General features: G+C 42.4%; 1 pseudogene; it reads left to right on the forward strand.

Annotated features, from left to right (window-relative positions):
- The first annotated feature begins 48,195 nt into the window (after positions 1-48,195).
- Positions 48,196-96,238, forward strand: LOC140194173 (Y-box-binding protein 1-like; annotated as a pseudogene).
- The last annotated feature ends 47,941 nt before the right edge of the window (positions 96,239-144,179 follow it).

The following is a 144,179-nucleotide window of genomic DNA, read 5'->3' on the forward strand; positions in this document are numbered from 1 at the left end:
TCTTTATATACTTGAAAAAGCTTTTAGTATCCTCTTTGATATTATTTGCTAGCTTCATTTCATAGTTAATCTTTTCCCTCTTGATGACCTTCTTACTTCCCTTTTGTAATCTTTTAAAAACTTCCCAATCCTCTGTCTTCCCACTAATTTTTGCTTCCTTGTATGCCATTTCCTTTGCTTTAACTTTGGCTTTGACTTCTCTTGTCAACCACGGTTGCATCCTTTTTCCATTCGAAAATTTCTTCTTTTTTGGAATATACCTGTCTTGCACTTTCCTCACTTCTCACATAAACTCCAGCCACTGCTGCTCTGCCGTCCTTCCCACTAATGTCCCTTTCCAGTCAACTTTGGCCAGTTCCTCTCTCATGCCACTGTAATTTCCTTTACTCCACTGAAACACCGACACATCAGATTTCGGCTTCTCTTTTTCAAATTTCACAGTGAACTCAATCATGTTATAATCACTGTCTCCTAAGGGTTCCTTCACCTCAATCTCTCTAAAAACCTCCGGTTCATTACACAATACCCAGTCCAGTACAGCCGATCCCCTAGTGGGCTCAACAACAAGCTGTTCTAAAAAGCCATCTCGCAGACATTCTACAAATTCTCTCTCTTGAGATCCAGTGCCGACCTGATTTTCCCAATCCACTCGCATGTTAAAATCCCCCACAATTATCATAACACTGCCCTTCTGACAAGCCTTTTCTATTTCCTGTTGTAATTTGTAGTCCGCATCCCTGCAGTTGTTTGGAGGCCTATAAATAACAGCCATCAGCGTCCTTTAACCCCTGCGATTTCTTAGCTCAACCCATAAAGATTCTGCACCTTTGATCTTATATCACCTCTTTCTAATGATTTAACATCATTTCTTACCAATAAAGTCACACCTCCCCCTCTGCCTACCTTCCTATCCTTCCGATACACCGTGTATCTTTGGACGTTCAACTCCCAAAGACCTGCATCCTTTAGCCACGTCTCAGTGATGGCCACAATATCATACCTGCCAATCTGTAGCTGTACGTCAAGATCATCCACCTTATTCCTTATGCTGCGTGCATTTAAGTACAACACCTTAAGACCAGCATTTGGTACTTTTCGCTTTGATTTCACTGCAACTTTATTGCACTGCAACTCATCCCAATGGCTACAAATTTGCCCCATCACCTGCCTGTCTTTCCTGACATCTTTATTGCTCACTATCATAGATTTATTTCTGTTTTCCCCTTCCTCCGCTCTGTCATTCCGGTTCCCATCCCCCGTCCACTCAATCTGTGCCTCTTATCATCCTCCATTAAGTTATCTCTCATCCCCCTTTGCTCCAAAAAGTAAAGACCTTACTCACTCAGCCTATCTCTATCCCCATGAGACAAATGTAGAGTTAAAACACAACCTAAGCAGAAGCACAGCTAGAGACTAATAGTTTTTTGAATGTCTTGCCTGAGCCAACACAGCCTGTAGATATTGGAAGTGGAAAAAGATATGGCTTGCTATGCTACACAGGCAGTATATTGTTATTGATCATAAACAGAACACAGATGTGGTCATTCTAAACCAATTGTCTTGATAAATCTGTGGGCTGTTCTGGCCCAAAGTGACCCTGAATTTTTTATTAGCTTGCACACCCAACCCAACCTACCCTGTGTAAAATCATGGAGTCCAAAATTCCACATTCCACATTCATCACCCGTTAACTGCACTCTGAAAACTTGCAGCCATTCCTTGATGTAGTTGTTGGTTGATCCTTCTCTGTGTGTAGTTTTTCGTTGATTCAATTTTATTTCTTTGCATCTACTGTGAATGTCTGTAAGAAAATGAATCTCAGAGTAGTGCAGGGTGCCATATGCACACTTTGATAATAAATTTACTTTGAACTTAGAACACAATCATCCTTTATTTACAAGAAATGCCTCGCCTCTGTCATTAAACTTTTCTAAAGTTTGAACAAAGAAATTCCATTTTTATTCAGAAATTGACTCATTAGATTGAGATATTGACCATTTGGTAACCTTGTGGATGCTCAAATTCCTTACTTGCATGATCAATCACCAATCATACTATGATAATACAGGTATTAATAGCCAATAGAATCTCCATGCTAATTAGTAGAGTATCTACCCAATAGTAAATGTCACCCTGGCTTCATTAGTACAACAGTTAGCACATTGATTTTCAGAGCCAGCTGTAAAGCCACGTTTCCATTTCCACTGCTGTCTGTCAGGGGTTTGTACATTCTCTTTGTGACTGTGTAGGTTTCCTCTGTGTGCTCTGGTTTCCTCCCACATTTCAGAGGTGTGCAGGTCAGGGTTAGTAAATTGCGGGTATGCTATGCTGGTGACACTTGCCGGCTACCCTAGCGCGTCCTCACTGATTTGGTTTGATGCCAATGACGCATTTCAAATACACTTCAATGTACACGTGATAAATAAAACTAATCTGCTTGTCTGCCGATCTGCTATTTCATATGACGTGAAATTTTGTCTTTTGGACTTCCAAGAAGCAAAAGTGAGGGCAGTTAAGGTTTGCTCTAACAGTCCTGATCCTTAGATTACTAACTGAGTACCTTGGCCAGGTTTCTGCTTTCTAAATTGATTAGAGTGTTGTGGGTGTGGAAAGCCCTGAAGATTCATTTGATGCTGGAATGTGTCGCCAGTGCACAGGATTGGAAAAAGCTGCAGAAAGTTGTAAACTCAGCCAGCTCCATCATGGGCACTAGCCTCCCCAGCATTGAGGACATCTTCAAAGGTGATACCTCAGAAAGGTAGTATCCATCATTATGGACTCCTATCGCGTAGGACATATAATCATAGTCAAAGAAAACGTCTGCCCAGAGACAGGCCCTTCAGTTCATGCAGTCCGTGCCAAAACATTTAAACTGCCTACTCCCATTGACCTGCACCCGGACCATAGCCTTCCATTGCTCTACAATCCATGTACCTGTCCAAACTTCTCTTAAACGTTGAAACTGGCATCCACCACTTGTGCTGGCAGCTCATTCCACACTCTCACCCCGATCTGAGTGAAGAAGTTTCCCCTCATGTTCCCCTGAAACGTTTCACATTTCACCCGTAACCCGTGACCTCTGGTTGGAGTTTCACCAACCTCAGTGGAAAAAGGCTGCTTGCATTTACCCTATCTATACCCCTCACAATTTTGCATACTTCTATCAAATCTCCCCTCAATCGTCTATGTTCCATAGAATAAAGTTTTATACCCTCTTCTGATTGCCTGAAGACACACACTCAATGTTTCAAGAACAGCTTCTCTCCGTCCACCATCAGATTTCTATAATATATATATGTAGCCCCCTGGTAGGCCTCAGGCTTGCTCAGCTCGCTTTCGTCTAGGGGGAGCAGCCTTCAGCCCCACCAAACTGGGTAATCAAGTTTGTGTAGATGCTGTGTGATGTGCCCCACACTGACAATTAACAGACAATACACCATATGTGATTAAATGATTACACTTTATAACTCTTACTTTGACTATGTAGATAGTAAAGGAACAAAATAAGAACTGTTTAACTGTTTAAAAAAAGGAAAAAGGTGCCATTATTATTAACCAGTTTGTGCACACATCATTGGAGCTCTTACAGAACCAGGTCCCCCTTCCTGCAGTCGATGTCCTCTGAACTCTGCCGACCCACGAATGGGACCACCCTCGGCGATCGACCAAACACTCTACTCGAGTCTGTCCTCATCTCCTCTCCTCGCTGAAGACCCTGGGTCTCGGACTCCCGCTCGGGGTCCGTTCCATCGCCCAGCTTAAAGCATCACGTCTCCTCCCTCTGTCCCCATCGCGCCTTCCCCCCAAAGCCCGTGAAAACAATAGCTTACAGACACATAAGAAAGAATAACATCTATCCCAATTAGATTAGATTAGATTAGATTATGAGGACATGCAGTCCACTTATATTGTCATTTAGCAATACATGGATTAAAAAATGATACAACGTTCCTCCGGTGTGATATCACAGAAACACAAGACAGACCAAGACAGAAAAACGGACAAAAAACACATAATTATAACATATAGTTAGAACAGTGCAAGCAATACCGTAATTTGATGAAGAACAGGCCATGTGCACAGTATAAAAAGCCCAAAGTCTCTTGAAAGTCCCACATCTCAAGCAGACGGGAGAAGGAAGAAAACTCTCTTCCTGCCATGAGCTACCAGCACCACAAACTTGCCGATGCAGCATCCTGGAAGCACCCAACCGCTGTCCAAATCTGAGTCGTCCGAAAACTTCGAGCCTCCAACCAGCCCTCCGACACTGTGCACTGAGCACCATCTCTGCTGAGCGCTTCGACCCCATCCCTGGCCGCCAGCAACAGGAAAAGCCGAGGATTTGGGGCCTTCCCTCTGGAGATTCTCCATCGCACAGTAGCAGTGGTAGCGAACCGGGCATTTCAGAAGTTTCTCCAGATGTTCCTCTGTGTTTCTCACGTCTGTCTCCATTAAATCAGAATTGTGCAATTGGTTAGCAAATGAATACAATTCTTGTTATCAGTAATTATAACCCAAACAAGCTGCTACAGAGAACTCCTTACTCAGCAGTTAACAGTACGAGAGACCATTTTAGTTTAACACTTCAGAGAAGCCATTTTGTAATAGGCAATTAACAGGTAACAGTCCAGCTAATATTACTGAGAACCCTAGATATATATATTTCTTATTGTTATTTATAGTTTTTTTTATTATTTTGTATTTCAATGCACTGCCGCGGCAAAACAACAAACTTCATGGCATATTAAACCTGATTCTGTCACTTGCAGGTGGTGCCCAGCACATCCTCAGCCTGAGGTGGTTGTCAACGCAAACAACACATTTCACTGTATGTTTCTATTTGTACGGTATGTGATTAATAAATAAATCTGACCCAATTTAATCTAACACTTGCAAGCATTGACAGCATCTTCGAGGTGCTAATCTAATCTAATCTAATCAAATTTAATCTAACACTCCCCACCATCGAGGACATCTTCAAGAGGTGCTACCATGAGAAGGTGGTATCCATCATTAAGAACCATCCTGGACATCAAGGAGGAGGTATAGAAGCCTGAGGACCCACACTCAATGACTCAGGGGCTTCTTCCCCTCTGCTTCTAAATTTCTGAATAGTCCATGAAGCCATGAACCTCATTGTTCCTTTCTTATGCACCATTTATTTATCTTGTAATTTCAAGTTTGGTTTACTCTTACTTAACAGTGCACATGCTTACTGCCAAATAAAACAATGTTCCTCTGAACTAAGGTGCACAAACACAGTGCATTTAACTCACAAACACAGCACATAAAGTAATACTACCACAAATAAATTAACAAATAATAAGACGCATTTATGACAGAAACAAGTCAAAATGTAAACAGAATAACGCTCCTGATGTTTTATGCTTGACGAGACCTTGTTGGTGGCAGAAAGTTCAGTATCCTTCGGCCTGGGGGAAGGAGCTGTTTCCTATTCTAACTGTTCTCCTAAGGCTATGGCACCTCTCGCCTGATGATAGGGGTCAAAGAGATTGAGGGACAGATAGGAAGGATTGTGTTCAATATGCAGTGCTGCTGATAATTATCTCAGAATATCTGACATTGATAGTAATTTTTATGCTTTTTCACTGCACTTCATCTGCAAAAAAACACAAAATTTCACATTTTTAAATGTTTTTCTTTTGTTTTTTTGTTCATTTAAGACAGTGACAATAAACCTCATTCTGATTTTTTCCAGACACTTGCTTGATACTGTTCAGCTGGGGCCACATGAGGGCGCTAGAGTTCATCTCATGTGGTTTACTGGTGCTGTGATCAACTTGGATGTGTTGAGAGTCCACAACTCCAACAGCGAATCCTTGTCCCAATTTAACCAGTGACAAGTAACCATATAATCACTGACGTGACATTAGTGTGGATATGCAAGTATATGATCTGTGTAACATTACATTCTTCAGTTGAGGGGAGATCTGATAGTTATACAAATTGTGAGGGGTATAGAGAGGGTAAATGCAAGCAGGCTTTTTCCACGGGAGTTGTGTGAGGTCATAGGTTATGGATGAAAGGTAAAATATTTAATAGCAACATGAGGGGAAACTTCTTAACTCAGAGGGTGGTGACAGTGTGGAATTCAGGCCTATCTCTGTACCATAGTCTTTAACGATTCTATGACTGGAAGATATTTTATAATTCTTTGACACCATGATAACAATAAGTGATGAACTACAGTTTCAATTGCTGGTCCTAGCATCCTTTCCAGATCCCTGGCACTTGTCTCTGTACCTGCAGGAGGTGAAACACCTGCCCGTACATGTCCTTCCTCACCACCATCCAGTGACTCAACAATCCTTCTAGCCTTGACTAATCAAGAATATATCAGCCTCTTCCTTAAATATACTCAGTGACTTGGCCTCCACAGCTGCCTGTGGCAATGAATTCCACAGATTAACCACTCTCTGGCTAAATAAATTCCTCTTCATCTCCTTTCTAAATGAATGTCCCTCTGATCTGAGGCTGTGTCCCCTAGTCTTAGACTCCCCCACCAGAGAAATCACCCTCTCAACATCCACTCTGTTGAGGCCTTTCAACATTCGATAGGTTTCAATGAGATCTCCCCTCATTCTTCTGAATTGCATTGAGTTCAGGCCCAAAGCCATCAAATGCTCCTCATGTGACAAGCCTTTTAATCCTTAAATCATTTATGTAAACTTACTTTGAAACCTCTCCAATGTCAGAACATCCTTTCATAAAAACATAAGAATATAAGAAATTGGAGCAGGAGCCGGCCATCTGGCCTGTCAACCCTGATCTGCCATTCAATAAGATCGTGGTTGACCTGACCATGGGCTCATCTCCACCTATCTGCCTTTCTCACATAACCCTTAATTCCCCTACTATACAAAAATCTATCCAACCTTGTCCCAAATATATTTATTGAGGTAGCCTCCACTGCTTTATTGGTCAGAAAATTTCACAGATACACCACTTTTTGGGAAAAGCAGTTCCTCCTCATCTCTGTCCTAAATTTACTCCCTTGAATCTTGAGGCTATGTCCTCTAGCTCTAGTCTCACCTATCAGTGGAAACAACTTTCCATAGTCATAGTCATACTTTATTGATCTCAGGGGGATATTGGTTTTCATTACAGTTGCACCATAAATAATAAATAGTCATAGAACCATAAATACTTTTTAGTAACATGTAAATTATGCCAGTAAATTATGAAATAAATCCAGAACCAGCCTATTGGCACAGGATGTCTGACCCTCCAAGGGAGGAGTTGTAAAGTATGATGGCCACAGGCAGGAGTGACTTCCTATGACGCTCTGTGCTGCATCTTGGAGGAATGAGTCTCTGGCTGAATGTGCTCCTGTGCCCACCCAGTACATTATGTAGTGGATGGGAGACATTGGCCAAGATGGCATGCAACTTGGACAGCATCCTCTTTTCAGATACCACCGTGAGAGAGTCCAGTTCCATCCCCACAACATCACTGGCCTTACGAATAAGTTTGTTGATTCTGTTGGTGTCTGCTACCCTCAGCCTGCTGCCCCAGCACACAACAGCAAACATGATAGCACTGGCCACCACAGACTCGTAGAACATCCTCAGCATCATCCGGCAGATGTTAAAGGACCTCAGTCTCCTCAGGAAGTAGAGACGGCTTTGACCCTTCTTGTAGACAGCCTCAGTGTTCTTTGACCAGTCCAGTTTATTGTCAATTCGTATCCCCAGGTATTTGTAATCCTCCACCATGTTCACACTGACTCCCTGGATGGAAACAGGGGTCACCGGTACCTTAGCTCTCCTCAGGTCTACCACCAGCTCCTTAGTCTTTTTCACATTAAGCTGCAGATAATTCTGCTCACACCAGGTGACAAAGTTTCCTACAGTAGCCCTGTACTCAACCTCATCTCCCTTGCTGATGCATCCAACTATGGCAGAGTCATCCGAAAACTTCTGAAGATGACAAGACTCTGTGCAGTAGTTGAAGTCCGAGGTGTAAATGGTGAAGAGAAAGGGAGACAAGACAGTCCCCTGTGGAGCCCCAGTGCTGCTGATTACTCTGTCAGACACACAGCATTGCAAGCACACGTACTGTGGTCTGCCAGTCAGGTAATCAAGAATCCATGACACCAGGGAAGCATCCACCTGCATCACTGTCAGCTTCTCCCCCAGCAGAGCAGGGCGGATGGTGTTGAATGCATTGGAGAAGTCAAAAAACATGACCCTCACAGTGCTCGCTGGTTTGTCCAGGTGGGCGTAGACACGGTTAAGCAGGTAGACAATGGCATCCTCAACTCCTAGTCGGGGCTGGTAGGTGAACTGGAGGGGATCTAAGTGTGGCCTGACCATAGGCCAGAGCAGCTCCAGAACAAGTCTCTCCAGGGTCTTCATGATGTGGGAGGTCAATGCCACCGGTCTGTAGTCATTGAGGCCGCTGGCGCGTGGCGTCTTCGGCACAGGGACGAGGCAGGACGTCTTCCACAGCACAGGAACCCTCCGGAGCCTCAGGCTCAGGTTGAATACATGGCGAAGTACTCCACATAGCTGAGGGGCACAGGCTTTGAGCACCCTGGTACTGACAACATCCGGTCCTGCAGCCTTGCTTGGGTTGAGACGTTTCAGCTGTCTTCTCACCCGTTCAGCTGTGAAGCCCACCGTGGTGGTTTTGTGTGGGGGAGGGGTGTAGTCTGACTCTATCTTACCTATCCCTTTCATAATTTTATATGTTTCTATAAGATCTCTTCTCATTCTTCTGAATTCCAGTGAGTACAGTCCCAGGTGACTCAATGTTTCCTCATAGTCTAATCCCCTCATCTCTGGAAGCAACTTGGTGAACCTCCTCTGCACTGCCTCCAAAGCCAGTATATCCTTCCTCAAGAAAGGAGACCCAACCTGCACGCAGTACTCCAGGTGTAGCCTCACCAGTACTCTGTCCTGTTGCAACATAGCCTCCCCGCTCTTAAATTCAATCCCTCTAACAGTAAAGAACAACATTCCATTTGCCTTCCTGCTGCACCTGCAACCCAACCTTTTGTGATTCATGCCAAGCACTCCCACGTCCCTCTGCACAACAGCATGCTGCAATCTTTTACTATTTAAATAATAATCTGATCTTCTATTTTTCCTTCCAAAGTGGATGACCTTGCATTTACCAACATTATACTCCATCTGCCAGACCTTTGCACACTCACTTAACCTATCTATACCTCTCTGCAGACTCCCCATATCCTCTACACAATTTGCTTTCCCACTCAATTTAGCATCATCAGCAAACTTAGATACACTACCATTGGTCCCCTCTTCTAGATCATTAATGTATATCGTGAACAGTTGCAGGCCCAGCACCAACCCCTGCTGCTCACCGCTCACCACTGATTGCCAACCAGAGAAACGCCCATGTGTCCCAACTCTCTCCTTTCTATTAGTTAACCAATCCTCTGTCCATGCTAATGCATCACCCCCAACTATATGCATTCTTATTGTATGGATAAGTCTTTTATGTGGCATCTTATTGAACGCCTTCTGGACATCCAAGTAAGTAATGTCCATCTGTTCCCCTCTATCCACTGTGTTCATTATATCCTCAAAGAACTCCAGTAAGTTTGTCAAACAGGACCTGCCTTTGCTGAATCCATGCTGCGTCTGCCTGATGGATCCATTTCTTTCCAGATGCCTTGTTATTTCTTCTTTAATGATTGCTTCAAGCATTTTCCCAACTACAGATGTTAAACTAACTGGCCTATTGTTAACTGCCTTTTGCCTACGTCATTTTTTAAAAGGTGGTGTGACATTTGCCTTCTTCCAATCTGCCAGGACCTGCCGAGAGTCTTGAGAATTTTGGTAAATTTTCACCAAAGCCTCAACTATAACCCCTACCATTTCTTTCAGTATCCTGGGATGCATTCCATCAGGACCAAGGGACTTGTCTTTCTTCAGGCTAACAAATTTTCTCAGCATTACCTCTTTAGTGATAGCAATTGTATCGAGGTCCTCACCTCCCATCGCATCCACATCATCTCTCTTGCTTCGTGCCAATCAGCAAACGCTCGATCCATGCTAGTATCTTTCCTGTAATACCACAGGCTCTTAACTTGTTAAGCAGCCTCATTTGTGGCACCTTGTCAAAAACCTTTGGTAAATCCAAATACACAACATCCACCAATTCTTCTTTGTCTGTCCTGCTTGTTGTTTCTTCAAAGAATTCCAACCTATTTGTTAGGCAAGATTTTCCCTTAAGGAAACCATGCTGACTATGACTTATTTTATCATGTGCCTCCAAGTACCATGAAACCACATCCTTAATAATCGACTCCAACATCTTCCCAGCGGCTGTGGTCCAACTAACTGGCATATAATTTCTTTTTTTATGCATCTCTCCCTTTGCAAAGAAGGGAGTGACATTTGGAACTATTCTGAAATCCATTGATTCTTGAAAGATCATTACTAATGTCTGCACGATCCCTCTAGCCATCTTATTTAGAATCCCGGGGTGTAGACCATCTGGTCCAGGTGACTGACCTAATTTCAAACCTATCAGTTTCTCAAGCACCTTCTCCCTAGTAATGGCAACTTCACTCACTTCTGACCACTAACGTTCTTGAAAATCCGACCTACTGTTAGTGTCATCCTTAGTGAAGACTGATGCAAAATACTTATTCAGTTCATCTGCAATTTCCTTGTCCCCCATGACTGCCTCTCCAGCATCATTTTCCAGTGGTCTGATATCTACTCTCACCTCTCTTTCATACTTTATATATCTGAAGAAACTTTTGGTATCCTCTTTAATATTACTGACTAGATTAGTTTATGAGAACACTCAGTCCTCTTTTATTGTCATTTAGAAATGCATACATGCATTAAGAAATGATACAATGTTCCTCCAGAGTGATATCACAGAAAAACAGGACAAACCAAAGACTAACACTGACAGAACCACATGATTATAACATATAGTTACAACAGTGCAAAGCAATACCATAATTTGATGAAGAACAAACCATGGGCATGGTAAAAAAAAGTCTCAAAGTCCCTGAGTCGATCGACTCCCGAGTCCCTGATAGCAGGTGGCAAAAAGGAGAAACTCCCTGCCATAAACCTCCAGGAACCAACAACTGCTGATGCATCAGAAGCAGCTGACCACATCCAACCCTGAGTCCATCCATCCGAAAACTTCGAGTCTCTGACCAGCCTCTCTGATACAGCCTCCCGAGTGCCATCCTCTGCCGAGCGCCTTTGACATCGCCCTGGCCGCTGAAACACGCAAAGCCGAGGATTCGGGGCCTTCTGCTCCGGAGATTCTGGTTACCACACAGTAGCAGCGGCATTCCGTGTTCTTTCGTATTCCATCTTTTCCTCCTTTATGACTTTTTTTTAGTTTTGTTCTGTTTTTTTGTTAAAATCTTCCCAATCCTCTATATGAGTTTTATTTTGGCTTTGACTTCTTTTCTCTTGCCTGCCTTTAGAATATTTCTTCTTCTTTGTGATGTACCTGTCCTGTGCCTTCCAAATTGCTCCCAGAAACAGCAGCTGTTGCTGCTTTTCCATCATCCCTGCTAGTGTTCCTTTCCAATCAATTTGGCTAGATCCTCTCTCTTGCCTCTGTATTTCCCTTTACTCCACTGTAATACTGATGCATTTGACTTCAGCTTCTCCTTCTCAAATTACAGGGTGAGTTCTATCATATTATGATCACACCACCCCTAAGAGTTCCTTTACCTTAAGCTCTCTAATCAATTCTGGGTCATTGCACAACTCTCAATCCGGAATACTATAGCTGATCCCCCAGTGGACTCAACTGTAAGTTGTTCTAGAAAGTTATCTCTTAGGAATTCTACACGTTCCATCTCTTGGGATCCAGCACCATTCTGATTTTACCAGTCTGTCTGCATATTGACATCACCCATGACTATCATAACATTTTCTATCTCCCGTTGTAATTTGTAAAACCACATCTCTGCTACTATTTGGAGCTCTGTATCTTACTCCCATCAGGATCTTTTCACCCTTGCAGTTTCTTAGTTCTACCCACAATTATTCTACACCTTCTGATCCTATGTCACCCCTTTCTAATGATTTCATCCTTTACCAAATGAACCACCCCACCCCATCTGCCTACCTGCCTGTCCTTTCTTTGATTCCATTGTGTTTCTTTGTATTTACTGTGAAGGCCTACAAGAAAATGAATCTCAGGGTGACATATATGGATTTTGATAGTAAATGTACATTTTGAACTTTGAGTACCTGTTTCAAGAACCTCATTCTGAAGTTGGCTTTAATACGTATGCTGGAGGTGTTTCGGTGTTTTTGTTTTGGATGTGATTTAGTGGGAAAGCAACTTAGATGTGGAAAGTGCACATAGGAAACTCCTCAGAGACCTGTACCACTCAAGAGCTCCACTGATTATACTTCCGAGTCTCTTTCTCTACCCATCCCTCTGACTGACCTCTTAGCAGTACTAAAAAACTCATACTTCAGACAATGTAGAGCGAAATAATTAAAATGCTCATTTTGCCTGAGGCCTGAGTCCCAGGTTTGGTCATGTCCTCCTCTCCCTCCAACAGAAATCTTCTCTGCATCTCTTTGTGGATTAGTGATAAAGTCAACTATGGAAAAGTTCCTCCAACTTTAGAATCAGAATCAAGTTTAATAACATTGGCATATGTCATGAAATTTGTCGTTTTGCAGCAGCGGTACATTGCAATAATAAAAACAAGGTATAAATTGCAATAGGAAGCATATGTATAGAGTCACGGAGAAGTAAAGCACAGGAACAGGTCCTTTGGCCCATCTAGTCTGTGCTGAAACCATTTAAACTGCCTACTCTCATCAACCTGCAGTGGGACCACAGCCCGCAATAACTCTACCAACTATGCATCTATGCAAACGTGAAAATGAGCTCGAATGGACCTTTTGTGCTGGCAACTCATTGCACACTCTCACGCCACTCTGAGTGAAGAAGTTTCCCTCATGTTCCCCTTAAACTTCTCAATTTTCAGTCTTAGCCCATGACCTCTTGTTGTGGTCCCACCCAAAATAAATAGGCATCCGTTACCATGGATTTGCGCCTTGGAAGGTTTCCAGGGCACAGGCCTGGGCAAGGTTGTATGGAAGACCAGCAGTTGCCCATGCTGCAAGTCTCCCCTCTCCACGACACCGATGTTGTCCAAGGGAAGGGCATTAGGGTCGATATAGCTTGGCACTGGTGTCATCGCAGAGCAATATGTGGTTAAGTGCCTTGCTCAAGGACACACACGCTGCCTCAGCCAAGGCTCAAACTAGTGACCTTCAAATCACTAGACGAACTCCTTAACTACTTGGCCACATGCCAACGCAAGTCCCACCCAACTTCAGTGGAAAAAGCCTGCTTGCATTTACCCTAGCTGTACCCCTCATAATTTTGTATACCTTCATCAAATCTCCTCTTAATCTTCTACATTCTCAGGAATACAGTCCTAACCTATTCAATCTTTCCTTATAACTCAGGTCCTCTAGACCCAGCAACATCCTTATAACTTTTCTCTGTGCCCTTTTAAACTTGTTTACATCTTTCCTGTAGGTAGGTGACCAAAACTACACAAAATACTCTAAATTAGGCCTCACCAATATAAGATCCCATTTACTGTACTCAATACTTTGATTTATGAAAGCCAAAGTGCCAGAAACTTTCTTTATTGCCCAAAGTGACGCCACTTTGAATGAATTATGGACCTGTATTCCCAGTTCCCTTTGTTCGACTACACTCCTCAGCGCCCAGCTGTTCATTGTGTAAGGCACTAAACAGACATATAAAAAATTAGATTAAATAGGTAGTACACAAAAGGAGAGGAAAAAAGTAGTGAAGTAGTTTTCACGGGTCAATCGTCCATTTGGAGGGGTAGAAGTTGCTCCTGAAACATCGAGTGTGCGTCCTCAGGCTGTTGTACCTCCTCCTTGACAGCAGAAATGTTAAGGTGATGTCCGGGGTGGCAGGGGTCCTTAATGATGGGGGTCCCACCTTTTTATGGTATCACCTTTTGCAGATGTCCTTGATGCTGGGGAGGCTGGTGCCCATGATGGAGCTGGTTGAGTTTACAACTTTCTGCAGCTAATAAGTATAGCTACTGTCGTGACTTCTTTGTAATTGCATTAATATGTTGGGCCCAGGGTAGATCCTCAGAGAGGTTGACACCCAGTAACTTGAAACTGCTCACCCTTTCCACTTCTGATCCCTCGAGGAGGACTGGTGTGTTCTCTTGACTTCCCCTTCCTAGGTCTCTCTGATGTTGAGTGTAAGGTTGATATAAGTGTACAATAAAATGATTAATTTTCATTAAGTGGGAAATAATTGCATTGGTTGTAAGTGTAAGGAAGTTTAACTTTTAATAGCAGTTGAAGACTCTTTGCATACAGTCAGAAAAAAAAGCCGTGTGCCTCCCATTATTCTAGTTATTTGATGTTTGATAAAGTTTGCAGTTCATGAGAGAAGTGATTTTAGTACAACAGCATTCTGTCTCTGGAAGGATTTTTAACAATAACCGTTGCTGGCAGGCTACTGACATAATCATGGCAGGCATTTCCCATGATGCTTGAACAACTGCTGGCATTTGTCAACAATCCTGTCACAGGGAACGGGGAAAAAAAAACACAGCCAGTGACTTGATAAGCCTGACACTTGGCACCGCAATCTCTCGAGCAATGGGCCAGGTGTTCATTGGGAAACCAGGAAGCCCACATACCTATGGTGCCGGCTGCCAGAAACACAGGGGGAAAATGAGCTGTCATTCTTATTCCCAAGATGCAATGCTGCTTAGCATATCTCCACGGTGCGGCCTGGGCTCCCTTGCTCTTTAGTCTGACAGATAATTAAGAAGCTGCAGACTGCCAGACTGCTCTGTCTATCATTTGCATTTTTTCGCCAGAGGCAACCAGTTAAGAAAAACATGACTGAAATGCGGCAAGAAGCCAATTAGCCAGATGGATGGAAGGTTGACTGACAGCTCTCCAATGATATGACATTACTAAGCAACTCAGTGTGTATAAACAATAGATTTCACTTAATTATATATTACTCATAAGTGTATCAATAAGCAAAATTTGTACAACATCTGCATAGCAGCTACTGCACTTCACTGCTGTGTTACACTGACAAATATAAATACTTTGTGGCTTATAAATATAATTAAATTAACAACCTGTAGTTGTATTTTAGGATACACCACGTAATGGGATTCTGGTGGCAAAGATTAAATTCAAAGAGTTTTTTATTTAACCTCTGGAGAACTGCGGGTTCATTTCGGTAATTCTGTTTTTGAAAAGGTGTTAGAACAGAGAACATAAACACAGAAACAGACCCTTCAGCCCATAGTACTGTGCTGAACCAAATAAAGTAATAATCAAATGGCCAAGTAAACTAATCTCTTCTGTCTACACAATGCCCATATTTTTATATTTTCCTCACATTCATGTGCTGATCTAAATGTCCCTTAAATGTCTCCAATGTGTCTGCCTCTACATCCACCCCTGGATGCACATTCCGTGCACCCACTACTCTCTGTGTAAAAAAACTTGCCCCTCATATCTCCTTTGAATTAACCCCTTCTCACCTTAAATGCTTGTGCTCTGGTATTAGACACTGAACTCCTGGGGGAAAAAAAAAGCCGTCTGTCTATACTCTTTGAATGTACTTGGCCTTTTCTCCTTGGAGCGATGGAAGATGGGAGGTGACCTGATAGAGGTGTATAAGATGCTGAGGGGCATTGATCGTGTGGATAGCCAGAGGCTTTTTCCCAGGGCTGGAATGGCTAATGCGAGGGGGGTATAGTTTTAAGGTGCTTGGAAATAGGTACTGAGGAGACCTCAGGGGTAAGTTTTTCACACAGAGATTGGTGGGTGTGTGGAATGTACTGCCAGTAGCGGTGGTGGAAGTGGATACAATAGGGCCTTTTAAGTGCCTCTTAGGTAGGTACATGGAGCTTAGAAAAATAGAGAGCTATGCACTAGGGAAATTCTACGTAGTCTTTAGAGTAGGTTGCATGGTCGGCACAACATTGTGGGCCGAAGGGCCTGTAATGTGCTGTAGATTTCTATGTTCTATGTTCTACTCTATCTATGCCTCTCACAATCTTATAAAACTTCTATCAGATCCCCCTTCAGCCTTTGTCACTCCAGAGAAAACAACCCAAGTTGTCCAATGTCTTGCTCTCTAATCCAGGCAGCATCCTGGTGAACCTCTTCTGCACCATCTCCAAAGCCTCAATATCCTTCCTATAGTGGGTGACCAGAACTGTATGCAATACTCCAGATGTGGCCTAACTAGAATTTTATAAAACTACAACGTAACTTCCTGATATTTGATCTCAATATCGTGAAAGGCAAGCATGCCGTATGCTTTCTTAACCATAGTTATTATAGTACAGTTTATTCTAACTTTACTTAACTGTTGTGAATGAATACATTTTCTAGAATTTCAAAGTTTCTGCTAATTCTGCTTTGCCATACGCTCAGTGGCCACTTTATTAGGTACACCTGTACATCTGCTCGTTAATTATCTCATCAACCAATCATGTGGCAGCAACTCAATGCATGCAGACATGGTCAAGAGTTAGTTGTTCAGAACTAACATCAGAATGGGGAAGAAATGTGATCTAAGTGACTTTGACGATAGAATGATTGTTGATGCTTTGAGTATCTTAGAAACTGCTGGGATTTTTATGCGCAACAGACTCTAGAGTTTACAAAGAATGGCATGAAAAACAAAAAAAACACAGCGAGTGGAAGTTCTGTGGGTGAAAATGCCTTGTTGATGAGAGAGGTCAGAGGAGAATGGTGCAGGCTGACAAGAAGGTAACTCAACTAACCACATGTTACAAAGTGGTGTGGAGAGCAGCATCTCCAAATACACAACATGTTGAACGGTGAAGTGAATGGACTACAGCAGCAGAAGTTCAGAAGCGTAGACTCAGTGGGTACTTCATCAGATACAGGAGATAACTAATACAGTGACCATTGAGTATATATTCACTGCTAGGGGAACATTGAGCAACTTACCAAAACTGTGGCATGGTGGAATGAAACATTAGGTGCAAAGGATATTAGGTTCTGGAAGGAAATGTGGGACCATGAAAACACCCTGTTAAACTATGACATCTGTAATCAAACCCACTAACACATATTTTGAATCAGGCAAACTACTGTATTTGTCTTTCATGTCAGAAATTCTAAAAACCCCATGGGAAAGCACAACACAAAAATTGTTAGTAGGAACAGATTTCAGATTCACTCTTTGATTACATATACATTGAAACATATAATGAAATGCATTGTTTGCAGGTGTAAGTTAATGGGAAGAGTTAGGCATGGACTAGATGGGCTGAAGAGCCTGTTTCTGTGCTGCAATGCTTTATGACTCTATAATGATAAGAAAAGGCCATCTAACTCCTTGAGCCTCTTTTTTACCTTTCAATGTGCTGTGCTGATTGTGATCTAACCCCAACAATTCACAACAATTTCAGCTGCATCTGTTTATGAAATGACTTCATTGAAATACGTTTGATTACTTTTATGTGGTGTTCTGTGGATAATGCTCAACCATCATTTCCTGGAGGCCAACCATTTCAATTCCACTCTCCATTCCCATTTCCCACGTGTCGGTCCATGGCCTCCTCTTCCGACACAATGAGGCCCTCTCAGGTTGGAGGAGCAACACCTCATATTCTGTTGGGTAGCCTCCAACCTGAAGGGATGAACAACGATTTTTACAACTTCTGGTAATTTATTCCCTCTCTCCCTTCTCCCCTTTCCTATTATCCATTCTGGTTCTCCTCTTCTCTTTTCTTCACCTGCCTGTCACCTCCCCTTGAAGCGCTTGCTCCATCCCTTTCTCCCATGGTTCTCTCTCCTCTCATATCTGATTCCTTCTTCTTCAGCCCTTTACCTCTCCCACCTATCACCTCCCCCCCACCCCCGACCCAATTGGCTTCACAGATCACCTGCCATCTAGTACTCCTCCCCCTCCCCTCACCTTCTTATTCTGGCTTCTGTCCTCTTCCTTCCCAGTCCTGATGAAGGGTTTCGACCCAAAATGGCAACTATTTTTTCCATGACATCGGTACCACCTCACTGTGGATGCAAACACTCTGCCTTGGATTCACCTGTACAATAGTAAAAGCTATATCAGGCTGCTGTTTATTGACTGCACCTCAGCATTCATCACAATCCTTCCCTCAGTTCTAATCAACAGGCTCCAAAACATGGGCCTCTGTACCTCCTTCTGTAGTTGGATCCCTGACTTCCTCACTGGAAGACCACAATCTGTGTGGATCAGAAATAACATCTCCTCCTTGCACTGGCACACCTCAAGGATGCACGCTTGGCCCACTGCTCTACTCTCTACCCTCATGACTGTGTGGCTCTGCACAGCTCAAACACCAACCATAAATTTGCCGATGACACCACAATTGTAGGCAGAATTTCAGATGGTGTCAAGGAGGTGTACAGGGGCGAGGTAGGTCGGCTGGTTGAGTGGTGTCACCGAAACAACCTTGCTCTCAACATCAACAAAATCAAGAAATTGTTTGTGGCTTCAGGGAGGGTCAGTTGAGGGAACACACACCAGTTCTCACTGAGGTATCAGAAGCGGAAGGAATGAATAGTTTCAAGTTCCTGTGTGTCAACATCTTTGAGGATCTATCATGGGCCCAACATATTGATGCAATTGCAAAGAAGGCACAAGTGGCTATATTTCATTAGAAATTTGAGGAGGTTTGGTATGTCACCAAAGATTCTCACAAATTTCTACAGATGCTGTGGAGAGCATTCTAACTGGTTGCATCATGTCTGGTATGGAGGGGCCAATCCACAGGCTTGGAAAAAGCTGCAGAAAGTTGCAAACTCAGCCTGTCCATCATGTGCACGGCCCTGCCTACCACTGAGGACATCTTCAAAAGGTGATTCCCCAAGATGCCAGTGTCCATCGCTAAGGACCTCCATGACCAAGAATGTTCCCCTTTCTCATTGCTGCCATCAAGGAGGAGGTATAGTACACACGCAATGTTTCAGGAACAGCTTTCTCCCCTCCGCCATCAGATTTCTGAATGGACAATGAACCCATGAGCACTACGTCACTACTGTTCAGTTCTCTTTTTGCACTACCTATTTAATTTATATATATACTCACTGTAGTTTACTATGTTTATTATCATGGATTGCAATATGCTGCTGCCGCAAAACAACAAATTTCACGACATACGCCAGAGATGTAAAAGTGAATTTGACTCCAATCCTGCCCAACGTGCTGAACTCCTTCAGCATTTTGTGTGTGTTGCTCTGGATTTCCAGTATCTGCAGAATCTTTTGTGTCTATAATGTTCAACGATGCCATCTGGTGAGGCAGCTCCTCAACGTATAATAGCACCATACTGCTTGTTTTACAAATTATTTCAAGTTGATAATGATCCTCTAATCTCTGGATTTAATAGATGTTTTACACTTAGAACCAGTGTTCTCCTGTTCCTGTGTCAAATGGGCCATATTATCTCTGTTCATAATACTTTCAGCCACTGGATTATACCACCAGCTTTACTGAAAATTGAACATGTTTTCTTTATTGTAAATATTCAGTCCTGTAAATCTTCCATTCTAATTGCACTCTAAGTAAAGATAAAAATTTAGCTGTATTTGTCACATGTACTTCGAAACATACAGTGAAATGTGTCCTTTGCATCACCATCCAATGCAGTTTGAGGATGTGCTGGGGGCAATCCACGAGTGTTACCAGGGTTCCTCGTGCCAACAATGCATGCCCAGAATTCACTAACGCTAACCCATATGTGGGAATGTGGGAGTAAAATAGAGAACCCGGGGAAACCCACACTGTCACAGGAAGAATGTAAAAACAGCTTACGGACAGCAGCGGGATTTGAACCCAGATCGATGCCTTCTGGTGCTGGAAAGCATGACACTATCATGCCACATGGCATGCAGTCCTAGTCTACTCAAACTATTCTCTCTTTGGCAAACTGGCCATCCTGGAAACGGTCTAGTGAATTTCCTCCCTGAAACCCAATCTTCTGAACGCCAGTGCTAATTGCTACACTTACTTCAAAGGTTCAAAGATTCAAAGCTACATTTTTTTTATCAAAGTATGTATGCAGCGTACAACTCTAGAGTCTTCTTCTCCAGATAGCCATGAAACCAAGAGAAAAAAGAATTTCATCATGATCATCAATTTCCCCAAGCTCCCATCACCCGCACGGAACGCAACAAGATATCAACCTCAAGTACCCTTCTCCCCACACAAAGACACTAACAAAAAAAGTGACAAGAACATCACCCCCCAGACCCCCCTCTCTCTGCGCAAAAATGCCACAAGAACGTCAACTCCCAAATCCCCCTCCCCTGCACAAAAAAAAACAAAAAAGAATGGGCGAAAACACAGGATATAAAAAACTAAGACTGAAAAAAATCTATAGTCCATAGACAAAAACCCTATCCATAACCAAAACACAGAAAACTTCGGTAACGTTCTCCTGGCATGGTTTCAGGCCGCACAGGTTCTCTCCTCCGACAACAGAGTGATCCCACCACAAGACAGGCAGCTGGTGCTTTACCTTCCATGTTGTTGGGATAATGGAGATGTGGCTGCAGGGGGATCAGACCTGGGAATTGAATGTACAAGGGTATACGTGCTATCGAAGGGACAGAAAGGTGGGCAGAGGGGGTGGGGTGGCCCTGTTGGTGAGGAATGAGATTCAGTCCCTTGCAAGGGGGGACAAAGAATCAGGAGAAGTAGAGTCAGTGTGGATAGAACTGAGGAACAGTAAGGGCAAGAAGACCCTAATAGGTGTTATCTACAGGCCCCCAAACAGTAGCATGGATATTGGGTGCAAGTTGAATAGGGAGTTAACAATGGCATGTGGCAAAGGAAATGTCGCAGTAGTTATGGGAGATTTCAACATGCAGGTGAACTGGGAAAATCGGGTTGGTACTGGACCCCAGGATAGGGAGTTTGTAGAGTGCCTACAGGATGCATTTTTGGAGCAGCTTGTACGAGAGCTGACCAGGGATAAGGCTATTCTGGATTTAGTGTTGTGCAACGAACAGGATTTGATTAGTGATCTTAAAGTAAAGGAGCCATTAGGAGGTAGTGACTATAATATGATAAGTTTTTATCTGCACGTTAAGAGGGATAAGGGCAGATCAGAAGTGTCAGTATTGCAGTTGAACAAAGGAGACTATGGAGCCATGAGGGAGGAGCTGGCCAAAGTTGACTGGTCGGATATCTTAGCAGAAAGGACAGTGGAACAGCAATGGCAGGTACTCTTGGGAATAATGCTCAAGGTGCAAAATCAGTTCATCTCCTAGAGAAGGAAGGATTCAAAGGGCGGAAAGTGGCCACTGTGGTTGACAAAGGAAGTCAGAGATAGCATAGCATTAAAAAAGAAGTATAACAGAGCTAAGGTGAGTGGGAAGACGGATGATTGGGAAATTTTTAAGGAGCAACAAAACTTAACTAAAAAGGCAATACGGGGAGAAAAAATGAGGTATGAACGCAAGCTAGATAGGAACATAAAGGAGGGTAGCAAAAGTTTTTTTTAGATACGTGAAGTGAAGGAAGATAATTAAGAACAATGTTGGGCCCTTGAAGAATGAATTGGGAGAAATTGTTATGGGAAACAGAGAAATGGCAGACAAATTTAATAAGTACTTTGGATCTGTCTTCACTAGGGAAGACACAAGCAATCTCCCAGATGTATGGATGGGCCAAGGACATAGGGTAACAGAGGAACTGAAACAGATTGACATTAGGAAGGAAACGGTGATGAGTAGACTGATGGGACTGAAGGCTAACAAATCCCCAGGTCCAGATGGTCTGCATCCTAGGGTACTAAAGGAGGTGGCTCTGGAAATTGCGGATGCATTGGTGATCATTTTCCAATGTTCCTTAGATTCAGGATCAGTTCCTAAGGATTGGCGAATGGCTAATGTTATCCCACTTTTTAAGAAAGGAGGGAGGGAGAAAACAGGGAACTATCACTCTGTTAGCCTAACATCAGTAGTGGGGAAGATGCTAGAGTCCATTATTAAAGATGAAATAGCGGCATATCTTGATAACAGTGATAGGATTGGGCCAAGTCAGCATGGATTTACCAAGGGCAAATCATGCTTGACTAATCTATTGGAGCTTTTTGCGGATGTAACCAGGAAGATAGATGCGGGAGATCCAGTGGATGTGGTGTACCTTGACTTTCAGAAGGCATTTGATAAGGTACCACATAGGAGATTGGTGGGTAAAATCAGAGCTCATGGCATTGGGGGGAGGATATTGACATGGATAGAAAACTGGTTGATAGATAGAAAGCAAAGAGTAGCGTGAATGGGTGTTTCTCGGAATGGCAGGTGGTGACTAGTAGGGTGCCACAGGGCTCGGTATTGGGACCACAGCTGTTTACGATTTACGTCAATGATTTAGAGGAAGGCATTGTGAATAACATCAGCAAGTTTGCTGATGATACTAAGCTGGGTGGCAGTGTGACATGTGATGAGGATGTTAGGAGAATTCAAGGTGACTTGGATAGGCTGAGTGAGTGGGCAGAAACTTGGCAGATGGCGTTTAATGTGAATAAGTGTGAGGTTATTCACTTTGGGAGCAAGAACAGGAAGGCAGGTTATTATCTGAACGGTGTGGAGTTAGGTAAGGGAGACATACAAAGAGATCTAGGAGTACTTGTTCATCAGTCTCTGAAGGTGAATGAACAAGTGCAGCAGGCAGTGAAGAAGGCTAATGGAATGTTGGCATTTATTACTAAGGGAATTGAGTACAAGAGCAAGGAAATCCTTTTGCATTTGTACAGGGCCCTGGTGAGATCACACCTGGAGTATTGTGTGCAGTTTTGGTCTCCAGGGTTAAGGAAGGACATCCTGGCTGTGGAGGAGGTGCAGCGTAGGTTCACTAGGTTAATTCCTGGGATGTCCGGACTGTCTTACGCAGAGAGGTTAGAGAGACTGGGCTTGTACACACTGGAATTAAGGAGATTGAGGGGGGATCTGATTGAGACATACAAGATTATTAAGGGATTGGACAAGATAGAGGCAGGAAATATGTTCCAGATGCTGGGAGAGTCCAGTACCAGAGGGCATGGTTTAAGAATAAGGGGTAGATCATTTAGGACAGAGTTGAGGAGGAACTTCTTCTCCCAGAGAGTTGTGGAGGTGTGTAACGCGTTGCCTCAGAAGGCAGTGGAGGCCAATTCTCTGGATGCTTTCAAGAAGGAGGTAGATAGGTATCTTATGGATGGGGGAATCAAGGGCTATGGGGACAAGGCAGGAACCGGGTATTGATAGTAGATGATCGGCCATGATCTCAGAGTGGCGGTGCAGGCTCGAAGGGTCGAATGGTCTACTTCTGCACCTATTGTCTATTGTCTATTATTGTCTATTGACTTGGGGGCCCATACCAAACATCTTCAACTGTCTGAGGTGAAAGAGGTGCTGTTGTGCCTTTTTCGCCACACAGCTGGTATGTACGGTGATGTGGATGCCGAGGGACTTAAAGCTGTTTACCCTCTTAACCCAGATCCATTGATGTCAATACAGGTTAGCTTGTCTCCATTCCTCCTGTGGTCCACAACCAGCTCCTTTGTTTTTGCGACATTGAGGAAGAGGTTGTTTTCTTGACACCACTGTGTCAGGGTGATGACTTCTCAGTAGGCTACCTTGTTATTATTTGAGATTAGGCCAATCAATGTAGTGTCATCAGAAATGATGTGCTGGTATTGGAGAGGGTCCAAAAGAGGTTCATGAGAGTGAACCTGGAAACGGTTAACATATGAGGAGCATTTGATGGCTGTGGGCCTGAATTCACTAGAATTTAGAAGATTGAGGGGAATCTTATTGAAGTCTATTGAGCATTGAAAGGAGTGGATGTGGAGAGGGTGTTTTCCATAGTGGGGGAGTATAGTACGAGAAGGCACAGTCTCAGAATACAAGGCTGTCCCTTTCGAAAAGGAGTTTCGTTAGCCAGAGGGTGGTGAAGCTGTGGCTTTTATTGCTACAGATTGCCATGGAGGCCAAGACATTGAGGATGAGGATGACATGTTCTTGAACAGTAAAGGACATCAAAGGATTATGGGGAGAAGGCTAGAAAATGGGGTTGAGAGTGATAATAAATCATCAAAGAATGGAATAGCAGTGCAGACTCAATGGGTCAAATGGCCTGAATGGCTCCTATGTGTTATGATCTTATAGTCTTCAGAGTGTGACCAACACTAACCAGACACAGAAAGGCTGAAAGCTCCCATCGGGTACCCCTGGAGCATAACACTGCAATGAGTGCAAGTATTGGCTGATTGATTTTCTATTCTGTCAGATCAAAGGGAAAGGAGAGTGGCTCTGGGTTTATGATTTGCCAGCTGATGTTTTCTGTAAGCACCACTCTTTGTCTGGAATACCAATCAGAGAATTATTAATATTGCTTCAAAAATGTTCCTTCCAGCAAATTAAAACTAAACACCTGCTGAGTCACCAACAACTGTGCGGAATTGTGGAAAAGTTCCACCTCCAACATTAGCAGAACAATAATCAGGCCTTGCTAGATGTTGTAAAGCCACTCAGGAATACTATTATGTAGCAAAAATATTCCTGGAATTGGGTTAAAAATTCTTTACACAGCTGCATGGAGATTAGGATGAAGCAGAAGAAATAGACTCAGTGGACATCTCCTGTACCTCATAAAGCAGCCACTGGGTGTCTGTTCTTTTTGACACAGAGAGTGGGTGAGGGCATGGGGTGGTGCTCGAGGAAGATTCATTAAGGACATTTAAGAGAGGCACATGGATGATAGAAAAATGAAGGGCTATGTAGGAGGGAAGTGTTAGATTGACCTTGGAGTGGGTTAAAAAGTTGGCACAACATGGTGACTGTAATGTCCTACATTCTACGTTCCATGTTCTACTTTCATGACCGACACACACTGTGATGCTAGAATTACCAGCATGAAGGTACACCCTTGGGAGGAGCTCAGCAGCTCAGGCTGAGGAGGGGAATAAAAGCTTGATGCTTTGGGCTGAGATTCTCAGCCCAAACATCAACTGCTTATTCCCCTCCATAGGTGCTGCTGGACCTGCTGCGTTCGTCCAGCATTTTGTGTGTGCTGCTCAAGATCTCCAGCACCTGCAGAATCTGCTTTGTCCATGAAGATATGTCTGCTTGAGCTCATCTTCATCAACCTACCCGAAGTATCTATCCATGTTAGAGGTAACGACAGTCCAAAACCCCATCTTCACACTGAGGAAACCGCTAGTCACTGGGGCTGGCTGCCATGTAGTAGGTGGGATAGAGTCAGAACAGATGTGGAAGCTGTGGTCTGGATCTACACAAGGCATTATGAACATGAGCAGGGGCTGAAAGTTCAATGTTCAAAGTAAATTTATTATCAGAGTATATATATGTCACAATATACTACCCTGCAATTCATCCTCAGAAAACCCATCACTGAACAGAGGCAGTGGGGTACGACACCACCTATCAGCTACTTACGATGCAGTCCTAACATCTTTACCCCGGCGTCTCTTAATGACCCTTGTGTGATTGCTATACCTTTGAACAACTCACAGAGTTTATAAGCCAGAAAATTTACCCGCCATGGATCAGAACTGAAGAAGCCTCTCATGCAGTCAGCGGAACGTCTTCTAGATGACGCAGCAAGTCCAGTTGCCTTGATTTACTACTGCTTGACCGGCATGACTAAGAACCTTCATCGACAATACCCTGAGGTCCATTGCCTTGAGGGCATTCACAGTAAATACATAGAAACACCAGGGAACCAATAAAAACTACACACAAAAATGGACAAACAGCCAATCTGCAAAAGATGACAGTGCAAAAACAAAAGAAAATAAATAATAACAATAGATAAAAAAGTTATCAATAATATTGAGAACATGAGTTGTATTGCCCTTGAAAGTGAATCCATGGGTTCTGGAACTAGAGTTCAGGTGAAGGAAATTGTCCGCACTGGTTCAGGAGCCTGATGGTTGTAGGGTAATAACTGTTCCTGAACTTGATGGTGTCGGACATTAGTCTCCTTAGCTGTGACGAGAACCTGAAACTTCATGAATGAGCATATCTTCCCCTCTGGCACTGCAGACTAGACAAGAATCCACCTTTTTTCTATGCGGTCCTCAGGAGCAGGAACAAGCAGTCCTAAAGCTGAGGTGCTATTCCAGTGAAGCAACAGCACAGGGCTTTCGATGGAGCACCATTGAGGGTGTTCTGTTTGGCTGCATCATTGTGTGGTACAGAAGCTGCAAGGCGCCGGACCACGAGGACAGTAAAAAACACCAAGAAGATCACTGCCGTCTACCCTCTCGTGATATTTACCGGGAGTGTTATATTTGAGGACTCAGATTATTAGTGAGAATCTCTATCATCCATCCTACAATCTTTTTAACCCACAGCCATCAGGAAGGAGCTGCAGGAACATCAGGACGAGGACTCCAGACTAGGGATCAGCTACTTGTCCCCAGGCTGTGAGACTAATGAATACCCTGCCACCACCGAGGTCTCATCATTTGAACTGTTTACTGTTCACCTGTGCTGCGCACTTTCCATGCATTTTGAATTACATTTTATTAACTTATTTATAGTATAATACTTTGGTTAATATGCTGTGTGTGTGATATATGATGTGTGAGTGCACCATCGTCCGGAGGAACATTGTTTTGTTTGGGTGAATATATGTACAGTCAGATGACAATAAACTTCAACTTGAACTTGAACTATAAGTTTGCTGATGACACCACAATTGTAGGCTGTATCTCGGGTAATGATGAGTTTGAGTACAGAGAGGAAATTAAGAACCTGGTGGCATGGTGCGAAGACAATAACCTATCCCTCAACGTCAGCAAGACGAAGGAATTTATTGTTGACTTCAGAAGGAGTCATGGACCACACGACCCCATTTACATCGGTGGTGCGCAAGTGGAACAGGTCAAAAGCTTTAAGTTCCTCGGGGTCAAAATCACAAATAATCTGACTTGGTCCAACCAAGCAGAGTCCACTGCCAAGAGGGCCCACCAGCACCTTTACTTCCTGAGAAAGCTAAAGAAATTTGGCCTGTCCCCTAAAACCCTCACTAATTTTTATAGATGCACTGTAGAAAGCATTTTTCTAGGGTTCATCTCAACCTGGAATGGAAGTTGTCCTGTCCTAGACTGGAAGAAGCTGCAGAAGATCGTGAACACAGCCTAGCACATCACACAAACCAATCTTCTGTCCTTGGACTCACTTTACACCGCACGCTATCGGAGCAGTGCTGCTAGGATAATCAAGGACACGACCCACCCAGTCAACACATTTTTCGTCCCTCTTCCCTCCAGGAAAAGGCTCAAGAGCTTGAAGACTCGTACGGCCACAGTTGGGAACAGCTTCTTTCCAACTCTGATAAGACTGCTGAATGGATCCTGCCCAGATCTGGACCGTACCCTCGAATATCTGGACCTGCCTCCCGGTTTTTTGCACTACCTTACTTTCCCTTTTCTATTTTCTATTTATGATTCATAACTTAAATTTTTACTATTTACTATTGATTTGTACTCCAGGGAGCGCAAAGCGCAGAATCAAATATTGCTGTGATGATTGTACGCTCTAGTATCAATTGTTTGGCGACAATAAAGTAAAGTAAACTAATAACCAGCAAAATGAGAATGCAGCAGACAGAGCTATGCTTAAATGAAATGGATGCCACATCTATTTGCAAATGGTTGCCAACAATTAAACAGCTAATGGGAAGATGAGGGTCCAAGAACAGCATTATCCTCATCAATGGCAGTGTGCAGCAGGTAGATACTGTTGCAGAATTGTCATTTTTTCTAGTGTTTTCCTTGTAGGTTGACTTTCCTATGCTTGCTTGGATTTTATACACTCAGTACCTAATAAAGTGGCCACTGAGCGTATGCTCATGGTCCTCTGCTGCTGTAACCCATTTGCTGCAAGGATTCAGAGATGTTCTTCCACACGCCACTGTTGTAACATATGGTTATGTCAGTTATTGTCGCCTTCCTGTCGGCTTGAACCAGTTTGGCCATTCTCATCTGATCTCTCATTAACAAGGCATTTTTACCCATAGAACTGCCACACACTGGATGTTTTTATTCTTTGTTTTTTTGCGCCATTCTCTGTAAACTCTAGAGACTGTTGTGCATGAAAACCCCAGGAGATCAGCAGTTTCTGAGATACTCAAACCATCCCGTCTGGCACCAAAGATCATTCCAAGCCTAAGGTCACTTTTCTTCCCCATTCTGGTGTTTGGTCTTGACAGCTACAGAACCTCCTGACCATGTCTACATGCTCTTATACATCGATAGTTGCCTGATGAGATATTTGCATTAACAAGCAGGCGTACAAGTGTAGCTAATAAAGTGGCCACCAAGTGTGTGGGATGTGATGGTGAAGAGTACGCTCACTGAAGAGGAGGGGACTGATTCACACGATCAAAGGACTGCAGTCTACAATTAGATGTAGCATATTTCGTTTGTCACATGGATCCAAATCAAGTGTATTATCACTGACATATCTCATCAATTTTTTGTTTTGAGGCAGCAGTACAGTGAAGGACATAAAAAATACCATAAGTTATAATAAGAATTATAATATTAAACAAATAAGTTGTGCAAAGAGAGAGCAAAATTGTGACATTATGTTGATGGGTTCATGGACCATTCACAAATCTCATGGCAGATGGAAAGAGTGTGTGCTTTGAAGCCCCTGTACCCCATCCCTAATGATACTAATGTCAGGAGGACATGTCCTTGTGTGGATGGTGAGCATCCTTCATGAGGCTTCTTGGTAGGTCACCTACTGAAGATGTCCTCAGTGATGGGGAGGTCTGTGCCCATAACGGACTGGCTGAGTTGAAAACCCTCTGCAGCTTTTTCTGATCCTATGCTTTGGAGCCTCCGTTCCAGTCAGAATGCTCTCCATGGTACTTCTGTAGGAATTAGCCAAATGATAAGATACTTTGATAGGGAATTTGCTATTTGATGATAGGAGTGCACAGGATATAGGATTTCTAAATACTCAGTGTGAATTATCACTTAACTTGTGTTCTGCAAACAGTGTAGATCTGACCTGTGTGATAACCACAATGTAGAGAAACTATTACACGGGAAATGCCTTCTCTCGTAATTGCATTCGGGAAAAAAAAAACATCCTTTTTTTAGTTACTGAATTTTTTTTCTGCATCCATGAATAAACATTGCCATCACACCAACTGCTGACATCCGGCACAGAATATAACTCCGCTATATCTTCCATCCCTAGAGTACTTTGAGGTGATTCTTCCATACCCCCATTTAAGTTCTTCTCATTAGATCTCTCTTATGCAATTCACTAGGGGAGAAAGTCCAGTCATTCCTCAGTCTCTGTCAATTATTCCCTGCAGCCAGCTGCAAGTTGGTGCAAGAGATAATGTTAGTTCATTTCCAATTTTCTGCTTTTCTTATTTATAATAATTTCCTCATGAAAATATATGCATTTCAATTTTTATTCCCTGTGTATGCTGGAAGTATACAACTATGAAAAAGCCATTCAGCCCCTTAAACCTATCCCATTAAATGTGATCGTGTATTCATCCCAACATCTCATCATTAAACTAATGGACTATACACTATAGCCCGTCGTTAATGAAGACCAAGGATCCAGTTGTGGACTTCAAGCAGGTGAGGTTGGGGGAGCACTCAATGAGGGGTCAGCAGTGGAAAGGGTGAGCAGATCAAGTTCCTGGGTGTCAACATCTCTGCAGGTCTGTGCTGGGCTCAACCCATTGATACAATCATGAAGAAGGCATATTTTGTAGGAGCTTGAGGATATTTGGTATGTCACCAAAGACTCTTGCCAATTTCTACTGATGTACGGTGGAGGGTATTCTCCAATGAAAGATTGAGTGTGTGTTTTCAGGGTCCTGTACCTCCTCCTTGATGGTAGCAATGAGAAGAGGGCATGTCCTAGGTGATGGGGGTCCTTAGTGATGGACGCTGCCTTTGTGAGGCATCATCTTTTGAAGGTGTCCTCAAAGCCGGTTCCCGTGATAGAGCTGGCTGAGTTTACAACTTTCTACAGCTTTTAGTGGCCCTGTGCAGTGACCCCTCCATACCAGACGGTGATGCAACCAGTTATAATGCTCTTCACAGTACGTCTGTAGAAATTTGCAAGTCACTTTGGCGACATACCAATTCTCCTCATCCCGTTAATAAAATATAGCCGCTGTCGTGCCTTCTTTGTAATTGCATCAGTATGCTGGGCCCAGGATAGATCCTCATTTACTGACCCACATTTAGAGAAGTGTGAGGCCAGGCGTTTCAATAGGGAAATCAACAGGCAGGCTATTAATTAGATAGAGAGAGAAGAATGTAGATGTTATAAGATCTGAGGGAAGAGATGTTAACATGCAGGTGCAGCATGTAATGGAGAACACAAATGATATACTGACCATTACTACCATTGGTTTGGAACTTAAGCTCAACTTTTTACTTCAGCCCATCACCCCTACTGAAGCCTGGGCTGCCAAAAGCAGATCACCAGAATCCTCTGTCCTGGGCAGATCTCTCCTGGATAAGAGAAGGTCAGTCAGCCCTGTGGCTTCCACAGAATTGTGGCTTTCACCACACCACTTCAAGCATCTTCTTGGCAAAGATCCTTCGAGGGTTTTTGGAGCTTCTGTTGTAGTTTCTGTCGCTCTGGGCTTTATGGGATGGCGTTACAATCTCTACGTCCAAGCCTCCTCCTTTTGCAGCTGGGTTTGAGACCATCCATGGTGAAAAAGAAAAATATTGTTTTGGAAGAAACGTACAAGGTGTTAGCAAGACAGGGGCTGGAGTACTGTACAATTTTGGTCCCCTTATTTCATTCCCACCATTGAGGAGGAGGCAAAGGAGCCTGAAGACCCATTCTCAATGCATTCAGAACAGTGTCTTTCTCTCTAGTATCAGATTTCTGAATGGTCTGTGAACCCATGAACACTATTCTGATATTCTTGTTCGAAGACCATAAGATCATAAGACATAGGAGCAGAATTAGGCCATTTGGCACATCTAGTCTGTTCTGCCATTGAGTCTTGGATAATAATCTTCTGCCCTCCTCAACCCCACTCTTCAGCTGTAACATTTGATGGCATGTCCAGTCAAGAACTTATCAAACTCTGCCTTAAATGAACCCAAACGACCTGGTCTCGACAGCTCCCTGTGGTAACAAATTCCACAAATTCACCATCCTCTGACTGAAGAAATTTCTCCACATCTCTGTTTTAAATAGATGGCCCTCTATCCTGAGGCTGTGCCCTCTTGTCCTAGACTCCCCCACCAAGGGAAGCATCCTTTCCACATCTACTCTGTCCAGGCCTTTCAACATTCAAAAGGTTTCAGTGAGATCCCTCCTCATCCTTCTAAATTCCAGTGAGTACAGACCCAGAGCTATCAAACGTTCCTCGTGTGGTAACCCTTTTATTCCAGGAATCATCCTTGTGAACCTTTTTGAACCCTCTCCAATGCCAGCACAACTTTTCTAAGCTAAGGGGCCCAAGACTGTTCACAATACTCCAAGTGTGGTCTGACCAGTGCCTTATAAAGCCTCAGCATCACATCTCTGCTCAGTATCCTAGACCTCTTGAAATAAGTGCTAACATTGCATTTGTCTTCGTCATCACCGACTCTACCTGCAAGTTAACCTTTAGGGTGTTCTGCACAAGGACTCCCAAGAATCCTTTTATTCCCATATGCTGCCTCCTACCAATCAGCCAATGCTCTAGCTACACCAGTAAATTTCCTGTAATACCATGGGCTCATAACTTGGTAATTAACCTCATGTGTGGCACCTTGTCAAAGGCCTGCTGAAAATCTGAAAATACAATGTCCACTGCACCCTCTTTATTTATCCTATATGTAATCTCCACAAAGAATTCCAACAGGTTCATCAGGCAAGATTTTCCCTTAAGGAAAGCATCCTGACTTTCTCCTGTCTTGTTTTGTGTCACCAGGTACTTCATAATCTCATCCTTAACAATTCACTCCAACATCTTCCCAACTACTGAGGCCAGGCTAACTGGTTTATACTTTCCTATCTGCGACCTTCCTCCTTTCTTAAAGAATGGAGTGACATTTGCAGTTTTCCTGTCCTCTGGTACCATGCCAGAGTCCAACGATTTTTGAAAGATCATTTCTAATGACTCCACAATCTCCACTGCTACCTCTTTCAGAACCCTAGGGTGCAGTTCATCTGGTCCACCAGCATATTTTCTCTTGTTTTTAAATATTGAAAGTTCCAGATAGAGTGGATGTAGATGTTTCCTATAGTGGGGGCATCTAGCACCAGAGGACACAACCTCCGAATAGAGGACTGCCCATTTAGAACAGAATTGAGAAGGAATTTCTTTAGCTAGAGGCTGGCGAATCTGTGGAATTCATTGCCACAGACGGCTGTGGAGGCCAAGCCATTGGGTATATTTAAAATGATGATAGGTTCTTGATTAGTCATGAAAAGGCAGAAGAATAGGGTTGAGAGAGGTAATAACGCAACCATGATGGAATGGTACGGATTTGATGGGCCGAATGGCCTAATTCTACTCCCATATCTTATGATTTTATTCCTCATTTCCACTTTTTTTGCAACTTATAATAACTTTTAGGTCTTGCAATGTTGTACAATATACTTCACAACAGATTTGACCACAAATCTCACAACATATGTCAGCGATGAATGATCCTGATTCAGATACCTTGCACTGAAGATGCCCAGATGAGATATTCTCTTCTTATCCCTGGGAAAAGACAGATGTCCTATCATAAACTGCTAATAAATTTAGACATTTATTCTTTGCTTAGAAAAATGATGTCTGACATCATTGAAACATGTAGCAACCAAAAGGGACTTGATAGAGTAGATATCGAGATGTTTCCACTAGTGACAGTCTCAAGTGAAGGGGCAAAGTTATAAGATTAGGGAGAATTAAGGAGACCTCACAATATGCCTTAATTTGACATTCCAGATTTCCGAAGGAAATAGAGCCATTGGTGAGCTTTCTTGGCTGTGGTGTCTATGTGGTTGGATGAGTGAAGTTTGCTCTTGGGAACTTGATACTCTCAAACCTGTAGACATCAGTAGTGTTGATGTAAACAGTGGTGTGTGCCACACAACCCTTCCTGAAGCTAATGACCAGCTCCTTGGTTTTGTGGACATTGAGGGAAAGGTTCATGTATCGCATGTCACTATGCTACTAAGCTCGCTATCTCCTTCCTATACTCTGGCTCATCATTATCTGAGGTATGGCTCACTGCAGATGCATCATCTGCAAACTTGTAGACCTGAGATTCCAAATCTCATTTTAAAACAATGAAATTATGACTGAAACCAGCCGTTTCATCATATTAAAACCATAAGGCATAGAAGCAGAACTAGGCCATTTGGCTCATCGAGTCTGCTCTGCCATTCCATCATGGTTGATTTACTATCCCTCTCAACCCCATTTGTCTGCCTTCTCCCCATTGCCCTTGATGTCCTGACTAAACAAGAGCCTATTAACCTCTGATTTAAATCTTCCCATTGACTTGATCTCCACAGCCGTCTGTGGCAACGGATTCCACAGATTCACCACCCTCTGGCTGAATAAATTCCTCCTCATCACCATTCTAAGTGGGCATCCCTCTATCCTGAGTCTCTGTCCTCTAGTCCTAGACTCCCCCACTATAGGAAAGACACTCTCCACATCCACTCTATCTCAGCCTTTCAAAGTTCATAGATTTTAGTGAGATCTCCCTCATTCTTCTAAACTCCAATGAGTGCAGGCCCAAAGCCATCAAATGCTCCTCATACGTTAACCCTTTCATTCCCATAATCATTCTCCTGAACCTCCTGTGGAAATGCTACCATGTCTTTTTTTAGATAAGGGGCCCAAAACTGCTCACAATCCTCAAAGTGTGGTCTGACCAGTGCCTTATTAAAGTCTTTGTTTTTATATTCTATTAATGCCAAATCTCCTCCAGCTTTTTATGCATATAGAAATCCTGCTAGAATTACAATGTTGAATATGATTTTACAGAGTAGGGTCATAGAATCATGGAGAGGTACAGCACAGGAACAGCCCCTTCGGCCCATCTAGTCCATGTTGAACTGTCATTCTGCTTTGTCCCATTGACCCACACCTGAACTATAGCCTCCATATCTCTCCCATCCATGTACTTTTCCAAACTTCTCCTAAATGATGCAATTGAACCCGCATCCACTGCTTCCGCCGGCCACTCATTCCACACACTCACCTCCCTCTGAGTGAAGACGTGCTCCCTTATGTTCCCCTTAAATAGTCTACCTTTCACCCTTAACTTATGAACTCTAGTTCTGGTCTTGCCCTCCTCAGTGGAAAAAACCAGCTTGTATTCACCCTTTCTGTACCCCTATTTTGTATACCTGTGTTAAATCTCTCCTCAGTCTCCTGCACTCCAGGGAACAAAGTCCGAACTTACTCAACCTTTCCCTGTAACTCAGGTCCCCAAGTCCTGGCAACATCCTTGTAAAGTTTCCCTGCACTCCTGCAATCTTAATTATATCTTCCCTGTAGGTAGGTGATCCGAAATGCACGTAATACTCCAAATTTGACCTCTCCAATATCTTATACAACTTCTTCAGCATAGCATCCCAACTCCTGTACTCAATAGTCTAATTTATGAAGGCCGATGTGCCAAAAAACTTCTTGTTATGACCCTATCTACCTGTGACACCTCTTGCAGAGAATGATAGTTCTGTATTCCCAGATCCCTTTGAATATATTGACTTCATAAAATTAAAATAATTTTTATTTGCGCATGTTATGAACGGTAACGTTTTAGAAACAAACCAGCAGCAAGAGATTTCATGCTGAGTCAGGTTTCGATATTAAAACCACTATCTTTATTAGTAACTACTTATAATACAGTAATTCAACCAAGATAAATGAAAGTTAACAGTGTTATGTGTAGATATGTGTGTAAATATAACTCCCAAACTATTGAGCTTGGGGGAATAAGGCTGAGAGTCTTGAGATGGTAAAGTAGGAAAGTTCAGTAATGCATGAAATAAATGATGGGAGAGAGATATTTGTAATCCAAGGTGAAACATAGAGAAAAGGTAATTATGAAGTATTCCACAGATTCCACGCTGGTAAAACGAGATAACAGTCACCAAGGTCTTGTCTTGTTCCAAATCCACATGTGAAATATCACCGGAAGTGACCTGTCACAGGAATATCATCTTCCAGTGGTTACCACACAACATACCCAGGTAAGGGTTACAAAAGTGGTCCCACAAGATACCCCAAAAATCCACTCCTATGGATTGTATGAAGTGACAGTCACACATTCGTTATGTGCTCCGTGCCAATGTTTAACCCACCCTTGTGGGTATAGGAAGTCGAACCTGACCAGAGGGCTTAAAAAGAGTATTTCATAGCAGTCATAGAGTCCATTCTCACGTATGGATGCGAGACGTGGACACTCCCCAAGACGATGTGGAAGTCTCCAGATGGTTGCTATACACGAATGCTCCGGATGGCTCTTGACGTGAGTTGGCAACAGCACATGACGAACGTCGAGCTCTATGACGACCTACCGATGCTCACCACTAAAATCGAGGCAAGAAGACTGCAACTAGTGGGACACTGTCTACGCCACCCCGAGCTACCTGCCAGCCTAGTCATCATATGGGAACCCAAGCACGGGACGATGAACCCTGGGCGCCCTCCCAAGACTATGGTCAACACACTCCTAGAAAACAGCAGCGCGGTTAATGTAGATGAACTGAACACACTGATGAGGGAGAGGGAGAAGTGGAGAGTTTGTCATCGTGCCCGACACCGGCCCCCTAGGCACAAGTCGACGTAGTAGCAGTAGTAGTGAGCATAAGAAAGTTCCAAGCCTCAGCTGTGACAAGCTGAAGTTACCGGCTTCCCCAGTCTCTCTCTCTCTCTCTCTCTCTCTTTCGACTGAAGTTCACTCTCTATATATGAGTTTAAGTTTGCAGCAGCCTGTGACTGACATCATAGTCCCGCCTCACTTAGGCGCTCTTAAAGTGTCAGTCCACAGTAAATGAAACCTGTGGGTTTGTAACTGTGTCTGATATTTTTAAACTGCTGATTAGAGTGGTATAATTGAAAACTCCCCTGGAATTAGATGCCCTAATGCTCACCTCCAGAAGTCACCACCTTAAATATTTTACCTTTCACCTTACACTTACGACCTCTTTTTCTCATCTCACCCTCAGTCGAAAGAGCTGAACAAAATTGAACATAATGTTCTGAGTTTCACCACTAGGTGTCAGTATTTCCTCAGCTGAAAAGCAGCATTCACTGAACGGAAAAGTTTAATAACATACAATTTATTAGGTATAGGAGTGGAACCTGCTGTGGTCTTCTGCCGTTGGAACCCATCCTCTTCAAGATGTGTGCTCAGAGATGCCTTTCTGCATGACACTGTTGTAATGAGTGGTTATCTGAGTTACTGTCACCTTCCTTGAACCAGTCTGGCCATTCTCCTCTGACCTCTCTCTCATTAACAAGGTGATCTTGCCCACAGAACTGCACTTTACTGGATGTTTTTTGTTTCTTGCACCATCCCCTGTAAACTCCAGAGATTCACAAATAAGAGAGAATCTGCAGATGCTGGAAATCCAAAGCAGCAGACACAAAATGCTGTGGAACTCAGCAGGTCAGGCAGCATCGATGGAAAACAGTAAATGGTCGATGTCTCTGGCTGAGACCTCTCATCAGTCCTGATAAAGGCTGTCAGCCTGAAACATCAACTGTCTACTGCTTCCCATAGATGCTGCCTTGTAGACTTTAGACACTGTCGTGCATAAAAATCCCAGAAGTGCAGCAGTTTCTGAGATACTCAAACCACCCCGCCTGGCACCAACAATCATTCCAGTGTCAAACTTACTTAGATCACATTCCTTCTCCATTCTGATGTTTGCTCTGAATAACAACTGGACCTCTTGACCATGTCTGCATGCATTGAGTTGCTGCCACATGATTGGCACATTACAGATTTGCATCAACGAGCAGGTGTACAGGTGTACCTAATAAAGTGGCCACTGAGTGTGGAATGAACACGCCTGTGGAGCAAAGATCCTAAATGCAATTTGTATCAAATTGCTATTTGTAGATATTGCTTTTTACCACATTTCCCACATTACAACAGTCTCCACATTTCCATTGGTTGTGAAGCACTTCAATACGCCCTGGAGCCATAAAAAGAGCCATTCAAATAATAGTCCTACTTTTCAAAATATACATCCAAATGAATTGCTTGGACAATTGCCTCAGATTGCACCATAACTTGCTCTGTCATTTGACATATAATGCAGTCTTAAGTACATTAGAACTAGAAGCAGCAGTAATCATTCAGTCCACCACCCGCTCTGCTGTTCAGTGAGACTGCGGTCGGTATTTTTTTACTTGGCATGTCTTTTCTACACTAATTCCATATCGCCTGATTCCCTGAAAATCCAAAAATCTTGTCATCTCTGTCTATGCCAGGACCACCAGACTCCGAAACAGTTACTTTCCCAAGGCGTAAAGCTGATCCACTTATCCACACCTCCAGCCACCACGACTGTATCATCTCCTGCCCCAGTCACTATATGTGCAGTCAAAGTTCAAAGTTCAAAGTTCAGTGTACGTTTGTTATCAAAGCATGCATGCATGATGCAACCCTGAGATTTGTTTTCCCACGGGCAGCCACGAAATGAGGCCATGGCCCCTGGTCAAAGGAAACATCCAACACCCAACGTGCAAAAAACTAGCGAAAAACACTGAACATTAAATATTAAACCACAGAGTCACCAAAACAGGCCAGGAATGTTCAGTTTAGTGCAGTTCATTTCAATTTTACGCTGTGTCATTTGCTGGTCATAGGGCCAGTACACTCTGATCGAAATCACATTAAACAGCAATTTAAAAAAAAAGGAGCAATTAAAAACCAGAAACACATATACATAAACTGCAGTGTCCAATCCTCAAACCACATCGATTAAACATTGCCCAATATCTTAGACTCTGGTACCATCCTCCAGCAGCATAAAACAAGAGGATGCGACACCAGTGAAACGTAGGCATCTTCATCTGGGAGCAGTGAGCAAGAGTGAGAGAGAGAGAGAAACTGGTCAAACCCAGGCAGACCGTGCTGAACGCACACTCGTCCTCCACTCTTGTCTTCGTTCATTTCAATCTTGCGTGACACTATAATTGGCGAGAAATGCAGTCGATCATAGCTCGTGCCTCGTCTCCAATTTTCTTGGCCTCCAGGTCGCACCCTCTGCTCCAAACTCACTGAACTCCCTTGGAGATAGAAAAGCGCCAGATCACTCAACTGGCCCAAAAGCACAGCGTCAGAATGTAAATCACAGACTCCAACAGTAGCAGAGTCGTATTTCAAAGAAGAAGAAATAAATGAGGTTAAAGAAGAACAAAAAGTCATTTCATGAACTTTCTGAAGGATGTTGCCTTTGGTTGGTTTGTTCGCTGCTGCCATCTTCTTCATACAGATACTCCTGTGCCCAGCGTCACCTTATGGACATACAATCAATCTATGTATATAAGCTATCTTATGGATTTATTTTTATTGTGCTTTTTAAAATCATTGTGTTCTTTACCTTATTGTGGTTTTTTTGGTATTGTTTTTGTGCTGCATCAGATCTGGAGTACTAATTGTTTCATACTCATTTACACTTGCGTACTAGAAATGACATTAAGTAAACTTTGATCTTTAACATTGAGTAAAAGAGCCTCCAAGAAAGCAAAATGCTGCTTGAAGAAATATCTTCTCATCACAATCTTGAATAAACAATTCTTTATTATGATACTTATTTCTCACCATCTAAGTGCATTGTTTGTGTCAACAACCAACACAGTCTGAGGATATGCTGGGGGCAGCCTACAATTATTGTCACGCTTCCGTCATCAACATCGCTTGCCCACAGCTGACTACCCCTAACCCATATGTCTTTGGAATGTGGGGGAAAACCGGAACAAGCGAGGTTAATTCACTTTCCTAAATTTAAATGCTCAAAGTATAAAATAGTAAATAATAACTAATAAATAATTACGGAATTCCATTCCTTATATACAATACTGCACATATACGGTATATACTGTGCAGAAATCTTAGGGTACATATATATGGCTATAGTGCCTAAGCACTGTAGTAATTTTATGCATTACACTGTTCTGCTGCTGAACAAAAGGAACAAATTTCATGACATGTAAGTGATGATAAACCTAATTCCGATATAGGTGTCTTTTGTGGACTGAGTGTGGGAAGGGGGCAGGGAGAGAGGAATCGTAGTTTAGAAAAGGGGAAGGGAGAGGGGAAGGAGCAGAGAGACATTCTGTAAGGATCAATAAACCAATTATTTGGAATCAAATGACCTTGCCTGGTGTCTCGGGGCTGGGTGCGTCTGTACCCACTCTCCACTTCCCTGCCCCGGCACTCCACCCTCAGCATTCCCAACATCCTGTGCTCCCACCAGATTTAACAACACGATCTCTGTACAAATACTAAAGACAAATACTGAAACAAGATTTTTTATAGTTCGTAAGTAACTTCATCATTCTGAAGGTGAGTATTAATTGTGCTCGGGAACTGAATAAATATGCATGAATACTATTCATTCTTTTACAGAACTGTTACAATGTAACAATGGCACAGGGAACCAAAAACCTAACTTTGCACAACCCATAATAAACCCTAAAAGGATGGGAATCCATTCCTCTGCCACTTGTACTAAGTGCTCAGCATTGGAATATTGTAGGACGCATCCACAATTGCCTCATTGACTCCAAGAAAACCAACATTCAGAGTGTAATCTGTACTCATTAATGCAGGCATGTGACAATAATTTTTTGATAAATAAATCTAGGTCAGCCAATTATATCTGAAATCCTGGTTCAACTTGTCTGCATTGCTGAACTCAGGCTATTTTTTGGGATATTATATAATTGGATTGTCTAATGATTTAGATGAGAATATCAGAATCATGGTTAGTAAATTTATGGAAGACACCCAAACTGGTGGTTCAGAGAACAGCTAAGAAATTTGCCTGAGGTGATAACAGGATTGAGATCAACTGTGAAAGTCAATCAGTGTCAGGCCTGCACAAGTGGGCACCTCACAGTCTCCACCCAGCTAACAGGAGTCGTCGGTCACTCGTTTCCAACTCGTCACCTGCAACCTATTTAAGCCCAGCTCGCACCCACAGTCCTTGGTTCACCAATCAAGCCAGCCAGCCTCAACCAGTTGTTCCTAGCCCTCAGTTGCCTCATTGAGTTAATTATGTTCTCTCTTGTTCATGGCCATTCGTGGCTTGATATTTTGCAGTTCACTATTAAAATTATCACTCACCACTAAATCATCTCCACTGCTCTGTGTTTGGGTCAACCCTCTTCTACTTTTCCTGAAACTAGAACTCTAGGAGTTGAGGTCCAGTGGTCAGAGATGAGATAGATAGTTAAATTATTTTTTTTCCCAGGGTAGGTTAGCTTGAACTAGAGGGTGCAAGTTTCTGGTGAGACGGGAGAGGTTTAAAGGAATTAAGAGGGTCAGTGGGTGTTGTGTACATGGAACTAATTCTTTTCCATGGAGTCATACAATATGGAAACGGGCCCTTTCGCCCATCTGATCCACACAGACCAAAACTGCCATTTGAGCCAATCCCATTTGCCGGTGTTTGGGCCAAACCCTTCCTATTGCACCGAAGTGTGTGGATGTTTCCTCCCACATTCCAACAATGTCCAGGTTAGGGTTAGTAAGCTGTGGGCATTCTATATTGGCACCAGAAACATGGTGACACTATGGACTGGCCCCAGCACATCCTCAGTCTGTGTTGGTCGTTGATGCATTTCACTGCATGTTCCAATGTCTCAATGTATGTTTGACAAATAAAGCTGCTAGGAGGGAGGAGAAGATGGCAGCACGACGCAGTGTGCACGGCCGTTCCAAATGATATCGTATCTGTGAAGAAGGATGCCGTGCACAATCCTGACTTGACAGAGACAGGCGTGAAGAAGCACAGAGGAACATCTGGAGAAGCTTCTGAAATGCCTGCTTCGCTGCCGCTGCTGCTATGCGATCGAGAATCTCCGGAGGAGAAGGCCCCAAATCCTCGGCTTTGCCTATTGCCTGTTGCCGGAGCTGGGGTCGAAGTGCTCGGCAGAGATGGTGCTTGGTGCTCGGTGTCTGAGAGCCGGTCGGAGGCTTGGAGTTTTCGGACGGACTCGGAGTCCGACTGTGGTCGAATGCTTCCAGGGTGCTGCATCGGCAAGTTTGCGGCGCTGGAGGTTCACCGTCTGTGTGAGATGATGGGACTTTCGAGAGACTTTGAGACTTTTACCATGCCTATGGTCTGTTCTTTATCAAATTACGGTATTGTTTTGCCCTGTTGTAACTATATGTTATAATTATGTGGTTTTTGTCAGTTTTTCAGTCTTGGTTTGTCATGTGTTTCCGTGATATCATTCTGGAAAAACGTTGTATCATTTCTTAATGCATGAATTACTAAATGACAATAAAAGAGGACTGTGTGTCCTCATAATCTAATCTAATCTAGTTTTTAATCCTTATCTTTTGTCTTTATTTGTCTCTGTTTACGAATTGCTACACATATAGAAAATTCTCCATCCATAGGAGAAAACGACAGAAGAGATTTCATAGATTGGAAACCTAGTAAGTGCAAGTCCTGTGTCTGGACTGTCTTTGGGTTGACTCAGTATGTTATTTGAGCTTTTAGAAATATTGCTTGGCTGCTTCATTAGGAGTTTGAGGAAATTTGGTATGTCACTAAATACCCTAGCAAATTTCTCCCAAAGTACTGTGGAGAGCATTCTTACTGGCGGGATCACCGTCTAGTGTGCAGAAGCCACTGTACAAGATTGGAAAAAGCTGCAGAAGGCTACAAACCCAGTTAACTCCATCGTGGCACTGGCCACACCACCGTCAACAACATCTTCGGAACAGGGTGTCTTAGGAAGTTAGCTTCCATTATAAAGGACCCTCATCATCCAGAACATTACTAACATCAGGGAGGAAAATGGAACATTGAACTTAGAAAGTCTACAGCACATTACAGGCCCTTCAGTCCACAATGTTGTGCCGACCATGTAACCTGCTCTAGAAACTGCCTAGAATTACCCAACCACATAGCCCTCTATTTTGCTAAGCTCCATATACCTATCTGAGTCTCTTAAAAGACCCTATTATATCTGCCTCTACCACCTTCACTGGCAGTGCATACCACACACCCATCACTCTCTGTGTGAAAAACTTACCTCTGACATCCCCCTCGTACCTGCTTCCAAGCATCTTAAAACTATACCCCTTCGTGTTAGCCATTTCAGCCCTGGGAGAAAGCCTCTGGCTATCAACAAGATCAAGGCCCTCTCATTTGACCTACCAAAATGAACCACTTCACATTATCTGGGTTGAACTCCATCTGCCACTTCTCAGTCCAGTTCTGCAACCTATCAATGTCCCGCTGTAACCTCTGACAGCCCACCAGACTATCCACAACACCCCCAACTTTTGTATCATCAGCAAACTTTCTAACACACCCTTCTACTTCCTCATCCAGGTCATTTATAAAGGTCACAAAGAGGAGGGGCCCCAGAACAGATCCTTGTGGAACAATTCTGATCACCGACCTCCATGCAAATGCGAACCATCTACAACCACCCTTTGCCTTCTATAGTCAAGCTAATTCTGGATCTACAAAGAAAGGTCTCCTTGGATCCCATGCCTCCTTACTTTCTGAATGAGTCTCGCATGGGGAACCTTATCAAATGCCTTACTGAAATCCATATACACTACATCCACTACTCTACCTTCATCAATGTGTTTTGTTACATCCACAAAGAATTTGTTCAGGTTTGTAAGGCATGACCGGCCGTTGACAATACCATGCTGACTATCCCTAATCAGGCTATGTCTCTCCAAATGCTCATAAATCCTGCCTCTCAGGATCTCAGGATCATCTCCAACAACTTGCCCACCACTGAAGTCAGACTCACTGGTCTATAATTTCCTGGGTTATCTCTACTCCCTTTCTTGAACAAGGGAACAACGTTTGCAACCTTCCAATCCTCTGGTACTTCTCCCGTCCCTATTGGTGATGCAAAGATCATCACCAGAGGCTCAGCAATCTCCTCACTCACTCCCCACAGTAGTCGGGGGTACATCTTGTTCGGTCGCAGTGACTTACCTAACTTAGGGCCTTTCAAAAACTCCAGCACATCCTCTTTCTTAATGTCTATGCATTCAAGTGTTTCAGTCCACTTTAAGTCATCCCCACAACTGCCAATGACATTTTCACTGGTGAATACTGAGGCAGTGTATTCATTAAGTACAGGAGCCTGAAGACACACACTCACTGCTTTGGATACAGCTTCTTCCTCTCTGCCATCAGATTTCTAAATGATCCATGAACCCATGAACACTACTTTTTTGCATTGCTTACTTTTTATACTCTTATAGCAATTTTTAATGTATTGCTTCCACAAAACAACAGATTTCATAGCATATACTCAGTGGGCACTTTATTAACTACCTCTTGTACCTAATAAGATGGCCACTGAGTGTATGTTCATGGTCTTCTGATGCTGTGACCCGTTCACTTCAAGCCTCAACAGCTTATGAATTCAGAGATGCTCTTCTGCATATCACTGTTGTAACACATGGTTACTTGAGTTACTGTCACTTTCCTGTCAGCTTGAACCAGTCTGACCATTCTACTCTGATCTTTCACACTAACGAGGCGTTTTCACCCACAGGGCCACCACTCTCAGGATGTTTTTTGCTCTTTGCACCCTTCCTTGTAAAATCTAGGGACTGTTGTGCATGAATTCCAGGGTATCAGCAGTTTCTGTGATACTCAAACCACCTCATCTAGCACCAACAATCATTCCACAGTTGAAATCACTTACATCGCATTTCTTCCCAATTCTGATGTTTGGTCTGAAGAACAACTGAACCTTTTGACCATGTCTGCATGTTTTTATGCATTGAGTTACTGTCACCTGATTGGCTGATTAGATATTTGCACTAACGTACAGGTGTACCTATAAAGCGTCATTGATAATGACAACAGAGGAGGTTGCAGGAGTCAGAGAGGTGACCATAGGTTGTTCAAGCTGGTAGACTGGGCCATGTTCAAGGACTCATCAGAGGATCTGAATGAACACGCCTCAGATGTCACGGGGTACATAAACACAGTCGTAGATGAGTGTGCCCACACAAAGCCAGTCAATATTCCCCAACCAGGAGCCCTGGATGAATCACATCTGCTGAGGGCCCAACTAGTGACATTCATGGCAATCACGTTAAATACGAGAGGTGCAGGTACAATCTTCGGAAAGCCACCTCACATGTGACATGGCACTTCTGGACCAAGCTCGAATCACTCCAAGGATGCTGGACAGCTATGGCTGGGCTTGAATACTATCACACCCTATAAAGTGAAACCAGGCGACATATGTGAGAAGGTCTCACTCTGAGATAAGTGCAATGCCTGATCACCTGGCTGATATCTTTAACCTCTCGCTTCGACAGTCTGAAGTATCCAACTGCTTCAAACAGGCTTCAATTGCACCGGTGCTTAAGAATAACGTGGTAACCTGCCTCAATGACTATTGTCCAGTACACTTACATCCACAGTGATGAAGTGTTTTGAGACGTTGGTGATGAAGCATATTAACTCCTGTTGGAGAAGTGATTTGGATCCACTCCAATTTACCTCCTGGAGTAACAAGTCCACAGCAGGCGCCATTTCATTGGCCTTTCTCTCAGCCCTGGAACAGATGAACAGCAAAGATGCAGACTTAAGAATGCTCTACATTGAGTGTGCCCTGGCATTCAATGCTACCATCCCCTCAAAACTAGTAATTAACCTTCAAGATGTTGGTTCAATACTTCCATGTGCAACTGAATCCTCGATTTCCTCACTTACAGACCCCAGTCAGTTTGGAAGGGCAACATCTCCTCCACAATCTCCCTCAGCACAGGTGCACCACAAGGCCGTGTGATTAGCCCCCTGCTCTACTCTATACTATGATTGTACTCTACTCTAGACTATGAGGCTAAGCACAGCTCCAATGCCATTTAAAATTTAACGAAAACACTACAGTTGTGCGAATCAAGGATAGTGATGGATCAGCATACAGGAGGGAGATTGAAAATCTGGCCGAGTAGTGCCACAACAACAACCTCTCACTCAATGTCAGCAAGACCAAGGAGCTGATTATTGACTTCAGGTGGAGGAAACCAGACATCTATGAGCCAGTCCTTACTGGGAGATCAGAGGTGGAGAAGGAGGGGAACTTTAAATTCCTTGGTGTTATCATTTGTGAAGAAAGCATGGCAGTGCCTCTACTCTCTTGTAAGTTTGGAAAGATTTGGCACGTCAACTAAAACTTTGACAGACTTCTATAGATGTGTAGTGGAGAGTGTATTATCTGCTTGCATCGTGGCCTAGTATGGAAACACCAATGCCCTTGAATGGAGGAGCCCATAAAATGTAGTGTTTATGGACCAGTCCATCATGGGTAAAAACCGTCCCCACCACTGAACACATCTACATGGAGCGCTGTCGCAGGAGAGCAGCATCCATCATCGAGGACCCTACCTTCCAGGCCATGCCCTCTTCTCTCTGCTGCCATCAGGAAGAAGGTACAGGAGCTTCAGGTTCCAGACTGAACTGTTCCACAGAACTGGCAACACACACAAAAAATGCTGGTGGAACGCAGCAGGCCAGGCAGCATCTCCAGAAATGCGGTACAGTCGACGTTTCGGGCCCAGCCAAAGGGTCCTGGCCTGAATCGTCGACTGTACCTCTTCCTATATGTGCTGCCTGACCTGCTGCGTTCCACTAACATTTTTTGTGTGTGTTGCTTGAATTTCCAGCATCTGCAGATTTCCTCATGTCCACAGAACTGGACTCACTTTCAGAGACCCTTCATCTCATGTTCTCAATATTTATTGTTTATATATTTATTATTATGATTTGTTTTCTGTTTGTTGTCTTTTGCACATTGGCTGTTGTCGGTCCTGTTGGACGTGGCCTTTCAGTGATTCTGTTGTGTTTCTTCTATTTACTGTGATTGCCTGTAAGGAAAGGAATCTTAGGGTTGTACAAGATGCCACATACATATGTACCTAGATAATAAATGTGCTCTGGACTCTATTCGGTTTCAGAGCCCCTGATTTTAATCAGTCACATGTGATTAGGTAGCCTTTTGCCATGACTGTTTGAGAAAAAAGATGAAAGAGCCGCTGAAAAATTAAAACATCACATTTCTTGGACCAAATAATAGAAAATTAGAAGCCTGAAAACCTGGGCCCTGAATTTTTCAACATTTTACTGAACTTAATGGGTTCAAAGCCTCCTGCAGTTCTGTGGATTTCATGAATGGATTCAGAGGTAACACTGGCTTTTACCAGTTCCCTATCTCGTAACACTAGTGCTGCAGCCTGCAAGATAATCGGGGACCTCGCTCAATGCCGTGCTCTCTGTGTTGCTGCTGGGAGCTCATTAGCAAAGTTATAATGAGGAGAAGTGCCAGTGGAATCCCCAAATCCCATGACTTATGTTCCCAATCCAGTGAGGGTTACTTGGAATGAAATGAGACAAAGCTGTTGCTGATGTCGCTGGGAAGTGCTTCGCTTTAGAGATTCATTGCACCCTGAACATCACTAGAGACACAGCAAATCTTCTAAGAGTTCTTCCTGGCTTGGACTGGCCTTGTCTCTCATGCCCTGAAGGATCTGTATACCTATTTTTAATTTCCATAAGACCATAAGACATAGGAGCAGGATTAGGCCTCTCGGTCTATTGAGTCTGATCCGTGATTCCATCATGGCTGATTTATTAGCCCTATCGATCCCACTCTCCTGCCTTTTCCCTATAACCCTTGACACCCTGAACAACCAAGAAGCTATAAACTCTGCTTTAAATGTACGCAATGACTTGGCTTCCACAGCCGTCTATGACAATGAATTCCACAGATTCACCATCCTTTGTGTAATGGCTTCTTTATAATGTTTCACTGCTAAGGCTAATGTAATGGCTTCTCTGTAATGCTCACTGCTGAGGTAATGGTTTCTTTGTAGCAGCAATGTTTGGGTTATGGCTGGAGATAACAGGACTGTAGTATGCATGTTAGCCAATCAGAGATTGTTGTTTGTCTTGTGTATCGAAAAGGATGTTGTTTTTGCGGTCTTTTGTCGAGGAGAGATGAAGGGGGAAGACGAGTATGGAGAGAGCTGGTAGACCACCGGATGGAGTGGACTGGAATCTGAGGGTCCAAAGTTCAGCAATGTTTGGAGGAGACCGATGGTGGAAGAATGACTATTGAGTGAGCTCCAACGTGACTTTGACTTGACTTGGGCCCTTTTTTTTGTTTATTTTCATTACTAACCCCATATTCAGATTAAGATTCATAAAGTTCAATCATTTAATTGCATATGGTGTACTGTCTGATATTTTGCATTGTGGGTTTGTAACTGGGGGTACATTACACAGCATCCACACAGATGTGATTACCAAGTCTGGCAGGGCCGAAGGCTGTTTCCCCTAGATGAACATGAGCTGGGCGAGCCTGAGGGTTACAATTGTGGGGGCTATGTCCTGAATTGATTCCGTTGGATGCTGTGTGATTGCCCTGTTTAAATCTGTGCTGGTATAGATGTTGCTGGGGTACAGCAGTGGTGTGCCTCTGTGGTATTGCTGATTATTAAAGCGTGCATGTTGAGTGGGGTGGCTATTTGTACCCCAGATGAATTGTTAACTTGATTTTTGAGTATGGTTAAAGCTGTTGGCAAAGTTGAAATCATAGCACGAAAGTTTGATAAAATGGCGGCCTCAGACCTTGTTTCAGCTCAGACTAGCGCTGACGTAACGGCGGTGGGACTGCCAGCATCTATTGGTGCCCCAGGTGAGGCGGGGCCATGGCCTGTCCATACTGTCAGGGAGGAGGAGAAGGGAGACTTGCAGGCTGGGTCACAAGCTGAGTTGCCGGCATTTGGGGGCCTGCAAGGAGAAGGCGGGTGAGAGTTTTTTGGGGACATTGTCCATGCATCCAGTGTTTCGAGCTGCTTTTGAGGAAGTGTGTGGCAGCATTGGGCTGGATACCGAATTTAAACGAGGGACTGTGTGGTTCACCCAGTTGAAGCCAATGGTGGTACAGCCCGGGGAGGTAGCGAGAGCAATGGAGACTCTCAAATTTCCCGGAGTGCCTGAGGGCGAAGCCCTCTCAGTGGATGCTCTGGAAGACCATGAGGGGGACTCGGGATTTCTGGCTGGGGTACTCGTGAGGCCCGAATTGCAGAAACCCTTGGTTGTACAGGCAAACAGGATGGCAGTGATCGTCAGGAACACTACAAAGAGCGAGGTCACCTTTAAACAGGGGATGCCCCTGGCGCATTTGTTCCCGGAGACGGTAATGTCTAGTGCCCCCATGAGGCATGCCGGGGAGAAACTATTGGAAAAGAGGGGAAAGTTGACCGTTGAGTCATTCAACTTCAGGGACTCCCCGGTGCCTCCAGGTTGGAAAAGGAGGTTTAAAACATAGAAACATAGAAACATAGAAAATAGGTGCAGGAGTAGGCCATTCGGCCCTTCGAGCCTGCACCGCCATTTATTATGATCATGGCTGATCATCCAACTCAGAACACCGCCCCAGCCTTCCCTCCATACCCCCTGACCCCCGTAGCCACAAGGGCCATATCTAACTCCCTCTTAAATATAGCCAATGAACTGGCCTCAACTGTTTCCTGTGGCAGAGAATTCCACAGATTCACCACTCTCTGTGTGAAGAAGTTTTTCCTAATCTCAGTCCTAAAAGGCTTCCCTTCTATCCTCAAACTGTGACCCCTCGTTCTGGACTTCCCCAACATCGGGAACAATCTTCCTGCATCTAGCCTGTCCAATCCCTTTAGGATCTTATACGTTTCAATCAGATCCCCCCTCAATCTTCTAAATTGCAACGAGTACAAGCCCAGTTCATCCATTCTTTCTTCATATGAAAGTCCTGCCATCCCAGGAATCAATCTGGTGAACCTTCTCTGTACTCCCTCTATGGCAAGGATGTCTTTCCTCAGATTAGGGGACCAAAACTGCACACAATACTCCATGTGTGGTCTCACCAAGGCCTTGTACAACTGCAGTAGTACCTCCCTGCTCCTGTACTCAAATCCTCTCGCTATAAATGCCAGCGTACCATTCGCCTTTTTCACCGCCTGCTGTACCTGCATGCCCACTTTCAATGACTGGTATATAATGACACCCAGGTCACGTTGCACCTCCCCTTTTCCTAATCGGCCACCATTCAGATAATAATCTGTTTTCCTATTTTTGCCACCAAAGTGGATAACTTCACATTTATCCACATTAAATTGCATCTGCCATGAATTTGCCCACTCACCCAACCTATCCAAGTCACCCTGCATCCTCTTAGCATCCTCCTCACAGCTAACACTGCCACCCAGCTTCATGTCATCCGCAAACTTGGAGATGCTGCTTTTAATTCCCTCATCCAAGTCATTAATATATATTGTAAACAACTGGGGTCCCAGCACTGAGCCTTGCGGTACCGCACTAGTCACCGCCTGCCATTCTGAAAAGGTCCCGTTTATTCCCACTCTTTGCTTCCTGTCTGCTAACCAACTCTCCACCCACACCAATACCTTACCCCCAATACCGTGTGCTTTAAGTTTGCACACTAATCTCCTGTGTGGGACCTTGTCAAAAGCCTTCTGAAAATCCAAATATACCACATCCATTGGTTCTCCCCTATCCACTCTACTAGTTACATCCTCAAAAAATTCTATGAGATTCGTCAGACATGATTTTCCTTTCACAAATCCATGCTGACTTTGTCCGATCATTTCACCGCTTTCCAAATGTGCTGTTATCACATCCTTGATAGCTGACTCCAGCAGTTTCCCCACCACCGACTTTAGGCTAACCGGTCTATAATTCCCCAGTTTCTCTCTCCCTCCTTTTTTAAAAAGTGGAGTTACATTAGCCACCCTCCAATCCTCAGGAACTAGTCCAGAATCTAACGAGTTTTGAAAAATTATCACTAATGCATCCACTATTTCTTGGGCTACTTCCTTAAGCACCCTGGGATGCAGACCATCTGGCCCTGGGGATTTATCTGCCTTCAATCCCTTCAATTTCCCTAACACCACTTCCCTGCTAACATGTATTTCGCTCAGTTCCTCCATCTCACTGGACCCTCTGTCCCCTACTATTTCTGGAAGATTATTTATGTCCTCCTTAGTGAAGACAGAACCAAAGTAATTATTCAATTGGTCTGCCATGTCCTTGCTCCCCATAATCAATTCACCTGTTTCTGTCTGCAGGGGACCTACATTTGTCTTTACCAGTCTTTTCCTTTTTACATATCTATAAAAGCTTTTACAGTCCGTTTTTATGTTGCCTGCCAGTTTTCTCTCATAATCTTTTTTCCCCTTCCTAATTAAGCCCTTTGTCCTCCTCCGCTGAACTCTGAATTTCTCCCAGTCCTCAGGTGAGCCACATTCTCTGGCTAATTTGTATGCTGCTTCTTTGGAATTGATACTATCCCTAATTTCTCTTGTCAGCCACGGGTGCACTACCTTCCTTGATTTATTCTTTTGCCAAACTGGGATGAACATTTGTTGCAGTTCATCCATGCAATCTTTAAATGCTTGCCATTGCATATCCACCGTCAGTCCTTTAAGTGTCATTTGCCAGTCTATCTTAGCTAATTCACGTCTCATACCTTCAAAGTTACCTCTCTTTAAGTTCAGAACCTTTGTTTCTGAATTAACTATGTCACTGTCCATCTTAATGAAGAATTCCACCATATTATGGTCACTCTTACCCAAGGGGCCTCTCACGACAAGATTGCTAATTAACCCTTCCTCATTGCTCAAAACCCAGTCCAGAATAGCCTGCTCTCTAGTTGGTTCCTTGACATGTTGGTTCAAAAAACCATCCCGCATACATTCCAAGAAATCCTCTTCCTCAGCACCTTTACCAATTTGGTTCACCCAATCTACATGTAGATTGAAGTCACCCATTATAACTGCTGTTCCTTTATTGCACACATTTCTAATTTCCTGTTTAATACCATCTCCGACCTCACTACTACTGTTAGGTAGCCTGTACACAACTCCCACCAGCGTCTTCTGCCCCTTAGTGTTACGCAGCTCTACCCATATCGATTCCACATCTTCCCGGCTTATGTCCTTCCTTTCTATTGCGTTAATCTCTTCTTTAACCAGCAACGCCACCCCACCTCCCCTTCCTTCATGTCTATCCCTCCTGAATATTGAATATCCCTGAACGTTGAGCTCCCATCCCTGGTCACCCTGGAGCCATGTCTCTGTGATCCCAACTATATCATAATCATTAATAACAATCTGCACTTTCAATTCATCCACCTTATTACGAATGCTCCTTGCATTGACACACAAAGCCTTCAGGCGCTCTTTTACAACTCTCTTAGCCCTTATACAATTATGCTGAAAAGTGGCCCTTTTTTATGCTTGCCCTGGATTTGTCGGCCTGCCACTTTTACTTTTCTCCATAGTACTTTTTGTTTCTACCCTCACTTTACACCCCTCTGCCTCTCTGCACTGGTTCCCATCCCCCTATAGTGAACTAACCTCCTCACGCCTAGCCTCTTTAATTTGATTCCCACCCCCCAACCATTCTAGTTTAAAGTCACCTCAGTAGCCCTCGCTAATCTCCCTGCCAGGATATTGGTCCCCCTAGGATTCAAGTGCAACCCGTCCTTTTTGTACAGGTCACGCCTGCGCCAAAAGAGGTCCCAATGATCCAAAAACTTGAATCCCTGCCTCCTGCTCCAATCCCTCAGCCATGCATTTATCCTCCACCTCATCGCATTCCTACTCTCACTGTCGTGTGGCACAGGCAGTAATCCCGAGATTACTACCTTTGCGGTCCTTTTTCTCAACTCCCTTCCTAGCTCCCTATATTCTCCTTTCAGGACCTCATCCCTTTTCCTACCTATGTCATTGTTACTTATATGTACCACGACCTCTGGCTCCTCACCCTCCCACTTCAGGATATCTTGTAAACGATCAGGTTGGTAGAGAAGATGTTGAAATTGGAAGTTGTCTCTTCCATTGCTGAGCTTGATGCCGGTTGTTCCAAGAGCACTCGTCACACTATCTGAGTGACCGAGGACACCCCGTTTAGAGAGAGGTCGCGGTGACTGGCCCCTGCTGACGTGGAAGATGTGTGGCAGCAGTTGTGTAAGTTGAAGGAAGTTAGGATCATCACTGAGTCCCAAAGCCCCTATGCATCCCCAATAGTGGTGGTCTGGAAGAAGAACAGAAAGGTACGCATGTGTGTGGACTATAGGACTCTGAACGGGCGCACTGTCCCTGACCAGTATACAGTCCCGAGGGTCGAAGACGCGCTGGCCTGTCTGAATGGTGCAAAGTGGTTCAGTGTGCTGGATTTGAGAAGTGGATATTACCCAATCCTGAGGAGTGAGGTCGAAAAAGAGAAGACGACATTTATATGTCCCCTGGGATTCTTCCAGTTCGAAAGGATACCCCAGGGCATATCGGGAGCCCCTGCAACCTTCCAGCGGGTCATGGAGAAGACGGTGGGGGATATGAACTTGCCTGACATGTTGGTGTATTTGGATGACCTTACAGTATTTGGATCCACCTTGGAAGAACACAAAGCGAGGCTACTGAAGGTGCTCGGCCGCCTGAAAGCTGAAGGGTTAAAACTTTCCCTGGACAAGTGCCAGTTCTGCAAAACGTCTGTTAGCTATGTCGGGCATATAATCTCATGAAATGGAGTAGCTACAGACCCAGCTAAGATAGAAGCTGTGACCATTTGGCCAAGACCCCAGACTGTGAACGCTCTGTGCTCGTTCCTTTAGTTCTGTGGTTATTATCAGAGATTCGTGAAGGGCTACGCCAAAGTGAGACATCCGTTGAATCAGCTTCTATGTGGTCACCCTTCCTTGGGGAAGAAAGGGAGGGGGAAAAAGGACCGGAGGGCGACTACGGTGGCAAAAGTGTTATGGGAGAAGTATTTCATTTATTATGGCCTTCCCAGGCGGGTACATAGTGACCAGGGATGGGACTTCAAGAGCAGACTCTTTTCTTTTTCAATATTTTGAAGATTGTACTGGCTGTTGATGGAGTAGCAGTGCTTTTATAGGTGCTCCTACTCTTTTTAATTTACTGCTTCCAACTTGTTTTGAAAACTTACTTTTCAACGCAATATTGCTCTATGATGAGTCGTGCTAAAGCTACTAAAAAAGAAGAGGACCATCTGGTAACTTTGAAATCTATTATGGTGACACTTCGACAACATAGAAATGAACTTTCAGAGGAGTTACAGCAACTCAGCACTGAACTTAAACGGATGGATGGAAAATTGGATTCCATTCAAAAAACTTTAAGTGAACACGATAAATGGATAAAAGAGAATGAAAATATTTTGACGATGTTCGACAGGAAGATTGACGACCTGGAACAAATCTGTGGTAAACAGTTAAAGGTTAATGAAACATTGAGACAGAAGATTATTGACTTAGAAAATAGAAACAGAAGAAATAATCTGCGTATTCTGGGTTTTAGTCAAGTCAAGTCACTTTTATTGTCACTTCAACCATAACCGTTGGCACAGTACACAGTAAAAATGAGACAATATTTCTCAGGACCATGGTGCTACATGAACAATACAAAAACTACACTGAACTACGTAAAAAATAAAAACAAAACTATACTAGACTACAGACCTACCCAGGACTGCATAAAGTGCACAAAACAGTGCAGGCATTTCAATAAATAATAAACAAGACAATATGCACAGTAGAGGGAAGTAGGTTGGTGTTGGTCCAGGCTCTGGGTATTGAGGAGTCTGATGACTTGGGGGAAGAAACTGTGACATAGTCTGGTCGTGAGAGCCTGAATACTTTGGTGCTTTTTGCCAGATGGCAGGAGGGAGAAGAGTTCGTATGAGGGGTGCATGAGGTCCTTCATAATGCTGTTTACTTTACGGATGCAGCGTGTGGTGTAAATGTCCCTAATGGGGGGAAGAGAGACCCTGTTGATCTTCTCAGCTGACCTTACTATCTGCTGTAGGGTCTTGAGATCCGAGATGATGCAATTTCCGAACTAGGCAGTGATGTAGCTGCTCAGGATGCTCTCAATACAACCTCTGTAGAATGTGGTGAGGATGGGGGGTGGGAGATGGACTTTTCTCAGCCTTTGCAGAAAGTAGAGACGCTGCTTGGCCTTCTTTGCTATGGAGTCATTGGAAGGCAATCAGCCTTCCGATTTTTTTGCAAATCTTTTGGCTAATTTATTTCCAAGTATTTTAAAATCTCCACCTAAGATAGATTGAGCTCACAGATCGCCTGTACCAAGACATCCTCTGGGAGGACGAACCCGCTCAGTGATAATTTGTCTTCACGACTTTCAAACAAAGGAACGCTTAATTCATAAATCTCATCGGAAAGGTATGATTGATTATGAAGACCAGAAGTTCAGAATTGTGGAAGATTTTTCACCCGAGGTGTTGAATGAACGCTTCAAGTTTAAAAAAGTCATGTCTGAGCTGTATAATAAAGGTTTTAAACCCTCTCTTCATTACGCCACTCGTCTTAGAATCATTTTAAAAAATGGTTCTCAGGGATGGTTTCGCTCGACCGAAGAGGTGCAGGATTTCTTGAGTGCTGAATCAATTTCAGAAGTTTAACTGCTCAATAACTCTTTACACAAATTTATGTTGCGTTTGCCTGATAGATCCTTTTTTTTAGAATCAGCAGTCTAACTGTTCATTACTTTCTTTTATGAACAATTTTTTATTTTTACTTTTGGCATACCTTCTTATCTATTTTTTTGTACTTTTATTTCCTTGTTTAGAAAATTAAGGATTTAATATTAGTAAGTTTTCTTTGAGTTAAAACTTTCTAAGTTAATATATTTTGAACATTCATATTTCTTTCTAATATTTTTATACTATAATTTTAATAAGTTTTTAAAAATATGTTTAATTTTGCTCTGTTTTTCTGTTGCGTCTTGTTGGAATGCAGTTTTGCCTTGAATTTTTTTTTTGGAACTTAGCCAGTCGATTGTTTTGGGAGGGATGGTAGGTTTAGCTGTTGATTGCCCTTTGGTCAATTTTCTCTCTTCAGGCCGGGGGTGGGGGTGGTTTTCTTTTTTTCTATCAGCTGTTTGGTTCTCTTAGCCTCATTTGTTGCTTGGTCACTTTTTCTTAAAGCTCATTGTTTGGATTTAATATATATTCCAGCGATTTTTATTCAAACATCTCCTTTAAGCAATATTTAAAATGGACCATATTTTAATTTACTAGTTTGAATGTGAAAGGATTAAACCATCCTGTGAAACATAATACGGTATTTAATTATATTAAGAAATTGAATGTTTCAATTATTTTTTTTACAAGAAACACCTGTTTGTAAATGTGATAATTTACATCTTTTCAGCCATTGGAAGGATTTAACTTTCCATTCCTCCTTTCAGGCTAAGGCAGGAGGAGTTTCCATTCTTTTAGAAAATTCAGTTTCTTTCGTTCAACATAATGTAGTGGCTGATACCATTGGGCATTTTGTTATAGTCTCAGGGAAATTAGATAATAAATTAATGGTTTTTGCTAATTTGTATGTCCCGAATATATATGTTTTTACCAGATTTCAGTTTATACGCTTTAGTTTTAGAAGGAGACTTCAACCGTTGTTTAGATCCTGTTTTAGATTGTTCTTCTTGTAAATGATTGACATGTAGTAGATCTGCCTCCTTTTTCCAATCTTTTCTAATGAAATGTGATATTGTTGATGTTTGACGCTTTTTGCATCCAACAGATAGAGAGTACTCATTTTTTCTCATGTTCATCATACGTATTCCAGGATTGATCTTTTTTGTTGATAGCCAATTGATTCCATTAGTTTGATCCTGTGAATATAAAGAAATTGCTGTTTCAGATCATGCTCCTGAGTTTCTATCTTTAAATCTTCCGGGTGTCTCCCGAGTAAACAGATTCTGGTATTTTAATCCAACTCTGTTATCTGATAAGGATTTTTTAACATTTTTGGAGAGACAAATTACTCTTTTTTTGAAGAGAATATGCTAGAAGAGACTTCTAGTCTCATTTTATGAGATGCTTTTAAGGCTTATATTAGAGGACAAATTATTTCTTTTACCGCAAGTTAAGAAAAAAGCTAACAAGGAGAGAATTGAATTAGCCAACCAGTTGAAACAATTAGAACAAAAATATGCTTTGGCTCCAGATCCTGCTTTATATAAAAAATGTGATGAAATTAAAACTAAATACGATCTGCTTTTAATTTATCCAATTGAAACTCAACTTTTTAAAGATAGAAGTCAGTTTTATGTTCATGGAGATAAAATGGATAAAGTATTGGCTAACCAATTAAAGACCTTTATAGTTAAACACCAAATTAAAGAAATTTGTAAAGCTAATGGTGATAAAACATCTGATCATCTAGAAATAATTGATACTTTTAGAGAGTTCTATTGTAAACTTTATAGTTCTAATCCTCCTAAAGATAATACTGCAATGAATAATCTCTTAGATCGATTAAACATTCCTACACTTTCTGATGATAATTGAAAATTGATGGACCAACCCATTTCTTATGAGGAAATTGCCGACATTGTTCACTCTTTGCACTCGGAGAAGTCTCCGGGTCCTGATGGATTTTCTGGAGAATTTTATAAGGCTTTTCCTCTTAGCTTATATCTCTCTTATACTCAGTCCTTCGGACTCTTTTAAATTAGGTAGGTTGCCACAATCTTTTTATGAAGCCTCTATTTCGCTTATTCTTAAAAAGAATAAGGATCCAATTGAATGTTCTTCTTATAGACCAATTTCTTTACTTAATATTGATACTAAAATTTTATCTAAACTTTTGGCTCGTAGGATTGAAAATATTTTGTCATCTATTATTTCTGATAATCAGACTGGATTTATCAAAAATCAGTAGTCCCACTTTAATATTTGTCATTTATTGAATGTTATTTATTCTCCTTCTAAAGAGATATCGGAATGTATGATATCCTTAGATGCTGAGAAAGCCTTTGATCAGGTTGAATGGAATTATTTATTTAAAACTTTAGAAAAATTTAACTTTGGGCCCGATTTTATTCAAGGGATTAAGTTACTTTATCTGTCTCCCTCTGCTCAGGTTCTTACTAACTCTCAGAATTCTAAACCATTTAAACTTCAATGTGGAACCAGACAAGGTTGCCCTTTGAGTCCTTTGCTTTTTGATTTGGTCTTACAACCTTCAGCTATTGCTTTCCAGGAATCTAATGATACCACTGGTATTTTAAGGAGGGTTATTACTCATAAAGTGTCACTTTATGCTGATGACCTTTTACTCTACATTTCTAATGTGGAATCTTCTTTACCTTCCGTACTTCCTTTACTTCCCTGCTTTAGTCAGTTTTCAGGATATAAACTTAACTTTCATAAGAGTGAACTTTTTCCTTTGAATAATTTGGTATTAGTTAACACTAACTTTCCTCTTAAAATTGTAAGAAATCAATTTACTTACTTGGACGTAACAATTACTCGGAAGTAGAAATTCCTTTTTAAGGAAAATTTTTTTACACTTCTGAATTATGTTAAGAATGCACTATCAAATTGGTCACCTCTCTCTTTATCGTTGATTGGCCAAATTAATTCCATTAAAATGAATATTTTGCCTAAATTTATATATTTATTTCAGGCCGTACCTGTTTTTATTCCTAAATCCTTTTTTGATTCTTTGGATTCTATTATATCTTCGTATATATGGAAAAATAAAATTTCTCGGTTAAATAAAGTTCATCTTCAAAAAGCTGAAAAGAATGGAGATTTAGCTTTACCCAGTTTTAGGTTTTATTACTGGGCAGTCAATATACGGAATCTTACGTTTTGGTTATATTATGTTAATCGATAGGACTGTCCAGTCTGGGTTTCTTTAGAAGCTAATTCTGTTAAAAAAATTTCTATCATTTCTCTTCTCAGATCCTCAATTCCTTTATCTTTAAGTAATGTAACTGATAATTTTGTAGTTAAACACACCTTGGGGATTTGGGTACAATTTAGAAAATATTTTGGTTTATTGAGTTTTTCACTTTCAAATCCCATTCTTTTTTAACCATTTTTTTAAACCTTCTATGACTGATGTAGTTTTTAAAGAGTGGAATAGACTGGGTATTAAATATTTTCAGAATTTGTTTGTGGAGATAATCTTTCTTCATTTGAACAATTGTCAGCTAAATATAGCCTACCCAAAACCCACTTCTTTTGATATTTACAAATTAGAAACTTTTTGTGTTCTCAAGTACATACATTTCCTAAAAGTACAGATGAGAATTTACTTGATACAATTTTTAATTTGAAACCCTTCCATAATGGATCTATATCTAATATTTACGGTATGTTGTTGGGAATGAGAAATATTCCTTTGGACAAAATAAAAAATCTCTGAGAACAAGATTTACAGATTCCAGTTTCTGAGGATACTTGGAATGAAATTTTTAAATTGGTTAATACCTCATTGCTATATGCCCGTCGCTCCTTTCTACAATTTTAAGTGGTTCGTAGGGCCCACATGACTAAAGATAAGCTGTCTTGTTTTTATTCGAATGTATCTCCCTATTGTGATAGTTGTAACAATGGAGAAGTTTCACTAATTCATATGTTTTGGAATTGTCTGAGTCTTGAAAATTTTGGAAGGAAGTGTTCCAAACTGTTTCGGTGCTTTTTAAAGTAAGTTTTAAAACTAATCCTTTGACTGCCTTATTTGGTATTGTTGGAGGAAATGATATTATTTTGGAGACGCATGATTTACATATTTTGGCCTTTATTTCTCTTTTCACCAGGAGGGCATTGTTGCTTAAGTGGAAGGATGCCACTCTGCCTACTCATACTCACTGGTTACATGATGTTATGTCTTGCTTAAACTTAGAGAAGATTCACTGTTCAATTTCTGAACCTAGAAAAGGTTTTTTAACATTGTGGGGACCTTTTTTGAATTATTTTCAAAATCTTTGATTTGCTATTAAGCACAGATGTTGGCTAAAAATATGTTTTATTATATGATAAGAATTTTTTCCTTTTCTTGTTTTTAACCAAACAGCTTTTTTTTCTGATAGTGGGTTTAGATTTTTTTTGTATAACAAAGTATATCTTTTCAATATTATGTTTAAATTTAATGTATACAGATATGGGGTAATGAAACTATATTTGTGATTCCAATATATTGTAATCGATATATTAGATTAGATTAGATTATGAGGACACTCAGTCCACTTTTATTGTCATTTAGAAATGCATGCATTAAAAAATGATACAATGTTATATTCCTTATATTCCGTCACCTTATTTTCCACCTTATATTCCGTTTGGGTAGACTCCAACCTGATGGCATGAACATTGACTTTTCAAACTTCCACTAATGCCCCACCTCCCCCTCCTACCCCATCCGTTATTTATTTATTTATATACACACATTATTTTTCTCTCTCTCCTTTTTCTCCCTCTGTCCTTCTCACTATACCCCTTGCCCATCCTCTGGGCCTTTTTCCTTCCTCCTCCTTTTCTTTCTCCCTAGGCCTCCTGTCCCATGATCCTCTCATATCCCTTTTGCCAATCAGCTGTCCAGCTCTTGGCTCAATCCCTCCCCCTCCTGTCTTCTCCTATCATTTTGGATCTCCCCCTCCCCCTCCCACTTTCAAATCTCTTACTAACTCTTCCTTCAGTTAGTCCTGACGAACGGTCTCGGCCCAAAACATCGACTGTACCTTTTCCTAGAGATGCTGCCTGGCCTGCTGTGTTCACCAGCAACTTTTATGTGCGTTGCTTGAAATTCCAGCATCTGCAGATTTCCTCGGGTCTATCGATATCTTAGTGCTTCTGTCACAAGTCCCGATACCTGTTTTCTGATAGCCATGCTCCAGCTCCCCACTGCCAACAACACCAGTCCACAAACACCTGACTATTCATTTCCCCCTCACATCCCTGCTTCCTGAAGCTCTTCTGTGTATTATCAAATGTTTAATTATTTATATTTATTTAGAGGTACAGCGCAGAACAGGCCTTTCCGACCCAATGAGCCACACATGTCCAGCAACTTGGGAAACTTTTAAAGAGCGACAGAAGGTAACTAAAAAGGCAATACGTGGAGAAAAAAATGAGGTACGAGGGTAAACTAGCCAAGAATATAAAGGAGGATTGTAAAAGCTTCTTTAGGTATGTGAAAAGGAAAAAAATAGTTAAGACCAAAATTGGGCCCTTGAAGACAGAAACGGGTGAATTTATTATGGAGAACAAGGAAATGGCAGACGAGTTGAACAGGTACTTTGGATCTGTCTTCATTAAGGAAGACACAAACTATCTTCCAGATATAATAGTGGCCAAAGGACTTCTGGTGATGGAACTGAAGGAAATTTATATTAGGCAGGAAATGGTGTTGGATAGACTGTTAGGTCTGAAGGCTGACAAGTCCCCGGGACCTGATGGTCTGCATCCCAGGGTACTTAAGGAGGTGGCTTTAGAAATCGTGGACGCATTGGTAATCATTTTCCAATGTTCTATAGATTCAGGATCAGTTCCTGTGGATTGGAGGGTGGCTAATGTTGTCCCTCTCTTCAAGAAGGGAGGAAGAGAGAAAACAGGGAATTATAGACCGGTTAGCCTGATGTTGGTGGTGGGAAAGATGCTGGAGTCAATCATAAAAGATGAAATTACGACACATCTGGATAGCAGTAACAGGATCAGTCTGAGTCAGCATGGATTTATGAAGGGGAAATAGTGCTTGACTAATCTGCAATTTTTTGAGGATATAACTAAGAAAATGGACAAGGGAGAGCCAGTGGATGTAGTGTACCTGGACTTTCAGAAAGCCTTTGATAAAGTCCCACATAGGAGAATAGTGGGCAAAATTAGGGCACATGGTATTGGGGGCAGAGTACTGACATGGATTGAAAATTCGCTGGCTGACAGAAAACAAAGAGTAGCGATTAACGGGTCCCTTTCGGAATAGCAGGCGGTGACCAGTGGGGTACCGCAGGGTTCAGTGCTGGGACCGCAGTTGTTTACAATATATATTAATGATTTAGATGAGGGAATTAAAAGTAACATTAGCAAATTTGCCGATGACACAAAGCCTGGAGTATGGTGTGCAGTTTTGGTCTCCAAATTTGAGGAAGGACATTCTTGCTATTGAGGGATTGCAGTGTAGGTTTACAAGGTTAATTTCTGGGATGGCGGGACTGTCATATGTCGAAAGATTGGAACGACTGGGCTTGTATGCTCTGGAATTTAGAAAGCTGAGAGGGGATCTTATTGAAACATATAAGATTATTAAGGGATTGGACACGCTGCAGGCAGGAAGCATGTTCCCGCTGATGGGTGAGTCCAGAACCAGAGGCCACAGTTTAAGAACAAGGGGTAGGCCATTTAGAATGGAGTTGAGAAAAATCTTTTTCACCCAGAGAGTCATGGATGTATGGAATGCTCTGCCCCAGAAGGCTGTGGAGGCCAAGTCTCTGGATGCTTTCAAGAAAGAGATGGATAAAGCTCTTAAAGATAGCGGAATCAAAGGTTATGGGGATAAGGCAGGAACTGGATACTGATTGTGGATAATCAGCCATGATCACAGTGAATGGCAGTGCTGGCTCAAAGGGCCGAATGGCCTACTCCTGCGCCTATTGTTTATTGTCTACTGTCTATAACCCATCTACACCATATCCTCATCATATGCAGGGAATACGTTCCACGCAGTCGACACATAATGTGAAATTGCATAATATGAATAATTATTTAAATTGAGAAAATAGCAATGCGTTCCAGAGGGCTTCCTAAGTATGTTTTATCTGTAATTTATTCACATTTTTATACCAATACGACACAAAAGCAGTACCACAAGACAACACTTGTATTATATTTCATCAATTTAAGGTAATATTCAATGTAATAAATCATAGAAAGTTAACATCCGAGGGAGTACAGTACTCACCAACAGTGGCAGGTGTGTTCGCTCCGGGAGATAAGTGGTTGTTGTGGTGTTGGGCAGCTTTACATAGATAAGGTGGATGGTTGTGGTCATCAGGATCATATCAAGCACAGCAAGGGGTGAAGGAAGACTCACAGAACTCTTAGAACTGCCGGCAGCAGGAGATGACACCAATTCGAAGAAAGTTTTGAGGGTTGTTTGCTTGGCAGCATTTTGTTTTTCAGCATAAATTTGCTTGCAGGCAAGAAGGGTTGATGGCAGGGAACGACTGAAATGCTGACTCCATTCTATACGTGGGTCCATGTTCATCGCCATCTGTGCCAAGTGTTCCAACTTCCACCATTCCCCTACCATTGGTAAACTCCTGGGATTTTCAAAATCATCTGTTGCTTGCAACATCTGAGAGATAGTTTGCCGTAAAAAAAAATACGTACGCCTTGAATGTGGATCACACCTTGGTCGAGTAGTTGAATCAGCGATGTTGTGTTAAGCGGCAGGAAATGCACTGTTCTGTTAGGATGAATGCTGTCCAAATGTTTAGGATGGGCTGGTGCATTGTCAAGCAACAAAAGAACCTTAAAGGCAAGGTTCTGTTCCCGGCAGTAGCGTCCCACAGCTGTGTTACCTTCAGCTGATGCCGCGCTCTTTATAATTTGCAACTTTTTTTCAAGTGTTAAAGCTGTTCTCTGCCACTCGGCTGATGGCCCAGGACATGACATCGGACGCTTAGGAGGCATAGTTAAGTATTTCAAGCACAAAATCACTGCACCGTAGGTAAAACCAACAAAAGTTTAAGAGTGCAAGATCGCGCATCCACACCTTGCCAAAACCAATGTGAGACTGGCCGGACTGAGATTGTGAGGCGCGTGTGCCTGACTTGTATTGGCGGGAAAGTGGTGCTTCTCATCCCAACAGTGAGACAGTGAGGTGTGCGCACGTGACTTGTATTGGCGGCAAAGCAGTGCTCCTTGCATAACTGTGAGTTTTGGACGCATATAAGGAGACGTTGGTAGAAATAGGTTCTTCGCCTAACTGTGAATTCGCATTGTCTGAAGGTGCATATAACGAGGATAGGGTGTATTTAACCCGTGACTAATCACAGGACAATTTACCAATTAACCTACTAACTCGTATGTCTTTGGACTGTGGGAGGAAACCAGAGCACCCACAGGAAGCCCATACAGTACCAGGAAAAATGTACAAACTTCCTTACATAGGACATCGGAACTGAACTCCAAACTTTGGAATTCCCTGAGCGGTAATAGTGTTGTGCTGCAAACACAGTTAAAACAAAATGCTGGAAAATAACGGGAAATAAATATAAAATGCAGTCATAATTTTACTTAAGGTGGCGCTACTTGCTGATTTAAGCGACCACTTTTTGGTGGCCAATGAAACAAAGGAAGCAATTAAATACTTTGCTATTTTCTGGTAAGCGATCACAGCAAACAGTAGCCTATGGCTTCCCTGTTGGAGATGAGCCTATACAGCCTGGCACTTTTGCGACTGGACTCTCCTTGGGGCAGGACGGTTGGAGCATGTCGGGGCTGGAGTTGTTGGAGACAATTCGATACGGTGGAGCTCAGGCGAGGCAAGGAAAGTTCCGGGGTCTGATGGATTTAAGTGAAGAACCAAATTGGTGTGGGCTGAATCGAGGAGGCAGAACCCAAGCCCGAGGGCTAGGAACGACCCGGGGTTTGGACGATTTAAGTGGCGGACCAGATTGAAGTAGTTGGGGTGTCGGGGTTGGAGGAGAGAGGTGGGCTGATTCAGCTCACTGCTTCATGGGATTTGCTCGTCTCTCTGCTGGACTGAGGCTGTGGCCTGCAACTATTGGACTCCTGGATCTTCTGGATCGGCTGCAGTGATGCCCGACATTGCGAACTGAAGTTCTGAATGCTGTTTGCCTGCTTTATTTGTTAGAACAATTTGCTTTTTTTTGTCTCCCTGCTCACTGGGTGTTTGGATGGTCTTCTTTTGTTTCTAATGGGTTCCATTAGGGTTCTTTGTTTCGTGGTTGCCTGTAAGGAGACAAATCTCAAAGGTTGTATACAGTTTGAACTTTGAACTTTACACTCTATTCTGTCCCATCGAAGAGTTTGACACAGTCACTATTTTGATTGACTATATATTGTAGACATATAGAGTACAGGCAGTTTTTCAGTCGGCTGTGGAGATGATCTATTCTACAATGTTCAGAGTTCCTCCAGCATTTTGTGTATCTTGCTCAAGATTCTATCCTTCCCCCACACACCTGGAACATCCTTCGAATATTTTCCTTGTGGAAACGAGATTGAGAAGATTTCATCAGAGGAAGCAGGTGGCTACCCTTTCTTCACTCCCCCCGCCCCCAACAAGACCATCTGAAATCTCCACATGTTGGAGTTGGTGGACGGTTGTTGCCTCCTCCCATCATTAGTTATTGATGAAAGAGAGCACCCAAATCAAAAACAACTCAGGGGTACACTTTTTACACAGATAATGGTAAGTAATAGAGTTATAGACCTCCAGTTGTAGTTCCACCCAACCTCAGTGGAACAAGTCTGTTTGCATTAACCCCTCATAATTTTGTACACCTCTATACATCTTCTATGTTCCAAGTAATAAAGCCCTAATCTATTCAATCTCTCCTTGTAACTCAGGTTCTTCAGACCAGGCAGCATCCTTGTAAATTTTCTCTGGACTCTTTCAGCCTTACTTACATCTTTCCTGTAGGTAGGTGACCAAAGTTGCACACAATACTCCAAGTGAGGTGGTGGTAGAAGCAGATACATTAGGGGCATTTAAGAGATTCTTGGATAAGCACAGGGATGAAAAAAGAATGGAGGGCTGCATAAGAGGGAAAGGTTAGATTGATCTTACAGTAGGTTAAAAGGTCAGCCTGAAAGTCCTGTTCATTTCTACGTTCCATGTTCCAATTATTGGTCTTAACATGCTGAAGGTCTATGTGAGCATTTCAAGCCATTTTATTTTTTAAATTTCTGGTCACCTCATTTCCTCACAGCCTGAGTGGATCAAACATTAACATTCACCAGTGCCAAAGTGGATAGAAAAAATCAGTAAATTGGAGCCGGAGTAGGTTATTCAGACCATTGACCTGAACTTTAAACTTTGACAGAGTAAAGGGATGGGAAATGATGAAAGGGGGGAGGGGTGGAGGCATTACTGGAGGTTTGAGAAATTGATGATCATGCCATCAGGTTGGAGGCTACCCAAACAGAATATAAGGTGTTGTTCCTCCAACCTAACTGTAGCCTTATCCTGACAGTGGAGGAGACCATGGATGGACATATTGGAATGGGAATGGGAAGTCGAATTAAAATGGGTGGTCACCGGGAGATCCCGCTTGTTCTGGTGGACGGAGCATAGATACTTGGTGAAGCGGTCTCCCAATCTACACTGAGTCTCACCACTATACAGGAGGCCACACTGGGAGCACCAAACACAGTAAATGACCCCAACAGACTCACAGGTAAAGTGTCCCCTCACCTGGAAGGACTGTTTAGGGCTCTGAATAGTAGTGAGGGAGGAGGTGTAGGGGCAGGTGTAGCACTTGTTCCAGTTGCAAGGATAAGTGCCAGGAGGGAGATCAGTGGGGAGAGATGAATGGACAAGGGAGTCACGTAGGGAGCGATCCCTGCAGAAAGTTGGGGGGGGGGGAGGGTGGAGGGAAAGATGTGTTTGGTGATGGGATCCCGTTGAAGGTGGTGGAAGTTTCAGAGAATTATGTGCTGGAGGTGGAGGCTGGTGGGGTGGTAGGTGAAGACAAGGGGTAGGATGGGGTAAGAGCAGACGTGTGTGAAATGGAAGAGATGCGGTTGAGGACCGTGTTGATTGTGGAGGAAGGGAAACCCCTTTCTCTGAAAAAGGAGGACATCTCAGTAGTTCTGGAATGAAAAGCCTCATCCTGAGAGCAGATGTGGCAGGGATGGAGGAACTGAGAGAAGGGGATGGCATTTTTACAAGTGACAGGGTGGGAAGATGTTTAGTCCAGGTAGCTGTGAGAATCAGTGGGTTTATAAAAGATATCAGAGATGGAGACAGAGAGATTGAGAAAGGGGAGGGTGGAGCTGGAAATGGACCAAGTAAATTTGAGGGCAGGGTGGAAGTTGGAGGCAAAGTTGGTGAAGTTGATGAGCTCAGCATAGATGCAGGAAGCAGCTGAGAGATTTAGGTTTCACAAAAGGAACCAGTCAAAGGATAAAAACATTTCTGAATACATTGCAGAACTGTGCAAACTTTCCCAATATTGTAAATTTAGAGATGGACTTTCTGATGAATTAAAGGACAGGCTAGTATGTGGCATGCATAGTCAAAGCACTCAAAAGAGGACACTGGCAGAAAGAGACCTAACCTTAGAACGGGCATTGACCATTGCAATATCATTAGAGACTGCAGCAAAGGATACAACAGAATCACAGAAAAATAGTTTAGAGTGAGAAATGCACAAAATGTTCCTGAGGGGGGCTAAAAACCAAAAACTTTATCAACATGGCAAATCCTCCCATGATGCAAATGACTTTTGGTTCAAAGAAAAAGCTTACAGAAAGTGTCACAGATAAGGTCACATAGAGAGAGTGAGCAAGTCAGGCAAAAAACACAACCAAAGAGAAAATCCAAACAAAGTGAAAAGTTTCCATCACAACACCAAAGAAATGCATAAAGTTACTGAATGTGAAACTGAATCAGATAACACAGAGTCTGACAAAGGTGAGCTGTCATGTCTAGAACTGCATAATATTTCTGAATCAGATCACAAAATCATATGCATCACATTAGTTGTGTCCGGTGTAAACCTGAAAATGGAGCTGGATACAGGGTCAGTTTTGTCTAAAATTTCAGAGGCTGACTACAACAGACTGGTTTCTAAGCAACTATTAGAGAAGACCTTGGTGACACTAAAGACCTACACAGGTAAAAAAAAGTGTCTCCCAAAGGCAAACTGAAAGTGAATGTGATGTCTGGAGGCCAAACATGGCAGTTAGAGCTTTAAGTATTGAAAAGTGGAGGGCCAGCACTTTTCAGATGTGAATGATTGAGAAAAATCCAACTGGACTGGCACTCAATCAAAGCTTTTAGTGTGTCATCAACAGGCAACTGCAGCCTTAATGGTAGCACCAATCACAGGCTGTCACAGCTGCTTAATGCTAATGAGAAGGTGTTTGACAAGGGTATTGGTAAACTCAAAGGCACGAAGTCCCAGAATTGAACTGGATGACGCAGCAACACCAAGATTCCATAAAGTGTGTCCAATGTCTGATGTACTATGCCCTAAATTGGATGCTGAACTTCAGAGTTTTGCAGTTTTGCAATTGGTAAAGGTGCTGAGGAAGAGGATTTCTTGGAATGTATGTGGGATGATTTTTTGAACCAACATGTCGAGGAACCAACTAGAGAGCAGGCTATTCTGGACTGGGTTTTGAGCAATGAGGAAGGGTTAATTAGCAATCTTGTCGTGAGAGCCCCCTTGGGTAAGAGTGACCATAATATGGTGGAATTCTTCATTAAGGTGAAGGTGACATAGTTAATTTAGAAACAAAGGTTCTGAACTTAAAGAGGGGTAACTTTGAAGGTATGAGACGTGAATTAGCTAAGATAGACTGGCAAATGACACTTAAAGGATTGACGGTGGATATGCAATGGCAAGCATTTAAAGATTGCATGGATGAACTACAACAATTGTTCATCGCAGTTTGGCAAAAGAATAAATCAAGGAAGTTAGTGCACCCGTGGCTGACAAGAGAAATTAGAGATAGTATCAATTCCAAAGAAGAAGCATACAAATTAGCCAGAGAAAGTGGCTCACCTGAGGACTGGGAGAAATTCAGAGTTCAGCGGAGGAGGACAAAGGGCTTAATTAGGAAGGGGAAAAAAGATCATGAGAGAAAACTGGGAGGGAACATAAAAATTGACTGTAAAAGCTTTTATAGATATGTAAAAGGGAAAAGACTGGTAAAGACAAATGTAGGTCCCCTACAGACAGAAACAGGTGAATTGATTATGGGGAGCAAGGACATGGCAGACCAATTGAATAATTACTTTGGTTCTGTCTTCACTAAGGAGGACATAAATAATCTTCCAGAAATAGTAGGGGACAGAGGGTCCAGTGAGATGGAGGAACTGAGCGAAATACATGTTAGTAGGGAAGTGGTGTTAGGTAAACTGAAGGGATTGAAGGCAAATAAATCCCCAGGGCCAGATGGTCTGCATCCCAGAGTGCTTAAGGAAGTAGCCCAAGAAATAGTGGATGCATTACTGATAATTTTTCAAAACTCGTTAGATTCTGGACTAGTTCCTGAGGATTGGAGGGTGGCTAATGTAACCCCACTTTTTAAAAAAGGAGGGAGAGAGAAACTGGGGAATTATAGACCGGTTAGCGTAACGTTGATGGTGGGGAAACTGCTGGAGTCAGTTATCAAAGATGTGATAACAGCACATTTGGAAAGCGGTGAAATGATCGGAAAAAGTCAGCATGGATTTGTGAAGGGAAAATCATGTCTCACGAATCTCATAGAATTTTTTGAGGATGTAACTAGTAGAGTGGATAGGGGAGAACCAGTAGATGTGGTATATTTGGATTTTCAAAAGGCTTTTGACAAGGTCCCACACAGGAGATTAGTGTGCAAACTTAAAGCACACGGTATTGGGGGTAAGGTATTGATGTGGATAGAGAATTGGTTAGCAGGCAGGAAGCAAAGAGTGGGAATAAACGGGACCTTTTCAGAATGGCAGGCGGTGACTAGTGGGGTACCGCAAGGCTCAGTGCTGGGACCCCAGTTGTTTACAATATATATTAATGACTTGGATGAGGGAATTAAATGCAGCATCTCCAAGTTTGCGGATGACACGAAGCTGGGTGGCAGTGTTAGCTGTGAGGAGGATGCTAAGAGGATGCAGAGTGACTTGGATAGATTGGGTGAGTGGGCAAATTCATGGCAGATGCAATTTAATGTGGATAAATGTGAAGTTATCCACTTTGGTGGCAAAAATAGGAAAACAGATTATTATCTGAATGGTGGCCGATTAGGAAAAGGGGAGGTGCAACGTGACCTGGGTGTCATTATACACCAGTCATTGAAAGTGGGCATGCAGGTACAGCAGACAGTGAAAAAGGCAAATGGTATGCTGGCATTTATAGCGAGAGGATTCGAGTACAGGAGCAGGGAGGTACTACTGCAGTTATACAAGGCCTTGGTGAGACCACACCTGGAGTATTGTGTGCAGTTTTGGTCCCCTAATCTGAGGAAAGACATCCTTGCCATAAAGGGAGTACAAAGAAGGTTCACCAGATTGATTCCTGGGATGGCAGGGCTTTCATATGAAGAAAGACTGGATGAACTGGGCTTGTACTCATTGGAATTTAGAAGATTGAGGGGGGATCTGATTGAAACGTATAAAATCCTAAAGGGATTGGACAGGTTAGATGCAGGAAGATTGTTCCCGATGTTGGGGAAGTCCAGAACGAGGGGTCACAGTTTGAGGATAAAGGGGAAGCCTTTTAGGACCGAGATTAGGAAAAACTTCTTCACACAGAGAGTGGTGAATCTGTGGAATTCTCTGCCACAGGAAACAGTTGAGGCCAGTTCATTGGCTATATTTAAGAGGGAGTTAGATATGGCCCTTGTGGCTACGGGGATTAGGGGGTATGGTGGGAAGGCTGGGGCAGGGTTCTGAGTTGGATGATCAACCATGATCATAATAAATGGCGGTGCAGGCTCGAAGGGCCGAATGGCCTACTCTTGCACCTATTTTCTATGTTTCTATGTTTCTATGTCTGGTATTCTCTCCCAATTTGAGTGGAGTGATTGGGCCATGCCCATTGTCCCGGTAATAGAGAAATGGAAGGCCAGAGCTGTTCACAGATGCAGGTACTCCACTCTTTAGGAAAAGAAGAAGGCAAAAGAAAGGCAACTGTAGGCCAGTTAGCGTTACCTTAGTGGTTGGGAAAGTGTTGGTGTCTATTATTAAAGATGAAGTTTCGGGGTACTTGGAGACTAATGATAAAATAAGTCAAAGTCAGCATGGTTTTAGTAAAGTGAAATCTCACTTAACAAATCTGTTGAAGTTCTTTGAGGAAGTAACAAGCAGGGTGTTGAAAGGAGTAGCAGTGAATGTAATTTACTTGGATTTTCAGAAGGCATTCGATAAGGTGCCACACATGAGACAGATTAATAAGATAAAATCCTAGGAAGGATCCTGGCATGGTTAGAGGAATGGCTGACAGGCAGGAGACAGCGAGTGTGAATAAAGGGAGTATTTTCTGATTGGCTGTCAGTGACTAGTGGTGTTCGTCAGGGGTCAGTATTGGGACCGCTACTTTTCACATTGTTTGTCAATGATTTAGATAATGGAATTGATGGCTTTGTGGCAAAGTTTGCAGATGATACAAAGATAGGTGGAGGGGTAGGTAGTGATGAGGAAGCAATGTGATTGCAGCAGGACTTATACAGATTGGAAGAATGAGCAAAAAAGTGGCAGATGGAATGCAGTGTTGCGGAATGTATGATAATGTATTTTGGTTAAAAGTACAATAGTGGGGACTATTATCTAAATGGGGAAAAATTCAGGCATCAGAGGTGCAGAGGAACTTAAGAGTCCTCATTCAAGACTCCCAGAGGGTTAATTTACATGTTGAGTCTGTGGTAAAGAAGGCAAATGCAATGTTGACACTTATTTCAAAGGGAAGAGAGTTTAAAAGCAAGGAGATAATGCTGAGGCTTTAAAAGGCCCTTGTCAGGCCACACATGGAGTATTCTCAACAGTTCTGAGCCCATATCTCAGAAAGGATGTGTTGTCATTGGAGAGAGTCCAGAGGAAGTTAACGAGGATGATTCCGGGAATGAAGAGGTTAATGTATGAGAACAGTTTGGCAGCTTTGGGTCTGTACTCATTGGAATCTAGAAGAATGCATGGGGATCTCATTGAAACCCACTAAATGTTGAAAGGACTAGATAAGGTGGATGTGGAGAGGATGTTTTCTGTGGTGGGGGTATCCAAAACCAGAGGGCACAGCCTCAAAATTGAGGCCAAGCTTTTAGAGGTAAGGAAACATTTTTTCAGCCAGAGGGTAGTGAATCTGTGGAATGCTTTGCCACAGACTGCTGTAGAGGCCAAGTCTGCGGGTATGTTCAAAGCAGAAGATGATAATTTCCTGATTGATAGGGCATCAAAGGAAATGGTGAGAAGGCAGGTGTATGGGGTTGAGTGGGATCCAGGATCAGCCATAATGGAATGATAGAGCTGACTCGATGGGCTGAATGGCCTAATTCTGCTCCTGAGTCTTAAGGCCTTATGGACTTCAAAGCGAGCATCAACCCAATGCTGTGCACCGTGCAGTATCCCCTGCCACGAACGGAAGACATTCTTGCATCTTTGGCAGGTGGGGAGAAGTTTTCAAAGATTGACTTGTCACAAGCCTATCTGCAAATGGAGACAGAGGAGTCAAGCAGGAGGTTTCTCACAATCAACACTCACAAGGGACTGTTCCAGTATATTCATCTCGTCTTCGGCATTACAACAGCTCCAGCAATTTGCCAAGGAACAATGGACCAAGTGCTCCAAGATATCCCAGGAACACAATGTTACCTTGATGATGTGATTGTGACTGGCAAGAATGATTAAGAGCACCTCCAGAACCTTGGTAAAGTGCTTACCAGGCTGAGTGAGTATGGTCTGCATGCAAACAGAGAGAAATGTGAGGTTTTCAAAAACAAAATCTCATATTGTAGACACGTCATTGACAAGCGTGTCTTACATAAGTCACATGAGAAGATTGAAGCAGTGCTGCAGGCACCTAAACCAAAAATTGTGTCACAACTCAGGTCATACTTTGGCCCTGTAAACTCCTACCACTGGTTTCTCCCAAACATTGCTACAGGGTTGCACCCATTGAATGCACTGCTACAGACAGGAGCAAAATAGAAGTGGTCAGAAAGATGTGAAAGAGCATTCAAGGAAACAAAGAGATTAATAACATCAGGTGAACTGCTCACCCATTATGACCCATCCCTGCCCATCAGACTGACGTGCAATGCATCAGCGTATGGCATTGGTGCCGTTTTGTCACACTCTATGAACAATGGATCTGAATGTCTGATTGCACTTGCTTCAACATCACTGACAAGCACAGAACACAACCACACATAGATCGACTGAGAGGCCCTTAGTCTAGTATGGGGAATAAAGAAGCTCCACCACTACCTCGATGGACAAAAGTTTACTCTAGTGGCAGACCACTAGCCCCTGTATCCATTTTATTCCCAGAAAAGGAATTCCAGGGAATACCTGGTTGCAAAGTTGGGCACTTTTCCTAGGAGCCCACTCTTAGGGCATATAGTTCAAAGCTACCAAACAACACAGCAATGCTGACAGCTTGTCACATCTTCCACTGTTGGTAACTGAAGAAGTAAAGTCTCCATTTTGTGGCACAACAGAGATGTTCCACTCTGCATTGGTGGACAGTTGCCGGTAACAAATTCCAAGATACAAAGAGAGACAAGGAATGACTCGACATTGTCAAAAATCTATGAAATCGTTATGCAAGGATGGCCAGCTTTTGGTAATCCTGTGTTTCTGGAGTTCTCAGTGAGATGAGACCAACTGTCTGTACGTCAAAAAATGCTGATGTGTGGATCTCATGTTGTGGTCCCCTCTAAGCTGTGCACCAGAGTGTTAGAGAATCTGCATGAAGGACACCTGGGTACAGTCAAGATGAAGAGTCTTACCCAGAGCAATGTGTTGTGGCCGGGAATAGATAAACAGATTGAAGACATAGCCAAGAGCCACTCTGGATGCCAAAAAGTTCAAAATGCATCCCAACAAGCACCATTACACTTGTGGGAGTGGCTGTCTTTACCTAGGCAAAGAATGACTATGGACTTTGCTCGGCCATTCATGGACTCCATATTTCTGATTGCTGTGGATGCTCATTTGAAGTGGCCTGAAGTCATACTAATGAAGTCAACTGCATTAGAGAAAACGGTTTCCACCCTGGGTACTACCTTCTCCAGAAATGGCTTACCAGAACAAACTGTGAGTCACAATGGGCCACAATACACATCAGGAGAGTTCAGACTATTCATGAAGAAAAACGGCATCAAACATTTCAAGTCAGCTCCTCACCTTCCAATAATGGAAAGCTTTGTCCAAACCTTCAAGCAGTCCATTAAAGTGCTGGACAAGGAGGACATTTCTCTACAGCATAAGGTCGACAACTTCCTTTTTGTGTATCGGAACTCTGTTCATGCGATGACAAATCAAACTCCTGCAATGCTGTTAATGAACAGGAATCTGAGATCTTACATAGACCTCCTGAGACCAGATCTATGGAGGGAAGTGCAGAATAAACAGTTCAGCTAGTTGCCAAGTAAATTAGCAAGAAACTTCAAGGTTGGACAGGAAGTCCTAGTGCGTGATTACCAAGAAGACAAGTGGACATGCAGCAGGATAGCTACAAGAACTGGACTACTGATGTACACAGTAGATGTTGGAGATTGGACATGGAGACATCAGGTGGACGAGATATTGGATGCTGAGCCGAAGAACACACCAGAGTCGATTGCATCCAACAAGACAGACACATTACAGCCAACGGACTTACCTCTCAGTGATGATAATGTCACTGACAGCAACATGACACCTGAAACAGAAAAATGTATCTTTGACAAGACATCTGCCAAGCCTGATGCCTCTCCACAGGTCCAATGGCACTATCCTGAAAGAAACAGATCACCCCCCCAAAAGACTGAATATTTAGTAGAGTGAAGTTCGTTATGGACTGTTATTGTGAAGAGTGTTTATTTGAATATAGTTTGTTAAAGAGAAATTGAATGTTCTGTTACATATACAGTTTTATGTAACAATAATCTAAAAGGGGAGGAAGTGTAATGTATGGAACTATTTCTTTTAGTGCAATGACTCCCCTTAGCACTAATTATTGACTGATAACTTATGCATACACATTGACCTGTGGCTCTCTCTGCAAAGTGAATATACCAGTTAACTATTCCAAGTGTGTGCCTTTATTTATTTGATATGTAGTTGTATGGACACAACAGATTCGATTCCAGCTTATCTGTTGGCCAATTTCGATGATATTACAAGGTTGGGGTTTCAATGTGATTATGCCATTAGCTGAGTTGCACATTTTCACGGACAGATCCAAAACATTGTCAACACCTCAATTCAAAGAAAGGACCTTCTGACTTTATGAACATGAGTGCACAAGAAGAACGTACAAGTTGTAAGCACAAGAATTTCTGCAGATGCTGGAAATCCAGAGTAACACACATAAAACTCTGGAGGAACTCAAGAGGTCAGGTAGCATCTATTGCATATACCAATACAATTTGTATTTTGTGTGGGTTGAGAATGTGGAATGAACTTCATGCCTTTGCTTATGCAGTCATGGACAGCTACAGCACAGAAACAGGCCCTTCAGCCTATCTGACCTGCGCCAATCTGTTATTCTGCCTAGTTTCATTGACCCGCACCTGGACCACAGCTATCTATACCCATAGAGATCTTTAACTTAAGACATTAACTCGGTTTCTTGTGAGGCAGAGGCTGTTTTGAAGTTGGAGATGTAATGACTCTGGTTCCCCGAATGGTTGAATGTCTCAGGGGAAGACGATGTTTCAGCATCGCCCTCTGGTCTCAGGACATGGTATCATTGTCCTGAGACCTATTTTCCTCTTTGACCGTTTCATGTTGCTGGAGCTACATCTGAACATAAGACACAGGAGCAGAATTAGGCTGTTCGCCTCATCAGGTCCGCTCCATCAATTGGTCATAGCTGATTTGTTATTCCTCTGAACCCATTCTCTTGCCTTCTCCCCGTAAACTTTGATGCCTTTATTAACCAAGAACCTATCAACCCCTGCTTTAAATATACCCAATGACTTGGCCTGCACAGCCATTGGTGGCAATGAAGTCCACAGAATCACTATCCCTGGATAAAGCAATTCCTCCTCATCTCTGTTCTAAAGGAACGTCATTCTATTTTCAGGATGTGCTCTCTGGTCCGAGACTCACCCACTATTGGGAACAGCCTCCCCACGCCTATTCTTTCAAGGCCTTTCAATATTCAGTAGGTTTCATTGAGATTCGACTCTGTCATTCTTCTAGAATCCAGTGAGTAGAGGCCCAGAGCCATCAAACGCTCCTCATACTTTAACACTTTCATTCCTAGGATCATTCTCATGAACTTCCTCCGGACTCTCCATTGCCAGCACGTCCTTTCTTAGAAAAGGGGTCTGAAAATGCTGACAATAGAGCATGGGATGCAATAGTCTTTGGAATGCAAAGCATTACCTTGACAGATTATCTCCTATAAGTCTGGAATCTATTTTCCAGAGCATCCCCTTTTTCCTTGTCCTGCGAATAAAATGTACTTGTCACTAACTGAAACTGGTTTGAGCAGTATCGAACACAAAGCTGTCAAATCCAAGGAGGCCAAAAACTTCACTATGTCTCATTTTATGACAACACCTCTTCAACAATTTCAAAGAGTGTGTTTTTACACCGAGAGATGTGTGAAGTGAAGTAACATATCCTTAGATTTTTTTTTGACCCTATCTTTAATATCCTATCAGCGTGGCTGTCAGAACTCCACAACCGCTCATGTCTATGCAGAGTTAAATGATTCTCAGATACAAGTACATATTGCATGTTTGCCATGTAACTCCTAATTTGTCTATCTGCTGTGACATTTGATCATTTTAAACTAATGAAATTGTCAATATTGTTGATCCATGCTTCTATCTTGACGAGGTCTGGAGCAGATAGAAGTGGAGGGCTGACATCAATGAAGAACGTGCATTCTGAACAAAATCTAAAGATTGAAGATCAAAGATGAGGCAGCACAGTTGCCTAGTGGTTAGCATAGCGCCCTTACAGCGCCAACGGCCTGAGGTTTGATTCCTGCTGCTGACAGTAATGAGTTTTTACATTCTCCCGGTTCCCTCCGGGTGCTCTGCTTTCCTCCCACACCTCAAGGACATACAGGTTAGTGAGTTAATTGGGAGGTGCGGGTTCATTGCACTGCAAGGGGCTGTTATTGCGCTGTATTGCTGATACGAAGGGGGCACCGTCCCATGCCCACTTTTTGTACGTTTGCGGTGGCACAGTAGGGTAGCAACTAGCATAGCGCTACTTACAGCATCAGCAACCTGGGTTCACTTCCCACCGCTGTCTGAAAGGAGTTTGTATGTTCGCCCTGCTTTCCTCAGCTACTCTGGTTTCAACAGTAAGATCAGAAAACATAGGAGCAGAATTAGGCCATTCAGCCCAATGTATCTGCTCCATCATTCCATCATGGCTGATTTATTATCCCCCTCAACCCCATTCTCCTGCCTTCTCCCTGTAGCTTTTGACACCCCGACTAATTAAGAACCTATCATCCTCAGCTTCAAGCATACCCAATGGCTTGGCCTCCAACAGCTGTCTGTGGCAATGAATTACACAGATTCACCACCCCCGGCTAAAGAAATTCCTCCTCATCTATGATCCAAAACCTGGGGTCCACAGACCCCTTGTTTAATGGTATTGGTCCATGGCATGGGAAAGGTTGGGAACCCCTGTCCTAAAGGGATGCACGGTCTCCTCCCACATTCCATAGACGTATGGGTTAGGAGGCTAATTGATCATGTGGGTGCAATTGGGCTGAAGGGCCTTTTACTGTGCTGGATCTTTAAACAAAATAATTTTTTAAATGTTGAAGGGCATGTGCAGGTTACCAGGATGAAGACTCACTAAAAAATAAAGGCTGATATTCAAATAGGGTCTGATATTGATGACAAAGATAGAACGACAGATGTGTTTTAATCTGTTGTAGAGATATTGACATGTGAGTTATAGCCCGACTGTCTGATCAAACCTGATCTGTCTGAACAAATAGACTCAAAAACTTCTATAGTTGTACCATGGAGAGCATTCTGACAGGGTGCATCACTGTCTGATATGGAGGGTCTACTACACACGACCGAAAGAAGCTGCAGAAGGTTGTAAATCTAGTCAGCTCCATCCTGGGCACTAACCTGCAAAGTACCCACACTGTTACCATCAGGTAGGAGATACAGAAGCCTGAAGGCAGACACTCAGCGATTCAGGAACAGCTTCTTCCCCTCTGCTGTCCGATTCCTATATGGACATTGAAGCTTTGGACACTACCTCACTTTTTTTAATATACAGTATTTCTGTTTTTGCACATTTTCAATCATCTATTCAATATACATAATTGATTTACTTGTTTATTTATTATTATGTTTTATTTTATTTATTATTATTATTTTTTCTCTTTCTGCTAGATTATGTATTGCATTGAACTGCTGCTGCTAAGTTAACACATTTCGCGTAACATACTGGTGTTAATAAACCTGATTCTGATTCAAGGGAAGCTGCCCTTTATATACTTACACAAATTTGTGTGAAAGAACAAGGGAACACACACCAGGCCTCATCGAAGGATCATCAGTTTCAAGTTCCTAGGCGTCAACATCTCTGAGGATCTATCCTGGGCCCAACATATTGATGCAATTACAAAGAAAACACAGCAGCGGCTGTATTTTATTAGGAGGTTGAGGAAACTTGCTATGTTGTCAAAAACTCTCTCAAACCTCTACTGATGTACTGAGGAGAGCATTCTAACTGGTTACATCATCGTCTGGTACGGAGGTGCCACTGCACAGGATCAGAAAAAGCTGCAGAGGGTTGCAAACTTGGCCTGCACCATCATGGACACTAACCGCCCCAGCATCGAGGGCATCTTCAAATGGCAATGCCTCAAAGAGTCGGCGTCCATCATTAAGGACCCCCATCAACTAGGACGTATCCTCTTCTCATTGCTACAGCAGGGAGGAGGAATAGGAGCCTGAAGACACACACTAGATGATTAAGGAACAGCTTCTTTCCCTCCACCATCAGATTTCTCAATTGACAATAAACCCGTGGACACTAACCCAGAATATTGTTTCTCCTTTATTATGCACTACTTACTTAATTTAATCTTTATGCATATTTCTTAATGTAAATTATAGTTTTTTGTTACTATGTATTGCACTGTACTGCTGCTGCAAAACAACGAATTACATTAAACCTAATTCTGATATATACTGACTCACATTTGCATGAGAGGATGACAATAATTAAACCGAAGCTGAATCAAAGCAACAATGAAAGTCCCAGTGCTGCCACATGAGGGAGCTATAGTCTGTTTGAAAGATCTGGAGATGTTACTTCTGAGAAAGAAAAACAAAAGAGCGTTACTTGTCACATGCACATCAAAAACGCAATGAAATGCATTGTTTTGTGTCAACAGCCAATACAGTTTGAGGACATGCTGGGGACAGTCCGCAAGCGCCAACATGCTTCCTGTGCCAACGTAGCACGCCCACCACTTACTAACCCAAACTGAAAGTCTTTGGGATGTGGGGGGAAACGGTAGCACCCGGAGGAAACCCAAGCAGTCACGCGGAGAACGCGCAAACTCCTTACAGACAGCAGTGGGAACTGAACCCCGTTCAGTGATCGCTGCTGCTGTAAAGGGATTGTGCTGACTGCTATCCTACTGTGTGGTCCGGGAAGCATAACTTTGTCTGGAAGGATGTTTCTCTGATCAGAAACAAAATCAGAATGAAGATTAATATAACTGGCATATGTCATGAAATTTATTGTTTTGTGGCAGCGGTTTATATATATATATATATATATTTATTTATTTATTTATATATTTATATATACACGCACATGCACAGTACTATGAATAAGTCTGAGACACACATATATCTAACCAGGGTGCCTAAGACTTTTGTACAGTACTGTATATAATATATATATATATATATACACACACACACACACACACACACACACATATAGTGACCTGATATCCACTGATACAGTGCAAAATATAGTGCAAAGAGAGAGGAAAAAGAAGAAAAAGCATTGGCTCCTTGTCCATTCAGAAATTTGATGACGGTGGGGAAGAAGCAGTTCTTGAAACGGTGGGTATGTGTCTTCTATCATGATACTTGACCCACTCACTGCTTTATTTTGGCCTCCTTTACACTCCACTGTGCATCTGGTTGGACAGTAGGTCTTCCTGTGCTACGTGTTCAACCAATACCTCCTCTGTCACCCATGCACTCACTCCGGTGTCCCCAGAGATCTATTTCCAGCTCCCTCTTATTTCCTGTCTGCACACTGTCCCTCAGCAGCATCGTTCCAAAGTTCAAAGTAAATTTATTATTGAAGTAAATATATATCACCACTTAATACCCCGAGACTCATTTTCTTGCAGGCATTCACAGTAAATACAAAGAAGTAGCATAGAATCAACAAAAAAAAACAGACAGCAAAGTTGGCCAAACAACCACCAGTGGGCAAAAGACAGCAAGCTGTGCAGGTACAAAAAAGAAACAGAAAACAACATAATAATAATAAATTATATTCTACAGAGCTTTATTGTCATTGCTGAGGATGACGAGATTGCAGTGCCACTCTATTCCGTGCAAAACAGCAGAGTGGCCATTCAATTACTGAAAACATTATGACTAAATTTAAAATGATGTCCAAGTTACTTAGAGTGACATCTAAGTTATAACTGAATTAAAAACAAGTCACTCTAAAATAAACAAAACAGTGGCTGTATCCACATTGTATCCCATTAAGTAAATAAAATACGACTAAATATAAAATGGCATCAATAATTAAAGCTGAAATTTATGTTAAAGAAACAAACAGCTCTGAAATCAAAGGAAGGAAGCTGCCCCATTTCAACCCAAGTACTGCACATGTCCATTCATTGCATTTAGAGATTGTCCATGGTGCCTATTGACTTTGGGAGGGTGGGGCCAGGGGGGAAATGTTGCTTTTCAGTATGGAAGTCCGTGCAAAGATGTTTCTGTATCTCCTGCCAGATGGTAGGAGATATCCCACCTGAGTAATCACCTGTTCAATCTCCTACCATCTGGCAGGAGATACAGAAACATCTTTGCATGGACTTCCATACTGAAAAGCAACATTCCCCCCCCCCCCCCGGCCCCACCCTCCCAAAGTCCATCACGACTTTGCGAGCCTGCTCTAGATATTCTTGAGTTGTAGTTGGTTTCTGTATCTAATAGTTGTATCCCAGTGCTGTTCTGGGCAGTTCTGGTCACTCACAGAAGTGTTTTCTGGTTAATCTTGTTGCAGCTACTGTACCGTACTTTTATTCAGTAGGTCACTATGCTGTCAATTACACATCAGTAAAGGTTTACCAGCAACTTTTGGGGCAGCTTTGCTCTCTTTAACTCCTGAGACAGTATGGGCACCGTTGAGTCTTCCCTACTATCAAGGAGGGGTTGGCGGTCCAAGAGATGTTTACTCCCAAGAACTTAAAGCTGGAGACCCTTTCCACTGCTTCACCATTTATGAGTAGTGGGGCTTGGTCGTACCTTCTTGATTTCTTGAAATCAATAATAATTTCTTTGTGTTTTTTTATGTTGGGTGACAGGTTCTGGTTTTTGCACCATTCAGACAGTTTCTGCACCTCCTCTCTGTATGCTGTTTGTAATTAATCCAGTCACTGTGGTGTCATCTACAATCTGATGATGGAGCTGGTTCCACAGTCACGGTTGAAATCAGTGTAAAGGGGTAGGCTCAGTACACAGCCCTGTGGTGCTCAGGGTCAGGGAGGTTGGTGTGTACTGCTTAGACTGACTGTCTGGGATCGACTGGCAAGAAAGTCCAGAATCAGTTGCAAATTGATGTATTGGGCTGTAGATTGTGGAGGCCAACGATTAAATTGTTTGAGAGTATGCTGTTTAAGGCAGACCAGTAGTCAATAAAAAGCATTCTGGTGTAGGTGTGCTTATACGCCAGGAGTTCCGGTATGATGTGGAAACCGATGGACTGGCTCCCCAGCTGATCTACTGGTGCTAGTCCAGGGCAGCAGAGGTGGCGTTCTTAATTTGGGACATAACTGAGAACATGAGATTATTGAGTTCTTGAAACTGAGTCTGCAGGTGAATCCATTTTCTGAACATAAATCGGTTCCCACATGTCGTTGGCAATGTTCCCTCTAATTTTTAAGTCAGTGTGTGCAAAAATCTTATGTTGTGCAAACTTTTTCCTGTGACAAAAGTATGTGCGCGCTGAATGCACACATGGCACAGTTTATGTAGGTTTACAAAATATTTGATATAAAACTGCACAGAATAACAACAAAATAACATACATATTTAAGTCACTCAGTTATTTTTTCTCTCTCCTATCTTTGGCATTTACCCATTCTTTTTAAACTCTATTTAGACTAATAGAACTTCCATCCAATTGATAGCTTTTGATTCTCATTAACATATCCAAATGACATTCACCTAAACGGTTTCTCAGCTTGTTTTTGAGTTGATTCATTAGGCTAAAACCTCGCTCACAGTCCGCACTAGATGCAAGAAAGGTTTCTCCAATGTCCATCAACTGTGCAAGGTCACAAAACTGTTCATTTTGAAGTACGAATGCCACCATTTCAGCAAAGTTTGAAATCAGTTTGGATTTAATTTTTTCTTGCACGGAAAATTTGAAATCATTAAACTGTCTAACTCTTACAGTATTTTCAGCTAGAAAATCATGATATTTTGGACATAAGGCATTAACTTGTTCGTCGCCAAATGTGAAGTCACAATCTGCAATTGCGGAGAAATCAAAAGCTGACCATTCTTGTACCTCATCTTCAAGAAATCTTTCTTCTAAATGAACACAAAGACTAGTTATAAAAGTCAACAGTAAACTTGTATCTACTGTGACGCTTTCTTCACGTTGTTGGCTTAACAAAACTTTAACGTTGTCACTCCACGAAACATTGTCTCCCAGATACTGCTTTCTTACCTTGTTAATTTTTGTTAATTTTGCCTAACGGAAAATGAAGTGAATCAATCAGTGTCAGGCCACTCTTTTGCAGAATCTTGCACAGTGCAGCCAGTTCATCAAAAACATCACTTAAAACCTGTAAAGCTACTTTGTATGTGATGTTTATCAATTTCTTGTGACAGTATTTAGCCACAGGGTCATTTGACTGATCTTTTTTAATGAAAACTTAGTAAGCTATCTACAGGATTTGAAACAGATCTTTGTAAACTTTACAATATGAACACTGTCCGCCAAAGATGGCTGCCACCGTGATGCAGCTGTACAAACCAGAACAGGAAAGGTGAGGCGACGTACATTAGTGATGTGCATTGTGGTATTTGAAAAACTGACTAATTAGTTAACAGAAACGTTTAGCTAAAAGATTATTTTCGATAAGTATAATTATTGATTACTACATTATTTTAGCTAACAAACCTTTTGTGCGCACATTAATTTCCTTTGTGCGCTGGTTGAAAAACGGGTGTGCACGCACACGCACGCAACTTAGAGGGTACATAGGTCGTTGGTGACATCTACTGCCACATGACTTCATCCCCAGTGAAGTGAGTCCTGATGAAGATCTCAGCATGAAACGATAACTGTTATTTCTTTCCACAAATGCTGCCTAATTTGCTGTGCTCCACCAGCACTGTGTGTGTGTGTGTGTGTGTGTGTGTGTGTGTGTGTGTGTGTGTATGTGTATGTGTGTTGCTTATTCAGAGAAGTTCAGTCAACCTGGCAGCCATTTGCTGATTGTAGAACTAGAATACAAGTTAAGGCAGTGACAGTGATACAGATCCAGATACCTGAACTTCTGATTCAAAGACATGAAGAAGAAGTATCCCTTGTCACCATAGCTTCAAGTATCATGTAATGCTGAGGCTTTATAAGGAACTGGTCAGCCCACACTTGGAGAACAATGATCAGTTTTAGGCCCCTTATCTAAGTAAACATTGGAAAGGATCCAGAGGAAGTTCACGAGAATTATTCCAGGGTCAATGTATGAGGAGTATTTGATGGCTCTGGACCTGTACTCACTGGAGTTTAGAAGAATGAGGAGGGATCTCATTGAATCCTATTGAATATTGAAAGGCCCAGATCGGAGTTTCTCAAATGGGGTTCCGCCAGAGATCGTGATTAAAAAGAAACACGTAATTTTTTGAACCTTGCGCAATGCACAGTGCTAGCGCTTACACTGACAGTCAGTAACTTCAGCCCAGTATGGCAGTGCGCACTTGGACCATGTTTATTTGGTTGAGTCCATTCTCAGTTTTTGATGCACGATAGGGAAGGCCGTTGATAATTAGTGAACTACCTCCCCCAACTTCCCCTTATGCGCTGCCGACTAACTTGTGGATCGAACAAACTACCGGTGTAGTAGAAAATTGGATGGAGATTTTCATTCTAAAGACAGTCCAGTGTGGTGATTTTTGAAGAGGAGGTGTGAGATGGAAGAGAACTCTTGGCCTAGGCCTATGGACAATTCTGACAAGGTTAATGATGAAGAATTACAATCTTCTGAGTCATTTCACTGCACTAGTGCAACACCAGACACATAAAAATGTCTGTCTTTACAATGAAAGCTACTTATCAATGGGTTTTACATGGACTGGTGATCCAAGTTGGCCTATTCCATTGTGCCTAGTTTGTGGGAAACAATTTACAAATGTAGCAATGGCTTCAGCAAAATTGAAAATACAGTTGACAAATAACAGCTATATGACACATAAAAATGTTGATTATTTTAAATGACTATTGGAATCTCAAAACAAAAAAAATACGCTTTTGAAAAAAAAAGTCATAATCAGTAAAAAGACCGAGGAAGCAAGCTATTTAGTGGCTTTAAGACCAGTTCGCTTGTGAATGTTTAAAAAACGGTGTGAAAACCTGGACAAAGAACACGCCAATTTCCTGCTACATACAAAAATCCAGTGGTTTAGCAGAGGAAGAGATTTCAATGGGGTGTTTGAGCTGAAAGGTGAATTGCAGGAGTAGAATACTTTCAAGAAAATAGTAGGCTAGATTTTGGCAAGTGCTTTGAAGATGAAGAATGGCTGCAGAAACTGGCCTATTTAGCCAACATTTTTCATCATATGAAACAGTTGAACGAGTCTTTGCAAGGCCCTGGAGAAAATATTTTGTCTTCAAGTGACAAGACTCTTGGATTTAAAAGGAAATCGAATCTTTGGAAAAATCATGTTGTAAAAGGAAATCTCGAAATGCTTCTACTGCTGTTTGGGCTTGTGAGTGAGGAAGGATCAGAAAGTCTCGAGTCTTATTGAAAACCACCTGGAAGAACTGCAGAAAAAAAAATGAACAGCATTTTTCCCCCCTTTCAACCCAAGTGTATGATGGGGTGAGGGACCATTTGTCTGAATCTTCTGCTCAGCCTGAGAACTTGACTTTGAGAGAAGTGAAAGCACTTTGTGAGCTGCACTCTGATGAAATGAAGATGAGATTTACTGACCTGCCCCTGGACAAGCTCTGGACTTCTGTGAAAGAAGAGTATCCTGCCAGTCACAGGAAAACAATGAACACTTTGGTGCAGTTTTCAACTTCTTTGTCACAATGGCAGGGCATTGGGAGCAAGGGTGGACCCAAATGCAAGACACATCTTGTGAGGTTACTTAGGTTTAGTTTATTGTACGATACCAGGAGAGCAAGACAGAAGCAGGAATAGCAAACAGGATAAGGACTCAGGACTACGACCAAGCTGGGACCAAGGGTCTGGGCTTGGACTCGGAATCGGCTCCCAGAACTAGAGGAGGCATGAAGAGGCTAGGGTATGGACTCCGAGCCCGAGACTGGGCAAGGACCCAGTACCTGGGTCTTGCCTCAGGCTCGGACCCCAAAACCAGGCATGGACATGACATGGGCTAGGGAGAGGAGGAACATGGAAAACATGGAGAGCAGGTACATAGAACCATGGACACATACACAGAACACAGAGCCGGGACCCCTTCTTGGGTACAGGACATAGGGCCGGAACTCATGACCCTCCGCAGGGCAACGGCAAGACGGCCTGACCTACCCCACAGAGGCGGGGACAAGACAAGACAAGACATGACTCCCCGCGGGGCAACGGCAAGACGGCCTGACTTACCCCACGGAGGCGAAGACAGGACAAGACAAGACCAACACGAATGAACACCAGACAGTACCTATTTAGCTCTGGTGATGGAACTAGACTGAAGTGCAGGCGGGGGCTGCAGACGAGGGCTAGAGGCGAGAGGGGCAGAGAAGGGATTCAGACAAGGGGTAGGACAGGAATCACAGACCGCCAGGGCCAGGACTAGACTCAGAACTGGGAAGCCGCCAGGGTCAGGACTTGACTGTGGTACTTGAACGCCGCTGGAGTCAGGACTTGACTATGGTACTTGAACGCCGCCGGAGCCAGACCTTGGATGTGGTACTTGGATGCCGTCAGAGCCAGGACATGGACATGGTACTTCAACGCCACCAGAGCCAGGACGTGGACGTGGTACTTGGACGCCCCCGGAGCCAGGACGTGGACGTGGTACTTGGACGCCGCCAGAGCCAGGATGTGGATGTGGTACTTGGATGCCGCCAAAGCCAGGACGTGGTACTTGGAACCTCCGGGTGGTGCTGAGCTCTCGACTTGGCCTGGGAACAGTAGACAGCAGCTCTTGATTCTCTCCGGCGGGTTAACTGACAGACCCACCTTGATGAGGAAACTTTGCAGGCTCGCTTTGGTGAGGTAACTGGACGGGGTTGTTCCGGTGAGGAAAGGCAAATTACCGGCACTCGCTTTGGGTGTAGACAAGGCTTGCTCCGGCCAGATGACATTGGCACGTCGTGACTTTGCAGACGCTCCCGCACCGAACGGCTGAAAGCCGGAGACTATAAACTACCGGTTCAGCCGAGTGTTAATTGCCTCTAATCACAAAAGTCTTGGGACACGGGAAAACAGGGAATCAATGGTCCGGATCGTAACATAAACAAGCTAAATTTAAAGGGACCCCGATCCGGAGCACAACATTCTTACACGTGTGAGCAAGCTTTTTCTTGTTTAACAAGCATCAAGAGCAAAGATAGAAATTGTGTCATTTCAGCTGAAGGTGAAATCCGTGTGTGCTAATCTCAAGCTTGACCCAGAATTGAGAAATTTATTATGTTTGCCTTATAAATTTTTAAAACTTATGAAAGGAAAGAAAGAGATTAATTTCAAGAAGGTTAAACTAAGCTTAATTACTTTTTTCCAAGAGAAGTTGACTAAAATTAATTCACCACTTAAAAAGGCATTGCTAATTATTTTTGGATTAATATATCTACAACTTACTGACTACACTAACATACTGTGAGCTTCAGATATAATATTTTTTATGCAGGGGTTCCCAGAGACCTGAAAAATATTCCTGCAGGGCAAGAAAGTTGAGAAAAGCTGGTCTGCAGATGGACAGCCTCAGAATAGGACATCCATTTAGAAAAGAGATGAGGAGAAATTTCTTTAGCCAGAGGATGGTGAATCTGTGGAATTCATTGCCTCCATGACTGTGGAGGCCAAAATCATTGATAATAATTAAAATGGAGGTTGATGGACTATTGATTGGTAAGGGCGTCAAAGGTTATGAGGAGAGGCAGGAGAATGAGGATGAGGGGGATAATAAATCAGCCATGATGGAATGGTGGAGTAGACTAGATGGGGTAAATGGCCTATTTCTGCTTCCATGTCTTATGGTCTTATGGTCTATACCCAAAGCCATCCATCCTGGAATGCACAGTATTCATGCTTTAGCTACAGGTAATCATCTGACAGGACATTGCCAGATGAAGTGATCAAACGCTCAGAATACATGTAACCATTGCTATAAGTAACTCCACAGTTAAAAGAGACTTAATTTAGTATTTGAAAACTCGTCTGGGGCAAATGTTAGAAGTATTCAGTGAGACAGAACATGATATAAGGTGCAAAGGTCAACAGATTAAACTTTGCACTATTTCTTTTTTTCTCGGGCGCTTCGTGGAGCATAGGCCATTGATGACCCGCTGTCTCCGTCTTGATGGAATGGTTGGAGTCCAGCAATGTTTCTCTAGTTCACTGCATCCACTGCGCAGGGGATTGGCCGAGACAGTTTCACCAGAGCCCTGTTGGCTGGCCTTAACCCATCTCCACCTCTCAGGACGGGGAGCAGGGGTTGGACTTTGACAGGTTTCTTATTATTTTGTTTTTATTTGTTTATTGTGAGATACAGCTCAGAAACAGGCCATTCTGACCGAGTGCTGCCCAATTACACCCATGTGACCTGTTAAGCTACCAACCAAGGGTGCAGTGCTGCCGGATTTCACCAGAGTGCTGCTCCAGCACCTCTGTAAAAAGAAGTCAAATTAAACAAGTGGGGAATTTAACAGCGGCCGCATATTCAATAGAGGGAATTTTACAGAAGTGGGGGTTGGGGAGAGGGGGCGGTGGCTGGTGGGGAAAGTACCACTAATAACATTAGGATATTTGATCATTTTTGGTGAAATCCTGGAGCTGTGACTGTTCTGTGAAATTTCTCCTTGCTCGTCCCGTTGTCCCAGCATACCCTGCTGTAGCCTCCCGCTATTTCACAGATCCTCAGTCTCTCTCCAGCACTAGTTGTTTGAACATTGTTTACCGAGAAAATAAAAAACTCATATCTTTTGAAAAGCGGCATGTGGCTTGCCAAAGTGGGCCGTAAGGTCGGTAAGAACGAATCGAGCACTCGCACAATAAAGCAGAAAGAAGCTGAAGTTCGTGGAACTGTTACTGCTACCCCTACAATGGCAAAAATGGTCTCTCTGGTTCGTGATAAAGTGCTTGCAAAGACTGAGAAAACATTAAGTGTGTGGCTAGAGGACATGTCACAGAAGCATACCCTTGTTGATGGCAAAATTATGCATGATAAAGCACTTAGCCTCTATGAGCACTACTGTGAGGGGGTTGAGGAGAGTGAGAGGAAGGAGTTTAAGGCTAGTAAGGGATGGCTGGCTAGCTATGTAAAGTGCTACAGCCTCAAGAACTTAAAGATCACGGGAGAATCAGCATGGCAGATGTACCAAGTATCCTGTTATGGAGCCGATTCTTCACCAACAGTGAAAGGCTTCTTAGCCTTAGCAATACGGCTAGCCATTAAGTATGACACTCTCAGAGCAGCAGCATTTGTGGAGGTGGTGGCTCTCAGCACTTGCTTCTGTCCTGCTTGCTCACATTTTTTCCACTTAAAAAACTCAATGGGTTTGTCTTTAAGTGCAGGGTGCTTGAACTCAAGGTGCTGAAGCAGTTTTGAGGACTTCATTGCCTCATTAGACAGCTTGTCTCCTCATATCACACACAGGGGGCTTGGAGCGTGCGAGTCACCGGTCGCAATAAAGCCATATATTATGTACGACTTGTCGTATTTTCTGTTGAAGGAAGCTTTCTTTTTTTGTTTGCAGTCTCGGCCTCAGCTGTCTCTGCGTTATCATCATTGTTAGGCTTTTAATGTCCCCTACCACCTCTTCTGAAACTCTCAAGCGACGTTTGTTTTTTACTCATCGAGTAGTTGTAGGTTAATGACCGATTGATGACCTCGCGTGGGTAATGACCTCGTGTGTGTTCAAGTTCAACAGTGGGTGTGACAGGGAATGAGGAAAGGTGCAGCTGACTGATATCGTTTCATATTATTTCCTCATGGCCCGGTAGCACATGCTTTGCGGCCCGGTGCTGGTCCGCGGCCCGGTGGTTGAGGGCCACTGCTCTAGAAGCTCAAGAAGCAGTTGAAAAGGGGAAGTTTGGAGAAATTACCTTAACAAGCAACAACAAGATTGTCTCCATTAATTATCTACAGTTTCTTACTGGTCTTATAAACAATTTGCAGCACCGTATGTTAACGGCAACATCCTTGAAAGGTTCTCAAACTTCTGAACCTCAAAGTATGTATAAATCCCTGCTAAATGAAATATGTGTCCTTGATAAAGATAATTGGCCTGCTGAAATACCTCCTAATTATGGAGAAGCTGCAATATCCTCTCTCTGCAGGTGGTTTAAGCTTTCTTCTTCCTCTGTAATAAATGCCTTCAGAGGTTATGTGGAGGATCGTGGACACCACATCCCCCAAGATTTACGTCCATTATTGACCTGTTCACAAGTTATTCCTATTAGTACCACTGAGCGTGAGAGAGGATTCAGTCACAACAGCACGCTCAAAAATTCTCATAAATCACGTATCAGTACTTATGCTTGTTAAACTACACAGACCTCCTCTAGTTCAGTGGAATCGTGAGCCGTATATCACATCATGGCTGCGGTACCACAGATCAGCAGATGACACCAGGACAAGAGTTGCCTCAGACCCCCGAACACATATTACGCCTGACCCCTTGTGGAAATTATTGTGAAACTTCTCATTGGTGGCATTTGGTAAGTAGGTTAATTACTTTTAAATTGGTAAAATACATGATTGCCATCTTTTTCTTTACTGGCTTGATAATTATATTTTATGATAATTAGTGAGTGCAACCGTGCAATACTTTGTCATATTATTAAATTAAGTATTATATGTTTTATTTTACCAGTTATACACTGAAGTGTAGTGATAGGCTATAATCTTGTTAATGTCTTAACTATTTCTATTTCTATTTCTATGGAGCTCTGGAATTCATATATTTCTTTCATCTTGTTTTAGTGCTTGATATTATAAAAAGCACTATTATGTATATATATATATGTCATACCCAATTCATGTACCTGCTCATTACATGAATGGGGCAAGGAAGTTGCCCAGTACATGAAATGAGCAAGTACACAAATTGGGTGTGACATATATACAGAGAGGACATAGGAACTGGCAAGCATTTGTCAGCTCTGGCAGCTAAAAAATTAGCACTGCACCCCTGCTACTAACCTGTACGCCTTTGGAATGTTGGAGAAAACCGGCTCACCCATACGGTCACAGTGAGGACGTACAAACCCCTTACAGACAGCGGCGGGAATTGATCCTGGATTGCTGGCGCTGAAATAGCATTGTGCTATCTGCTACACTACCGTGCAAAATATAATCGGTAAGAACTGATTGCAAGTACTTATTATAAGCTGAAAAGGGATACAAGTTGAAATTACAAACCCAAGTCAAAACAGTCTGGGTCAGAGTGTGGAGGGCAGCCATCAAGTGAAGTGTAGTAAAACACATCAAGGCTCATTGTAGAATGAGGTTTTTACAATGTACAGTGCAATATATAGAACATACTATTAATTACAATAAGTATATACAAACTAAATAAATAAACAGTGCAAACTGCAGAATTGTGTGGGTAGTCAGAGGCTTTTCCCCAGGGCTGAAATGGCTAGCACGAGAGGGCATAGTTTTAAGGTGCTTGGAAGCAGGTACAGAGGAGATGTCAGGGGTAAGTTTTTTACTCAGAGAGTGGTGAGTGCGTGGAATGGGCTGTCAGCGGCAGTGGTGGAGGCGGAAGCAATAAGGTATTTTAAGGGACTCCTAGATGGATACATGGAGCTTAGAAAAATAGAGGGCTATGGGTAAATCTAGGTAGTTCTAAGGTAAGGACATGTTTGGCACAGCTTTGTGGGCTGAAGGGCCTGTGTTGTGCTGTAGGTTTTCTACGTTTCTATGTTTCTGTGTTTCTAAAGAGTGAGCTATTGTTCATGGGCTCATGAACTGTTCAGAAATTTGATGGCAGAAGGGAAGAACCTGGTACTAAAACACTGAGTGTGTGTCTTCAATCTCCTGTAACTCCTCTCTGATTGTAGTAATGAGAAGAGGGCATGTCCTGGTGGTGATGACGGGTGGCTTAAATGATGGATGCTGTCTTTCCGAGGATGCTGTCCTCAATGGTGGGAAAGCTAGTGGCCATGATGGAGCTGGTTGAGTTTCCAACCCTCTGTAGCTTTTTTGTCCCAATCCTGCGCAGTGAGGCCTCCATTTCAGGAGGCTCCTCTGCACTGCGTCGCTGATGCACACAGTTAGAATGTCCTCCACGGTACATCTGTCATAATTTGCTCGAGTACTTGTTGACAAAATAAGTTTTCTCAAGTTCATAATGAAGTATACATCTAGGGTGCCGTCTTTGCAATTGCATCAGAATGTTGGGCCCAGGATAGATCCTTTGAGATATGGATGCCCAGGAACTTGAAGCTGTTCATACTTACGGCTGCTGAAGTCCCTGATGTAGATCTGGAGCCCTCCGCTGGTCGGGGTCGACCATGGATGCACTGTCCCAGCTGCCTATGTGCTACGCAATCCGGAGCAGGACGATATGCAAAGTAATTTGTTGCCCATGCCCAAGCTCCCCCTTTCCACACAGCTGATGAATCCAAAGGAACGGCAGAGACCGATACAGTTTGGCACCAGGAGTTGCCAGTCAGCGTTGAACTCAAAGACTGTCTTAGGGACTCCAGCTCTGGATTTTTCCTCGGGGTTTACACTTGAAGCCCCCTCCGCATGAGTGGGTTTAGCCACAAAGCAGTGGAGGTTGAGGTCAAAAGTTTTCATTCTCTTAGATGAGTGGCCAAACATGACTGATGAGCCCCATCTGCCTTAAGCGACAGGCCTTAAGGCAGCATTAACCCGCCTTCGCCCCTTCTCCTGTTCCACTGGGCTTAGGGGCTCAGCCACACGCGAAGGCCAGGAGCTGAACTTCGTTGACAGAGGCTATTTGAGACACACCAAATTGGGAGCATTTAATAGTTAGCGAGAGCTTGTTCCCACTACCACCACCCCCAGCTTAAGCAACCTTAAGGCATCAATGAGGACTGGTTGGTGTGTTATGAATATTATGATAATTATAATGATGCTATGAGCAGGCTTCTGAACAGTTGTGACTCTTGACCTTTGCTCTCTTTTTGCACTATTTATTTTAAAATATATTTCTCATTGCAACTTATTTTTATGTATTACACTGTACTGCTGCTGCAAAACAACAGATTCCACAACATTTGTTAGTGATAATAAACCTGATTCTGATTCTGATTCTTATAGTGGCCTATTCACTATTCATAGTGTTAATGTAACTCAATAGTGATATCCATCCACGTAATTGACTGTGTTCATATCATGTGACACATAATGAGATCCCATCACCTTTACTACGTACAGTGACATTACCTTGTGAAAGACGTAGAGCAATTCACCATGGGCTCTTGACTTTTGTTTGTTAGATTGTACACCTTGAAGGTTTGCATAATACACAGCATCCTTGTAGACTCTGGATTTTAAGCAGAAAATCACCAAGATAAGCACAAGATCATCCACACCAAGCATTCTATATCCAGCTACACTCAGTGGCCACTTTACTAGGTACACCTGCTCATTAATGCAAGTATCTAATCAGCCAATCATGTGGCAGCAACTCAATGCATAAAAGCATGCAGACATCGTCAAGAGGTTCAGTTGTTGTTCAGAACAAACATCAGTATGGGGAAGAAACGTGATTTAAGTGACTTTGACCGTGGAATGATTGTTGGTGACAGATGGGGTGGTCTGAGTACTTCAGAAACTGCTGATCTCCCAGCATTTTCACACACATAAGTCTCTAGAGTTTACAAAGCATAGTGCAAAAAGCAAAAAGCTTTAAGTGGGCAGCAGTTCTATGGGTAAAAATGCCTTGTTAATGAGAGAGATGAGAAGAGAATGGCCAGAATGTTTCAAGCTGACAGGAAGGTGACTAACTCGAATAACCACACATTACAGCAGCGGTGCGCAGAAGAGAGTCTCTGTCAGCACAGTCAGCACATCAAACCTACAGCAGGAGAAGGCCACAAAGTGGCTACTTTATTTGGTAAAGGAGGCACCTAACAAAGTAGCTCTGAGTGTATACTAATGATGCTTCATAAGTTAAAGACATTTGACACACTGTAGTGATGGGTGGTATACTCGTTCAGAATTCAGTGTCAGTGGGTTCCCAAATAGACATTTATTGGACACCCAACACATTCCCCTTGAATTCACAGAATACAAAATGATCCCAGTGGAAAACACCGAGATTAATTAAAAGCAACAAAACTGACGCATTTCTTCATGCAGAGTTGAAAGTAATATTGCAGTTCTTACAATATTATCATTTCTTGTCAGTCACCTTATGTATAGACACTCCTGTGCCTAGTATCACTTTAAGGACATACAATCAATCTATGTATATAATCACTTTTATGTATTTATATTTATTGTATTTTGATTTATTATTGTGTTCTTTATCTTATTGGGTTTTTTTGTGCTGCATTGGATCTGGAGCAACAATTATTTTGTTCTCCTTTACACTTGGAAATGATATTAAACAATATTGAATCCTGATTCATGAAAAACAAAAAAATTAATGCAAAAAAAGTTCTTCATTGAATTTGGGTGACTCTGGGTGCTGGGATCAACGTAGGTGAATTGGGTGAATTTTGAGTATAACTTTGGATAAATTTTTGGTTGTTCTTTCTTAGTTACAGAGTGGCTGTTATTCATGAAAACATTTCTTCTATGATTAGTGTATCTTATAGTCCACTGTATAATGTAGGACTTCTTTATGTTGTAGTAATACATCGTATTGAGCATGTGTTATTAGGCATATATTGATCTGTACGTGTGTACATTTCAGGTTCCGTGAGTAAAAAGCCCCTGTTAACTTAGCTCCAGTCTCTAGCATTTTTATTAATGATATTGTTGTGTAAATGGCCACATACACAACAAATTGGCAACGGGGTTAATGAACCTGCATCGTACCGGAACACCCTGTGTTAATTGATAACGACACTCAGAAGAGGCAGAGTGAGGTCGCAAGTCTTAAAAGAAGCGGGAGTTCAGCCGGAGTCGGGAACATCGGGAGACCGAAAGACACAGTTGGAGCCACGGCGTGTCCAGGTGAGACTACAGCTGGCGCTGAACCCCAGGGCTGAGGGTCTGCCTGCCTCAGAAGGGAAGTGAAAAAAAAGAGCGACACATGCATCTCGCCAGAGTACACTCACGACGCTAGCAAAAAAAAGGTCACGTGAGTCAAAATGAAAACAAGGAACCGGGGCTAAATTTACATAATAAGGATAAATGAACACAACAAGGATGGCATTAATTGGAACCATTACAGCATTTGATAGTGGCATTGAAGACTGGGCAAGTTACATTGAAAGAGTGGAGTTATATTGCGATGCTAACGGTGTTAGTGATGAAAAGAAAGCCCACATATTACTCAGTGTTATGGCGCGAAAACAAACAGCCTGCTACGGAACTTGTTAACCCCTGAAAAGCCAGCTGACAAAACGTTCAAGCAAATGGTAGACACCCTCCAGCAGCATTTAAACTCCAAACCACTGGTCATTGCTGTAAGATTTAAATTTTACAATCGGAATCAGAGCAAAAATGGAAGTACTTCTGAATATTGTACTGAATTGCGCAAATTATCAGAACATTGTCAATTTGGAGTGCGTCTATCAGACACATTGAGGGATAGGTTAGTGTGTGGCATGCACTGTGAAGCCACACAGAAGAATCTCCTGTGTGAAAAAGACCTTACATTCGAGAAAGCACTAAACATCTCAATATCATTAGAAACAGCTGCATGAGGTGCTTCAGAGATACAACAAAAATCTCTGGAATATGCTACGAATAAAATGTCACTGAGCAGAAATGAAGGAAAGAAATGTTACCGTTGTGGGAACAGGTCACATGACCCTGATGTTTGTTGCTTTAAAGACAAAGAATGCAGAAACTGTGGCAAACGGGGCCACACTGCCAGAGTATGCAAAGCGGGTAAACAGCAGGAAAAGGGCAAAATACAGAGAAACAAGAAACCCCAGAAGGGAAAACACAACAATGTGCACAAAAGGAAAGAAGGCAGTTCTGATGAAAATGACTCCGACGAAAGTTAATTGTCTTGCCTGCAACTTCACAGCGTGAAAGAGACAGATGATCGAGGAGTAATATGTACCACTCCACAAGTGGCAGGCGTGAGACTGAAAATGGGGTTAGACACAGGCTCAGCTTTAACAGTGACCTCTGTACACAACTACAAGCGACTGTTTTAGCACATACCTCTGAAACGAACTAAACTACTGCTGAAGACTTACACAGGACAGAAAGTGCGTCCCGAAGGAAAAATTAAAGTGATAGTGACCTACGGAGACAAAACACAGCAGCTGAACCTCTACGTGCTGAAAAATGGAGGACCACTGTTGCAGGGACGTGAACGGCTCAGGAAAATCCAGTTGGATTGGCACACCTTCAAGGCACTAGATGTGTCAACAAGGGAGGGCAGCTCACCTGGAGGACGTCCGTAGCTCTCCTGTCACTCATTGTCGAATATTACAGTGACAAGGAGGAGCTAGACAGTGTCGTCAATGAGGACGAACGCAGTATCCATGGCCGCGACTCGGATGAAGATACAGAGGATGCAAGGGAGACAGATATTGCCAATAAGCAGGATGATGAAGACTACCTGGAAGTAAAAGAGCAGATGTACCAGGAGAAATTGACATCTCTTAAAAGACAGCTACAGCAGTTACAGGAAGGCACTTTGCAGGAGTATCAGAAAAGGATGAAGAAACTAGATTAACAATACAAGGAAATAATATGAAATGCAGAGCTTTTTCTGCAACTGGAGACAGAAAAAGTGGAAAGGAATTATATTAGAGAGAAAAAGCCCCCACCTCAGACTGGCCTGAACCGCAACCACCTCACACAGCCTGTCAACACCATGAGCGAGGCTGAGACAGAGCAGCAATGCGAACAGCAGCAGCAGCAGCCGCCAGACAAACCCAAATCCCCCGGGGAGAAGGAAGTCATCGCAACAAAGGTTCTTGGAACAGTAAAGTGGTTCAACATACGAAATGGATACGGAATCATCAACAAGAATGATGCAAAGGAAGATGTGCTTGTACATCAGACTGCTATAAAAAAGGATAATCCACAGAAATACCTCCGCAGTGTTGGATACGGTAGAACTGTGGAGTTCGATGTAGTGGAAGGTGAAAGGGGTGCAGAAGCAGCAAACGTAACTGGTCCCGGAGGAGTTCCAGTCCAAGGAAACCGCTATGCCACGGACAGAAATGGTTATCGTCGCTACAACCCTCACCGCCGAGGTCCACCCCGTAATTACTAACAGAACATTGAGGGTGGAGAGAAAGGAGATGGAGCAGAGACAACAACCGATGGAGAAAACCAAGATTATCAAAATCAGCAACATCGCCCTCCTTACAGAAGACAGCGTTACCCACCCTTACTTTGTTCGTCATCACTATGGTGGCCACCCACAATATAGTGACCAGCCTCAGGGAGAAACTACTGAGGGTGGTGAAATAAATGAAAACCAGGTTGCTAGGGAAGAAGGTAAACCTAACATTGGACAAAATTAATTCCATTCAAACAGAACAACTTTCGCACAAGGTAAATCTTGAACCAATCATTTCCTCCATTGAGAATCATACACTTAATCCTTTGCAGGAAAGTTTCTTTTTCACGTACATATCTTGAATCCTCAGCCAATGTGTTTTGTTTTGCACAAAGTTGGGAAGCAGCATCAAAACAGAAGCGAATTCTGACAACAAACTGTAAGGTTTCTACTGTTGTTGTCATGTGTCCAGCAACAATGGATATGAAATTGAGTCGGGTTTTATAAACAAACAACAATATTTATTAACCTCTACTCAAAACGTCGAAAAGTAAACAAACGACTAACTTAACCGGAAGTTAACAGTTATATATCGAACAAACAGTCAAACTTAAAATCTGTCCTTAATGAGTTCTCATCCAAGCACAGACTTAAAGTGGTAAATTCAAATGTCTATGTGATTTATACAGTCATTAAGGAGAGACTTCCCAGAAACAAAGATTTCTTCGAAGCAATAATGAATCCTTGTCCAAAGGAATCATGAAGAAATAAGGGAACTGACCTTTTGACTGGAGGGTGATCACTGCACAAACCTTCCCCCCGGCAGGGGTTTTACTCAAACGTGCATGCCACAATTCCCGAATGAAGATTAAAAAGGTCGATCATTCCCAAGAAGCTGAACAACATTAACTTTACTCGATCACTTGTTCCCATACTTTGATAAGGTTTTCACTCTCCAATATTAGACTGTAAAGGAAAAGCAAAAGTGCAACAAACAAAGACTGGCAGCAATTTTCGAAACTGCTGGCACAACGTTACACTAAAAATAAAAATGTAAACTGCGTCACCGTGGCGGGCTTTTTCTTTTATACCATGCCATCACGTGGCATCACATCACCCCACGGTCATGAGACAATTACATCATGCCCATCACAAGATAATGACATAATTGTCACAAGACAATTACATCATGCTCACGGGATATGTAACATTGAATTTTCACACTTGTGCTGAATGTGCATCTGAAGGAATTCTCCCTCTTCAGCCAGATAGATAGCACTGCAGGTAATCCTTAATGTCAGCAAAACTGTACTTTAACAGCAACTTAAGGAGGAGAAGATGGCGATGCGATGGCAGCACGCGCGGCCCCGCCAGTGAATGATATCTGTAATCTGTCAAGTAGGGGACCGTGCACAATTCTGATGTGATGGAGACGGACATGAGAGTACGGGGGAATATCTGGAAAACTTCTGAAATGCCCGCTTCGCTGCCGCTGCTACTGTGTGATAACTGGAATCTCCGAAGCTGAAGGCCCCAAATCCTTGGCCTTGCTTGTTTCAGCGGCCGGGGCTAGGTCGAAGGCGCTCGGCAGAGGATGGCGCTCAGGAGGCTGTATCAGAGGGGCTGGTTGGAGGCTCGAAATTTTTGGACAGACGGACTCAGTGTCGGCTGTGGTCGGCTGCTTCCAAGGCATTGGCAAGTTGACGGTGCCTGGAGGTTTATGGCAGGGAGTTTCTCCCTTTTGCCGCCTGCTATTGGGGACCCGGGATTCGATCAACTCGGGGACTTTGAGACTTTTTTACCACGGCCATGGTTTGTTCTTCATCAAATGATGGTATTGCTTTGCACTGCTATAACTATATGTTATAATTATGTGGTTCTGCCAAGTGTTAGTCTTTGGTTTGTCCTGTTTTCTGTGATATCACTCCGGAGAAACATTGTATCATTTCTTAATGCATGTACGCATTTCTAAATGACAATAAAAGAGGATTGCCTGTTCTCATAATCTAAAATCTAAACAATGGAACGAACAACAGGATTTCGATCAACTGTGAAATCAAATGGTAAAAGATTACTGGTAAAGTACTGATCTTTCTGTGAGTCATTGGATTGCCCCAACTTTTGAGTAACTAGCAGAGGCAGCAGATCACCAACCACTTCCTTTGTTGGTGGCAAGTCACCTTTGAGGCAGACCATGGAAACTTCCTATGCCCCGAGGTCAACTTTCATGACCCTTATATGGAAATCTGTACTAAAACAAACAAGTTTATTGACAGATGTTACCCACAGGGGCAGAGAAGACTCCCTCCAGAGACTTGAGTTATAATTATAATAATTATTATTATTATGTTACTTTATTATAATTTGATATTATTAAGTTACTAAGTAAATAATACTAAGCATATGTATGTTAAGGGTACACATAATTTATTATAATTTGATATTATTGTTACTAAATAATACTAAGCATATGTATGTTAAGGGTACACATAATTGTTTAGCATAGTGCCCCCAGCAAAAAAATTGTTACACTATTAAAATAAAAGGGGAGGAGTGTACCATATAGCCTACTGTATAATATAGGACTACTTTATGTTGTAGTAATACATCGTATTGAGCATGCGCTATTAGGTGTGTATTGATCTGTACGTGTGTTCAGTTCGGGCTCTGTGAGTGAAAGGCCCCTGTTAACTTAGCTCCCGTCTCCAGCGTTTTTATTAATGATATTGTTATGTAAAGAGCCACGTACACAACAATTAGCATCTTCATTAGAATTACAGAATCTAAAGTATAGTTTTGCCAAACTATATTTGTTTAAAGTGTAATATATAAAAATACGTACAATACACACTTGGTGGCCACATTATTCGCTACCTCCTGTATCTAATAAAGTGGTCACTAAGTGCATGTTCATGGTCTTCTGCTGCTGTAGCCCATCCACTTCAAGGTTCAACACGTGCATTCAGAGATGCTCTTCTGCACACTGTTGTCGTAACGTGCAGTTATTTGAATTAGTGTTTCTTTCCTGACAGCTTGAACCAGTGTGACCATTCTCCTCTGATCTCTCTCATTATCAAAGTGATTTTGCCCAGAGAACTGTCATTCACTGGATTCTTTTTTTGGTTTTTCGCCCCTTTCTTTGTAAATTCTAGGGACTGTTGTGCGTGAAAACCCCAGGAGATCAGCAGTTTCTGAGATATTCAAACCACCCCATCTGGCACCAACATCATTCCACGGTCAAAGTCACTGAGATTACATTTCTTCCCCATTCCAATCTCTTGACCACGTCTGCGTGCTTTTATGCATGCAGTTGCTGTCACATGATTGGCTGGTTAGATAATTGCGTTAACCAGGTGTACCTAATAAATTGGCCACTGAGTGAATTTGACAGTTGAAGATAGTTTCTGTTCTGACAGGATGCCTCTCTATAACTCAAAGATAATAGTTCTTGCTCATTTGCTGCTTGTTTTGACATTAGAAATGCTTTTAGCAAACTAGTCTTTTATTTCTGTGCCTGAAGCACAAAAGGAGATGCACAGCAAGCCATTGGATCTCATGCCAGCCGTAGAATGAAAGTGTTCGTGTGTCATTAGGTACAAAGGTTAAATATTTGTTCAGAAGAAAGGCACGTTTTCAAACGTCGAGAGACTTTCTTCTAGAGGTTAACAAAATTGGATGATTTCAAACATTGACTGCCTTTTAAACTGATGTTAAAATAAAAGCTGTAATAAAAAGAATGTTGGAGGTTGTTATTTATTCTGCTTTTCAGGGATGATTGAATTGCAAATGTGCATGGCAGGTGGCTTCAGAAATTGCCAAAGTCTTTTCCTGCTGTAGTTTAACAAAGTCGTTGGTTTACAGCTAATTAGGCAGGATTAAATGACGCTTGTGCCAAAACCTTTCAGTTTGTCCTCATGGTGCTCAATTTATCCACAGGAGATCATCACGATCTCAGGTATTCAATGGGATGCAGTGGACCTGGACTGTAAGATCTATGAAAGTGGAATCACATTTGCTCAGGAAAGCTTAAGACATTTACTTCCCAGATGCTGTGGCCACACACTAATAATCAAAGTTTATCATCCCAAGGGAATGTAGGGAGCTACGATGCTTCCTGTGAGTGTAGAAGTTCTTTTTTTCATGGCAAGATCTTTAGTTTCTGGGAGAGAAAATGGTTAAAGAAAACTGATCCAGATTTGGCTTTGGGAGGTAGTGGAATAAGAACAGTGAGCTAGGCTACCAGAGCACCTGCCAAAGTCTGGTTAATTCTAACATCAAAGCATTCTGCAGAATGTTTAAGGAACCCTCAATGCTGTCAGAATGGCTTCTTTCCCTCTGCCATCAAATTTCTGAAAGAATATTGAACCTATGAGCACTAACTAAACACAAGACGTTCTGCAGATGTTGGTAGTCCAGAGTAACACACACAAAATGCTGGAAGAACTCAATGGGTCAGGCAGCATGTATGAAGAAGAGCAACAGTTGATATTTCAGGCTGAAACCCTTCATCAGGACTGGAAAGACCACAGGAACATAAGGTATAGGGACAGAGTGAAGCCATTTGGCCCATCGAGTCTGCTTCGCCATTTCATCACGGCTGATCCATTTCCCCTCTGCCCCAATCTCCTGCCTTCTCCCTGTAACCCTTCACGCCCTGACTAATCAAGAATCCATCAACCTCTGCCTGAAATAAACCCAATGACCTGGCCTCCACAATTGCCTGTGGCAATGAATTCCACAGATTCACCACTCTCTGGCTAAAGAAATTTCTTCTCATCTCTATTCTAAATAGACTTTGCTGTATTCCAAGGCTGTATCATTTGGTCCTAAACTCTTCTACCACAGGAAACATCCTCTCCACATCCAGTCTATCAACATTTTTCTGAATTCCATTGAGTATAATTCCAGAGAAAGGAGGGGGGCAGAAGCTAGGATAAGAATGTGAGAGGGAGGGGGAAGGAATACAAGCTGATATGTGAAGGCAGGTGAGAGGGAAGGTCTTGATTTGGAACATCTCTTGTGTTAGAGAGTGACCGAAGGTTGGAGAATTTAATACTGAGTTTGGCTGCGATATTAAAGTGACATGCTGCTTCACATCCTTGTGCTGGCTTCTGTATTACAGTGCCAGAGGCCACAGGCAGGGACTGAGAATGGGACGGTGACCCTGTACCTTCTTCAGATCTCATGACCTATGGCAGTGTGTGACCCCCTGCTTGAAATGTTGCTATCCCTTTGCTGGTGGTCTCTGTGTGAATGGGGCTTGTTTTACTATTGTTGCTTTGTTGTGTTGTTCGGCCAAGCATTATCGGTTACACTGGGCATGGACACTCGCAGGCTGCCCCCAGCACATCCTTCAGTTGTGTTGGTTGTTAATGCAAACGACACATCTCACTGTATGTGCTCATGTACACTTGATAAATAAATCTGAGTGTTACTCTGATAGTAGAAATGAGAAGGGGGCATGTCCCGAATGGTGCGGGCCTGTCATGATGTATGGTGGGGGGTTTGTGCCTGCCAAGGCTATGGCCGAGTCTAAAATCCTCTGCAGCTTCTTGCCATATCAGCTGAAGTCTGGAGACCGGAGTCCTGTCCTGAAGTTGGAAGACTGCCTATGTGTGTGGGTGGATGGGAGGGAGGAAAGGGGCTTGTTTTGTTGTTGTCGTCTTGTTGCTTGTTCTGTGTGGTTCCGCCGAGCATTGTGGGCCATGCTAAGTTGGCGATGCCTGAGGGCTGCCCCCAGCACATGCTTGAGTTGTGTTGGCTGTTAACACGAATAATGCATCTCACCGTATGTTTCCACATATCCGTGATGAATACATCTGAATCTGAAGCTATCCATCTACCTGCATTTTCAGGACCCCACTTGAAGACTAGGCTGCAGCCATGGTCTGGTCCTTGAAAGGCATTAACATGTTGAAAAGAAATGAGAGCACGTTCTTCTCCCTGGATACCCTGGAAGTTTAAGCGGCAAAGGTTTCTGCCTGAGGACCCTTGATGCTATGCTGGCATGTTACTCCCATGGTGTTTTTTTGGACCCCAATCTTAATAGCTAGTTTTGTTTTACTTAATTAAAACATGTAACTATGACTTAACCCCACTTCCTCCAGGATGGAATAAATAGGGAGTAGAATAACTATAGTGAAAATGTTCAAACTTAAAAGATGTTAGAATAAAGGATTGGCATTCCTATTGAAAAGTCTTGCCTCTGGCATACATTCATCACGTTCAAGATATCGCTCTTTATTAAACAAAAATGAAAGTCTAGTTGAGTATTCTTACCTGAAGCTTGAAATCTACAAGCAATTTACTGACCTCTAATTCACCTTAGCATATTTACAAGCTGAAATAATTACCTGGATTCCTACAGGCAGTAACTGAGAATTGGCCTAAATAAGGGACAAGTCAAGTCTACAGGAAAACTGTCTCATAGTTATCTAAGTCTCAGAAAGTATCAGATCTGTTAGCTATTGAGAAAGGCTGTTGTCAAAGTAAAGAGAATATGGCTTTAATATTGAAATATTGAAATGAAGCAAACAATGTTAGTGAAATTAATGGTCAAAATGCAATGATGCTAATTGGTAGTGTAGCAGTTAGCATGACACGATTACAGCTCAAGGTGTTGGAGTTTGGAGTTCAATCCTGGCACCTTCAGTAAGGAGTTTGTATGTTTTCCCTGTGGAATGCATGGGTTTCCTCTGGGTTCTCTGGTTTCCTCACGCAGTCCAAAGACCTACGTGGTATGTCTACATAGCAGGTTAAATTGTCCCATGAGTTAGCTAGGGTTAAATCAGGGGTTTCCGGACAGTGCTGCTTGAAGGCCCAGAAGTGCCTGTTCCATGCTGGAAATATTGTCAAGCGTAAATATTGTCAAGCGTAATGTTCCACCATTTTCAATGACAATTTTTGTCCAATACCAAATTTTTTTGTGAGGTTGCTCTATTTTTCACAAAGGAAAAGCACATGGACTTTATAAATTAATTTTATTTTTGAAATTCCAGTCACAACATTTAATTTAAAACAGTGCAAATTTGAATAATTGTATTCCCTTTATTTTATGATGAATGCCCCCTGCCTGGTTGGTACACAGTTTCCACACGACTACCTTTGTTGAAGCATGAGTATGTCCTTTATAGTCAAAATACCAACTAATTGCAGGTTGCTGAAAAATTCAAAGACAAAGAGTCGCACATAAGACAAAGAAGGATAATCTGAGTCCAGTTGCTACAGTTATTCATTTATCAGAGATACTTCCTTTATTCCATCCATCCCTCCCTCAGCTTCCCTTCTACTGAAAACTAACTTTTTTTCTCCTTCACAGTTCTGATAAAAGAACTGAGATCAAAAATATTCAAACACGTGATGATCTGCGGACGCTGGAAATTCAAGCAACACACACACAAAATGCTGGTGGAACGCAGCAGGCCAGGCAGCATTTATAGGAAGAAGTACAGTTGACATTTTGGGCCGAGACCCTTCGTCAGGACTAACTGAAAGAAGAGATGGTAAGAGATTTGAAAGTGGGAGGGGGAGGGGGAGATTCGCAATGATAGGAGAAGACAGGAGGGGGAGGGATGAAGCTAAGAGCTGGAAAATTGATTGGCAAAAGGGATACAGAGCTAGAGAAAGGGAAGGATCATGGTACGGGAGGCCTTGGGAGAAAGAAAGGGGGAGGGGGGCCCAGAGGAAGATGGACAGCAGGCAAGGAGTGATTGTGAGAGGGACAGAGAGAGAAAAAAGAGAGAGACAGAATAAAAGGGTGGGGATCTTTTTCTCTCTCTGTCCCTCTCACAATCACTCCTTGCCTGCTCTCCATCTTCCTCTGGGCTCCCCTCCCCCTTTCTTTCTCCCTAAGCCTCCTGTCCCATGATCCTCCCTCTTCTCCAGCTCTGTATCCCTTTTGCCAATCAACTTTCCAGCTCTTAGCTTCATCCCTCCCCCTCCTGTCTTCTCCTATCATTTCAGATCACCCCCTCCCCCTCCCACTTTCAAATCTCTTACTAGCTCTTCTTTCAGTTAGTCCTGACGAAGGGTCTTGGCCCGAAACGTCGACTGTACCTCTTCCTAGAGATGCTGCCTGGCCTGCTGCGTTCCACCAGCATTGTGTGTGTGTTATTAGAAATATTAACTGTTTACTGTCTAGTCAACAAATACTTCTTGACTCACGGAGTATTTTCAGAATTTTATATGACCTTATATATTTGTTAAGGCCTTGCCATAATACTCTTTGACTGTACTGCACTTTCTCTGCCACTGTTATAATTTTTTCTGCGGTCTGTTATTGTCTGCCTCAATGCACTGCGTAATTATTTGATTTATATGAACAGTATGCAAGAAAGGCTTTTTACTCTACTTTAGTACATAGGAAATAATAAATGAATTCCAGTTTCAATTCCAAACTTTTTATTTCAGATTTCCAACATCTGAAATGTGTTTGTCCTGGGTCCAATAGGTTCTAAACTTTAAAGACCATAAGACATAGGAACAGAATTATGCCACTTGGTGAATTGAGTCTGCTTTGCCATTCTATCACAGCTGAATTATTATCCCTCTCAATCCCATTCTCATGAATTTTCCCCAGAACCCTTGACGCCCTGACTAATCAAGAACCTATCAAGTTCCACTTTAAATATACTCAATGACTTGGCCTCCACAGCAGTCTGTGGCAATGATTTCCACAGATTTACCACCCTCTGGCTAAAGAAATTCTTCCTCATCTCTGTTCGAAAGGGATGTCCCTGTATCCTGAGGCTGTGCCCTCTGATCCTGGACTCCCCTACGAACCATACAAGAAAATATGGATAAGCCACAGGATATAAAAGAGATCAGAAACACAGAATTTAAATAAGATGGCTAAATCCTGCAGTTAGAAGCAATAAGGCTGTTGAACATCTCCACCCGCTAACTTATCCCTCCACACCCCAACCACCATTACTGTATTATTTCCTGATTTCCTGAGAGTCATCTTATGTACAGACACTCCTGTGCCTAGCATCACTTTGTGGACAAACAATCTATGTATATAAACCATCTATGTATTTACATTTATTGCATTTTTTTATTATTGTATTCTTTATCTTTTGTGTTTTTTTGTGTTGCATCAGATCTAGAGTAAGAATTGATTCATTCTCCTTTATACTTGTGTACTGGAAATGACATCAAACAATCTGGAATCTTGAATGCTTGATTTCCGAGGATTTCTACTTCCAACTTTTGAGCAAGGGAAACTTCAACTAGAGACGGCATTGATAAAATAAATACGGAACAAACCGTATCAATTCCATTGAAAATTCTATAATTTGTCCTTTTTCACCAGCTATTGAAACTTTTTTATTTTGAAAAGAATAGTGCCTTTTCTGACTTTTGGTATTATTCACCTAAGATCAATAAAGGTAAAATACGAATAACCCTGTGGAATACCAAGTGCGTTCCTCTGCACCCAGTTGGTATTCTGTGAACAAAAAAAAAATTATTGTTCATAGATAGAACATTAAAAGGCCCAGGTTCATATGCTGGCTTTTGTTATGATGGAAGTTAATGATAATGTGGTAGTTTGTAGCAATCAATCTTCATCTGTTTGTCTGCAAAACAGTAAGAAAGAAGGTTGATGACTTATTGGCATAAACTTCAACTAGAGTCCCAGAAAAGAGTCTGGTATATTTTTGATGATAAATATATCTAGTTAAGCTTGAATTGGCAGTTTAGATCTAATCTGTTAGAAATAAGCAATAAAAATAAAATCAAGTCTAAAGAGTTTTGAAAATTTGCAGCCACTATCTGTCAGACAAATGAATGGTGTCTGCTTTCCCGTAGTCTTTCTTCTCTGCCTTGAGTTCTCAGGAAAAGAACAAGAAATATAATACTTTGCAATTTTGACACTGACAGGTTGTATTGTTATTTCAGTTTAGTTTGAAGGAACCCTTTTACCCTTTTATTTCACTTAAAAGGCACACCCAGAGTGCAAAATGTCAGCCACAATAGGGGATTTTAGCTTTCATGTGTTAAGAATTTCTTTGAATAATGTAATAGGGATTTATTTTTTGAAAATGTTTCTGCATTGAAATGCTCAAGATAAATGTATCATAATATACTTGAGAAAGAGAGGGCTGAAAGAAGAGGAAAAGGAGAGGATTTATTTTTATGACTAAATAATTTTGAAATACTTCTGTTCTGTTGCATCAGTTCTGAATCAGTTCTGTTGCAGCTATATGAGTAGCTCCCTATCCATGTCTTTTCAATGGTTGACAGATATAAACAATGTACTGAAGATCTCCGCAGGTTTTTCAACAATGGTCTGAATGTACCTTTACACCCAGACAAGATTGTGGGTATTAACATTGAGATAATCAAATACTCCGACAGGATGCTTCTTAAACAACTGAAATTGGTGAAACATGGGGAAATGTTGCTTTTTAATGGCTCCATATCAGCACTGAATATGGAAGATCAGAATCAGATTCATATCACTTGCGTAAGTCGAGAAATGTGTTCTTTTGCAGTAGCAGTACATTGCAATACGTATTAAGAAAAACTATACATTACCATAAGAAATATATATATGGATTAAATTAAATCAGTAGTGCAAAAAGAGAGCAAAAATAGTGAGGTAGTGTTCATGGGTTCACTGTCCATTCAGAAATCTGATGGTGGAGGGGAAGAAGCTGTTCCTGAAATGTTGTGTGTGTGTCTTCAGGCTTCTGTACCTCCTCCATGATGGCAACAATGAGAAGAGGGCATGTCTTGGGTGATGGGGGTCCTTAATGACAGACACTGCCTTCTTGAGGCATTGCCTTCTGAAGGTGTCCTTGATGCTGGATGTCCATGATGGAGCTGGCTGAGTTTACAACTTTTTGCATCTTTTTTCAGATCCTGGTCAATGACCCCTCTGTACAAGACGGATGTTGGGGGAAGCTGGTGAAACCATTTTTACAGCCTGTTTTGTTTTAATCTATACTTGGCGTGTGGCCAAGTGGTTAAGGTGCTGGTCTAGTGATCTGAAGGTCGCTAGTTCGAGCCTCAGCTGAGCAAGACACTTAACCACACATTGCTCTGCGACGACACCGGTGCCAAGCTGTATGTGTCCTAGTGCCCTTCCCTTGGACAAGTTCCTTTGGACAAGTTCGGAGGCATGGAGAGGGGAGACTTGCAGCATGGGCAACTGCCGGTCTTCCATACAACCTTGCCCAGGCCAGGCCAGGCTTGGAAACCTTCCAAGGCACAAATCCACGGTCTCACGAGACTAACAGATGCCTATATATACTTCCTTAATCCTTTGGAATGAGTTATAAATTCAGGGACTATGCAGCAACATTTCTGTTTGTAAATGTGCACGTGAAATTATGGGATCCATGCACTGCAATCCCCATCGTCTTTAGGGGACCTTGATTTCTGTTCAAGCTACTGATGTAGCCTTGAGTATCACACATAATCCATACCTTTGCCCTTTCCAGTAGGATGCACGCTCTTTTTCACACTTTAGTGGGACATATTGGCTGGAAATGTATTTGTCTAATTCTGATTTGCTTTTCAGTACAATATGTATGACATGTAATTTATGGTATGGAACTTTCGTGGAATAATTTCCAGGTTGGATCCCCCCTGCTCCAGAAATTAAACTGACACCTTGATCAGAAAAACACTCTCAAAATGCTGGAGAAACTCAGCAGGTCAGGCAGCATCTGTGGAGAGGAATAAAAAGCTTGGCCATGCCCCTTCAACAGGACCGGAGAGATTGGTAAATTGTGTTGGAATAATCAGTGTGAATTCTGCTACAGATGTGCATGAAATAATATTATTGCCACGCTGAACCGATTCTGTGACCAACAATCTCACGTTCAAGGACTCTTCACGACTCTTGTTCTCAGTATTATTTACTTATTTGCAGTTTGTCTTCTTTTGCACATTGGGTTGTTTGTCAATCATTGTTTATGTATAGTTTCTTCTAAAATTCAGTTGTGTTTCTTTTGTCCTGTAAATTCTTGCAAGAAAATGATACTACGTGGTAACATATGCACTTTAATAATAAATTTACTTTGAACCCACACAATTTACCTTTTTGGTCTTGCCTGGGAAATTAGGTCATATTGCTCTGGAAGTGTTTGGAATTAGATGATATTGGAACAATCATGTAGGTTTTAGAGTGCCACAGTAGCATCGCGATTAGAGCGAATGCTATTACAGCTCGGGGTTTCGGAGGATGGAGTTCAATTCCGGCAAACTCTATAAAAAGTGTACACGTTCCTTCCCGTGAAATGCTAAGGTTTCTTCCGGGTGCTCCGTTTTCCTCCCTCAGTCCAAAGATATTCCTATTAGTAGATTAATAATAAATTGCCCCGTGATTAGGTTAGGGTTGAATAAGTGGGTTGCTGTGCTGTGCAGTTCAATGGGCCAGAAGGACCTGTTCTGGGCTGTATCTCTAAATAAAAATAAATTGTGATGCAATGAAAAGCTTCCTTAAATTTAAGCAGATTCCCTAATTTGTCTCCTTTCATCTAAGCCTCAACAATACTCCTCACACCCCCAGCTTCCTGTTGTCATGGATACACCTCTGCCCCCAGACTCCAAATTAGTCTGATAAGGTGGACTCTTGACCTCACAATCTACCTTAGGAACATAGAAACATAGAAAAACTACAGCACAGTACAGGCCCTTCGGCCCACAGAGCTGTGCTGAACGTGTCCTTACCTTAGAACTACCTAGGCTTACCCACAGCCCTCTATTTTTCTAAGCTCCATGTATCCATCCAGGATTCTCTTAAAAGACCCTATCGTTTCCGCCTCCACCATTGCCACCGGCAGCCCACTCCACACACTCACCACTCTCTGCATAAAAAACTTACCCCTGACATCTCCTCTGTACCTACTTCCAAGCACCTTAAAAATATGCCCTCTCGTGCTAGCCATTTTAGCCCTGAGAAAATGCCTCCGATTATCCACACGATCAATGCCTCTCATCATCTTGTACACCTCTATCAGATCACCTCTCTTCTCCGTCCCTGCCTGGAGAAAAGGCCGAGTTCACTATTCTCATAAGGCATGCTCCCCAATCCAGGCAACACCCTTGTAAATCTTCTCTGCACCCTTTCTATGGTTTCCACGTCCTTCCTGTAGTGAAGTGACCGGAATTGAGTACAGTACTCCAAGTGGGGCCTTACCAGGGTCCTATATAGCTGCAACATTACCTCTCTGCTCTTAAACTCAATCCCACGATTGATGAAGGCCAATGCACCGTATGCCTTCTTAACCACAGAGTCAACCTGCACAGCAGCTTTGAGTGCCCTATGGACTCAGACCCCAAGATCCCTCTGATCCTCCAAACTGCCAATAGTCTTGCCATTAATGCTAAATTCTGCCATCATATTTGACCTACCAAAAATTGATCTGTATGAACAGCACGCAAAACAAGCTTTTTATTATGACCTTAGTACATAGGAAAATAATAAATGATTTCCAATTCCAATATAACCTTTGATTTCTGACACTCTCTCCTATCTGGATCTGTGGTGGCCCTGCCCTGGAGTACTGAAGTGATGAAGTTTCCAAACTGGGGCAACACTTGGAAAGAGGGTGCAGAGGAGATTTACCAGAATGCTGCTTGGATTCGAGAGCATGTCGTGTGAAAAAAGGTTGAGTGACATAGGGCTTTTCTTTTAGGAGCAAAGGAGGGTGAGAGGAAAATTGATAGACGTGTACAAGATGATAAAAGGCAAAAGTCAAGTGGACAGCCAGAGACTTTTTTTCCCAGGGCAGAAGTGGCTAATACACGAAAGCACAATTCTGAGGTGATTGGTGGAAAGCATCAGGGGAGGTTAAATGGCTTGTAAGTGGGCACATGTGTGACAGAAAAATGGAAAGCTAAGTGGATCTTATCAGCACAACATTGTGGGTCGAAGGGCCTGTACTGTGCTGTAATGTTCTGTGGTGACAGTATGTATGGTCATTCAGTAGTGTCCTGAAACTTGGGTCTTTGGCAATGTTGTATTTTGCCATCATGAGCAAACAACCACAACTCTCAGGACAGGATAGAGATGTGTGTTGGCAGGTCTCCCATGGCTCCAGTACTCAGGAGAGGGCAGAGACGTCTGTCAAGTAGGTCTCAGGGCAGTGCAGGTACATGTGTTAGCAGGTCTCCAAAACACCTCTGAGCAATTTTGTTTACTTTTATCAGAAATGGACCAATTTGTGGTCAATCTATAAAAGACAGTTTTGTCTGCTTGGCCTATAGTGCTGTCAAGGCATGTATAGCTAGTCAGATCATAAGATATAGGAGTAGAATTAGGCCATTTGGCCCATCGAGACTGCTCTGCCATTTCATCATGGTTGATTTAGTTTCCCATTCAACTCCATTCTCCTACCTTCTGCCCGTAACTTTTGACACCTTTACTAATCAAGAACCTACCAACCTTCGCTTTAAATCTACCCAATGACTTGGCCTCTATAGCTGTCAATGGCAATAAATTCCATAGGTTCACCACCTGGTTAAAGAAAGTCGTCATCATATCTGCTCTAAAAGGATATCCTTGTATTCTGAGACTGTGCCCTCTATTCGATAGTTTCCAATGAGATCCCTCCTCATTCTTCTAAACTCCATCGAGCACATCAAATGCTCCTTGTATGTTAACTAATTCATTTGTAGGATCACTCTTGCAAATCTGTACTGGAGCTTCTAGGACTCTGGAAGCTAAACAAGATCTCATTCAATTTAAGAAGAATGCATGGCCTCTGTGTTTTAATTCCCATGGCTCTTAGGGCCAGCTGAAGTAGGCTTGCGGAAGTAGATGTTCTGTCAAGTATAAGCGAGTTATCATATGATCTACATGCAGTACAGAAGGAATGAAATGGACGCCAACTATATTTTGGCTGCAGTTTGCTCGAATTGCAGAAGAGGAATGGTACAGCAACTTTCAAAGGGCCACCACAACCTGCCTGAACAGGGCGCATGGATGTCGTCCACTTATCCAGTCAGGTGGAAGGATGGTCAGTAAGTGACAGGAAGACCATGAAAGAAGTTGAAATAAGTGTGGGCAAAATCAGGATTGAACGGGCTCGGCAAGGTAGTGTGTCGGTTAAAGCAATGCTTTATGACGCTAACAATCAGCGATTGGGATTCAATTCACGCTGCTGCCTGTAAGGAGTTGTAATGTTCTCCCTGTGGCCACATGTGTTTCCTCTCACAGTCCAAAGACATGGGGGTTAGTTGGTTAATTGGTAACTTGGGTGTAATTGGGCAGCATGAGCTCATTGGGCTGTGATGCTGCTGTTAAGTTTTCCATCGAGGTTGTGCGTACATGAACTTGTGCATATCACAATAAACTTTGTGTTGACCTTTAGTCCATTTCCTAATTTACCATTCTTCATTCATCTTTGTGTGCATCATGCCTTTCCCATGTGAGAACAATTATGAATGGCAAAACTACATAAAAGACAATGCAGGAGCGTTCTTATAACTGCAAAATGCTTTGCCTGTGTAGGGGAATGTAACTGGGAGAAATGTATATGGTTTACAACCGCTGATATTGAGTTGAGGGTTCTCTTTAAGAGGCTGATGTTATTATGTAAAGTGCTTTTAGTGGCTTTTGTGTATAGGTTTTGGAGTTCAATAAAATGTGTTTTGGGTTTCATTAAGTATAAGACCCCTCACTTCATTTTATTTGTGAGCTGGGAAATTGATTCACTTAGCTGTTACTCCCCTTCAAAACAGTTATGTATAATTCAAAATATTAGACCTACTTATTGAGACAAACAATAATTATACAAAATTGGTAACCCAGTTCTGGTGAAGGGTTCCAATGCCAAACATTGATTGTTTACTCTTTTCTATAGTTGCTGCCTGGCCTGCTGTGTTCCTCCAGCATTTTGTGTGTGTGTTGCTTGGATTTCCAGCATCTGCAGATTTGCCCTTGTTTCTGTACACAATAAAGTGGCTAGTGAGTGTATGTTCATGGTCTTCTGCTGCTGTAGTCCATCCACTTCAAGGTTTGACGTGTTGTGCATTCAGATGCTCTTTTACATACAACTGTTGTAATGTGTGTATATTTGAATTACTGTCACCTTTCTGTCAGCTGAACCAGTCTGGCTATTCTCCTCTGACCTCTCATTTTTAAGGTGTTTTCCTCTACAAGACTGTGGCTCACTGGATGGTTTTTGCTTTTCGTACCATTCTCTGTAAACTCTAGAGACTGTTGTGCGTGAAAATCCCAGGAGATCAGCAGTTTCTGAGATACTCAAACCACCCCATCTGGCACCAACAATCATTCCACGGCCAAAGTCACTTAAATCATATTTCTTCCCCATTCTGATAATTGGTCTGAACAACAACAGCTGAACTTCTTGACCATGTCTGATGGCTTTATGCATTGAGTTGCTGCCAAATGATTGGCTGATTAGAGATTTGCATTAATGAGCAGGTGTACAGGCGTCCCTAACAAAGTGGCCACTGAGTGTATTTAACCCATTTTCAGCTCATGTTGCTGAATATAGATGCTCTACACTGTTATGCTTATTTTTCATTGTCTATATTTGCACTTCCGATTTCTGAACAGCAGTTTATTTTACAAGAAATTCCTGGCTACACTGATTTTATCACCTGTCACTTCAGTTATCCTGGCACTTAAAGAGTGACGATCAACTTTTGAATGGATTAACACCAGGACGATTTAAAGCAAATAGTTTCTCCTCTTTTAATTTGCATAGTTTCTTTCTCCTTCATTTCTAGCCCTGATGTAGGCCCTTGGTCCAAAACATCGACTGTTTATTCCTCTCCATAGATGCTGCCTGACTTGCTGAATTCCTCTAGCATTTGATGTGTGTTCTTTAGGAAAACTAATCCCACTTGGATTTGCTGTTGATCACAATGCCAATCTGTTCTAGCATTATACTGCAATAAAACTTAGAAGGTTTGATGTTTATTTTTAGAAGCTTTTTGTATGACGCATGACTCCGTGGCTGTACACCTAATGGGTTCTTTCTTTTTCTCACTTTTCTGCTTAGTAGGTTTTTTATTGTTATCACAAAATTTTTTTTTCAATCTTTAAGATAATGTCTTTTTTGAGACATTGTAAGTGTTGTTACTTCAATGTACTCGTTACTTTTTTTGTATAATATAACAATAAAAAGATTTGAAAAGAAAGAAAGAAAACTTAGAAGACAAAGACTACTACTACTATGCTGGTTCAGAAATGGGTTTCATTACCCCATGGGCAATGCTAGAGTGGTAAGGTACTGTTCTATCTCATTGTATACCACAACTTGAGGAGTGTTAGTTTATGTTTGTAGGTATGATTTTTAACTCCAAAACTAGTCAAAGGCAAAATATGGAGCCGGAGATAAAAGTGTCTCCTTCGTTCTTTACTTTAGTGTGGCGTACACATATGACATGGTGGCATAATGACGTATGCCATTCATGTACTTTTACATATAACCTGCAATGAATTATGTGAACAACAAAGAATGCTTAATCAAACAATATATTTACAATAGTACTCAAATATTACTGAAATATTAAATACACAACACTCCTCCCTGATTAGCTTAGCTATAAATGCCAACTCAACACAGAATGCATCTCAACTTATGTGTGTGTGTATATTTAATTGTTGTAGAGGATTTCTTACTCATGTGGGATAGCATCTTTCCTGACTGGTGGTGTGTGTGTGTGTGTGTGTGTGTGTGTGTGTCGGGGGGGGGGTGCGGGGGTGGTCACTCTGCTCGGCAGGTGAAACTTGTGGCTGTGAAACAATTCCAGGTTCTGGGGCCTCCTCTGTGATGGTTGTAGGAGTTGACTCTGGGGCTGCAGGAAGTGCTTCTGACAGCTCTGGACACCTTTCTTCTCTAACAATTGACTCTGCTCTCCTCAATTGATTGATGTGTCATCTCCAGATGACATCAGGCACAATCTCCACTGTGTAGGAGAGTAGTCCAGTTCTGTCCTTAATCTTTCCAAGAACCCACTTTTGATCACCTCTGTAGTTCCTCACCAGGACTGCTTGTCCAGGAGTGAAATATTGAACTTCCTTGTTTGAGGAGCCATCAATTTGTCTCAGCTGTTTATCCTGCATACTCCTTCTGAGATGGGTTTGAGGAGATCAATGCATATGCAAAAGGGATGGCCCAGGGACAGCAATGCTGGTGAGTTGTTGGTTGTGAAGTGTACTGCATTATGATATGTAGGGAGGAAATTTGTGAGTTTCTGATTCAGCATCAGTGTAGTGTGTTCTACTGATATTGCTTGCAGTACGTTCTTTAGACTCTGAACAAAACTTTCTGCCAAGCCATTTGTAGCTGGGTGGTACGATGCAGATGTAATATGTCTTATTGCATTCATTTTGAGTAATGACTCAAATTGTTTTGCAACAAACTGTGGTCCATTGTCACTGACTAATTGTATTGCAACAACAGTCATTGAAAAGAGGCTTCTCAACCCATCAGCAATGTGTGAGGCTGAAGTGGAGCCTATTGGAAACACTTCTGGCCACTTTGAGGTAGGTCTCAGTTAAGTCCACTTAGCTGAAGTGTTTTCCTCCAGAAAGGTCTGAAAAGATATCCTCTATCCTGGGCAGAGGGCATCGATTTACCCTCAGTACTGGGTTGATGGTGACCTTAAAATCACCACTGATCCTGACAGACCCATTCCTCCTGGCTACTGTGACCACTGGCATTGCCCATGGGCTCCACTCAACCTCGGAAAGCATTCCTTCAGCCTCCAAGTGATCTAGCTCACTGATTACTTTATCAAGGATGGCATACTGAACCAAATGGGCTTCGCAAAACTTGGGTATAGAATTTTCATTTAAACTATTTTACCCTTGATACGTTTGAGTTTTCAAATGCCACCCATGAACACTGCTGTGGCATCATCCAATACCTTTCTTAATTTGTTTCAGTTGACTATTTCTGCAGATGTGGCATGCAAATGGTGAATGGATCTCCAATCAAGGTGTAGTTGTCTCAGCCAATCATGTCGCCACAATGTTGGCCCTCCAGTTTTTACCACATCCGAGTCCAATGTGGCTTGTTGGTTGTTGTATTTCACTGTCAAAAATATCATTCCCACAGGAGGTATCTTTTCTCCAGTGTAAGTTCTTAGTTGGACATCTACAGGCTTCAGTTTTGTATCTTTGAAATGATGTTCAAGCTTATTTTGAGAAATGGCTGAAACAGCTGAGAAAGTCTTCTATTCCATTTTAATTAATTTGCCTTTCACTTCTGGTGTAAGCCATTCTGCTTGTCTATTGTTAGTTTTCACATTATAAATCTCTCATCTTTATCAGGTTTTACATCAACAGCATGAAGGTTAGTGCTCCTTTTGAAACTGCAGCTTGACTTTTTATCTTGTTATCTTCCTTGTGAGATCCATTTATTTTCATCAACCTGCCATGCTCTTAGTATGAGTCCTACTTAGTTGCATTTTCTGCAAGCTTTGCCTTTAAACCTGCATTGGTCTGGTGTACGTGAGCAAGCTGCTACAACAGTAACTCAATTTCTTCGGCCAGGCATGTTTCTGTTTAGATGTTGCAATTTTGTTCATGCTCACTTTCATTCCTGTCTGCAACTCACTCGTGCCTCTGCTTGCAGTTTCCATTGATACAGTGATTTCAACTGCTCTTTTAAATGTGAGTTGTGTTCCAGTTAGGTGCCACTTTTGAAAGCTTTCTTGTAAGATTCCATCAATTAAACAATCTCTCAGTGCAGTATTAAGCCCATCATTGAACTGACAATGCTCAGGCAATCTCTTCAATTCAGCCATGTATGCTGAAATGGTCTCCCCTCCCTTTTGGTTCCATTTATGAATCCTAAATTGTTAAGCAATCAACAATGGTTTCAGCGATATTAGCAAAGTTCACTTCAGCTGGTTTAGTTGGAGCAATTAAACCTCTAAGCAACTGTATGCCTTTCCACCCAATGCACTCAACAAGACTGGCACTCACTTTTCATTGGCTATTTCATTTGCTTCAAAATACTGCTCAATTCACTCAGGAGACATCATCCAGTTATACTTTGTGCAACAGAACACATCTATCTTTCCAATGTAGCCAGCCATTTCTGCCATTTTAACTCACAGGTGATAATGAACCTGTGAATTTCGTCCCTTTTCTTCTTTTTTAAAAACTTGACCATCTATTCCTCTTGCAAAAAGAAAACCTGTTGTACTTCAACATATTAGGTAGTCACCTCGGGTTTATTTTAAAGTTTACTTGTCTCCACTGTTATGTATAAGGCTAATGGAAAGAGAAACATGGAGCCAGGGATAAATGTATTGACTTTGTTCTTTACTTTAGTGAGGCATGTATATATGACATGGAGGTGTAAGGAAGTATGCCATTCACATACTTGTACATATAACCTGAAATGAATTATGTAAACAACAAAAATGTGTAATAAAACAATATATTTACAATATTACTCAAATATTACTGACATATTAGATACACAACAGGAAGAAGATGCAATTCCAATTTGGATCAAAACCAAATAACTGAGGAATTACCTTGATTGATAGAAAATATAGTCCCTATATTGTAAGAGTGCTGTAAGAGATAAGCCTAGATTCTGGCACAGCTCAGCTGCAGATCTGAGCCATGGTTTAATATGTATATCACTAGAAAAAAATCTGCTTCTTAATGACTGAGATAAAAGACATGGATATGTCTGGTTGATGTTTACATTATCATTTCAAACAGAATGATAATTCACACAACTAAGATTCACAGGATAAGTATGGGAGAATATTTTCTGAGACTCCACATCACCAGTGCCATGGGGACATTAACGACAAAGTGGGATGCAATGCCGATCAGCAGGTGAAACTTCACTCAGTGCCCTTGGTGTTACAGGAGCTTCAGAATGGGTGGGATGACTGTGGACTTCCCCTAACACCTAGCGGGCCTGCCTGCCTGCATTTTATTTATGAATAGAGATACCATACAGTAACAGGTCCATCTGGTCCAATGAGCCCAATTATACCCAGGGAAGTAATTACAGGTCCACAATCCCTTGTCCAAAATCCTTGGGGCCAGTTGCATTTCGGAATTCAGAATTTTTTAGATTTCAGAAAATTGATAATTATATTGATAATTTTCCTGTCCCAGTGCGGGTAGACTTTAGGACCCGGGGGAGCTCCGGACCTACGCACATCCTCCCGTATACTTTAAATCATCTCTAGATTACTTATAATACCTAATATAATGTAAATGCTATGTAAATAGTTGTTATACTGTATTGTTTAGGGAATAATGACAAGAAAAAAAACTCTGCACATGCTCAAACAACGAGTGCTGGAGAGAGAACTTTCGGGTTTTCCTGATCTGCGCTCTTTTTGACTTATTGGAATAAATATAACCATATATCCATATAACAATTACAGCACAGAAACAGGCCATCTCGGCCCTTCTAGTCCGTGCCGAATGCTTAATGTAGAACGTAAATACCCTAGGACATATACAGGTTCAAACAAAGCTAAATACACTATAAACAACAGGAATTCTGCAGATGCTGGAAATTCAAGCAACACACATCAAAGTTGCTGGTGAACGCAGCAGGCCAGGCGGCATCTCTAGGAAGAGGTACAGTCGACGTTTCAGGCCGAGACCCTTCGTCAGGACTAACTGAAGGAAGAGCTAGTAAGAGATTTGAAAGTGGGAGGGGGAGGGGGAGATCCAAAATGATAGGAGAAGACAGGAGGGGGAGGGATGGAGCCAAGAGCTGGACAGGTGGTTGGCAAAAGGGATACGAGAGGATCATGGGACAGGAGGTCCAGGAAGAAAGAAAGGAGGGGGGGACCCAGAGGATGGGCAAGGGGTATAGTCAAAGGGACAGAGGGAGAAAAAGGAGAGTGAGAGAAAGAATGTGTGTATAAAAATAAATAACGGATGGGGTACGAGGGGCAGGTGGGGCATTAGCGGAAGTTAGAGAAGTCGATGTTCATGCCATCAGGTTGGAGGCTACCCAGACGGAATATAAGGTGTTATGAATTACATTCCATCTGGGTAGCCTCCAACCTGATGGCATGAACATCGACTTCTCTAACTTCCGCTAATGCCCCACCTCCCCCTCGTACCCCATCTGTTACTTATTTTTATACACACATTCTTTCTCTCACTCTCCTTTTTCTCCCTCTGTCCCTCTGAATATACCCCTTGCCCATCCTCTGGGTCCCTCCCCACCTCCTTGTCTTTCTTCCCGGACCTCCTGTCCCATGATCCTCTCGTATCTCTTTTGCCAATCACCTGTCCAGCTCTTGGCTCTATCCCTCCCCCTCCTGTCTTCTTCTATCATTTTCGTTCTCCCCCTCCCCCTCCAACTTTCAAATCCCTTACTCACTCTTCCTTCAGTTAGTCCTGACGAAGGGTCTCGGCCTGAAACGTTGACTGCACCTCTTCCTAGAGATGCTGCCTGGCCTGCTGCGTTCACCAGCAACTTTTAAACGGTAGGTATCGTATTGTGGTTTATTCATAGTTTCAACAAAAGACAACTGGAGGTGAATCTACAAGGAACTACATTCCAAAAGGAATCCCTGCAAATGTATTGTTCATGCTATCTTAAAATCAGGTGTTTGAAACCTCAGTTGATATGTGTTGTTTGGGGGCACAGGGGGTGGTGGAAGAGTGATAGGACACAGTCACCAAGGTCTATTAACCCTTAGCCGATATCTGTTGCCTGGGTTGAGGGAGGTGGGAGTGTAATAGGAAACAGACACCAAGGTCACTTTGACTGCTGCCATTCAATAAGATCCTTGTCTTGGTTCCAACTTCCTGTCAGTTTCCCAAAACTTTTGATTCCCCAAAATATCAAAACAAGATCTCAGTCAGAATTAAATCACAGTTTGTCGGGTAAAACTGAAAACTGCAGATACTGAAATCTAGGATAAAAACTATGATGAAAATAGTGAGCAGGTCAGGCCAATTCTGAAATAACAGTTAACATCTTAGGTAAAAGACCCTTCATCAGAACTGGGGAACAGACAAAAAAGTCTTGAGCTGCAGGAAGGGAGGGCTGGGTGATGTCCCTGGTTGGATAACATCAGTGTAAACATGGGGATAATCTATCAACGGGTTATCTGGTTAATGGGTGAATGGAAGGATCATAGTCCGGTCCGTGAAGTCCGCGTTCCGGTTCATGGTCCGGTCCATGGTTCCTTGTTCTGGGATTTCTGGTTTTCCCCAGTTTCTATTGTGGGCACATGATTCTCGTTTTGGGGCTGAGACATAAATACCTCTGCAAACCAGGGATTCCTGGCAGGACTGTCCTGTTCCCCTCCCTGTCTTTTCCCCCCTTGCCTGACTGTCTGCCTGGATACCTCGCCTGAATCTCTGCCTGCTCACCTAGCCTGGATACCCTGCCTCAATAGCTGAAGTTTTACTGCCGGAGCAAGACCGGAACCTTGCTAGGTCAAGACAAGGAACTGTCTTTCATTGTGTGGAATTGTCTCTCTGTGTCCACCCCTTCACTAGGTGGGTCCGGCTGTTTGCCGCCACCTTGTGTTGTGATTGGTCTCTTTTTGTTCAGTGTTCTGTGTATGTCCTGGCCCTACGTCCTGTTCCCAAGGAGGGGTCCCGGCTTTGTGTTCCATGGTCTTGTCTCTTCTAGTCCAAGGCTCCGTGCTCCTGAAAGCCCTCATCCAGTCCATACCTAGTGCAGTCCTATCGGAGTCCTGTCTATGTGCCTTTACCTGTCCTTGCGTCTCACAACTTTGATGTGTGTTGCCTACATACGCTATAGGTACCTGATGGGCCAGGAAGAGGATTCTCAAGTTATGAAGCAGCACTACGACAGACGGTGTTTTTAAAGACTTCTTCAAGTGTCATCTGTCTCATTAACATAGGTTTATGTCTAAGCAATCTCTCTTTAACGGAGTTAAACTGCCATAATCTCATTGTTACCCATAGGGGTATCTGCAGCTCTTTTTGACATTTCCACAGTGCAATTAAACACAAAGTCAACAGTGAACACAAAATATCAGCAAACAGTAAATGCACGTGTAACCACTATGAGCGTTGAGCCACAACTGATGTCTGGCGGCCTCTGCTAGTGCTGCCACATCACACCTGAGTGACGTCAGCTGTTGGCGCGCCAAACATTCCTGTTTCCGCTCAACGTATGATAGCCTTTTCAACCTTATTGGCTGGGAGAGCCATTTTATTGAAGTGGACAGATTCTAATCCACCTACGGTCTTCTATTGGCTTCCCTCCATTATGTCCTGTTTAAGTTTAGAGAAAATAAGAAGTCAGATATTTGATACATCCTTTAAATATGAGCAAATATGGTGACCTTTTATTCAATATTTCACTTAATTTGATTTATTACACTTCCAATTTTTTTTGAGGTTTTTGATTTGATCACAAAATTTTTCTTCTTTTTTTTGGTTGTATCCTCAGAATGGACTGCTGGGTCCTTTTTTCCTTTTGTTTCTTTTTTTTTGTATAGTGTAGTGGTTTTTTTTCTTCATTTAAAGTTCAAAGTTTTTTCTTTCCTCTTTATGAACTGATAAGAGGAGAATTGCTGTTTTCTTTTTTATATTATATACTAGCTTAACTCTATGCTTGATGTTGATAATGTCTATATCAATCTCTATTGGTATTGTTATTGACCACACATGGCCAAATGGTTAAGGTGTTCGTCTAGTGATTTGAAGGTTGCTAGTTCAAGCCGTGGCTGAGGCAGCATGCGTGTCCTTGAGCAAGGGAGTTACACATTGCTCTGCAACGACACTGGTGCCAAGCTGTATGGGTCCTAATGCCCTTCCCCTGGACAACATCGGTGGCGTGGAGAGGGGAGACTTGCAGCATGGGCAACTGCTGGTCTTCCATACAACCTTGCCCAGGCCTGTGCCCTGGAAACTTTCCAAGGTGCAAATCCATGGTCTCATGAGACTAACAGATGCCTAAAAAAATATATATCTGAGATAATTCTCCTCTTGTTTGTATTTATGTTTCTTTTAAATCAATAAAAAAAATTAATAAAGAAAGCTGTTGGCGTGCCAAACAAGCCTTGTTACGACATGCTCCACAATCCACAAAAAAACCTTCGGTTTTCGGAGATTTTCGGATTTCAGAATTTCGGATAAGGGATTGTGGACCTGCACTAGCTATATGTCTTTGAAATGTGGGTGGAAACCAGAGCACCAAGAGGAAACTCACATAGTCAAGGGGAGGACAAACAAACTCCCTGCAGACAATGATGGAATTAAACCGTGGTCACCGATGCTGTAGTAGCGTTCCACTGGCCACTACACTACTGTGTCATATTTTTCCTCTTTTTCTTTTCTTCTTTATTATTTCTTTTTCTTTCCTCTTTTCTTGTGCAGGATGCGGAGGGGTGGTCAGGCCCACCCTCTTCACTCAAGATGTAGTAATGGGGAGGAGAAGGCTCTAAGTACTGGCATCATATCCTGAGGCCCAGCCTCCAGAATAGAATCAAGGTCCTTTTAACAATCTTAATATCAATTAAAAAAATCAAAAGATTTCAAACAATTATAGAATAGCATTGCTTGGAAATTTTAGAAGTTAAATGTAATTGAAAAGACATCTAATCAGCAGTAGATTAAAAAAAAAACAAGTAAAATTGTAATTGCAATTGGCTTATTATTGACATGTAAAAAGCTTGTCTTGCATGTAGACTGATGCATTACATAGTACATTTAGGTAGTACAAGACAAAACAACAGAAAAGTTCACAATAAAGTGTTACAATTACAAAGAAGGGGCACTGCAGGAAGACAATAAGGTGCAAGATCATATTGAGGTAGGTTGTGAGATCAAGAATGCATCGTATTTATGATTGCTGTGATTCATTTTCTTGCAGGCATTCACAGTAGAACAAAGAAATACAATATATTTGGTGAAAAACTACACAAAACACTGACAATCAGTGTGCAAAATGAGAAACGCTATGCAAATACAAGATAATAATAAATAAATAGTAAGTAAATAATATTAAGAACATGAATCGTAGAGTTCTTGAAAGTGAGTCTGTAGGTTGTCCATTTGGTTCAGAGTTGAGGTGAGTGAAGTTGTCCACTCTAGTTCAAGAGCCTGATTGTGAGTAAAACTTTATACTTTATCGTCGCCAAACAATTGATACTAGAACGTACAATCATTACAACTGTTCCTGAATCTGGTGCTGTGGGTCCTGAGGCTTCTGCACCTCCTTCCTGACGGAGCAGTGCAAAGAGAGATGGCCTGGATGAATGGGGCTCTTGTATGTGTGTGTGTGTGGGGGGGGGGGTGCTTTTCCTGTGATGGACTGGGCTGTATTCACAACTTTTGAAGGTTTTTCCATTTTTGAGTATTGGTGTTTCCATACCAGTCAGAATACCAGCCAGGCACAAAGTTCATACTGACCTCCTCTCCTGGGAACTGCTCCCCTGCTGTCAGGCCTGACAATGAATCTAGCCTGACACAATTTCATTTGATTTTCAGTATGCCTCCAGAATAGTAAAATATTAGCAATCCTGCCTGATAGAACCATTATGCCCTAGGCATCAACCATTTTTTTGCTCTCTTTCTGCACTACTTAATTAAATTATTTGTATATATAGATATAAAATACTTCTTTTTGTGGGGGGTGGGTGAGGTCTGGGCCTGACGTCCCGCTCACCCAGGGAAAGTGTACGTGCAATACATCGTCTTTTCTTTCCCGGTGTAGTGATCGCCACGTGGTCACTGTCTGGCTTGCTAGGCAGGAGACCACTGCAAATGGCCTTTCCTACATTACTGCATCCAAAGCAATACCTCCTCGACGGTGCCCCCCGTTTCCACTGAGATTGCTATGTCATGGTGCGACCCAGTGTCTGGCGGTATAACTGGATGGGTAGGCTGGGCTCGTTAGCCTTGGTTGGCAGCCAGCCCGAGAGAAGGACAACTCTGAATCCAAACCCTGGCAGGTGGGGCTCGTTAGCCTTGTCAGACCATCCACCTGGGAGAAGGACACTCCGACATAAATCCTACGACCCGAGGACCTCGCTGTCACCGTCCCAGCTTGCTAGGCTATGGCAGATCAACCATGGGTGTAAAGGGTGGGGCCAGTACCGCGCACACTGCACTCCACCTAAAATACCATTGCATGGGCCAAAGGACACGCCCACGTCTACGATCATCCTCTCGGACCTGCCTGTCCTGTATTGGCCTCATCAGCCACCAGCGAGCCTGCAGAGGACGTGGGCAGCCCCCTTCCTAAATCTTCATTTGAAAAGCCAAGCCATGATGACTTCTTCTTTAAATTTACAGTATTTTTTTTATTAAATATTGCATATTTGGTGTTTATGTGATGTTAGCACCTCTGGTGAAGGGGCTTGTTGTGTCCATTCTGGGACAGCTCACTCACCTTTGGTCCCCACTGGAGACGTAGCTCTCACCTGTGGCTCCAAGTAGCTGTTACTTTTTTTGCGATAGCCGGCTAAATCAGGTGAGGGGAGCCGGCGGGCTCATACCCTGGTGAGATAGGGACGTGTTTGTCCGAGCATGCGAATTTGGCTCCGGCGGACTGGGTGGATGAGAACTACATTGAGATCCAGTGGTCAGGAAGGCGGTACTGCAACACTCCATGGACAGCAAAGGGTGTGACCAGGGACAGAAGTCGTCCTGGTCATCCACTGCAACCGAGGAAGGCCCCGGTTTGTGACGCTTGCTCGTACCACTGGACCCAGCCTCTCCTGCACAGGTTTCCTGTCATCGTCGGACACAATGGACAACCATCATCGCATTGTACTGTTGCTGCAGAGCAACAAATTCCATGGCATAAGCTACAATATTAAACCTGATTCTGATTCTGACTGGTGTTAAACTTCCCCCAAGGCTCTTAATTCTGTATTTATTTTATTTCATTGAAGAAGTATTACGTGATGCTAATACAAATACAATTCAAAGATTCCAAGTACATTTATTATCAAAGAATACTTAAATTATACAACCTTGAGATTTGTCTGCTTACAGACAGCCACAAAGCAAGAAACCCAAAAGAATCCAATTAAAAAAAGATCAACCTCTAATGCACAGAGAAAAGAGCGAAAAAAACACAAATTATGTAAACAATAGGAGTGAGCAACAGTATTCTGAATCAAATTGAGTCCTTAGATCTAAATCTCCGGAGCAGCCCGAACTAGGCCCAAAGCCTCAGTATCAGTTCATCATGTTTACTGGGCAAATTGCCACAAAGCTCGCAGACATGAACCACAGCAGCAGGGGGCAGTCTCACAGCCTCGGCGTCATAGAGAGAGAAGTGAGCGTGGCGGGACAGCAATCAAAATCGACCCACCTCCCACCTCTGACCCTGATACCCTGCCTTTCCAGTCCATCTGGACCAGCATTTAAATCATCCAGTCAGCGGATCACACCTCGGATTAGGACCCGGGCCAAGGTACAGTGAAACACATCGGGCCGAGATCACACCACCCAGCGAATCATTCTGGGCCCAGATTTTGCTGCCCAGGCCGAAGCTGTTCTCGACTTCTCCAAATCGGCTTGGTGCTTAGAGCGATCCAACCTTGCACTGCGGTTAGTTGGACGGGCTTCAAAATCCTCTGCCTCAACTTCACCTCTCCTAGTTGCTCACTCCGTGTTGATTTTGCACACACCAGAGTGACCCATCTCTCAAATTCGCTTCGCCTTCGCTCTCCTCTTCATTGTTTGCTGTGAAAGTTTACCAAAATTTACTTCAGTAAAGTGTTATTCGTAATGTTTTTAGTCGAGTTTCTTACCATTCAAACTACCAGTGAGCTCCCACATGCCTTCAGTGGCACCATCTTACACTAGTTTTAATAGGTAACTCTAGTTTCTGATAGTTTACAAAGAATTTACTTCAAAAGATGAATTACTTGAAGACTGCTGCTCGAGAGGTAACTACAGCAAATGACGTTCAAATCCATCTTACAAATATAGTGAATGATGGGAATACAAGAGGTCCTATGAAAGATCATAACCTGAAACATTGTGCTGAATCTTGCTGGTGAAAGCAAGGATATAATGTTGAGACTTTATAAAGCACTGGTGAGGCCTCACTTGTAGCATTGTGAGCAATTTTCAGCCCCTTATTTAAGGAAAGGAAGTGCCGACATTGGAGACGATTCAGAGGAGGATCATGAAAATGATTCTGGAAATAAAAGGGTTGACGTATGAGGAGTGTTTGATGGTTCTGGGCCTGTACTCACTGGAATTTAGAAGAATGAGGGGGAGTCTCATTGAATCCTATCGAATGTTGAAAGGCCTAGATAGAGTGGATGTGAAGAGGACGTTTCCTTTGGTGGGGAAGTTTACAATCAGAGGGCACAGCCTCAAAGTAGAGGGACATTCATTTAGAACCCAAATGAGGAGGAATTTTTTTTTAGCCAGAGGGTGGTATCTGTGGAATTTGTCGTCACAGGTGGCTGTGGACACCAAGTCATTGGCATATTTAATGCAGATGTAGTTAGTTATTGATTAGTCAGGGTGTCAAAGGTTACAGGGAGAAGGAAGGAGAATAGGGTTGAGAGGGAAGTGGATTGGCCATGGTGAAATGGCAGAGCGGACTCGATGGTCCTAGTGGCCTGGCTCTTCTTCTACGCCTTAGGGTGGCAGGGTAGCGTAGTGGTTAGATTATGGTCAAGCGACCCAGGTTCAATTGCCGCTGCTGCCTGTAAGGATTTTCTATGTTCTCTCTGTGACCGCATGAGTTTCCTCTGGGCCGGTTTCCTCTCACAGTCCAAAGATGCACCGATTGATAGGTTAATTGATCTTGACTGGGCTAGCATTAATCTGGGGGACTGCTGGGCAGCGTGCTCGAATGGTTGTAAGGGCCTGTTCTGCTTCATGCTGTGTGTCAATAAACAAATTAATTAATTAATCATGGTCAGCAGGTCTTACTCTGCAAATATTAGCAAGTTTGGAGCGACAAGCATAAGCACAGGCCAAAATGCCTCACCATAACACTGAACTGACTGCACAACCTATGGACTCACTTTCAAGTCCCTACAACTCACGCTCACTGCTATTTATATATTTATTGTTACTTTTTTATATTTTGCAAAATTTGTTTTCTTTTGTATATTAGTTACTTGTTAGTCTTTGTGTGAAATTTTTCATCGATGCTAATGTTTCTTTCTATTTACTGTGAATGCCCGTGAGAAAATGAATCTCAAGATAGCCTATGGTGACGTTTACGTATTTGGATAATAAATTTACTTTGAACTTTGAGGTTTCTAGTATCCACAATACATTTATTTTTGATGATAAAATAATGTGTTTCGTCGGCAATGACTGACAGGGAATTCTTGACCAGGTGCCAGAAGAACATCTTTTTTCTGCTTCAAGTCATGTCACGGTCTCCTTTGTGGAAAGCTGGGTTTCTTTTTATCTCATATCCGGTTCAAAGGACAGGATCTTTGCCATTTTTGCTTTGGATCTTCAATGAAATGATAGCTCAAATTAAATTTCGACTTGGGGCATTAAATCCATAATCTCCTTGTAGATAAAAATAACAAGCATGAAGATTAGTTTTATTTGTCACATTTTCATCAGAACATCAAAACTTTCAGGGAAAGGAGTCAGTTTCTGTCAATGACCAAAACAGTCCGATGATGCGCTGGGGACAGCCCACAAGTGTCGCCAAAATTCTCGTGCCTACAACTTACAAACACCAGAGATTCTGCAGATACTGGAAATTCAGAGCAACACACACAAAATGGTGAAGGGATTCAGCAGGTCAGGTGGCATCTTTTTGGGCCAACGTCTCTCTGCCTATTACTGTACATCTTTGGAGTGTGGGAGGAAACTGGAGCACCCAGAGGAAACCCAAGCAGTCATGGGGAGAACGTACAAACTCCTTACACATAGTGGTAAGAATCAAACCGCAATCTTACAGCTGGTGCTGTAAAGTATTATGCTAACCACTAAGCTGCTCTTATTCAGCAGAAAGAGTGCTACTAGTTGACACAAGGAGAGAACCACTTCTGTCCCAAATATTATAGCTTACTTGATTAGAGTCAGAGTCCTAGAACAGTACAGTACAGAAACAGACCCTTTGGCCCTTCTAGCCAGTGCTGAATTATTACTCTATGTCGTCCCATCAACCTGAACCTGGACCATAGCCCACCATAACCCCCCCATCCATATATTTATCCAAATTTCTTTTTAACTGTTGAAATCAAACCTGCTTCTACCACTTCTGTTGGCAGCTCATTCTGCACTCTCACCGCTCTCTGAGTGAAGAAGTTCCCCACAAACATTTCACCTTTCACCCTTAACCCATGATCTCTAGTCTATTCTTACCCAACCTCAGTCGAAAAAGCTGGATTGCATTTACCCTATCTATGCCCCTCTTAATTTTGTATACCCCTGTCAAGTCTCCGTAAGATATAGGGGCAGAATTAGGCCACTCTGTCTAATAAATCATGACTTATTATCCCTCCCAAACTCATTCTCCTGGCTTCTCCCCATAACCTTTGAAGCCCTGACTAATCAATAATGTATTAACATCTGCTTTAAATATACCCAATGACTTGGTCTCCACAGCCATCCTTGGCAATGAATTCCACAGATTCATGTTCCTCTGACTAAAGAAATTCCTTTTAATCTCTGTTCTAACTAGGTGTCCCTCTGTTCTGAGTCTGTTCCCTCTGGTCCTAGACTCACCCACCAGAGGAATTATCTCCACGTCCACTCTGTCTAGCCCTTTCAATATTCAATAGGTTTCAGTCAGATCCCCCCATCATTCTTCTAAACTCCAGCGAGTGCAGGCCCAGAGATCCTCATATGTTAACCCTTGCATTACTGGAAGCATCCTTGTGAACCTCCTCTGGACCCTTGGCAATGCCCGCACATCCCCAAAACTGTTCACAATACTCCAAGTGCAGTCTGACCAATGCCTTCTAAAGCCTCAGCAGTACATCCTTGCTCTTATATTCTAGTCCTCTTGAAATGAATGCGAACATTGCCTTTGCCTTTGTTACCACTGACTCAAATTGCAAGTTAACCTTTAGAGAATCCTGCACAAGGTCTCCCAAGTTCCTTAGCACCTCTGATTTTTCAATTTCCTATTTAGAAAATATTTACATCTTTATTCCTTCCACCAACGTGCATAACCACACACCATTCCTTGCACCATATTCCATCTGCCACTACTTTGCCCATTCTCCTAATCTGTCCAAGTCCTTCCCAGCCTCTTTGCTTCAACACTACCTGCCCCTCCACCTATCTTCGTATCATCCACAAATATGGCCACAAAGCCATCAATTCCATCATCCAAATGTAACATGAAATGAAGTGGTCCCAACACTGACCCCAGCGGAACCCCACTTGTCACCGGCAGCCAACAAAAACAGGCTCCCTTCATTCCGGCTCTTTGCCTCCGGCCAGTCAGCCCCTCCCCCGCATTTTAACTCTAGTCCTCATCTTTTTTTTTCTCCAGTCCTGCTGAAGGCCCTCGGCCCGAAACGTCGACTGTACTCTTTTCCATGGATGCTGCCTGGCCTGCTGAGTTCCTCCAGCTTTTTGTGTGTGTTGCTTGGATTTCCAGCACCTGCAGTTCTTCTCTTGTTTACGAGCCAATCTGCTGGTGTCGCTCCTGTAATGAAATCTCTCCTCATTCTCCTACGCACAAGGGAATAAAGTTAGCTCAGCACTATTGCAGCTCAGGCCACTCGGAGTTCTGCTCCGGCGTCCTCTGCGGGGAGTTTGTGCGTCCTGCCAGAGGAATGCGAGGGTTCCCTCCTGGCGCCGCAGTTTCCTCCCATAATCCAAAGACATAACGGTTAGTATGCTAATTGGTCATTGTCAGTTGTCCAGCGATTAGGCTAGGGCTAAAAATTGGACGTTGCTGGGTGAAGCGGCTTAAAGAGCCAAAAGGGCCAAATCCTCTCTGGGTCTCTAAGTATAGATAAAATAAAGTCCTAACCTCGCTTGCTTTCTTTGTCCCGCACCTGCATCACTAAGGCACATTTTTACAGCCTCACCCAGGGGTGGTACACTTGGCGGCATAACCAAGATCTCAGACAGCTGGCATCAATCTTGGAACAGAGGCAAATCATCACAAATGCTCTCCCGCAAACATCGGCGGGAAATGTCCACATTACACGATTTGTACCAGCAGGCCAACCTCCAGAACACCATATAACATCAAAAGATGTAAGCATTCTGCAGGCTGCTTGGGATTGGAAAATGGATGTGGACTTGGAAAAAAAGCTGTGTTTCCCCCAGACATTGCGACTACAACACTCCAGCCAGACATGGTCCTGTGGTCCACAACAGCCAAGCTGGCATATGTTGTGGAATTGACAGTACCATGGGAAGGTGGTGTCGAAGAAGCTTATGAGAGGAAAAAGACCAAGTACTCTGAACTGGCAACTGAAGCTGCCCAGAATGGCTGGAAGACAAAGATTCTCCCTGTAGAAGTGGGTTGCAGGGGATTCGTTGCTACATCTACGACCAGTCTATTGAAGAAGATGGGGGTGAGGGGTCACTCCCTCCAATGAGCAATCAAGTCCTTTGTTGAGCCCTCTGGAGTCACCGTGGCTTATCAACGAAACGTCAAAGAAGGAGGGACCCCGATGACCCTGATGACGTACCTACCCTCCCTCTTTGTCACCACGCCAAGCCCACTGCCAACATCGAGAGTGCCAACTTACATTAGGGATTGAAACATCAAGTCTTAGTAGCTCTACTGTCTTTCACTGTAACTCCATGTACTCAAGTCCCAGCAACACCTCTGGAAATTTCCTCTGCTGTAATTCTTCTCTGCCCATTGCTCCAGACACTGATACGTTGGCAGAGTTTTTGATCCATTGTTGATAAGTATGACCACAATAAATCATGTGAGCATAATAGGCATTGCTGAAAGAAATTAGAACAAACACACCTTTGGCTAAACTTTGTCATGTTGAAAGGCATTATTATCGGAGGTCATCTCAATTATTTCAACAATAGTGCTACAAAAATGAGCCGTTATGTTGATTTAATACACACCATTTAAAAAGTAAACGAGTGTACAATTTGCAAGCCATAAACATCTCCATGAGTTACAGAGTGGATTTTATTGTAATGCATTTAATTTTATTGATGCTGAGGCACAGTGTGCAACGTTTATTTCTTTGACCTTGTTTAAAATGGTTTAGAAGAGCTTCTCATTGCCTCATTTTATACACAGTCCTTTGTACACACTAAATATTGTTATTTATTATATCAGAAAATATTATCATTTGTTTGTTCCTATATTATCTCAAATTATAATGACTTTTCTTTTAATTCCAACAATCTCATTGATCTTGTTAAAGAGAGAGAAAAAAACCATCATTTTTGACATATGTGGTCAGGTTATCAATTCGTTTTACTTTACTAATCTCCTGTCTTTTTATTCTGTCGACTCTCCTTTTTTTTTCTTGAATTGGCTGCTGTCTCTTCCTCTTTTCCCCAAAGGTCACTATGAGGTCTGTGTGACTCGTTAATGGAAGAGTACAGCTTGCTAACAGCCCTGTCAGTGCCGTCATACCACAGCCGCTCAGCCCCTACATCAAGGAGTTTTCTCTATCTTTCTGCCTGCAAAATGACTCTGAGGAGCCATCCCGGATGATATTTTTTTTTAAACAGCGCTCATTTTATTTGAACCACGCTCCCCGAGAGTGCTTGGGGCTGCCACGCACTACTCGCCGCCTACCTGCTCAACTGCGGGGAAAGAAGCTTCTGAAGGCTTTAATGGGATTTTGCCGGAGGCTATTTTATTAAGATGTCGGCTTTCTGCTGCCTATGCAGCTGACACCATTGCCTGTCAGCTGGCCTTCAACAATGTGGTGAATTACGTGCTTCAATTAACATTCATGGCTTGGTGCAGGGAAATAAGGGGGAAAGAGTTTTACAGGACAGATGAGCCATGGTTAGAAAGGTTAAAACGACACTGTAATGCTTAGGTGGGGCTTTGAAAAATAAATAGTTTTTTTTTTGTATGCTGGCTGCATTTTAAGCTGTTTAATCAGAATTGCCTCTTGTTTTATCCTATGTTATATTTCGGGTTAAAACTATTCAACAGAGCAAATGCACATGTTTAAGCACCTAACTTATGCAGACACATATATTTACATCTGTTTTGAATGTAATCTATTTTAAAGCTATAGTTACCAAATCCTGCGTCAATCTTAGGTAGAATCGGACTACAAATCTTATTTATAAAAATCAAACGGAAGTAACAATGCAGTAAGTCTACTTAATTCACTTTATATCTCTGCAGAGGTGCAAATATTTGCCTCAAAATACAAAGAAAATCTTCTTACATAACCTGCAGAATCTCCCACTGATTATGTGATCCCTTGAGTGTTGACCTTTAACCTTTAACCTTGATTTTGCAGATGTCTTTGAAATCCAATTATATTCAGAAAAATATTCTCTGTGAAAATTTTTGGGCAGAAAAACACACACGCACAAAAAACAGTCGTTGCAATTGTAATTGCTTTGAGATTTTAAATCAGTGCTTCTGACCAAAGATGACATTTCCAGAAGAATTAAGCTAAAGTGAAGATCCTGCTGCTTTGCCCCCCTCTTTTTTTTTGTACAATCTGTAAAATAAGATTAAATATAATCTATTTAATTATTAAATATAATTAAAAGGTAAAACATAAAGTAAAATAAACTTACTTTGTTTTTACAAAATGTTACTTCCTCATGCATTTCAGATAGAAACAGAATTTATTGAAGATTGTCTTCAGAATCAGAATCAGGTCTATTGTGACAGACATATGTTGTGTCTCGTGGCAGCAGTACAGAGCAATGCATAAAACATACTATAAATTATAATAAGAAATGTACATATAATTAAATAAGTAGTGCAAGATTACAAAAGTATTATTATTACTATTTGTGACTATATGCTTACTGCTATTGTAATGATTTGTGTTGTGTATGACTTGTGTTTTGCACCTGGGTCGTGGATGAACACTGTTTTATTTGTCTGTATTCATGGGTATTCATTTATGGCTGAATGACAAATTTAAACTTGAAACTTGAACTTGAAGAAGGAAGCATAATTAGTGAGCAGACTTAACATCCAACGATTGCCTATTTTTATGCCCTTTCCATTTTCTTTATTCTTGGATATAATTGAACAGCTTGAGATAAATGTTTAAGGTCTGTCACCCCATCTCATTTTCCTTCTATCAATTTTTCTATAAAGCTTCTTGACCATTCTTGTGGTTTTCCTAGCAGAGGAGGCTGAAACTCTCCAGCCTGCAGACATATGCTGTTCTTCACTTGACCTGCAAGGAAGTGCCTATGAGTTGTACAGTGAGGGATGCTTCGTTGCTTAGTTCCCCTGTCCTTCACTTAGATAACCAGCTCAGACTGGCAAATTGCCCCCCAGGGAGAGCCGGAGTGCAGGTGTCAGTCAGCACCGGGACTGGATCCGAGTTCTTCCAGCTGAGAATCCATTGCACTAGTAACTACTGGGATGGCATACCAATAAACTATTACTTTAAAAAATTAATGATTTTTCGACATGGTGGGTGATGTCACATAGAAAATCTCTGTAAGGAATGCATTGATCAGTAAAATGCTTGAGACTGTTAGCAGGTTTACAAACCATTTTCTCCAACTGTGCTTAAAACTGAGCAAATACACCATTTTTTTCCTCATGGTTTTATAATGAACGTGGTTGTTTTGCAATAAATTACAAAATAATTGATTAAAGTTATATCAAGTGGAAGAAGGTATAAATGGTAAAATGTTTATGATATGAAATTATTTCGTTCGGTTACAATGCTGCAAAAGCTGTGACACGATTACTGCAGGTAAACAACTTTGTACATGTTCTGATACATATCATAGCCCCTGAAATTGGAAACGAGACACTCCTTCATTTTCCAGATTCTCAGCTCTTTGGAATTCAAGATGTTACATTTCAAGAGAAAGAAGAATAATTTCCAACATTGTTCTGTGGGCTTGGAATTTCAACTTGTAGTCACACCATCCAGTCCAGATCCTCATCTGAAGTCGGACTGATAAGCTTTTGGTGGAAAATAAAGAGAAAATGATTGCCAGACTACACTTAGGAAATCCTTGTAATTTAATTTCAGAAGCCCAAAATATAATACATTCTCCATTGAAGAATCTTTGATATAAGTGCACACTTCATTTTCACTTCAAAATAACTCAAAAATTAACATATAAAATGTGTGACAGCAGTTTGTCTCCAATTCTACAAACTGCCGTGGCTAGGACTAGAGTCCTTAACCAGAAAGTGAAATTGTCGAATTTCTGTGACATAAATACAGCGACAGAAAAAAAATGTGCATTAAAACTCTACAGGAAGTATTGTTCCTCTTGCAGGTTGTGTCGGTGGTGAGGAAGGCAAATGCAATGCCTTCATTTCAAGAGGACTAGAATGTAAAAGCAATGATGTATTGATGAGGCTTTGATGAGTACTGGGAGCAGATTTGGGTCCCTTATCTAAGAAAGGATGTGTTGTCAATTAAGAAGGTGCAGAGGAGGTTCATGAGGATGACTCCAGAAATGAAAGGGTTAGCATATGAAGGACGTGCCATGTCTCTGGAGTTTGGAAGAATGAAGGGGAGATCATTGAAACCTAAGTCAGGCAGCATCTATGGAGAGAAATAAACAGTTGACATTTTACAGGATACAGAGGTCACAACACCAAATTCAGGAACTGTTATTACCCTACCTTCACTCAACTAAACACTGAACTGATTCCATAACACTATAGACTCACTTTCAAAGACTCTACAACTCATGTTCTCAGTTTTATTTACTTACTTATTTGCATTTGCACAGTTTGTCTTCATTTGCACAATGGTTGTTTATCGGTATTTGTTTATATATAGTTCTTAACATCATTGCTGTTGTATTTATTTATTTTCCTTAAAGTGCCACAAGGAAATGCATCTCAAGGTGGTGTATGATAACATATACATACCTAGATAATATATTTTACTTTAACCTGGATGTTTTTGACCAAGAACCTTCATCAGGACTGGAAATGAAAGGGGGCAGAAACCGGAACTAGAAGGTGGGGAAGTGAAAGAAGGACAAGCTGACAGGTGATAGGATAAACTAGTAACTTCCATGAGCATAGAACAGTACAGCACAGCACAAGAACAGGCAACTTGGCCCATAGTTTTGTGCCGAACCAATTAAATAAGTAATCAAATGGCCAGCAGAACTAATCTTTATGCCTACACAACGTCCATGTCCCTCTGTCTCTCTCATATTCGTGTGCCTATCTAAATGCCTCTTAAAAATCTCTAGTGTATCTGCCTCTAACAGCACCCCTGGCACCCTCCACTCTCTGTGTAAAAAACTTGCCTCTCACATCTCCTTTAGAATTAGAATCGGAATCAGAATTAGTTTTAATATCACTGGCGTGTGTCATGAAATGTGCTGTTTTATGGCAGCAGTACAGTGCAATGCATAATAATAAAACTATAAATTGCAATAAGTATGTTTATTAAATAAACAGTGCAAAAAGAGAGGGAGAAATACTGAGGAAATACACATGGATTCATTATCCTTTTAGGATACTGAGGGGAAGAAGCTGTTCCTGAAACAAACAGCTGCTGTACCTCCTCCTTGATGATAGCAATGAGCAATGGGTAATGAGGGTCTGTCTTTCCGAGGCATCGCCTTTTGAAAGTGTCCTGGTTGCTGGGGAGGCTAGTGCCCACAATGGAGCTGGCTGAATTATCCTCCTCTTTACCTTTTCCATACACCTACTGCGGGATCTGAGAGATGATTCACCGGTGCATTGCTGGAAAACCTCGACAAGACTGGATTGGATTGCTGTGCTGGGATGCATGGAAGTCCCAGACCCACAGCTGTTCAAACAGCGGGCAGTTCTGTTTGCAACCACTGGCAACCAATAATGTATAGATTGCAACAAAAGATAAATTCAATCTCAAGTTACCATTGTAGACAATAAGACAATTAGACATAGGAGCAGAAGTAGGCCATTTGGCTCTGCCATTCCATCATGGCTGATTTATTATCCCCCCTCATCCCCAGTCTTCTGCCTTCTTCTGCCTTCTTCTGGTAACCTTTGATACCCTTACTAATTAAGAATCTATCAAACTCCACTTTAAATATACCCAATGACTCGGCCTCCACAACCATCTGTGACAATAAATTCAACAGATTCACCAACCTCTGGCGAAAGAAATTCCTCTTCATCTCTGTTTCAAAGAGACACATTTGTCTTCTGAAGCTGTGCCCTCTGGTCCAAGACTCCCCACTACAAGAACCTCCCCTCCACATCCACTCTATCTAGGCCCTGAAATATTTGATAGGTTTCAATGAGATTCCCTCTCATTCTTCTAAATTCCAAGAGTAGAGAGCCAGTTGTGGTTCTTGATCAAATACCTGCTTCTCAAAACTAAAGAGAACCTCTGTCAGGCAATGGTTACCTATCATAACCAACGAATGCAGGAGAGTTTTAAAGCAGCAAAGCCGTTGCACTGGGGTAGTTCCAATCTCTTAACCCCGGAAGTCTGGGTCAACTAGTGTAGGTAGTCATCACAAACTAGGGTTTTCCTTGGTTGCCGTGGATGACCGTGACTTAGTCTGTGCCTTGTCAAGCCCTTTGCTGTCCGCAAAAGTGTTGCAGAATCTTCTTCCTGTCCGTTGGATCTCACTGCTGATTTCATCCACCCAGTCCATAGGAGCTGACTTCACATGCTGGGACAGGAATGTCCCTACTTCACCGGGATAAGAGGCCTGCCGGCTACCATCTCCTGGTTTAGCCCACCTGTTGAAGCGGTGTACCAGGCTGTGGCTGCTGTCACATGCAAACAGCTATTTAGAGTCACAGGTGAGAGAGAGCTGACCATCCGGTAAAGACCAAAGGTGAGTGGGCTGCATCAGAATGGACACAAGAAGACCCCAGGGGTGCTACCCCACCCTGGATAATATTTGTATTTTAAATCCATTGTACTACAGAGAACCTTTTCTTCTCCTTTGTCTTTTTAAGCCCATCACCCCTATTGGGGTATAGGCTGTGATTAGTAGCTCACCAGAGTCCTCTGTCTAGAATCATAAAGTCTTAGAGAAGTATAGCCCAGAAACAGGCCCTTCAGCCCATCTAACCAGGCCAAAACCATTTAAACTGCCTTCTCCCATCGACCTGCACTGGGACCATAGCCCTCCCTTCCCCTACTATCCAGTATCTATCCAAACTTCTCTTAACTGTTGAAATTGAGCTCGCATGCACCAATTGTGCTGGCAGCTCATTCCACACTCTCATGACCCTCCCAGTGAAAGAGTTTCCCCTCATATTCCCCTTAAGCTTCTCACTTTTCACCCTTAAGCCATGACCTCTGGGTGTAGTCCCACCCAACCTTAGCGGAAAAAGCCTGCTTGCATTTACCCTATCTATACCCCTCATAATTTTGTATGCCTCTATCAGATCTCCTCTCAATCATGTACATTCTAAAGAATACAGTCCTAACTTATTCAATCTTTCCTGGGCCAGTCTATCAAATTATCCCCAGGTGTAGCCTATCTTCAAAAATCCTTCCCCTCCCATGGATGAGGTCTTTGGAGCTTCAGCTGACTCTGGGCTTCTAGGTGATGGGGTTGATAGCCCTATGCCGAACTCTCCTCCTTTCGCAGTCAGGCCTAGGACTGTCCAATATGGAATTAAAGAGAACAATCTGCCAGTCAATATTTATCTGATAAAACCCATTGAACTAAAGAAACTCATGATTTATTTAGTACATTAAACAGCTCTAAAGCAGCCCACAATTATGTTTGTCATCCTAAATCAGATGGTAAATTAATATTTTATCCTCTAATAAAGCTACAACTGCTAATTATCAACATTTTTTTCAAACATCAAGACTAGTATTGCTCCCTTTTATAAGTGAAAATCACTTGCTCTGAGTGGTTACAGGCCTATTTTAATGTTTCTCACAGCTAAAGCGCTAGAGAGGGTGACACTTGAAAAGCTTCATTATCATCTAGAGACAAATGTCTTGTTATATGTCAACGAATATGACTCTTGTGGTGTCAACCAACTATTCTTCATGGATCACATCATTTCAAGTCTTTTACATAATTTTAATCATTTGTTAATATTTAATTTGACTTCAATCAAGAGCACATACTTTCTCATACGTCTACTTACTGTGAATCTGTCTTCAGACAGGTAAATGATTACAAGACTATCTTTGGGTGCCTTCAACACAAGTGGAGAAGTAAACTGTTTTCATTCATGCAGAAATAAAACCTTTGAAATACTATATAAAAGAGAAGATGCACAATGGGTACCGTGCTAGCATAGCGGTTCGCCCAACACCATTCCTACTGGGGGCATCGGAGTTCGGAGCTGAGTTCCGACACTGTCCGTAAGAAAGCTTACGTTCTTCCCATGAGCACATGGGTTTCCTTCCACATTCCAAGGACATACTGGTTAGTAGGTTAATTGGTCACTGTCAATTGTCCTGTGATGGGGCTAGGGTTAAGCAGGTGTCGTTGCTGGGCAGTGTGGCTCATTGTGCTGGAAGGGCCTGTTGAATGCTGTACCTCTGAATAAAATACAAAACAATAGGTTAAAAGGAAGTTTTGAGAAGAACGCATTCAATTTAAATGGATCTGGGTGAAAGATTCAAGAGTACTTATTTTCACGTGTCTTTAGGCACAGTTTAATGACTTCTAATGTATAAATCTCTTGTGATGTATCACAGGCACAACCCTCTTCACCATTGGGGACCTTGTCGGGAGGCGGTGCCTCAAGCAGGCAATGTCCATCATGAAGGACCCACAAGATATGGTCTCTTCTCATTACTCCGATTGGGCAGGTTAAACAGGAGCCTGAAGGCTGATGCTCAGTCACAATTTCTTTCTTTCTGCCATCAGATTTCTCAATGGTCCATGAACACTACCTCGCTATTCCTCTTTGAAAATGAAAGCTATTCCCCACTCTGGCTTCTTATCTCTTCTCCTCACCTGCCTATCATCTCTCCCAGTGCCCTTCCTTCGTTCCATTCTCCCATGGTCTACTCCCCTCTCCTTTCAGATTCCTTCTCCTCCAGCCTCTTTACCTTGCTCACCCACCTAACTTCACCTATCATCTTCTAACTTGTTCTCCTTTCCCCTCCACCACCTTCTTATTCCGGCATTTTCTTCCTTCCTTGGCAGTCCTGATGGGGGCGGGGCGGGGGAGGAATCTTGGCCTGAAAAATCAACTGTTTATTCCCCTCTATAGATACTGCCTGACCTGCTGAGTCTTCTACCATTTTGTGTGTGTGTGCGTGTGTGTGTGTGTGTGTGTGTGTGTGTGTTGCTCTGGATTTCCAACGTCTGAAGAATCAAATGTATTTATCAAAGCTGTTCAATGTTTTTCAAGCAATTCACATATTTTAACTCTGATTTGCTTTCTCATCTGGACTAAATCAAGGAATTTTTTAAAACCAGAATTAAAAACATTCCTGAGCTTCAATGCGATTTGATAGAATGAATCGTCTGAACAGGATTGAGTTTTGTAAGACAACATTCTCACAGTCAGAATATCTTACTTTGGACCAATTGGTATTGAAAAACACTTTAGCATTACTCAGCAATCTCTTGCCTTTCCCATTCCTAGGGTTTTGAAGGTCTATGAGGCAGGTTTGGCATGGACTAGATGGGCTGAAGGGCCTGTTTCTGTGCTGTAATGCTCTAGCCCACCACAAGTGCTGGGGAGTGGGAACCGAACTGAAGGGGTGATTGGCTCACAAATAGAGAAAGCTTGTAAACAGTGCGAGAGAGAGGATAGGCAGGTGATAGAGAAGGGATATGCTCAGACCGATGGTTTGAGATGTGTCTATTTTAATGCAAGGAGTATTATGAAGAAAGCGGATGAGCTTACAGCATGGATCAGTACTTGGAGCTATGATGGTGGCCATTGCAGAGACTTGGATGGCTCAGCGGCAGGAATGGTTACTTAGAGTGCCAGGCATTAGATGTTTCAGAAGGGGCAGGGAGGGAGGCAAAAGAGGTGGGGGTGTGGGACTGCTGATCAGAGGTAGCGTCACAGCTGCAGAAAAGGAGGAAGTCATGGAAGAATTGTCTACGGAGTCTCCATGGGTGGAAGTTAGGAACAGGAAGGGGTTAATAACTCTACTGGTGTTTTTCATAGACCACCCAATAGTAACAGGGACATCGAGGAGCAGATAGGGGACAGATTCTGGAAAGGTGTAATAATAACTGGGTTGTTATGGTGGGGAATATTAACTTCCCAAATATTGATTGGCATCTCCCTCTCGTGAGGGATTTAGATGGGGTAGAGTTTGTTAGGTGTGTTCAGGAAGGTTTCTTGACACAATATGTAGACAAGCCTACAAGAGGAGAGGCAGTACTTGATCTGGTATTGGGAAATGAACCTGGTCAGGTGTCGGGTCTCTCAGTGGGAGAACATTTTGGAGATAGTGATCATAATTCTATCTCCTTTACCATTACATTGGAGAGGGATAGGAACAGGCAAGTTAGGAAACTGTTTAATTGGAGTAAGGGGAAATATGAAGCTAACAGGCAGGAACTTGGAAGCATAAATTGGGAACAGATGTTCTCAGGAAAATGTACAGCAGAAATGTGGCAAATGTTCAGGGGATATTTGTGTGGAGTTTTGCATAGATGCACTCCAATGAGACAGGGAAAGGATTGTAGGGTACAGGAACCGTAGTGTACAGAGATTGTTGTAAATCTAGTCAAGAAGAAAAGAGGAGCTTACAAAAGGTTCAAAAAACTAGGTAATGATAGGAATCTAGAAAATTAAACAGGAAGGACATAAGAATGAAATTAGGAGAGCCAGAAGGGGCCATGAGAAGGCCTTGGAGGGCAGGATTAAGGAAAACCCCAAGGCATTCTACAAGTATGTGAGAGAATAGGACCAATCAAGTGTGACAGTGGAAAAGTGTGTATGGAACTGGAGGAGATAGCAGAGGTACTTAATGAATACTTTGCTTCAGTATTCACTACGGGAAAGGATTTTGGTGAATGTAGGGATGACTTACAGAGGACTGAAAAGCTTGAGCATATAGATATTAAGAAAGAGAATGTGCTGGAGCTTTTGGAAAGCGTCAAGTTGGATAAGTTGCCGGGACTGGACGAGATGTACCCCAGGCTACTGTGGGAGATGAGGGAGGAGATTACTGAGACTCTGGCAATGATCTTTGCATCATCAGTGGGGATGGGAGAGGTTGCAGAAGATTGGAGGGTTGCGAATGTTGTTCTCTTATTCAAGAAAGGGAGTAGGGATAGCCCAGGAAATTATAGACCAGTGAGACTTACTTCAGTGGTTGGTCACCTAATGGAAAAGATCCAGAGAGGCAGGATTTATGAACATTTGGAGAGGCATGATATGATTAGGAATAGTCAACATGGCTTTGTCAAAGGCAGGTCATGCCTTACGAGCCTGATTGAATTTTTTGAGGATGTAACGAAACACATTGATGAAGGTAGAGCAGTAGATGTAGTGTAATATGGATTTCAGTAAGGCATTTGATAAGTTACCCCATGCAAGGCTTATTAAGAAAATAAGGAGGCATGGGATCCAAGGGGAAATTGTGAATCTAGAACTGGCTTACCCACAGAAGGCAAAGAGCGGTTGAACACGAGTCATATTCTGCATGGAGGTCGCTGACCAGTGGTGTGCCTCAGGGATCTGTTCTGGGACCCTTACTCTTCATGATTTTTATAAATGACCTGGATGAGGAATTGGAGGGATGGGTTAGTAAATTTGCTGATGATACAAGGGTTGAGGGTGTTGCGGATACTGTGGAGGGCTTTCAGAGGTTACAACGGGACTTTGATAGGATGCAAAACTGGGCTGAGAAGTGGCAGATGGAGTTTAACCCAGGTACGTGTGAGGTGGTTCATTTTGGTAGGTCAAATATGATGGCAGAATATAGCATTAATGGTAAGACTCTTGGCAGTATGGAGGATCAGAGGGATCTTGGAGTCCGAGTCCGTAGGACACTCAAAGCTGCTACGCAGGTTGACTCTATGGTTAAGAAGGCATACGGTGCATTGGCCTTCACCAATCGTGGGACTGGGTTTAAGAGCCGAGAGGTAATGTTGCAGATATATAGGACCTTGGTCAGACCCCACTTGGAATACTGTGCTCATTTCTGGTCTCCTGACTACAGAAAGGATGTGGAAACCATAGAAAGGGTGCAGAGGAGATTTACAAGGATGTTGCCTGGATTGGGGAGTATGCTTTACGACAATAGGTTGAGTGAACTCAGCCTTTTCTGTTGAAGCGATGGAGGATGAGAAGTGACTGGATAGAGGTGTATAAGATGATGAGAGGCATTGATCGTGTGGATAGTCAGAGGCTTTTTCCCAGGGCTGAAATGGCTAGCACGAGAGGGCAGTTTTAAGGTGCCTGGAAGTAGGTACATAGGAGATGTCAGTAGTAAGTTTTTTAAGCAAAGAGTGATGAGTGCGTGGAATGGGCTGCTGGCGGCGGTGGTAGAGGAGGAACTATAGTGTCTTATAAGAGACTCCTGGATGGGTACATGGAGCTTAGAAAAACAGAGGGCTATGGGAAAAGCCTAGGTAGTTCAAAGGTAGGGACATGTTCGGCACAGCTTTGTGAGCCGAAAGGCCTGTATGGTGCTGTAAGTTTTCTATGTTTCTATGAAACCAATGCAGTCATGGGGTGAACGTAGAAACTCCTTACATTTTTTTCATCTCTAGCTGGTAAAACCTGAGATAATGACCTAGCCAAGCACATTCATTTCTCAATTGCTAAGAGCTTTCGGACAGTTCTAGTGCTGATTAGTACTGCAGCTTTTTGAAGATTTATATAAATATTGCAGTGTAGTCCTAATTGTTTAATGCTATTATGTGGTGACTTTGTGACGACACCAGTTGTAGATATCACTATTGGGACAATGCATAACTTGTTCATATTCCAAAGTCTTTCAATTTCCTCTTTTAATTCAGCATATCTATGGTGTTCTTAACTTATTGATTTCTGTAAGTTATTTGTGTTTGGAATAGCTATATCTATTAAGAAAGTTGTTCTTGCTTGTTTATCCTGTAGTATTAGATATGGATGGTTATTATGGATTGTCCTATCTGTAATAACGGATAGGTTGTAATATAACTTGCCTCCTGACTCTAAAACTGACTTAGGCTTGTATTTTGAGAAAGGTTTGTTGACTTTTATGAGTTTGTATTTTAAAGCAAGATTTTGGTGAATGATATTTGACACTTGATTGTGTCCATGTAAGAAATCAGTTTGTGTTAAACTGCTACAGGAGCCTGTAATATGTTGGATTGTTTCCAGTTTCTCTTGACATTTTCTGCACATCAACTTGATTTGTTGGTCTTTTATTATGTATTTTTATAACTTATTTTGTGTTGACATCTGGTCCTGTATTGCCACAAGGAACCCCTCTGTTTCTTGGAAGAGGTCTCCAACTCTGAGTCAGGAGTTTGACGATTACTTGTTGACATCTAGTCTGCTCAGATCAGAGGGATGTCTTTCTTGGAGCATCATTGGTTAACTTTTTCTTCTGTAGTGATAGTTTCTTCATTTTCCTGGTTTGTGCTTTCATTTAAGGTTGGTGGTCTGTACTTCTTATCAGAATTGCATATGCCTGCGTGGAGTGCTGTATCCTGTTCTTGTTAATGAAAATATATCCTTGGAAGTTTTATCTGACAGTTGTGTAAATGTTTTGTGTCTATTGTTCCTCTTCCTCCTTCTGTCCTAGGTAGTGTTAATCTAAGTGCATTTGAATGTACATGGTGTTTACTAAAATTTGTCATTTCAGTTCATATTTTTCTTTGTAAATTTTCCAGATCAGCTTCAGACCAAGATGTTATGCCAAAAGAACATGCTAATATTGGTATGTTGAAAGTAATTATATGGATATTATTAATATTTATTTTTGCATTTACTGTGAATGCCCACAAGAAAATGAATCTTTTGATTGTATATCGTGACATGTATGTACTTTGATAATAAATTTACTTTGAACTTTGAAGATTGATGATGTATGGGAAGTTGTCCTGGAGCCATGTTTCTGCAAGAACAGCACGCAGCAGTTCCTCACCTTGTGCAGGTTATCATGACCCAGTTCAATAGATGACCTACTGATGTGCAAAACCAGCTGGTGCAAAAAGCTGCATCATTCTTTTACAAGAGGCAGTACTGGATTCTACAACTAAAATGATACCACTTGTTCCATAGTCTGCTGTTTTTTTTTCCATTTTGCCTCTCATTTCTGTTGAGGATATAACTGGGGTCATTTTTTCCTCTTCTTTATCTCGAGGGACCCTTCTGTAATATCAGTAACAATTTTTTTCCAGGCTTATTTGCAATGCTAAAATCATATCCCTGTTTGTGTTATTCTGCAAGTAAGGAGAATATGTCAACTTTAATAATTATATGTTAACTCAACTGGTAAACCCTGCTCTTGAAAACGCCTGACAAATAATTTATGTCACATTGCATTCAATCCTTAGTAGACTTATTTATTATTTCTAGGATAAACCTGCAAATGATGGAATCATTAAATAACAATCAAAGACATGAAATATTTGTCTTTTTTAAGTAGGCAAACTTCACTGATGAGACTAAAAAGTGGATTTGAGATTTCGCACAAAACTTACATGTTGGGTTGTGTTTTGTTTCTTTCAACATCATAGGAAAATGTCTCTTTATGGAATTAAATGCCAATGCTGAGCACGATTTTCCCTCAGGTGAGTGGTTATAAGTAGGCTAGTGAATTTTTTTTACAGAATTTTTTATGCTGTGTTTTAATTTTACCTCTCAAGTCCAATCTTGCTGGATGGAACTCTGGTTTTGTGTCAATTTTTCTTAAGTATCATATTGTGGCATGGTAACATAGCTGTTAACACAACACCTTATCGTGCCAGTGATTATGGGTCAGGATTCAGTTCCTGCTCCTCTCTGTAAGGAGTTGTATTTTCTCCCTGTAGCTGCGTGCTTTCTTCAAGTTGCTCCAGTTTTCTCCCACATTCCAAAAACGTACAAGTCTGAGTCAGTATGTTGTGGGCATGCCTATGTTGGTTGCAGAAGCGTGGTGACACTTGGGGGCTGCCCCCCGAGTATATCTCGGATAGTGTCGGTCATTGATGTGAATGACATATTTCACTGGATGTTCCGATGTTCTGTTGTGCATGTGATGGATAAAGCTAATCTTTCTTCTTTTGTTTTCTGATGCAGGAGTTGGCACAGCTGCCTTACCCAAATCTTTGGATATATTTAAAGCGGCGGTTGATAGAT

Source organism: Mobula birostris, chromosome 2 (genome assembly GCF_030028105.1).
Source record: "Mobula birostris isolate sMobBir1 chromosome 2, sMobBir1.hap1, whole genome shotgun sequence".
NCBI classification, from domain to species: domain Eukaryota; kingdom Metazoa; phylum Chordata; class Chondrichthyes; order Myliobatiformes; family Myliobatidae; genus Mobula; species Mobula birostris.